Source organism: Gorilla gorilla, chromosome 19 (assembly GCF_029281585.2).
Source record: "Gorilla gorilla gorilla isolate KB3781 chromosome 19, NHGRI_mGorGor1-v2.1_pri, whole genome shotgun sequence".
Lineage (NCBI taxonomy): Eukaryota > Metazoa > Chordata > Mammalia > Primates > Hominidae > Gorilla > Gorilla gorilla.
This window is the reverse complement of record NC_073243.2, coordinates 71,085,846-71,230,024: the sequence shown is the minus strand read 5'-3', so window position 1 is coordinate 71,230,024 and position 144,179 is coordinate 71,085,846. Positions and strand designations below refer to the sequence as shown.

Genomic DNA, 144,179 nt, shown 5'->3' with positions numbered 1-144,179 from the left:
ATCCTGATAGAGCAATAGATGATAAAGCTCGTGTTCTTATGGAGCCTAAAAGAGTCTCATAGTATATATACTACTGCCTGTTAGTGCTGAAACCATGAATAAGCATGTGTGAGCTGTTTAGTGATAAAAAGAGAGCAGAGATTTGGGCTATTAGAGGTGATCCTGGCAGTGACATCTGTTGACAGAACTGGGAAGTTAGATTACACCAATAAAAACTGACAGCATAAGGAAAGGGGACCTTCAGGAAGTTACTTTGCCTGATCTTCCACTCATCACACTAGACCACCTCCCTGTAGCTGGGTAGTTAGGCAACCACTCTTTTGTCCTCCTTCCTTCTTTCAAAAGCCCAGTTCATTCCTCTGCAAAACGGAACAATCATGCGTGGAGGTTTACCATAGGCTTAACTAAGATAAATATTAAGGGCTTAGTACAATCCTTGGCAGATAGTTTGCACTTGTTCCGTGTTTTTTCATGATATTGACACAACTGTTCACTTCATCACTATGTACAGGCTCAACCTAAGCAGGAAAGTTGATTTCCACATGTGTTTGTGAACAGAATAAGCCAAGGCTTCACAAGGAAATATTTAAACATTTAAACGTCATAGAAATTATTACCAATCCCCTTGGCAGTAGCTGCAATGGTAAGTTAACCCCACATGAAATAGAAAATTAAAATAAGTAGCTATAAGATTAAATCAGAAATACTGTGAAACATTTTCTGCTTCCTGTTTCTGGTACCCGCTTCCTGAGGGCACGGGGATGGGCGGTAGGTGGCTAGACTGAATATACCATTATTATTCAGGGAAGTTTTACCTTTATTCCTTTATTGAAATGGGGTGGCTTTTGTTCTTTTGTGTTTTAAGGAATGGGGCGAGGAGTTTAGGAATGGGACAGTATAACTCAGTGGTCAGTAACATACACACTCTGCCATAGCACTTACGAGTTTGTGACCTTAGAAAAATTACTTAACTTCTCTCCATCTCAGTATCCTCATTTGTAAAACAGGCAGAGAAATTCACTAAAAGCCTTTTCACATTGCCTGGTACGTGGTGAGTGCTTAATCATGTTAGCTACTGAAGTTGGTAAACAGTGAGAAATGAAGGAAAGAATGGAAAGAGAGAAAAAAGAAATAGGAGAAGGGAAAGAAGGAGTAAAGCTCTGCTTGGCTTAGCTCTGCAAACCATTTTGGACAGGTGTCTAGAGTCCTGGTTGTCTACATTCCCGGGTTTGCTGATTCAGGGCTCAATACATGACTGCTATTCTAAGGCAGAGTGGTGGGGCCACCACTGTCATAGAGCACTTTCTTAAGGAAAGGGCTGTATGAAAAGGAAGTTCCCCATGTCAGGTGCAGTAGCTTATGCCTGTAGTCCCAACATTTTGGGAGGGCAAAGTGGGAAGATAGTTTGAGTCTACAAGTTTAAGATCAGCCTTGGCAACATAGTGAGACCTCGTCTCTACAAATAATAAAAAAAAAAATTTAATTAAAAAAAAGGAAGCTCCCAAGAGTGACCCTTGAAATGAATTCTAGGAAAGCTTTTATCATTATTATGGATGGAAAGGAAAATGAGATGTTAGCATCCGCCCCAAGCTTAAAATGTCACCACAATTAACACGGTAGCTCGTTGACACTGGCTCTGCAAAGGAAATTATTCCCCCAAGCCTCTAAAAGCAAACAAGCACCCCCTCACCCTGCAACCATTACACAGAAATCTAGGAATTACCTGGACAGAACTGAACACTTTCTGATAAATATGGTTTTCATAAAGCTACAGAAATCTCAGGTATTTCTCTCCAAAAGTGAATGTGCTTGTTCAAATTTGTAAAAGGTAGACTTGATCCTCTAACCCTTTTGTACAAATCTCATCTCATAAAAACAGGAAAAAAGTCAAATGCAAAAACATGTTTTGTCAAATTCCAAAGAGAGTAACCTCACCCTGAAAAAAATGCCAAGGGAAAATGTTTAAGATACATAAGTAAAATACTCATGGAAGAACTGACTGCTATCGAAATTTAAGTTGAACACAGTTCAATTCGTTTCAGAGTAAATCACATTTTAGGCAATGTACCGCCTTCGTATTTTTTCAAATCCCTGCAGCAGTGATGGGATATGATCAGAGACTAAGACATATCATTAAGATAGCAAGATAATTTTGAGAAGTGTATGCTGTTCTTTCAGCCACCAAAATTTCACAAATTTATGAGTTCTTAAAAACTGACACTTTTACATTAATTCAGGATTGAGAGAAAAAAGTCTACATTTGATTTCTCAGCCCTCAAATTAGACGTCTTCAATAGGCACTTCTCTTTGGTTAGATTAAACAAGTTAATCTTTCTACAGATCTGCTTTAGGCAAATTTTATGGCTCTTTTAACATACAATCAATAATTTTCTAGAAAAACATAGTCAAAATAATTTGGCATCAGAAAAACTTATAGTAACAAAAATGCTATTCATATGAAAAATCAAATCTCCTTTCTTGTTACATCACTGTAGCTTTTAAAAAGAAAAAAAAGCATAAGTTGGCTGGGCGGGGTGGCTTGTGCCTGTAATCCCAGCACTTTGGGGGGCTGAGGTGGGTGGATCACGAGGTCAGGAAATTGAGACTATCCCGGCCAACATGGTGAAACCTTGTCTCTACTAAAAACACAAAAATTAGCCGGGCATGGTGGTGTGCGCCTGTAATCCTAGCTACTTGGGAGCCTGAGGCAGGAGAATTGCTTGAACCCGGGAGATGAAGGTTGCAGTGAGCCAAGATTCCACCACTGCACTCCAGCCTGGGTGACAGAGTGAGATTCTGTCTCAAAAAACAAAACAACAACAACAACAACAACAAAAATAGCCCATCTAATTCATTTATTTTGAAGGAGCTGACTTTCCTCAGACTTTCATACCTTCAGATCTTCTTAAACTGCAGCAGAGTTTTAACTCTTGAGTTTCCTCTGTGATCCGAACCCTTAACCTGGAAGGCAAGGAGCACACCAGGCCTAAAACTAATTCTTGGCTTGAGTTTCAACAGATGTTGAAGTTAGTATTATCGTCAGAAAACAACCCTACTTTATCTCTCCTCCCCACCAGTTATGAGATTTGGACTTTTGTTGCAGGAGTTCACTGTGCAACATGGTTAAGTGACAGATTCTCTTGAGTCATAAGTTCCTCTTTTCAAACTTGAACAGTTTCCCATATTTCAAAGCTCCTCACTCAGACATATTCAGTTCCTAGTTTCCTCAGGATGCACTCTCTGAATTCCCAGAAACGTTCTGTGCTCCAGTTCTTGGCCTGAAGGATCTCAACCGTCTTCTCTGAGGCATCAGACAGAGTAGATATGAGGCCTGGAGCCAGAAAGTGCTTACTGCTTCCTGTTCTTGGGGTGGAAAAGAACCTGTTCTTGTTAACAAGAGAGGTATTTTGAAGAGAAACAAACAATACCCTTCTTCAGAATGTGCCACTTCCTCAGAATGTCCATTCCTAATCTCAAATCTAAAGGAAACCTGTCCTGTTCTTTTCTTTCATGGTATTGATCAGAGTGTTTAAATGTATATTTGTGTGTGTTTATTTGTACATTTGATGTCCGTTTCCCTTTCTGGACTGAAAGCTTTCCCCTATTGCACAGTAAGCTATATGAGGGCAGGGACTGTTTATTTTATTCAATGAGCAAACTCAGAGGCTAGCACAGAGTTATACGCAGTTGACTCTCCATAAACACTTGTTGAATGGATGAATGAATGGAAAGATGAAAGGCAGAAATTTCTGTGGTTGGCCAGTTCAAGCACAATGAGTATACCAGGCAAATGCCCCCTGCTCACTAGAGAATGAAAACATCATGCTTCTCTGTGTTCTAGGTCAACTGGAGAGAACTATGTCTGAAAATGCATGAGGAACATGTTTATTGGTGGGGTGAGGGCAGTGACATGTGCCCATGCCTCTTCAGGTTAGGTGTGTATCTACATGTATATAGGTATTATAAGCAAAGAGATTGTTGTGAGACTAGCTGCAAAATGGAACTTGTATGGAACACAAAGATCAAGGGGTTAATTTCTTGAATGCTCATGCCACTCTTGCTGTGCCAAGGACTGTGCTAGAGCACTAGCAGTCTTTTCAGGACAGGGTCCCAGATGTGCCCAAGATGAGCTGATGCCAGGGAAATGGACTCCATAGCTATAGTCTCTGACAGGGCAACCTGAGTCCTTTGTCAAAGAGCAGCTTCCTTCCTGAATACATCTTTGCTTACAAAGACACTTGTTCTTTTTCTTTCCACTTTAACTGAAAAAGTCCCCCTCTCAACTCTCCCTCCCACCCCACCCCCTTAATGCCACCATATTCATTCCTCGTTTCCAGGCAAATTCGCATTCATCTCTCCAAATAAATGTGCCTCTGTTTTTCTTACAGACATCTCAAAATAAAAAATTAGCAACATATTATAGGAGAAAACCAGATGAATTCTGTGTCTGGGGTAAAATTCACTAATTTTCCTCTGTAATAGCTACACTGTAATTACACAGTCAATACTAAATGTGCCCCTAAGCAATCATCTTACTGAATTTATGCAGTATAAGCAGGCAACAGAAATCATCTCACTGAAAGTAATTCTTTCCTTCTCATCAAAAGGAAGGGAGGGGTTGTCTAAGTTATCTAACTAATTATCTTAATTCCTTCTTTGTGGTTATGTACACAACCAGTCTTTGGATATCTGGGGTTAGTTAGGCCCAGGCAAAAATAAGTTCCATCAAAGTTATATATATTCAATTTATCACAATGCCCTCTAAACACGTTATGGCCAAAAACTAATTATACAATCATAAGAAGTGAATTTTGAAAACATAACCAATAATAGGCTAATATTTTTAATGTTTTAATACGTACTAGACATCTTATTTGTATTACGTTACTTAACCTTTAAAAGGACCCATTTAATGAAAACTCCCTTTTACTAAGCCTTAGGCAACCTACTTACTATGGCCTTGAACCCAGATTATCTTTGGCCCAAAGGCAATGATGTTGAGGGAGAAAAAAGAGGACTAAGAGTTATGTGGTTCAAGGTCTAGTTTGGGTTAAGATACATAGAAGTTAGGGGTACAGGTTTGGGGATCAAAGAGACCTAGATTAAAATCTTTGCTCTGCCATTTATCAGAACTGTGATCTTAGAGAGTTTACTCAATTTCTCTGTCCTAGGTAGGCTTATTATTTGCAAGCAACAGAAACTGAGCATGGTTAATATAAGCAGGAAAGTAATTTATTGGAAAGACAACCAATTACACAAAGAGTCAACAGGAAGGCTGCCAGCAGGAAATTCAGCCAAGGTCACACTATCCTAACCAAGTAGTAGTTAGCATGCCTCAACCAACAGCCATTATCACTGCAGGACCCTTGACACCACAAACCCCAGACATACTGCTGCTGTGAATGACTTCTGAAATTGCTCTTACGTCTTTGTGCCACTCCTTCAAGATTAAATTTCTAAACAGTGGTATCTGATAAGTCAAGCAAAGGTCATATGCTCAAGCCGTGGCAGAGGATGGAAGGAGAAAATCCAGCCCATTTAGTTTCTCTCATGGCAGGCTAGGTCTTGCCTCCAAATAATATTATGCAATGGAGGATTCTTACTAATAGAAAAGGAGTTCAGCTGCTGGGCAGCCTTTCAAAACTGACAACACCTGGGCTGGGTGTGGTGGCTAATGCCTGTAATCCCATCGCTTTGTGAGGTGGAGGCTTGTGGATCGCCTGAGCCCAGGAGTTCGAGACCAGCCTGAGCAACACGGGGTAACTCCATCTCCACAAAAAAATACAAAAATTAGCCAGGCATAGTGGCACCTGCCTGTAGTCCCGGCTTACTTGGGAGGCTGAGATTCACTGGAGCCCAGGAGGTGGAGGTTGCAGTGAGCCAAGATCGCCCCACCGCACTCCAGTCTGGGTGACAGATTGGGACCCCGCCACAAAAAAAAAAACAAAAAAAAACACTCCCAGCATTCATTAACCAAACTTTGATTTGCTCATCTGTGAAATGGGCATCTGACTGCCTAGTACCTTCCTCACAGGTTTGCTGTGAGAATTCGACAGCGTATGCATGTTGCAGTTAGCATGATGTCTCACATAGGCTGAGCATTGGATTGGATAAATTTCAGCTATTCTTACTAATTCTTGTGACTCTGAGCAAGCCATATAGAATCTCTGTGCCCACATTCTCACTCACTGAAGGAAGATTACATTAACCGTACTAAATTAGTCAGCATAGGCTAACTGCTGAAACAAGGGACCCCTCAAATCTCAGTGCATTATTTCTCATTCACTTCATTGTCCAGTGAGGGCTGCTGGGATTGGAATGAGGTCCATACAGGCACTCAGAGGCCAAGTCACCTTCTATCTAGTGGCTCTGCCATATACCCGGGGCCTGTATTATGTTGGCAGAGGACGAACAATAGCACAAAGGACTGGGTTTTATAGGGACCCAGCCTGGAAGTGGCATATATCAATTCTACCTCTATTCCATTGGCCAGAATTCAGTCACATGAGCTGCACCTAACCACAAGAAGTCAGTTTGGGAAATAATACGCAGCTATGTGTTCCAGAGGAAATGGAAACAAGATTTGGTGAAACACAGCAGACTCTGTCACACCTACCTAACCTCCTCAGAGGGTTGCTAATAAAAGCGCATGTGAACGCCAAGTGTGAAACTGCTATGGAAAGTGATAAACTAATATGAGCTACAGGTGATGCTGCTGCTATTGATTAAGCCAGGTAGTTTCTGTGCATCCTCCACATTGCTAAAACATACAGCAATTTGGGTATGAGAAGAAACCAAAATATAATCAGAAGGTCCTTCCTCCTGTAGGGGAGACTCCTTAACTAGTAAGGCTTTATTTCTCCACTTGTATCTTCAAAAATGGGCCACTCTGGGAGCGGTGACTCACGCCTGTAATCCCAGCACTTTGGGAAGCCGAAGGGGGTGGATCACAAGGTCAGGAGTTCGAGACCAGCCTGGCCAATATGGTGAAACCCCATCTCTACTAAAAATACAAAATTAGCCAGGCATGGTGGCACATGCCTGTAATCTCAGCTACTAGGGAGGCTGAGACAAGAGAATTGCTTGAATCCAGGAGGCGGAGGTTGCAGTGAGCCAAGTTGCACCACTGCACTCCAGCCTGGGCGACAGAGCGAGAATCTGTCTCAAAAAAAAAAAAAAAAAAAGGCCACTGCCCGTAAATAATCTCCTTTCTTTGCCCATTGGTCCAATCCACATGGGGGTGTGGTGAAACTGGAGGGAAGAAAAGGGAGCGAGCAGAATAAAAGAGCAGAAAGCTATTACTTTGAGGAGTGTAATTGTCAGAGCAGGCTGTCAGAGCAGCCTGAAGCAATCACTCAGTAGGGGCCAGCCTCCACAGCAGTAATTTATCGCCACATGAAGATGTTGGGGAGTTAATCACAGCACTGACATGTGTCAGCTCCAGGCATTGGGCTCAGCATAAACTTCATGCTTAGAAAATGAAAATAATTAAGAGGGCACACATTTGAAATGTACCACTAAAAAGGGAAGGCAGTCATCTTAGGGTCAGGTGAATGCCATGTTTGTAATCCACTGAACCAACTGGAAGAGCCTGTGGAGGGCAAATGTGTCCAAGGGTACTTTGTTATTTGTACCTGATAGATGCCTTTCACACTCTGTTTTGAGTCTCTGCATGGCCTGTCATGAAAGAGAAAAGCAAACACAATTTGCACAGGCTTTGCTACATGAATATTAGTGCTTCAGGAATGCTCTAAGATCCTGCCAGCTGCGGCTCAGGAAGGGGTCCAGGCCAGATCTGACTCATCCTGCTGCCTTCCTCCTGGAAATGATCCCCTTTCTCACCCTACTCCTGCTGGCTGAGCCCAGGTCCTGTCTGTCCCATATTTCCTTTGATCCAAGGAAAACTAAAAGTGGTTACTAGCTCCCAAGCGGCCTTTGTTTATAAAGGGGTTCCCACCTTAATATGTTTACTCAAAAAACTCGTCAAATAATTAGCTATAACAGAGCAATCAAACTGATCAAACAGTTCTTGGAGTAGTTCAAACCTTCAGAGAGTTATTTAATGACAGTTTTAAATAACTGAACTGGGGTCTTCCAGCATAGAGAAGTAGGGATTGTGGCAGAAACTGCGAGGGAGAATTTTAAAAGTGCTTAGAATAAAAATCTTTTCATTGAAAAAAAATGACAAGAATTGCCCACATAATTATGGCAATTTTTCCTTTCCTTTTGCAATGCAAATTCCTGGCAGAGTGTAAGAGAAACTGAACTCCACTGTCCCAGTTTTTCAAACTAAGAAAATAAAATAATTTGCTACCTAAACTTTCAACTTCTACTTTTGAAAGCTAAATTTAAGTTTTAAGAATCATACAACAAAAGAGACTACAGATAAACCTCATTACAATTTTTTAGTATTGAGCATTAGGTTATTTATTTTCCTTCTTCCTAAAGCTACTGTAGAAAGAAAATTCAAAGGACTAGTAAGAAAAATAGCTCAATTGATAAAAAGTCTGGTTTGTCAATGACATGCTAATACCTGTAACAGTTACTAATTATCTCAGCAGTGTGTCTCAGTTTTTATATTTAATATATTCTTCATCATTCTTAAATTAATAAATAGCAACCAATTGTTTTCTCTTTTACAAGCTTCATATGGAAAGAAAATTGAAAAAAAATATTTGTATTAGCAGAAAGTGAATATAAGGGACTTCCCAACCTCCCCTCCATATATTTACTGACAAGCAACTGACACGAGTGATAGCAAAGCAATGTGGTTAGTGAGGAATGGCGCAGAGTGTGCAGTTTCCTTTTTTCTAATGTTGATTTGTTTTCTGTGCTGACACAATCCTAGAGGTTACAGTTCAAAGGAAGCATCGACAACAGAAGTGGTTAGAGTACTGATTAAAAGAAGATTTTAAGAAAATGACCAATCACCATCAATCTTAATATTGGCTAATATGTATTTTTCTTTCTCATATTATTAAGTAAATAGTATAAACAGAATAATTCTATATTAGTATATCCATATAGTGCCTTTTGCAAGTAAATATGATTCTGGATATTTTATGACCTGTAATTACTTGAAATCGGAAAGCCCTTTTAGTTTCTCTTATTACCCATGTGTTGCTGAGACTAACTGAAGAACCAGTTAGGAGGTTTGTTCGTTCACGAAATAACATTTAAGAAATGGGTACCTGCTTATCACATAAAAGAATCCAGTTATTTACTTACCCTGTGAGGAGACATAATATGTTAGAATGCTTGTACACTGCAGATGGGAAGAGGTTTTTCCAGGAATTTAAATTGTGCAATAAGGCCACACAATCTTACTTTAAAAAAATGGTGAAGGGGTTTTAATTACACCATGAAGTTTTACAATTTTTTAGGTTTTTAGTTCTGGTTTTAGAAAACAGAGTAAAAGGATTACAGAGAAAAACTTCACCATTAGACAAGAAGTCAAAATGATTCTAAGGGCCGCGCAAACAGGCTTTTCCAAGAATTAATCATGAGGTGGTGCTTGGAGAATTCCTTTACTCCAGTGACTTTGAAACCCCCTTCTCACTCTCCACTAGTCTTTCAAAGGATTCATGGTGAATTGGGTCTAACGAGTATAACACGGCCGGCCGAAGGCATGAAGCTCACGCTACCCTTTCAGGGCGGAGAAGTTCCCAGGAGGAAGAATGGAGAAAAAGATCGCAGTTAGGCAGTCCTCCTAACCTCACCAAGGCTCCACCTCTCTCCAGAGCCGCAAGGCTCTGCCACCTGCGCCGGGAGAGGCTGCAATCACTGTCTCCTCCTCTTTCTTTCTTTCTTTTTTTTTTTTTTTCTTTTTTGCCTGGGGTGCCCGACAAAGCGCAGCCCGCAGTCTGGGCACTGCCAACTGACTCCAACTCCTTTTATGGTGAGAGGATGGATTCTTCGTTATTTCCCCGCCCAATCTGGTACCCACCCACCCACCCACCTACCACGTCCGCTGGGCGCACCCAAGTCTAACCCCGGGGCGCACGCGCTAGCGCAAACAGACACCGTATTTCTCCTCCTTTCTCGGCCAACCCTAGGTAGAATCCTAAAACAACTGCCCTCTCTTCCACGATCTAGATGTTGCGGCCCGCGGACAGGAGGTTCAAGAAATAGTACACTCCGAGCGGCAGGCAGCGAGGCGGAAACGGTCGCCGGTTTCAGTGGTGGCCCCACTGGAAGCCGAGTTCAGGAGCGGCTAAGCGGTCGCCGGGGAAAGCACCGAGGCTTCCCAAGGTCTCCTCCGAGCTCCCACTCCGCACCTCCGAGGGCGTGAAAACCACGGGAGCCGCCCCGCCCCACGCAGCCCAGCCCCGCCCCAGCCCAGACACCGCCCCCCGCCAGTCTTCCCAGCTGCGCCCAGGGAGGACGCGCTCCGCCCCCTTCCAATCCGGCCAATGGGCGCCCGGGCAGCGCGCGGTTTGCCTCCGCCTCCGCCAGGGAAACTTGGAGGAGGAGAAAAGTTTGTACAGAGGGTGGAAAAGCGAGAGCGGAGCTCCAAGCCCGGCAGCCCGAGAGGAAGATGAACAGCCCCAGGCCAGAGCCTCGGGCAGAGTGGACCCCGAGCCGCCCCCAGGTAGCCAGGAGCGGCCTCAGCGGCAGCCGCAAACTCCAGTAGCCGCCCGTGCTGCCCGTGGCTGGGGTGGAGGGCGGCCAGAGCTGGGGACCAAGGCTCCGCGCCACCTGCGCGCAAAGCCTCACACCTGAACGCTGTCCTCCCGCAGACGAGACCGGCGGGCACTGCAAAGCTGGGACTCGTCTTTGAAGGAAAAAAAATAGCGAGTAAGAAATCCAGCACCATTCTTCACTGACCCATCCCGCTGCCCGTCTTGTTTCCCAAGTTTTTGAAAGCTGGCAACTCTGACCTCAGTGTCCAAAAATCGACAGCCACTGAGACCGGCTTTGAGAAGCCGAAGATTTGGCAATTTCCAGACTGAGCAGGACAAGGTGAAAGCAGGTTGGAGGCGGGTCCAGGACATCTGAGGGCTGACCCTGGGGGCTCGTGAGGCTGCCACCGCTGCTGCCGCTACAGGTGAGATGGCGTTGGGCTGACGTTGGGGTCAACGGGTAGAGAACGCAGGGATGCGGCCCTCGCCGAAGAGAGCCAAGAAGGGAAGAGCGCGCTCTCCAAATTGCTTTTGTAACTTGTTTTCAGTGAGCATTTTATTGATTCAGAATCTATCAAGAATAGCACTAGCGAGCTCCTTTTCCCTTGAGATGGGTCTTATTCATCTTGGCAATGTAGTGAGTTGGATTGGGGGGAGGAAGAGGAATGGGAAAATCAGTTTATAAATATTAATGTCAGCAAGAGTGTGCTGTTGGCAGGACGTATCGCGAGCCTGGAGATTTTGGTGGCCGCAGTTGGTAAGTGGGTACAATCCAGAAAGTAGGATCGAGTTACTCCCCTTGTCTTATCAGTGTATCGTTTCTCGGGCGCGGGTCTAACACCTTACAAGTGGTAATTTCCGCTCACGGCAGCTTTGTCTCTCTTCTACCATCCCCAGACCCAGCCTTGCACTCCAAGGCTGCGCACCGCCAGCCACTATCATGTCCACTCCCGGGGTCAATGCGTCCGCCTCCTTGAGCCCCGACCGGCTGAACAGCCCAGTGACCATCCCGGCGGTGATGTTCATCTTCGGGGTGGTGGGCAACCTGGTGGCCATCGTGGTGCTGTGCAAGTCGCGCAAGGAACAGAAGGAGACGACCTTCTACACGCTGGTATGTGGGCTGGCTGTCACCGACCTGTTGGGCACTTTGTTGGTGAGCCCGGTGACCATCGCCACGTACATGAAGGGCCAGTGGCCCGGGGGCCAGCCGCTGTGCGAGTACAGCACCTTCATTCTGCTCTTCTTCAGCCTGTCCGGCCTCAGCATCATCTGCGCCATGAGTGTCGAGCGCTACCTGGCCATCAACCATGCCTATTTCTACAGCCACTACGTGGACAAGCGATTGGCGGGCCTCACGCTCTTTGCAGTCTATGCGTCCAACGTGCTTTTTTGCGCGCTGCCCAACATGGGTCTCGGTAGCTCGCGGCTGCAGTACCCAGACACCTGGTGCTTCATCGACTGGACCACCAACGTGACGGCGCACGCCGCCTACTCCTACATGTACGCGGGCTTCAGCTCCTTCCTCATTCTCGCCACCGTCCTCTGCAACGTGCTTGTGTGCGGCGCGCTGCTCCGCATGCACCGCCAGTTCATGCGCCGCACCTCGCTGGGCACCGAGCAGCACCACGCGGCCGCGGCCGCCGTGACCTCGGTTGCCTCCCGGGGCCACCCCGCTGCCTCCCCAGCCTTGCCGCGCCTCAGCGACTTTCGGCGCCGCCGGAGCTTCCGCCGCATCGCGGGCGCCGAGATCCAGATGGTCATCTTACTCATTGCCACCTCCCTGGTGGTGCTCATCTGCTCCATCCCGCTTGTGGTGAGTGACCGGGGCTGGGGCCCTACTCGGCCTTTTACTCGCATCCACCTCCCGCCTCCATTCCCCGCTCCCTGCTTTCCCTCTGAGTCCTTGGCAGTGAACGTGTCTCCTTTAGGTCGGGGCTGGGATTCCCACACTGTTTCTCAGAGCAGGCCCAACCCTCTTTGAAGTCCCAACCCTAACGAGATTTAGCAGGTGCTTTGCCCCTACATCCCCCAGTTTATGTTCCCGGAAGCCTGGGTTTCTTTCTCCACCGAGACAGCCCTTACCCCTTGCTGCCTGACACTGGCCGAGTCTTCCAAGAAAACCCCCCGCACCTCTGTTAGAGGTGGAGGGGAGCCTGCTGTAGTGTGACTTAGCCCACTCCTCCGTACTGTGAACTGCAAAACCTGAAACGTCAGGGATGGTGATCTGTTCGTTGTAAACCATTTTTAAGGAAAGTGGGGTTTTTGGTGTTTTGATGTATGCAAGGTTTCTTGAATTTCTTCCCCCGTGGATTGCGTAGAATTTTAAAGCTAGAAGAGATATCAAGAGGTGTTTTAGTCTAACTCCCTCACTTCACTGAGGGAGTGAATGATATGCTTAAAATAATCCAGCCGAACCTACACAGTCAAGCTAGGCTCCCTGCTCTTTACCATGGTGTGCCCTGGGAGGGCAGCTTAAAGCACACAAATTCTAATTCATATACAGGGCAGGGTCCAGACTCAGTTTCTTTCATTCTGTCTAGACCAGGAAAGCAAAGTTTCTCAGGGTGACTAATTATGGACAGGCTGATATACATAGGGTGTGAGATTTGAATTCTCGACAACTGTGCGAGGTACAGTACCATTTTAGAGAAACCGAGGTTTAGAGATGGCTGTCTTTGTTTCTTCAAGCCAAAGCTCTACAGCTTGTAATGGACCTTAGGCCGTCTGAGGCCAGACCCAGCTCATGTGTTATTACATCACGTCTCCCTCGTAGAACATTTCTCATTTTGGCGTTTGTAAAGCGTGGGTTGGAGTTTTGGTACACTTCATTTTTAGTTCATCTTTTAAGAATTGCCTTTGGATTAACTTTTAAAATATGATAAACAGAAAGGTTCAAACCCTACCTAGTTTTCTACTTTGCCTGTGGCTAAAATGGAATGCACCAGAAGCAGATGGGCAGAATAATGCAATACTTTATCTAGAGTTTCTCTTGAAAGCAACTAGTTATGAGTTCTTCCATCTTCCAAAACACTGCATTCCTGGAAATTCTAAACTACCAACTCAAAAAGAGATAACTGCTTTTTCTTATGCTTGTTGGGAACAAGAGAATATAAAAATGTAATGGGTTATTATTCTTTCCTTTTCCTTATTGATACTGTCCAGGGATCTTTGGTGTAAAAATATATCTTTGATAAAAGTGACTGTAAATGGAAGGAACTTAGAGGGGGCTCAGAGCCAGAATACAGTAGGTTCTTACCAATTTGTATAAACAGAAGTAAATATAATAGGCCATAAGAGCCTTTAAGCCATTCCAGGACCCAATATAATTTACAGAGTTAAGTCACACTTGAGCCACATAAATATATTTTACTGTCTGTAATGGCAACCTAGAATAAAGTGAGATTTTGGAAAAAACAACACTGCTCCTGATGGGGCCCCTGTTCCTGGGTCTCTGCCTTGTGTTTTACAGAACAGTAAATGACAAAGTGAATGGTTGTTATTTTCAGAACATCCACTTAAAGGGACAGAGGAATTAGAGCTAGAAGGTTAGCAACATGCACATACTTTATAAATGTGTTTTGGTTGGAAGTAAGCATGTAAAGCTATGGATTTCTGCACAGCCACGGATGAATTATTTTCTTCCAACATCTAGAGAGACATACAAGGCTTAATTCACCTCATAGGCTGAAGTGGTAGACCTGGACCTAAGATTCAGGGCCCTTACACAAAGCCTTGAAATTATTTGAGGACCTAGAGGCAAGAAATTATAGGAGCTGTATTTGTGGTTTGCAGATTAACCACATTTTAACTAACAAGAAATACTGTCCACCTGTATAATGTTAGTAACGTGTAGTAAATTTTAAGTAATCTTGACCTGAAAATTGAAACTAGCTCAATTAAGAAGTAATCCCATTAGTCAAGTATTTATATAGCTTTGTGAGAAATAAGGAATCCTAAAATAGCAGTGGCATCAGTTTGTTGCCTTTAGTTTTGGCTACTAAAGTCTAATTTCAGAATCAGTTTAATTATAAATTAGTGATAAATGATGGGTTCATTATGCTACCCACCCACCCCCCCACACAATTTAGCAATTACTGAAATAATCAAAAACCCTTCCGCAAATACAGTCTTCCTTGGCTTCCTTTTACAACTTTCTTTTTTCATGTTTTCATATTCATGTTGTAAATTAAGATTAAAGCTCAGAACTCTCTGACATTGAAAGCAGTTGAGCTTATCTTCAGTTCCAAAGAAACTAATGAAGCATCTAATTTTATCAAATCAAGTGGTTGCTAATCCCATTTAAGGAAAATCAAAGCGTTGGAATCATTTTAAATGCTTTGGAAAGGCTAACATGGCAAATATAGTTTACTTGGAATTTCAGAAAGCTTGATATAATACCTAAGGAAAACAAGCAGCCACTGAAAAGCAGCCAAGGTTTTGCCTCCTGGACACCAGGGAAGAAAGAGCTACAGCTCTTAGAGGGGGGTTGGTATTGAGTTTAGTATAAAAAATACATTTTAATTTGCTATCCAAAATATACATATTTCATAAATAGAGTTAAGATTGGAGTGGAAATTTGAGAAAGGTTGGGAAATTAGTTGTGGATGTAAGGAACTGTGCTGAACCTGCAGCATTCTTTGAACTGGCTCATAATTAATGATCAGAGAAGGTGTAAGTATGATCTACAAGGAACATCACATGACAAGATTTAGTGGGTAGGTGGTTCTTGTCATTTTGTCCATTCTTCTATTTATAACCAGTCTCATAGTTTTTTTAAATATAGGAGAATTTTGGAAGTGAGAACTTCTAAAATTTTGTGAGAACAAGAAGTGAGAGTCTACATTTAAGATAAACGAAAAGGATTGAATTCTTTAGAAATATGCAAGCAAGACAGCCTCCTAAGGTCCTGGTTTTAAATGCTGTAGCTTGGTGAATTACTAGTGCCTAATTTTGCAGTTACTAATGAATATTAAGATGATTATTATAATCAAATATTTTGCCTTAGGGCTAAACAGTTACTATAGGGTTTCGAAGGTCATTTTCCCCCATACACAAGCAACCCAAGACTGTATTTATTGCTTACTTGTTTCTTTTATTTTTTAACTCTGAAGTAACAAATACTCATCTCAGCTAGGGGCAGAACAGCTAATTTGATTAATCTTCTGCCTTGGTGAGGTAAAACTTAGGTCCTTAGGAAAATACTTCCTGTGACTGTTTATTTGGTTCCTTACTATAAACTAGTTGTCTCTATAAAGCTTTCACCAGCATTTGATCAGCAAAAGTTTATAAGGACACATAAAAACTTTGTAAATAGATATGCTTTTGTTTACTGTAGGCAAACTGGAAGTGGAGTCATAAAACAACTGATGGGATGTCAGATGAGTGTGAAGCACATCTATACATACAAGAGAAATGCCACAAATTTGGGTATGACTGTGACAGAATCTAAAAGACTGGATTTGTTCAAATAAGTTTGGCTAAGTTTAAAAAATTGCGATGCCTAGAAGGAAGTTTTAAGTCATAACATGCAATTGCAGACCCAGTAGTAGTAACCTGAAGACTATTGAGTAACATAAAAGTAAGTTATTTCCACATCTGGCATTTCATTCGAATCTTGAAAAGCTCTAAGGAGAAAGTAGGGCTGACCAGTATTTTCACTCTCTCTACACCTCAGTTTCCCAAGCTGCAAATGAAGAATTTATATCATTCTGCAACTTACAGGGTAGCTATAGGTGAGTCCTCGTCTAATGCTCATTTCACTATGCTTTCTTGACCTGTCAATTTGTTTGTATTGAATATCTCCTAACAAGATTTTTTTCTTAGCCCTGACGTGATTCTTGTAGTCTCCTATCAGAATATTCAATGTGAGAGCTTTAAAAACAAACAAATAAAAAAAAAAAACCAGAAACTTTCAGTGTAGAGGTTGACCTATAAAGCCTGTAGAGATTTAACTTGCCTTCTACAAATGGCCAGCTAGTGGCCTAGAAGGAACAAGAACCAAGCTCTCCTACACACCACCCAGTCAATAATTATTTCCACTATTCTTTACTTGAAAAAAAGAAAGTGATAAGAACTTCTAGTAACAGCTGTGTCAATTTTGGACTCTTAACAAGGCAGTGGGATAACTGAGCACATACAGAAAATTCCTTTTATGTGCTTGGAACAGAACAAGTAGCACACATTCAAATCCAGCTACAGATCTTGTCACTTATTGGAAAGCGTTACTGTTTTGACAGTCCATTACTAAATCTGTCTAATCAAGAGTTCAACATTCTTTCTTCAACATTCCCTGCAAACAAATTATTAAGTAGGAAGTACATGTTTTTGATACCATATTATTAACTATATCCCAAAGCTACCTCTAAGCTACAGTTTTCAAATTATTGATACCTTCCACACTGGGCAAGCTTCCACATATGGGTTAAAAAAAAAGTAATGAGAGCCAACATATCTGTTATACGATAGGTACTGTACTAAGCACTTTAATAATTTGTACATACGTTATAAGGAGCAGAGCCAGGATTTGAACAGAGGCTTGTTTGCTTCCAAAGCTTGGGCATTTATCTCTACAGCATATAGCCTCCTTACAGCTTTCTTGCCACCACATCTTCTTCTGAACTTATTGCATTTCCTCAAAGTTATGTTCCACTGCTCCTGAGCCCTAATCTCTAATCATCCTAAAAAAAAAAGTGTGAATAACATAATTTTAAAAAAATTAGGTGGGTGTGGTAACATGTGCCTGTGGTCCCAGCAACTTGGAAGGTTGAGGCTGGAGGATTGCTTGAGCCCAGGAGGTTGAGGCTGCAATGAGCCATGTTTGTATCACAGCACTCCAGCCTGGGTGACAGAGTGAGACCCTTTCTAAAAGAAAATAAAATAATTTAGAATACTGTAATATGCCAATATTAACAACAAACCACATGTACACAGCAGGAGCTACTAAGAAAAAGACTTAAAATTGGAAGAAAGGAGATACGTTGTTTGTATTCAGTGAGTTTTTTTGTTTTTGTTTGTGTTTTTGTTTTGAGACAGAGTTTCACTCTTGTCGCCCAGGCTGGAGTGCAATGGCGCAATCTCAGCTCACCGCAAACTCCGCCTCCCGGGTTCAAGTGATTCTCCTGCCTCAGCCTTCCAAGTAGCTGGGATTATAGGCATGCGCCACCACGCCCGGCTAATTTTGTATTTTTGGTAGAGACAGGGTTTCTCCATGTTAGTCAGGCTGGTCTCAAACTCCTGACCTCAGGTGATCCGCCTGCCTCAGCCTCCCAAAGTGCTGGGATTACAGGCATGAGCCACCGTGCCCGGCCGTATTCCCTCCTGACTCGGAGGTTCAGTTTTATCAGCAACACACTCTTCCAACACTGAAAACTGCCTGAACTTGTTTAATTATGTAAAATATAGGGCCTGTTGGACAAGAATTCCTAAAAGTGCTTTCACCCCCTCACGAGACATTGAAGCACTACTCCGGATGTCCCCATCTCAACTGGGGTTGTTGTCCCTGTCCTCTTGGAAACAGCAAATCAAGTAGCCTATTTAAAGTGAAGCAGAGGTTGCTATATGTTTTCAAACATTGCAAGATGCGTGGAGTTTTTGTTTGTTTTGTCTTTTTTCTTTCCCTACTTGAAGTAAGTCTCAATTGAGATACGCTGCAAAGTAAAACTCATATTGATTCTTTTCAATCTGACCAACTTTTGAGAATGTTTTTACCTGAATTTGGACTTTTGCTTTTTAAACTCATACTTTTACTACCCTGTGAACTCCCCTTTATTGAAAAGACATTGAATGACCAGGTTCAGTGGCTTGTACTAATTGTAAACTTTTCCTCCCCCATGGAAAACTTTAAAATAGAGCATACTTTTAATATAGCCTCCTTTCATTCCGTCCTATACTAGTCAAAATCCATTGCTGCTGTGGATGAGATGAGGCACAGAAATGATTCTTTACTTGCCTCTCATCACCTTTGATTATGAAAACCTATTATTAATTGTTTTACAACATTCCAACCTTTCTAAAAGGCCACAGAAATTTTAAAATGCTAACTCCTAATGTACTTCTTTGAATGGCTATAAATTCCATTTTAACTATTCAAAAATTTTCTTCCTTTCAGTAGTAGCCATGTTTCCTTTGAGGTTGTGGTAGGAGAAGCAACCAGCAATAAAACATTTTCAGTGTCAAAAATCTCAGAAACGTCAGGTTCAGACTTAACCAAAATTCTGTTCTGCGAGTCTCGGAGATGGCTTTACACAGGGCTTGTTAGGGAGGTATTGAGTATCAGAAACTCTCAAGTGGAGCAACACTGCCACCTGGAGGCTTGAAGGCTCAAGTTCGCATAAACCCGGCCGTAGGTCTTTTCCAGAAACCACACACAGGACTTGATACTAACAGATTTAACTCCATCATTTCTTCTACCCTTAGGAACATAGTATGTGATGTGAATAAAATATAGACCTCATGCTTTTTACCAACAATTCCATTGTCAGGAAATAATGATTAAACAGAAAGCCAGACTGGTAGAACAGAAAAGGCAACATGGAGGTCCAGACCAGACTCTGCCACCAACAGGACGGGGGACATCCTAAGTTCCTCAAAACCTCTGGGTCTCAGTAACAAATACCTCATCTGAGAAAAGGCCTGTAGAGTTGAGGGAACTGCTGAGTTTCCAGGCATAGCTGAAGACCTCAAAGCTTATGGAAGGAAGAAACCAAGATGCTTTATTTTACTTTCTGTAAAGATTTTTTTTTTAATCAAGTATGCTTTGCCTTGATACTATCATTTATCCCAGCGGAGTTTCTGAAAGTATTTCAAGAGGCGATATTACACACTGCTGTTCATTCTAGTTCATTCTTGATTTAGCTGTCTTCCATATATGAAGATATTAATTTCATCTTGGTTAGAGGCATTTCACTATTTTATTCTCTGAGATTTACAGGCCCATAATCCCATATCCAAAATATTTACGGGCAGATGAGTTTCAGAATTCACAATTTCTTGGCTTTTAGAAAAGTAATCAATAATATATTGCAAAATATGTAATATCCCCATCAGAACTGGAACAGTACTCCTGGACCAGAACATAGGAATATTCACTCTAAGTGGAATAAATTGAACTAAATGGCTTCACAGTCTGTTCAGTTCAGTTTTGCTGCCAAAATAAGTTTAGGTCAGATTTTGCAATGAGTGTAAGTTCTCAAAACAAAACAAGTGAATAACAACAAAACAATAACAAAGGAAATGAACAAAAATCTTTTGAGAGAGGATCAGAGACCTATAGCTAATTAAGATCTAAATTCCAGTTAAGGAAGAAAAAGAAATGCAGTTCTACCTTACTGATCCAGTATCATCCAGGAGTAAGTTTAATATAAGCTTAATTTTGCAGATTAATGAAATGTATTTCTTCGAATATTTTAAAGATTCAAAGAATCTTTAAAGGAAGAAAAAAATATTCTTCCTTCTTTTACCCAAATTGTTGAAAATCTTTCTATAATATCCTGACCCAAATATTGTTACATCTAGTAAGTGCCAAAGGAACACATGCAAATGGTCAATGAATCGCCTTTTCCGTTGTGAACTGACATCAGCCTCAACTAAACTGTCCCTGTTCCAGGTGATTCATACACCATGAGTCATTCATTGTTACGCTGTATATAGTAAGGCAGCAACGTCCTCAAGTCTTGTTAGAGATATTTGCCCCTAGTTAAATGGCTCCAGCTATGCTTTTGTTAGTTCTTTCTCCTTTTTGTGGTTTTTATGTATCTTCCTTGACTGTGAGACTCAACCTCTTCTCCCTAACCTAAAATAATTACTAAAGGCAAGAAATAATTACTAAATAATTACTAAAGATATATGGCAATTATTTTTATTTCTATACTACTGTTTCTATTTCTATTTCTATGTGAATTACCACTACTACTATTTCTATATTAATTACAGATGAGATTTTTATATAAATGTTCCCAGTGGAATTAGAAGTAATATCTAGGCAAAAAAAATCATAATACTTTAAGAGTAAATTTGAGGCTGAACATGGTGGCTCACTCCTGTAATTTTAGCACTTTGGGAGACTGCAGCGGGCAGATCACTTGAGCTCAAGAGTTAGAGACCAGCCTGGGCAACATAGAAAGACCTCATCTCTACAAAAATAATAACAGTTAGCCAGGCATGATGGCACACACCTGTAGTCCCAGCTACTCAGGAGGCTACAGCAGGAGGATTGCTGGAGCCTAGGAGGTCAAGGCTGCAGTGAGCAATGATTACACCACTGCACTCCAGCCTGGGCGACAGAGTGAGACCCTGTCTCAAAAATATATATACATGTACATTTAACAAATGCATTTTCCCCTAAGGATTAAAATGATCATGTAAGTTTACGCAAATTCATGCTCCATTCGCTGAATCATTTGAAGTTCCCAGATGTTGACATATCATTTCATTCTTCCATGACTTTGCACATGGAGCTACCTCTATTTGAAATGTGATGTCCTTCCTTCTAAATTTAGCAAATTCTCATTCATCCATTGTGATTACTATAACTGGGGAACAGAGTCATAGAGAAAATAAAAACTATTCTCTGGTCATTCTGGGTGACAGGAGATCCTGCTGTTGGTGTAAAACTTCTCAGCATATTCTTTCTAGACTAGAATAAAAGAATCTTGGCCTTGTTCTGGTGATTAGATGGTTAATTGACTTATAAAATGAGTTTCCTTTAAATTATGTAAAATGACAGCTGGAATAAGAGAAATCAGTAGCTTTTGGGGGGAAAAAGTTACTTCATTAGAATTACAAAAACTTAAAAGCACTCACAGAAATGAAGTTAATAAAGTGCTTCTCAAGAACACTTTATACATATGTGACCTGCACTCACATTGCATTTTTGTATACTGTCTTTGCTCTAGGGAAGATAATCATAAGATAGTTACAAAAATATTAAAGCTATACTAACTCAGAACATGTAATTGCATTTTTGCAGTGACTTGTTTTTATTTTTTTATTTTTTATTTTTAAACAGATTCTTGCTCTGTTGCCCTGGCTGGAGTGCAGTGGCATCATCTCAGCTCACTGCAACCTCCACCCGCCGCATTCAAGCCATTCTCCTGCCTCACCCTCCTGAGTAGCTGGGATTATAGGCGTGTGTCGCCACACCTGGCTAATTTTTGTTTTTTTGAGACAGTGTCTGGCTCTGTCACCAGGCTGGAGTGCAGTGGCGCGATCTCAGCTCACTGCAACCTCCGCCTGCCGGGTTCAAATGATTCTCCTGCCTCAGCCTCCCGAGTAGCTGGGACTACAGGCGCATGCCACCACACCCAGCTAATTTTTGTATTTTTAGTAGAGATGGGGTTTCACCATGTTGGCCAGGAGAGATGGGGTTTCGCCATGTTGGACAAGTTGGTCTCGGACTCCTGACCTCAAGTGATCCACCCACCTCGGCCTCCCAAAGTGCTGGAATTACAGGCGTGAGCCACCATGCCCAGCCCATGACTGGTTTTTCTGAGGCTTATTATGTAGCTTCCTCTTTTCCTGGAACTTACTACCAGAAATGAAGGCAGCTTCCTAATATTGATAAGGTAGACATAGCATTTATATGTTTTCCCAATTGATTAATGATGAAATCTAAATGTGCGATCTCACTTATGCAGGTGCGAGTATTCGTCAACCAGTTATATCAGCCAAGTTTGGAGCGAGAAGTCAGTAAAAATCCAGATTTGCAGGCCATCCGAATTGCTTCTGTGAACCCCATCCTAGACCCCTGGATATATATCCTCCTGAGAAAGACAGTGCTCAGTAAAGCAATAGAGAAGATCAAATGCCTCTTCTGCCGCATTGGCGGGTCCCGCAGGGAGCGCTCCGGACAGCACTGCTCAGACAGTCAAAGGACATCTTCTGCCATGTCAGGCCACTCTCGCTCCTTCATCTCCCGGGAGCTGAAGGAGATCAGCAGTACATCTCAGACCCTCCTGCCAGACCTCTCACTGCCAGACCTCAGTGAAAATGGCCTTGGAGGCAGGAATTTGCTTCCAGGTGTGCCTGGCATGGGCCTGGCCCAGGAAGACACCACCTCACTGAGGACTTTGCGAATATCAGAGACCTCAGACTCTTCACAGGGTCAGGACTCAGAGAGTGTCTTACTGGTGGATGAGGCTGGTGGGAGCGGCAGGGCTGGGCCTGCCCCTAAGGGGAGCTCCCTGCAAGTCACATTTCCCAGTGAAACACTGAACTTATCAGAAAAATGTATATAATAGGCAAGGAAAGAAATACAGTACTGTTTCTGGACCCTTATAAAATCCTGTGCAATAGACACATACATGTCACATTTAGCTGTGCTCAGAAGGGCTATCATCATCCTACAACTCACATTAGAGAACATCCTGGCTTTTGAGCACTTTTCAAACAATCAAGTTGACTCACGTGGGTCCTGAGGCCTGCAGCACGTCGGATGCTACCCCACTATGACAGAGGATTGTGGTCACAACTTGATGGCTGCGAAGACCTACCCTCCGTTTTTCTACTAGATAGGAGGATGGCAGAAGTTTGGCTGCTGTCATAACATCCAGAGCTTCGTCGTATTTGGCACACAGCAGAGGCCCAGATATTAGAAAGGCTCTATTCCAATAAACTATGAGGACTGCCTTATGGATGATTTAAGTGTCTCACTAAAGCATGAAATGTGAATTTTTATTGTTGTACATATGATTTAAGGTATTTAAAGTATTTTCTTCTCTGTGAGAAGGTTTATTGTTAATACAAGGTATAATAAAATTATCGCAACCCCTCTCCTTCCAGTATAACCAGCTGAAGTTGCAGATGTTAGATATTTTTCATAAACAAGTTCGAGTCAAAGTTGAAAATTCATAGTAAGATTGATATCTATAAAATAGATATAAATTTTTAAGAGAAAGAGTTTAGTATTATCAAAGGGATAAAGAAAAAAATACTATTTAAGATGTGCAAATTACAGTCCAAAATACTGTTCTTTCCAGGCTATGTATAAAATACATAGTGAAAATTGTTTAGTGATATTACATTTATTTATCCAGAAAACTGTGATTTCAGGAGAACCTAACATGCTGGTGAATATTTTCAACTTTTTCCCTCACTAATTGGTACTTTTAAAAACATAACAAATTTTTTGAAGTCTTTAATAAATAACCCATAATTGGAAGTGTATAATATAAAAAATTTTAAAAATCTAAGCAGCTTATTGTTTCTCTGAAAGTGTGTGTAGTTTTACTTTCCTAAGGAATTACCAAGAATATCCTTTAAAATTTAAAAGGATGGCAAGTTGCATCAGAAAGCTTTATTTTGAGATGTAAAAAGATTCCCAAACGTGGTTACATTAGCCATTCATGTATGTCAGAAGTGCAGAATTGGGGCACTTAATGGTCACCTTGTAACAGTTTTGTGTAACTCCCAGTGATGCTGTACACATATTTGAAGGGTCTTTCTCAAAGAAATATTAAGCATGTTTTGTTGCTCAGTGTTTTTGTGAATTGCTTGGTTGTAATTAAATTCTGAGCCTGATATTGATATGGTTTTAAGAAGCAGTTGTACCAAGTGAAATTATTTTGGAGATTATAATAAATATATACATTCAATCTGAGTTGCATATCCTCAGTTTGGGAAAACTTGTGGGGGCTTTTTTGTCGTTTCAGGTCATCATCTATATCCTTTTATATATTTTTTAAAAATTTATTGTGAAATAATTTTAAAGAAATATTGCAAGAAAAGTACAAAGTCTTGTATACACTTAGTAGAGAATGACACTTTACTCAAAGCCTCCAGTTTGTATGGGTGATGGAGGAGACAGTATTATGCTTAGCTTGTGACATATAAAGGACTCAAATAATTATTACTAAAATTAGCATATTTTAAATTTTGCAATTTTTTAACTGCCATTTTTATTTTTATTTATTTATTTTTTATTTTTTATTTTTGAGACAGAGTCTTGCTCTGTCACCCAGACTGGAGTGCATTGGCACAATCTCAGCTCACTGCAACCTCCACCTCCCAGGTTCAAGCAATTCTCATGCCTCAGCCTCTTGACTAGCTGAGATTACAGGCGTGTACCACCATGCCCAGCTAAATTTTGTATTTTTAGGAGAGACATGCCATGCCATGTTGGCCATGGTTGGTCTCAAACTCCTGGCTTCAAGCAGCCTGCCCACCTCAGGCTCCCAAAATGCTAGGATTGCAGGCATGAGCCACCATGCCTGGCCATTTTTACATTTTTAAATGCAAATTTTGTTCATTTTTTGAGTGAGTTATATATCTGCATTAGTCAGCTAAGGCTGCCATAAAATACCACAGATGGGTGGCTTAAACAACAGACATTTATTTTCTCACAGTTGTGGAGGCTGGAAGTCCAAGACCAAGGTGTCAGCAGGGTTGGTTTCTCTTGAGCCCCCTCTCCTTGACTTGCAGATGGCTCCCTTCTTTCTGTGTCCTCAGATAGCCTTTTCTCCAGGTGAGCACATCCCCGATGTCTCTCTCTCCTTATAAGGACACTAGTCATACTGGATTAGGGCCCCACCCTTATGACTTCATTTAACCTTAATTACTCCCTTAAAGGCCTATAGTCACAATGAGGGTTAGGGCTTCAACAAATGAATTTTGGGGGCAAGTGTCCTTTTCATTGTTGAGCCTGATTTACTCTTAAATTAGCAACCAAGAAAAATGAATTCCAGCATTGCTCAGTCATCTATTCCATATTTATTTGTAAAACTTAACAGCTATGCAATGCAAAGATTATTTTTTGTTTCTTGCTATAGGACACTTGTTCCAGACCATTTAGAGAACTTCAAATTTTCTACACAGGAAAGTTCTGATTGTCTAATTGGCTACTATTAAATCCTACCATCTCAAAAGGATATAACAGACAAGAAGGTAATTTTAACACCATATTGTAATCTTTGAGACAATCTAACCGATTAGATCAAGTGTGTTAGAAAAGATAGATTTGCAGGACTATTAAAATGGTACTTTAGGCCAGGTACAGTGGCTCACACCTGTAATCTCAACACTTTGGGAGGCCAAGGCAGTGGATCACTTGAGGTCAAGAGTTCGAGACCAGGATGGCCAACATGGTGAAACTCTGTCTCTATTAAAAATACAAAAATTGGCCAGGCACGGTGGCTTACGCCTGTAATCCCAGCACTTTGGGAGGCTGAGGAGGGCAGATCATGAGGTCAGGAGTTTAAGACCAGCCTGGCCAACATAATGAAACCTCATCTCCACTAAAAATATAAAAATTAGACAGGCATGGTGGCGGGCGCCTGTAGTCCAGCTACTTGGGAGGCTGAGGCAGAAGAATCATTTAAACCCGGGAGGCGGGGGTTGCAGTGAGCCGAGATCGTGCGACTGAACTCTAGCCTGGGCGACACAGCGAGACTGTCTCAAATAAAAACAAAAAATAAATACAAACATTAACCAGGCATGGTGCCGTGTGCCCAGCTACTCAGGAGGCTGAGGCAGGAGAATCACTTGAACCCAGGAGGCGGAGGTTGCAGTGAGCCAAGATCAGCCACTGAACTCCAGCCTGGGTGACAGAGGGAGACTCCGTCGGAAAAAAGAAAAAAATGGTACTTTGTGCGGTCATAAAAAAGAATGAATTCATGTCCATATCCTTTGAACCAATAGAATGAAGGTAAAGACCACTGTCCTAAGTGAACTAACTCAGAAACAGAAAACCAAATACTGCATGTTCTCACTTATAAATGAGAGCTATACAATGGGTACACATGGTCATAAAGATGGAACTAATTGATGCTGGGGACTCCAAAAGTGGGGAGGTGGGGGAGAGCAAGGGTTGAAAAATAACCTACTGCGTACTATGTTCACTATTTGGGTACTGGGTACACTAGAAACCCAATCCCCACCAGTATGCAATATACTCATATAACAAACACACGTACTCCCCGAATCTAAAATAAAATGATGAAATAAAAAATAAAATGGTACTTTGACCAAGGGACCACAGAATTCAAGAGTTCTTTCCCAAATCATAGCTAGTCCTCTCCACAAGTTTTCTCCTAGGGGCATGAATACAAAACGGACATGGAAAAATCAAGGCACAGTAATATTTACTGTTAGCTATCCATATGGCCTCAAATGTTAATGCAGAAAAATTTCCATTACACAAACATTCAGTTTTCCTAAACTACTTGTACTAGTCTCAGAACAAACCATGTTTGCTTTCTTCCAATACTGCCCCCCACCTCATGCCCTTCTCCCGTTACATCCAAGCCCGAATCTAAGATGCTGCAATTATGATCTCAAGATTGTCATCCAGACACATGAGAAATGGAACCCAAAAAAACAAGATGCTTACAACAAGAGAGAGCATTTGGTCCCATTGCTTACTGTGGGGTTTCTCTGGGCTACAGCTGGTGTTTTAGCCCCAAACTGGAAGTACCTTGGCAGAAAGGAAGAGAGAAAGATAGCTGGGTCTTTGGTCCTTCTATCAATATCTCTACCATTCAATCATTTATCCATTCCCTTTACCTTGCCAGGCCATCAACCCCATTTCCCACCATGGAAGAGAAGGACAGAAGAGAACACCAGTCACTTTTCCTAAGAACTGTTAACCACAGCAACTCTACACACTAAAATCTGAACAATTAGGTAAGTATTTCTCTTTCTTGAGAAGGGGTGAAACAGGATTTAATACAAAGGAGGAGCAAAAAGAATTCCAAGAACAATGAACAAGAACTCAAGGCAACAGCTCTGCAATAGGGCAAGAGCACAGTGAAACCATACTGAGGCAGGAGGGAAGTCTCTGTGATGTCCCCATGGTAAGAAGGAAGGAAAGAGAGAAAGAGAGAAAAAAAGAGAGAGAGAGAAAGAGAGAAAGAGAAAGGGAGAGAAAGAAAGAAAGAGAGAAAGAAAGAAAACAAAGAAGGAAAGAAAGGAAGGAAGGAAGGAAAGAAAGAAAGAAAAGGAAGGAAGGAAAGAAAGAAAGAGAAAGAAAGAAAGAAAGAAAGAAAGAAAGAAAGAAAGAAAGAAAGAAAGAAAGAAAGAAAGAAAGAAAGAAAAGAAAAGAAAGAAAGAAAGGCCAGGCACAGTGGCTCACGCCTGTAATCCCAGCACTTTGGAAGGCCGAGGCAGGCGGATCACCTGAGGTCAGGAGTTCAAAACCAGCCTAACCAACATGGAGAAACCCTGTCTCTACTAAAAATACAAAATTAGCCAGGCGTGGTGGCGCATGCCTGTAATCCCAGCTACTTGGGACGCTGAGGCAAGAGAATTGCTTGAACCCCGGAGGCGGAGGTTGCAGTGAGCCGAGATCATGCCATTGCACTCTCGTCTGGGCAACGAGCGAAATTCCATCTCAAAACAAAACAAAACAAAGAAAAAAGAAAAAGAAGGAAAAGTAATAGATTATTTGATGTTTGGCAAAATCAAAGGGAGTGTTATAGTTCTATTAGAAAAATTAGTAATATATATACATAGGAAACTAATGAATTAAAAAAAGGCAATTATTGACTCCATGAAAAACAAAGAGAGGTGGAAGAAAGGCAAAATAAACATAATATACAAGGTGAAATAAATTATGTGTAATAATTATACTCATATCAAATAATGAATATACAGTCAGGTACAGCGGCTCACACCTGTAATCCTAAAGCTTTGGGAGGCTGAGACAGGATTGCTTGCACAAACTCCTTTTGTGCAGCCATAAAAAAGAATGAAATCATGTCCTCTGCAGTAGCACAAATGGAACTAGAGACCATTGTCCTAAGGGAACTAACTCAGAAACAGAAAACCAAATACCACATGGTCTCACTTGCAGAGTTCAAGACCTGTCTGGGCAACACAGTGAGAAACCCTGTCTCTACAAAAAAAAAAAAAAAAAATGAAAAATTAGCCAGGCATGGTGGCACGTGCTTGTAGTCCTAGCTACTTGGGAGACTGAGGCAGGCAGATCTCCTGAGCCATGAATTTGAGGTTACAGTGAGCTAAGATGGTGCCACTGGACTCCAGCCTAGGCAACAAACCAAGACCCTGTCTCTAAAATTTAATCATCATCATCATCATCATCATCATAAACATAGATTGAAACCTAAATTATAATTATACTGAGAATGAAGAAAGAAGTAGTAAATATATTGGGGAAATACAAGAGACCTAAGTTATACTCATCAGTATACCAGTACTTAATGTCCTAAATTTTTAAAAATGAAGAAATAGCAGTGAAACCACAATAATATACCCTTATACTCCAAACATATTTGCAAAATATGTAAAGTATGAAAATACCAAGTATGCTTCAAAAAATATACTGTTCTTGGGAGTACAAAATTGATACAACCACTTTGAAAAGTGAACTAAAGTTCAGGATGTATATGCCATCAATGAAAACAGTAACTGCCAAGATTGTAACACATCAATTATATCTCAGTGCATTACTTTATGATACAACAAAACAAAACACCTCATTGGTCACCTTTGGAGGAGTCTAGGGAGCCAACTAATTATTTTGAAAAGTGCTAAGAAGACAAAGAACAAAGCCTTTATTATATAAACGGCCTTTACTCTGTAGTTTTTCCAGCATAAGAAAATAGTTGATGAGGGAAAGTTTTTCTTTAAAGTTTTCTCGTACCGAAAGAGTAACAGAATTATCACCAGTTTGTAGCCACTAATGAAATAATGGATCTAGACAATCATAGTCAATGGCTGCTGACATTACAAAGAGAAATAAATAGTAAGAAATATTTAACTTCTAGTAATGTACCCATGGCCACCCATGATGTATTCTTGCCGAAAAATTGAATGAATCTGATCAAGCCTCTAGATCTAAGTCCAATTAAGAGGAAATATAGGAACAGAAAAAACAGTAATGACATCAGGTACAATGCCATAGGCAAAATATAAAATGTGGAAAATTCTAAAGGACAAATGAGCCAGTTCCTTTAAAGATAAGTTGGAAAAAAAAAAGAGGAATGGGAAGTCACAGATTATAAAGGATGAAAAGACATAGCAATAGATTCAATGAATGGACTTTTTTGGATCCTGATTTAATCAAACCACACTATCAAATGTGATATAATTCATAATATTTACACAATAGCTGTTTTTAAAACTGAATTAGTAATTAAAAACTTTACCCCGCAAAAAAACTGTAGGCCTAAGTGATTTTATTTGTGAGTTCTTTTAAACATTATAGAAAGACATGACACCAAATCTATAGAAACTATATTGAAAAGAGTAAGTGAAAATACTTCTCAACATTTTTTATGAGGTCAACATATCATGACTTGAAAACCAGACAAAGATATTACAAGAAAAGGAAACTATAGGCCAATATCCCTCATGAACACAGACACAAAAATCCTTCATAAAATGTTAACAAATGGAATCAAGCAATATCTAAAATGGATAATCATCATGAGTAAGTAGGGTTTATCCCAGAAATGCAGTTGATTTAGTATCTGAAAAATAAATGTAACTTACCATACAAACAGAATAAAAGAGAAATATTATCTCATAGACGCAGGAACTACAATTAACAAAATTCAACACCCATTCATAATAAACAGGTGTTCAGACTAGTAAGGGAACTTTCTCAATTTAATAAAAAAAAAAGTATAAAAATCTACATCAATCTTCACACTTCATGGTGAAAGACTAAAAAGCTGTATATAAAGAATGTTTATTCTCACAGTTTGTGTGTACTGAAAGTTCTAGCAAGTGCAATAAGGCAAGAGAAAGATATAAAAGACATACAGTTTGGAAAGGAAGAAAGAAAACTCTCTTTATTCATAAAGACATGTTATGTATGTAGAACATTCCAAGGAATCTATAAAATAGCTAATGTAGCTAATAAATGAATTCATCAAGGCTACAAGGTCAATATATACAAATCAATTGTATTTCTATGTAATAGTTATCAAAATTGGAAGATGAAAATTTTAAAAGACTCCTTATAATTGCATCAAAAATGTGAAATATTTAGGGATAAACTTAAAACATGGGTAAGACTGAGTCATTGAAAACTAAAAAGCAGGTCCACAAAGCCTGGGCCTCCAGCCACCCCCAACCCAGAGCTATCAAGCCATTACTAACTCAGCAACTCCCTGGACAGAGCCTCCAGCGGCAGCTGAAAGCCTCTCTGCCACTGCCACTGCAGTGAAACTGCCCTTGCCACCCTTGGACTAACGAAGGAGCAAAGACCCTAAGTTCCTTATCCACAACTCCAACAAGGTGCAGTCGACCCAAGAAGAGGAGGCCAGTCCATCTCCCATGGGTTGCACACACTCCCCATGGCTCGTCACCAGACAGGGAATCCCTGGCTTGGGCTGACTGCACTGAGTGATTCCTGACCTGCATTTCTCTGGGGTGGAGCCCTCAGGAGTCAAGCAAATGACCCTTGGCCACAACCACTAATAAGATATCTTCCTCTGCTGACTCTATGATGGGGAAGGAACATAAACACTGAGATTGCCCCAGAGCTGCAGTAGGCAGCTCAGGAGTGCCAAGTTGTGAATTACAGCCAGCACTCAAGGGGTAGAGGAACCCACACCTTCAGAGCACTGAAAGGGAACATGGCTGCAACTATGAGGAACCATAGGGGAGCCACACAACTGAGCAAGAGTCTACCAACTGACCAATAAGCCTAAGTGTCACCTGCTGGATCACAACCCAAAACTTCAACACCAAAAATACCTCACTAACACACCCTGACTCTGAAACCAGAGACAAGAAGTCAATTTCAAATAAAGACCCTACATAAAGCCTCAGCCCAGCGAAAACATCCAGAAAAGAAGCTTATTGACTGTACTCAATCTACACTGCAGTTAAAGAAACATCCACATGCAGAGATGAGAAAGAACCAATGCAAGAACTCCAGTAACTCCAATGGTCAGGGTGTCCTCCAAATGACTGCACCAGTTCTCCAACAAGAGTTCTTAACCAGGCTGAACTGGCTGGAATGATAGAAATAGAATTCAGAATATGGATAGGAACAAAGATCATCAAGATTCAGTAAGATGGCAAAACCAAATCCAAGGAAAATAAGAATCACAATAAAGTGATACAGGAGCTGAAGGACAAAATAGCTGGTATCAAAAAGAACCTAACAGGTCTGACAGAGCTGAATAACACAATACAAGAATTTCACAATGTAATCACAAGTATTAACAGCAGAATAAACCAAACTGAGGAAAGAATCTCAGAACTTGAAGACTGGTTCTCTGAAATAAGACAATCAGACAAAAATAAAGAAAAAAGAATACAAAAGAATGAACAAAACCTCTGAGAAGTAGGGGATTATGCAAAGGGGCCAAATCTATGAATCACTGGCATTCCTGACAGAAAGGGGGAGAAAGCAAACAAATTAGAAAATATATTTCAGGATATCATCTACCAACTTTCTCAATCTTGCTAGGGAGGCCAACAGTCAAATTCAGGAAATACAGAGAATTCCTATAAAATTCTGCACAAGAAGATCATCCCCAAGACACATAATCATCAGATTTTCCAAGGTTGAAATGAAAGAAAGAATGTTAAAGGCAGACAGAGAGACAGTGCAGGTCACCTACAAAGGGATCCCCATCAGGCTAACAGCAGACCTGTCAACTGAAAGCCTACAAGTCAGAAGAGATTGGGGGCCTATGTTCAACATCTTAAAGAAAAAAATCTTCAACCAAGAATTTCATATTCAGCCAAACCAAGCTTCCCAAGTGAAGGAGAAATAAGATCCTTTTCAGATAAGCAAATGTTGAGGGACTTCATTTCCACCAGATCTGCCTACAAGAGATCTTGAAAAGGAACACTAAATATAGAAAGGAAAGACCGCTAGCAGCTGGTACAAAAACACAAACACAGAGACCAGTGTCACTATAAAGCAACCACACAAACAAGCCAATATAATAACCAGCTAACAGCACAATGACAGGATCAAATCCACACATGTCAATACTAACCTTGAATGTAAACGGGCCAAATGTCCAACTTAAAAGGCACAGTGGCAAGCTGGATAAAAAAGCAAGACCCAATGGTATGCTGTCTTCAAGAGACCCATCTCACACATAACGACACTCACAGGCTCAAAATAAGGGATGGAAGAAAAGCTACCAAGCAAATGGAAAACAGAAAAAAGCAAGGGTTGCAATCCTAATTTCAGACAAAACAGATTTCAAACCAAAAAAGACAAAGAAGAGCATTACCTTAATGGCAAAGGGTTCAATTCAACAAGAAGACCTAACTGTCCTAAATATATATGCACCCAAGACAGGGGCACCCAGATTCATAAAGCAAGTTCTTAGAGACCTACAAAGAGACATAGATTCCCAGACAATAATAGTGAGAGACTTCAACACACCACTGATAGTATTAGACAGATCATCAAGGCAGAAAATTAACAAAGATATTCCAGACCTAAATTCAGCACTGGACCAAATGGATCTGATAGACCTTTACAGAAGTCTCCACCCAAAAACAACAGAATATACATTCTTCTCATCGCCACATGGCACATACTCTAAAATCGACCACATAATTGGACATAAAAACAATCCTCAACATATCTAAAAGAACCAAAGTCATACCAAACACACTCTTGGAGTGCAGGGCAATAAAAATAGAAGTCAACACAATGAAAATCGCTCAAAACCATAAAATTACATGGAAATTAAACAACATGGTCCTGAATGACTTTTGAGTAAACAATAAAATTAAGGCAGAAATCAAGAAGCTCTTTGAAAATAATGAGAACAAAGATACAACATACCAGAATCTCTGGAACACAGCTAAGGCAGTGTTAAGGGAAATTCATAGCACTAAATGTCCAAATCAAAAAGTTACAAAGATCTCAAATTAACAACCTAACTTCACAACTGAAAGAAACAGAGAAGCAGAACAAATCAACTGCAAAGCTAGCAGAAGATAAGAAATAACAAAAATCAGAGCTGAAAATCAAGAATTCAAAAACATTCAAAAGATCAACAAATCCAGGGGTTGGTTTTTGCAAAAAAAAAATTAATAAAACAGGCCAATCTACACTAATTAAGAGAGAAGATCCAAATAAACACAATTAGAAACGATGAACAGAATGTTACTACTGAGCTGACAGAAATAAAAACAACCATCAGAAACTACTATGAACACCACTATGCACACAAACTAGAAAATTTGGAAGAGATGGATAAATTCCTGGACACATACACCTTCCCAAGACTGAGCCAAGAAGAAATCAATTCCCTGAACAGACCAATAACAAGCTCTGAAATTGAATCAGTAATAAATAGCCTGCCAATCAAAAAAAGCCCAGGACCTGATGGAGTCATAGCCGAATTCTACCAGATGTACAAAGAAGAGCTGGTACCATCCCTACAGGAACTATTCTAAAAAATTTAGGAGGAAGAGGCCAGGCGCGGTGGCTCACGCCTGTAATCCTAGCACTTTGGGAGGCCGAGGTGGGCAGATCACAAGGTCAAGAGATCAAGACCATCCTGGCCAACATGGTGAAACCCCATCTCTATTAAAAGTATAAAAATTAGCTGGGCATGGTGGCGGGTGCCTGTAGTCTCAGCTACTCAGGGGGCTGAGGCAGGAGAATTGCTTGAACCCGGGAGGCGGAGGTTGCAGTGAGCTGAGATCACACCTTTGCACTCCAGCCCGGGCAACAGAGCAAGACGCCGTCACAAAAAAAAAAAAAAAAAAAAAAAAAAAATTTAGGAGGAAGGACTTCTCCCCAACTCATTCTATGAGGCCATCATCAGCTTAATACTAAAACCTGGCAGAGACACTACAAAAAAAGAAAACTTCAGGCCAATCAATATCCTTGATGAACATTAATGCAAATATTCTCAACAAAATACCTGCAAACCAAATCCAGCAGCAAATCAAAAAGCTAATCCACTATGATCAAGTAGGCTTCACCCTCAGAATGCAAGGTTGGTTCAACATATGAAAATCAATAAACGTGATTCATCACATACAGAACTAAAGACAAAAACCACATGATTATCTCAATAAATGTAGAAAGACTTTTGATAAAATTCAACATCCCTTCATGTTAGAAACTCTCAATAAACTAGGTATTGAAGGAACAAAGCTCAAAATAGTAAGAGCCATCTATGACAAACCCACAGACAACATTAGACCGAATGGGCAAAAGCTGGAAGCATTCCCCTCGAAAACTGGCTCAAGACAAGGATGCCCTCTCTCACCACTTTTATTCAACATAGTATTGGAAGTCCAGGCCAGAGCAATCAGGCAATAAAAAGAAATAAAGGGCATCCAAATAGGAAGAGAGGAAATCAAACTATCTCTGTTTGCAGATTCTATACCTAGAAAACCCCATAGTCTCAGACCAAACACTCCTTCAACTGATAAACAACTTCAGCAAAGTTGCAGGATACAAAATCATTATACAAAAATCACTAGTATTCCTATACACCAACAACAGCCAAACTGAGAGCCAAATCAGAAAAGCAATCCCATTCACAATTGCTGCAAAAATAGAATATCCAGGAATACAGCTAACCAGGGATGTGAATGGTCTCTACAATGAGAATTACAAAACACTGCTCAAAGAAACCAGAGAAGGCACAAGCAAATAGAAAAACATCTCATGCTCATGGATAGGAAGAATCAATATCATTAAAATGGCTATACTACCCAAAGCAATTTACAGATTCAATGCTATTCCTATCAAACTACCAATGACATTCTTCACATAACTAGAAAAAAATTTTTTTTAATTTATATGGAACCAAAAAAGAGCTCAAATAGCCAAGGCAATCCTAAGCAAAAAGAACAAAGCTGGAGGAATCACATTACTCGACTTCAAACCATACTGTGAGGCTATGGTGACCAAAACAACATGGTGCTGGTACAAAAACAGGCACATAGAACAATGGAACAAAGTAGACAGCCCAGAAATAAGGCCACACATCTATGAGCACCTGATCTTTGACAAAGCTGATAAAAAGAAGCAATGGGGAAAAGACTTCATATTCTATAAATGGTACTGGGATAACCAGCTAGCCATATGCAGAAGATTGAAGTTGGACCCCGTCCTTACACCATATACAAAAATCAACTCAAGAAGTATTAAAGAGTTACATGTAAAACTCAAAACTATAAATACCCTGGAAGACAATCTAGGCAATACCGTCCTGGACCTAGGAATGGGCAAAGATATCATGACAAAGACACCAAAAGCAATTCCAACAAAAGCAAAAATTGACCAATGGGATCTAATTAAACTTAAGAGCTTCTGCACAGCAAAAGAAACTACCAACAGAGTAAATAGACAACCTAAAGAATGGGAGAAAACATTTGCAAACTATGCATCTGACGAAGGTCTAATATCCAGCATCTATAAGGAACTTAAACAAATTTACAAGAGAAAAACAAACAACCCCATTAAAACACGGGCAAAGGACATGAACAGACACTTTTCAAAAGAAGACATACATGCAACCAAAAAGCATATAAAAAAAGCTCAATATCACTGATCATTAGAGAAATGCAAATCAAAACCATGAGATACCATCTCACACTAGTCAGAATGGCTATTATAAGAAAGTCAAAAAATAACAGATGCTAGCTGGCAAGGTTGTGTAGAAAGGGGAACCCTATACACTGTTGGTGGGAGTGTAAATTAGTTCAACCATTGTGGAAAGCAGTATGGTGATTCCTCAAAGAACTAAAAGCAGAACTACCATCCAATCCAGCAATCCCTTTACTGGGTCCCTTTACCCAGAGGAATATAAAGCATTCTACCATAAAAACACATGCATGCAAACATTCATTGCACACTGTTTACAATAGCAAAGACTTGGAATCAACCTAAAGGCACATCAATGACAGACTGGCTAAAGAAAATATGGTACATATACATCATGGAGTATTAAGCATCCACGAAAGAGAATGAGATCATGTCTTTCATGGGAACATGGATGGAGCTGGAGGCTATCATCCATAGCAAACTAACACAGGAACAGAAAACCAAATACTACATGTTCTCACTTATAAATGGGAGCTAAATAATAAGAACTTATGAACACAATGAAGGAAACAGCAGACAATGGGGTCTACTTGAGTGGGGAGGGTGGCAGAGGGGAGAAGAGCACAAAAGATAACTATTGGGTACCAAGCTTAATACCTGAATGATATAATAATATATACAACAAACCCTCATGACACATGTTTATCTTTGTAACAAACCTTTACATGTACCCCAAACCTAAAATAAAAGTTAAAAAGTAAAATAACTTAAGCTTAAAACAAAAAGTTAGGGGACCAGGTGAAAATATGAATAACAACAACAAAATTAACATGAAATGGATCATAGGCCTAATCATAAAAGTTAAGCCTATAAAACTTCTAGCACAAAGCAGAAAATCTTTGTGATTTGGGAGTAAGGACAGGTTTCATAGCACACAAAAAGCACAACCAAAAAGGAAAAAAAAATTGTAAATTAGACATCATCAAAATTAAAAACTTCTGCTCTTTAAAAGGTATCATTATGAAAACAAACAAGCAGCCAGAGAGAAAGGTCAGGTTACCCACAAAGGAAAGCCCGTCAGACTAACAGCTGATTTCTCGGCAGAAACTCTACAAGCCAGAAGAGAGTGGGGGCCAATAGTCAACATTCTTAAAGAAAAGAATTTTCAACCCAGAATTTAATATCCAGCCAAACTAAGCTTCATAAGTGAAGGAGAAATAAAATCCTTTCCAGACAAACAAATGCTGAGAGGTTTTGTCACAACCAGGCCTGCCGTACAAGAGCTCCTGAAGGAAGCACTAAACACGGAAAGGAACAACCAGTACCAGCCACTGCAAAAACATGCCAAATTGTAAAGACCATCAAGGCTAGGAAGAAACAGCATCAACTAACGAGCAAAATAAACAGCTCACATCATAATGACAGGATCAAATTCACACATAACAATATTAACCTTAAATGTAAATGGGATAAATGCTCCAATTAAAAGACACCGGACTGGCAAATTGGATAAAGAGTCAAGATCCATCAGTGTGCTGTATTCAGGAAACCCATTTCACGTGCAGAGACACACACAGGCTCAAAATAAAGGGATGGAGGAAGATCTACCAAGCAAATGGAAAACAAAAAAAGGCAGGGGTTGCAATCCTAGTCTCTGATAAAGCAGACTTTAAATGAACAAAGATCAAAAGAGACAAAGAAGGCCATTACATAATGGTAAAGAGAGCAATTCAACAAAATGAGCTAACTATCCTAAATATATATGTACCCAATACAGGAGCACCCAGATTCATAAAGCAAGTCCTTACAGACCTACAAAGAGACTTAGACTCCCACACAATAATAATGGGAGACTTTAACACCCCACTGTCAACATTAGACAGATCCACAAGACAGAAAGTTAACAAGGATATCCAGGAATTGAACTCAGCTCTGCACCAAGTGGACCTAATAGACCTCTACAGAACTCTCCACCCCAAATCAACAGAATATACATTATTCTCAGCACCACACCACACCTATTCCAAAACTGACCACATAGTTGGAAGTAAAACACTCCTCAGCAAATGTAAAAGAACAGAAATTACAACAAACTGTCTCTCAGACCACAGTGCAATCAAACTAGAACTCAGGATTAAGAAACTCACTCAAAACCGCTCAACTACATGGAAACCAAACAACCTGCTCCTGAATGACTACTGAGTACATAACGAAATGAAGGCAGAAAAAAAGATGTTCTTTGAAACCAACAAAAACAAAGACACAACACACCAGAATCTCTGGGACACATTTAAAGCAGTGTGTAGAGGGAAATTTATAGCACTAAATGCCCAAAAGAGAAAGCAGGAAAGATCTAAAATTAACATCCTAACATCACGATTAAAAGAACTAGAGAATAAAGAGCAAACACATTCAAAAGCTACAGAAGGCAAGAAATAACCAAGATCAGAGCAGAACTAAAGGAGATAGAGACACAAAAAAAACCTTCAAAAAATCAATGAATCCAGGAGCTGGCTTTTTGAAAAGATCAACAAAATTGATAGACCGCTAGCAAGACTAATAAAGAAGAAAAGAGAGAAGAAACAAATAGACACAATAAAAAATGATAAAGGGGAGATCACCACTGATCCCACAGAAATACAAACTGCCATCAGAGAATACTATAAACACCTCTGTGCAAATAAACTAGAAAATCTAGAAGAAATGGATAAATTCCTCGACACATACACCCTCCCAAGACTAAACCAGGAAGAAGTTGAATCTCTGAATAGACCAATAACAGGCTCTGAAATTGAGGCAATAATTAATAGCTTACCAACCAAAAAAAGTCCAGGACCAGATGGATTCACAGCCGAATTCTACCAGAGGTACAAGGAGGAGCCGGTCCCATTACTTCTGAAACTATTCCAATCAATAGAAAAAGAGGGAATCCTCCCTAACTCATTTTATGAGGCCAGCATCATCCTGATACCAAAGCCTGGCAGAGACACAACCAAAAAAGAGAATTTTAGACCAATATCCCTGATGAACATCGATGCAAAAATCCTCAATAAAATATTGGCAAACTGAATCCAGCAGCACATCAAAAAGCTTATCCACCATGATCAAGTGGGCTTCATCCCTGGGATGCAAGGCTGGTTCAACATATGCAAATCAATAAATGTAATCCAGCATATAAACAGAACCAAAGACAAAAACCACATGATTATCTCAATAGATGCAGAAAAGGCCTTAGACAAAATTCAACAGCACTTCATGCTAAAAACTCTCAATAAATTAGGTATTGATGGGATGTATCTCAAAATAATAAGAGATATCTATGACAAACCCACAGCCAATATCATACTGAATGGGCAAAAACTGGAAGCATTCCCTTTGAAAACTGGCACAAGACAGGGATGCCCTCTCTCCCCACTCCTATTCAACATAGTGTTGGAAGTTCTGGCCAGGGCAATCAGGCAGGAGAAAGAAATAAAGGGTATTCAATTAGGAAAAGAGGAAGTCAAATTGTCCCTGTTTGCAGATGACATAATTGTATATCTAGAAAACCCCATCGTCTCAGACCAAAATCTCCTTTAGCTGATAAGCAACTTCAGCAAAGTCTCAGGATACAAAATCAATGTACAAAAATCACAAGCATTCTTATACACCAATAACAGACAAACACAGAGCCAAATCATGAGTGAACTCCCATTCACAACTGCTTCAAAGAGAATAAAATACTTAGGAATCTAACTTACAAGGGATGTGAAGGACCTCTTCAAGGAGAACTACAAACCACTGCTCAGCAAAATAAAAGAGGATACAAATAAATGGAAGAACATTCCATGCTCATGGATAGGAAGAATCAATATCGTGAAAATGGCCATACTGCCCAAGGTAATTTATAGATCCAATGCCATCCCCATCAAGCTACCAATGACTTTCTTCACAGAATTGGAAAAAACTACTTTAAAGTTCATATGGAACCAAAAAAGAGCCCACATTGCCAAGTCAATCCTAAGCCAAAAGAACAAAGCTGGAGGCATCACGCTACCTGACTTCAAACTATACTACAAGGCTACAGTAACCAAAACAGCATGGTACTGGTACCAAAACAGAGATACAGACCAATGGTGCTGGGAAAACTGGCTAGCCATATGTAGAAAGCTGAAACTGGATCCCTTCCTTACACCTTATACAAAAATTAATTCAAGATGGATTAAAGACTTAAATGTTAGACCTAAAACCATAAAAACCCTAGAAGAAAACCTAGGCACTACTGTTCAGGACATAGGCATGGGCAAGGACTTCATGTCTAAAAGTAATGGCGACAAAAGACAAAATTGACAAATGGGATCTAATTAAACTAAAGAGCTTCTGCACAGCAAAAGAAAACTACCATCAGAGTGAACAGGCAACCTACAGAATGGGAGAACATTTTTGCAATCTACTCATCTGACAAAGGGCCAACGTCTAGAATCTACAAAGAACTCAAACAAATTTACAAGAAAAAAACAAACAACCCCATCAACAAGTGGGCAAAGGATATGAACAGACACTTCTCAAAAGAAGACATTTATGCAGCCAACAGACACATGAAAAAATGCTCATCATCACTGGCCATCAGAGAAATGCAAATCAAAACCACAGTGAGATACCATCTAACATCAGTTAGAATGGCAATCATTAAAAAGTCAGGAGACAACAAGTGCTGGAGAGGATGTGGAGAAATAGGAACACTTTTACACTGTTGGTGGGACTGTAAACTAGTTCAACCATTGTGGAAGACAGTGTGGCAATTCCTCGGGGATCTAGAACTAGAAATACCATTTGACCCAGCCATCCCATTACTGGGTATACACCCAAAGGAATATAAATCATGCTGCTATAAAGACACATGCACATATATGTTTATTGTGGCACTATTCACAATAGCAAAGACTTGCAACCAACCCAAATATCCAACAATGATAGACTGGATTAAGAAAACGCGGCACATATACACCATGGAATACTATGCAGCCATAAAAAGGATGAGTTCGTGTCCTTTGTAGGGACATGGATGAAGCTGGAAACCATCATTCTCAGCAAACTATCGCAAGGACAGAAAACCAAACATCACATGTTCTCCCTCATAGGTGGGAATTGGGCAATGAGAACACTTGGACACAGGGCAGGGAACATCACACACTGGGGCCTGTTGTGTGGTGGGGGGAGAGGGGAGAGATAGCATTAGGAGATATACCTAATGTAAATGATGAGTTAATGGGTGCAGCACAGCAACATGGTACATGTATACATATGTAACAAACCTGCACATTGTGCACATGTACCCTAGAACTTAATGTATAATAAAAATATGTATATATATATATATAAAGAAAACAAGCAAGCTGCAGATGGGAAGATAATATACACAATACTTACAGCTCATGAAGGACTTCTATCCAGTAGAAAGGAAAACTCTTACAACTCAATAAGAAGACGACTTAAATCAAAAATGGGCAAAATATTTGAACAGTTACTTTCCAAAAAAGAGAAATGTCAGATAAGCCTATGAAAAGATGCTCAACATTATTAGAGAAATGCATATTAAAACCACAATGAAATACTACTACATATCCACTAAAGTGGCTAAAATTTAAAAGACTGACAATATCAATCATTGACAAGGATATGGAGAAACTGAAATTAATTTAATACATTGCTAGCAGAAATCCCAAATGGTACAGATAATTTGGAAAAGTTTGGCAGTTTCCTTTAAAGTTGTGCATAAACTGGTCATAAGACTCAGCAATTCCATCCCTAGGTATTTACATAAGAGAAATCAACACATATGTCCACACACAGAATTGTGATTTATATATATAGCAGCTTTATTCATAATAGATCAAAACTTGAAACAACCTAAATGTCCATCAATAGGTGAACAGCTAAACAAATTGTGGTATATCTATATACTAGAATACTATTCAGCAATAAAAAGGAACTTATTATTGATACACACGATAACATGGATGAATCTCAACATGGATGGGTTTCAAAAGCATTATGCTAGGCAAAAAAAAAAGTCAGACACAAAAAGAGTGCATATTATATGGCCTATTTATTTCAAACTCTAGAATTCTGAAGTCAAATCTAACGTATAGCCACAGAAAGCAGATAAGTAGTTGACTAGGGATGGCTGTTCGGGTGGAGGGGAACCAACTGCAAAAGGGCTTTAGAGAACTTTTTGGGTGATGGACACACACTATATCAGGATGGTAGTGGTGGTGAAGTGGGTGTTTACATTTGTCAAAACTCTCCCAACTATAACGTTAAAATACTTGCATTTTATTATTTCTAAGTTATACTCATTTAAGAAAGTTAATAGAGGTGAACAGAGGATATCCTAATTCATTTCACATTCTTCCCTTCCAATTCTATCTAGAGTCAGCAATGTGGTCTGTCACAATTCCAACTCAGCAGACCTTTTAAATATCCTGAACAAATGTTTACCTGTTGCCTTGTAATTAACACTACTCAATTTCAATAGAATTTCCATTATTTAAAAAAAACCTCTAAAATTAGGAAAGAATTCCCACATGTGGTTTTTAATATATCTCATGCTTACTTCGAAATATAATCTGCACTAGTCTTTGTTAAAGTTTGAGGGAGTCATAAAATAATGTCCCTCTCCTCTCCTGACCTCTGAACCACTTGAGACACAGACAGATGGAGATTCAACATTTTAAGTTTACTGCTGAAAAAGGCTAGGTTAGAGGATGTACTTTAAGTTTATGCCAACAATAGCCACCAGATATTGAACTCAGAATTAGACAGACCTGCTTACTAAGGCATGGGCAGTTCTGCACAAGCACAAATCTCCCTTTGCAGAGGCAAAGAACTTTCACTGCAAGGTTCACAATGTGGCTGGCAAGAGACCACAACATAGGCTCTCTGCAGTTATGACAAATCCACAAAAGGGAAAAAAGAGGCTAGCATGCCCAGTTCTATATCTTAAACTCCCTCCTTTCCTGGTGAAGTGAGAGAAAGAGATTAGAATTCCTTGGTAAATGGATAGCCTAAGAAGCACTGTGAGAGGAAGCCATCCTTACCCGCCGCTGCCTTCTGACCAAAGTAGTTCATATATAGTGCATATTAGGGCATGATTCATGTTACAGTAGCTTTAGGGCCACACTTCTTCTTCCAAAGTAACCATATTTAATTGCAAGTGACTAAGGTAAATGACTTTAGGGATAACCTCCTTTATTTCATTTTATTTCTGTTTTATAATTTATACATTTCAATATCTTATTATTGGTAAGAAAAACAACTTTCTCAGTCCTAAAATTCTTTATTATCAAATACATCAGTTTAATAATAATCTCTAAGGAAGAAAAAAACACATTTAAGATACCCATTGATTTGAAGATTATTATTATGGAACTATGGTTCTTATGTCAACTCACAACTCATTTAGATATTAATACATGTATCATGAAATCATAGCTCAGAATGGCTGGTCCAGAGTCACTTTAGAAGGGCTTCTGATTCAAGGAAATTAAAAGAAATGATTGTTAATTTTCTTAGTGCTGGGAAAGGCAGTGAAACAAGCTTTTGAATCATTATGTAATTTTCAAACAACTAAAAGGGCTATACTGTTCAGTTATAATCTTAAAAATTCTAGCTGAGACAGAGCTTTCAAAAAATCTTTATAGTTTTACCATACGGCATCAGTTCAAAAGATTGTCATATACTGAAACCACTGCCATAAACTTTTGTATGTAGGCCCCAGTTGCAGTAGATCTGGCTCCTGTGATCTATAACTTGCATGGCTTTTCAATGTTTATGTAGTGTCTGTTAATATATTTAAGATAAATACTCTATAACCAAACAGCCTGTTTTCTAGAGAATGATATATGATTCTTGTGTTATCAGGCATGGTCTGGATGTCTAGACACTCTGACTAATGAGTGTCTATGCCATACAATTCTCAAACAAGAATAATGTAAATTATAGTCAATATAACTTGAACAGTAAACAGTGTTATTTCAGAAAGTATATTAAACATCTATATCACTATCATGAACATCAATTCTCTTCAGATTCATAAAGATTTGTTATTAAAATTAACAAGCTTAGTCAATGTTTGTATATCAGTATTCACATCCTTGTAAAATAATGGGTGCATTTTTCTCTTCACGCATAGAAGAGTATGAGCTAAAATAAGCATTTTGAGGGGTCTGCAGAAATGAGCTGCCTTCCTTCTCCATAACTTACTGTTTCTTTTTCTCCTCTATCTTATGTCTAAACTATTTTATGTCTTATACCTGGGTAAGATAGAGACTAACTTGGCCTACCATGCCAGTACAGAGGAAACACTAGGTTCTTATAACAGGGCCTAGTGGCCATATGCATTCCATCCTGAGTCTTGCCTCTTTGGGACTTGAGCTATAGACCCTGTCAAGAAAAATCCCACTATCTCTCCTATAATACTGGAATCAGAGACTTCTTACTTTCAGATAAGGAAAGGATTACAAAAAAAGTTCTCCTTTTTTAAAATCAGAGGAAATTGAGGTTAAATATCTCCAAACTAACTCAAGTTCTTCATAGAAATAGCTAGCACTTACTGAAATAGCTGGCATTACTTCATGTGTGAGGCACCATGCAAGGTACTTTAAATATATTAAGTTCATATAAGAAAGACACTAAGTAGATCAATCTAATTTTTCAAAAGCTAACAATACAAAATAATAGGAAAATCTTCAAAATGCAGAAAAAAACTATTTATTCACAAATTACACAATAAACAAACATCCATTACTCAAAACAATATACCAAATGTTGAGTACTCACTTCTGTAGATACCTATTTACGTTTTGAGAATGTTCTTTATTAAACAAAATAAAATAATTAACATATTTTTGGAGCACTCTGAAACTAACCTCTCTAACCAGAGCTAATTTTCTGATGATATAACTTAAGGAAAGAATATTCTTTTCAAGGCAAGTGCTAATTTCTCCAACCCTGAAAAGAGATATGCATTCCAATAAAACGAAAGTTTTAAAAACCATCTTCATAAAAAATGTAGATCATTACTTATAAGCTCCAACAGTAGTAAGATCTTTAACATAAAGTGGGCTACTTTCATCTCTAACAAAGATAAAATTAATACACCAATAGTATCTTCCTGAGTGTCAGAAGTAACAGAACCCAACAGTTCTATATTATTATACTACAATATATAGTATAAAAATAATAGTTCAGATTAGCAATGACAGTATTGGTTTGTGAATATGACTGTGGACTTTCAATAAAATATTTTTTTAATATAGCCTTTTCATACTCATGAGATTGTACTATAAATCACATTCCAATTTCTATGTATTTTGTGCTTAAGTTATTTATTAATTGGCACTCTATTAACAGCCCTACTTTTTTATTTTTAGAAAGATATAATTAGCTATTTAAAATTGTAATTATTTTTCATTTCACTGAGTAGTTTCAAAAAAAGTTATCTAGAAAAGTAATTCCCAGTCATCAAGCAAGAAGTAAGTTGTTTCCAGGGTTTTTAAAGCTTTGTAAAATAAAGAAAAGAAAGTATTGGTTTTGACTGGGATAATATAGCAGTACAATTGTCATTAACCTATCTGTAAAAGCCATTCATTTAAAAATGCATATTTTAAAAATGACTCATTTGTGGTAAGGATTACTTACTGTAACAATTAAAAAATAAAACCATCATTCTCATATTTATCAATACTTTACACTTTTACCAAATACTGAAGGAGACAACTATAATTGTTACAACTTCAAAGTCAAAACAGAAACACAAATCAGAATTAAGAGAAACTTCAGAAAATGTTCAGAATGTACACATTTGCGAGCATTTTCAGCCAAACTTTCAAAGATTCCACATATAACCAAACGACAACTTTGAATCAAAATGAATGTCAAAAATATTCAAGCTTTCTGACAGACTAATGAAGCAAGAAAAAGACAGCAAAGATTAAGCGCAGTATATTTCTCAGAGGGAGGGAAATCACACACTTCCTTTATCATAAAACGAAAGTTGAGACAGCATTTCAGTAACATTGATCAAATTATTCACTATTCCACTATTCAAGAATACACTTTTCAAGTTTTGTCTTTAAAATGTATTCATTTACATATTCAGATTAAACTAAGTTTATTAATCAAAGACCATTTTACTCAGAATTTTAACCTTGAGAAATATAAATCATAACTTATCAAAGCATATTCCAAACACTATACAATAATCCTGCCATTTTAGTTTTTATATGCCTCATCTGAAAAACATATTTTACAACCAGGAGTTCTCCTATCTATCTCCAGAGTAAATGTCTCTAAGTCAAAACTTCAAGAGGCAATCAAAAAGACAGATTCAAATAATCCTATGCATACTGCTTCATCGGGCTTTGATAAAAACAGAGCCATCTGGTGGTGTAGCACCATCCTCCTTTTCAGTTACAGTCTCTACGGCCCCAGAAGCAGACACAATAACCATTGTTTTATTTGCTGAAACTGTCTTCTCTTTCTCAGCAATAGCTGCACAAACAGCAACAATCTCATCACTTTCAAAGTCATAGTCTGGAATTGACTTTGGTGAAAAGTGTGTTACTTCAGCTGGTGCTTCACTTTTTTTAATCCTCTGTGCTACCTTCTGCTGCTCCTGGAGCGTTCTTGCCCAAGAGAGGTCTTCTTTCCATATTTCAGGGTTCATTGGATAGATGTGAAGGGCTACTTGAAAACTTCGAATTGCCTAGAAAATAAGGTCAGAGTTTTTTGTTTTGTTTTTAAAAATTAGTATGTTTAATACAATCCTGTGTGTTTGTGTACATATATACTGTACACATACACATCCTAATGCATTATCTTAATGTACTAGAACACAAAAGATGGAAGCTACGGTGTTGCCCTAAACACTGGGGAAAAAAATTATAGAAGTGTGAAAGAAAGTGACTGACAATATGCTTATGGACTAAAAGCCATTAGAATGGGAGTACTCATAATAGGGCTAAAGATAAAGCAAATATATTCTCAGCTTCAGTAGACCAGTAAGTATGTACATTTGGGGATTTCCTGGGCTAACCCACAATCACAAAGGTACCAGGAGTGGATATCTTTGAAGTTAACAGTTTAGATCCTAACAATGTTAACATTTATTGACTGTTTATTACATTCTAGGCACTAAAGATTTACATGTATTGGGCCGGGCACGGTGGCTCATACCTGTAATCCCAGCACTTTGGGAGGCCAAGGTGGGCGGATCACCTGAGGTCAGGAGTTCAAGACCAGCCTGGCCAACACAGTGAAACCCTGTCTCTACTAAAAATACAAAAATTAGCCAGGCATGATGGCGGGTGCCTGTAATCCCAGCTACCCAGGAGGGTGAGGCAGGAGAATCGCTTGAACCCGGGAGACAGAGGTTGCAGTGAGTTGAGATCACGCCATTGCACTCCAGCCTGGGCAAAAAGAGCAAAACTCCATCTCAAAAAAAAAAAAAAAAAAAAGATTTACATGTATTAACTCATCTATCCTCACAATAATCATATGAAGTAGGTATGGTTATTGTTTTCAGTACTATTTTAGAGAAGCACAAAAAGAGTAGAAACCAAAGGTATCAGCTGGGAATTGGCAGAGCTGGGATGCAAATTCAGGCAGTCTGGCTTCAGAGTCCATTCTCTTATTCATTATATTATACTGCTTAGTCACAAGAACTCCACTACAGTCTGGATAAAGGTCAACCTCAGCACTACTGACATATTTGGCTGAGTAATTCTTTATTTTGGAAGGGCTGTCCTCTATAATGTAGAATATTCAGCAACATCCCTGACCTACACTCACTAAATCCAATACAGCTTCCTTTCCTAGTTGTGATAAACAAAAATGTCTCTAGACATGGCAAATGTTCTCTGGGGGTAAAACTGCCCTCCAGGTGAGAACCATTGGTCTAAATCTATTATATGTTGTTTTCTCTGAGTATACTTAGTCTCTGGATAGAAGATTCTCATGCAAACAGATTAGTTTTAAGATTGCACTTAATCGGCCAGGCACCATGGCTCACGCCTGTAATCCCAGCACTCTGGGAGGTCAAGGCAGGCGGATCACCTGAGGTCAGAAGTTCAAGACCAGCCTGGCCATGGTGAAAACCCGTCTCTACTAAAAATACAAAAAATTAGCCAGGTGTGGTGGTGCATGCCTGTAATCCCAGCTACTCGTGAGGCTGAGGCAGGAGAATCGCTTGAACTCGGAAGGCGGAGGTTGCAGTGAGCCAAGATCGCACAATTATGCTCCAGCCTGGGCAACAAGAGCGAAACTCCGTCTCAAAAAAAAAAAAAAAAAAAAAGATTGCACATAATCTACAGATTTACAGTCTAATAGGCCCTTTAGAGAAGTCATAAAGAAGACAGATACATCACGGCTCACGCCTGTAAATCCAACTCTTTGGGAGGCCAAGGCGAAAGCATGGATCACTCGAGACCAGGAGTTCAATGACAAAACCCCGTCTCTACTAAAGATACAAAAAAAATTAGTTGGACGTGGTGGTGGTGCCTGTAATCCCAGCTACTTAGGAGGCTGAGGAAGGAAAATTGCTTGAACCCCGGAGGCAGAGGTTACAGTGAGCCAAGATGGTGCCACTGCACTCCAGCCTGGATGAGAGAGCAAGACTCTGTCTCAAAAAAAAAAAAAAAAATACACAGAGATAGGTATATAAAGCCGTATTTGGCCAGGCGTGGTGGCTCATGCCTGTAATCCCAGCACTCTGGCAGGCGGAGGTGGGCAGATCACGAGGTCAGGAGTTCAAGACCAGCCTGGCCAAAATGGTGAAACCCTGTCTCTACTAAAAATACAAAAATTAGCTGGGCATGGTGGCACCCTCCACGTGGTGGCTACTCGGGGGGCTAAGGCAGGAGAATCGCTTGAACCCAGGAGGCAGAGGTTGCAGTGAGCCGAGATTGCGCTACCGCACTTCAGCCTGGGCAACAGAGCAAGATTCCGTCTCGAAAAAAAAAAAAAATTAGCTGGGTGTGGTGGTGTATGCCTGTAATCCCAGCTAATTTGGAGGCTGAGGCAGGAGACTCACTTGAACCCAGGAAGCAGAGGTTGCAGTGAGCCAAGATGGTACCACTGCACTCCAGCCTGAGCGACAGAGCGAGACTGTCTCAAAAAAAAATAAATAAATAAAAATTAAAAATTAAGGTACCATGGGAATTGTGCTTTATGTGTTCTTAATATTCTAATAAAAATCCACCTACATAGAAGTGTTAAAAAATAAATACCTCTTCATGGCATAAAGCTAATGCCTTAGGAAACATTAAAAGTTATTTTATTCATATTTACTAAAATTTTAAAACAGCAATAAAGCTCACCCATTTAAAACATGCAATTCAATATTCACAGTTACACAGCCGTTACCCATAATCAATTCTAGAACATTTTTATCACCCCCAAAGAAAATTCCATACCTACTGGCAGTTACTCCTCATTTCTCCCCAAAACCCCAGCTCTAGGCAAGCATTAATTTACTTGCTATTGCTATATATCTGTCTATTCTGTATATTTCATATAAATGAAATCATACAGCCTTTTATGTCTGGTTTCTTTCACTTAACATATTGTTTTTAAAGTTCATCCGTGTTGTAACAGGCATCATTTCTTTTTAATGCTGAATAATATTTCATTGTATGGATATACCACATTTTGTTTACCTATTTGTCAGTTGATGGCATTTGAGTTGTTTCCACTTCTTGGCCATTTTAAATGCTGCTGCTATGAACGTTTATGTAAATGTTTTTGTGTGGACATATGTCTTCATTTCTCTTGGGTATAAAGAGTGGAACTGTTCTGTCATATGGTAACTATATGTTTCATTTTTTTGAGGAGCTGCCAGACTGTTTTCCAAAATGGCTATAACATTTTACATTCCCACCAGCAATGGACGAGGACTCCAATTTCTCCACACCCTCACCAACACTTCATATTGTCCATCTTTTTTATGATAGTGAATGTGAAGTAGTACCTCAATGTGGTTTTGATTTTCATTTCCTTGACAAGTAACAATGTTGAGCATCTTTCATGTGCTCATTAGCTGTGTGTGTATCTTCTTTGGAAAAATATCTTTTCAAATCCTTTGCCTATTTTTAAATTACATTATTTGTCTTTTTGTTATTGAGTTGTAAGAGTTTTTTACAGAGTCTACATACTAGACCTTTATCAGATATATGATTTACAAATATTTTCTTCCATTCTGTGAATTGCCTTTTCACTTTCTTGACAGTAACTTTTGAAGCACAAAAGTGTTTAATCTGAAGTCCAATTTTTATCTACTTTTTTCTTTTGTTGTTTGTGCTTCCAATGTCATATCTAAAAAATATTAATATATTGCTGAGTCCAAGGTTACAAAGATTTACACCTATGTTCTCTCCTAAGAGTTTTATAATACTTTTAGTTCTTATGTTTAGGTCTTTGTTTGGTTTTGAGTTAATTTTTACATAAAATGTGAAGTAAGAGTCCAAAGTCATTCATTTGCATGTGGATATCCAACTGCCTCCGCACCATTTGCTGAAGACTATTCCTTCCCCCATTAAATTGTCTTGACACCCTTGTCCAATTAACTGTAAAAATGCAGGTTTATTTCTGTACTTTCAGTTCTGTCCCACTGATCTATATGTCTACATTATGCCTATCTAAGTACTAGACTGTCTTGATTACTAATGCTTTCATATTTACTAAACTTAAATATACATATGTATTTAAAGTAAATCCAAAGAGCTGCAATTACATTTTTAAATTTAAGATAGTTTAAAATCTCCCAAGGGCACTCCTCTTCAAAGAACTTCACAAAACAAAATGGCAGAGGAGTACCATCAGCAAGATGGCAGAGTGGGAAGCCATCATCCAACAAATACACCAATTCAGCAACAATTCAAACAAAATTCCTTTGTGAGAAATCCAGAAACTAACTGAAAGGCTCCTGCACCCTGGATGAATAAGAATCCACACTCATCAAAGCCAGAAGGGAGATTAAGAACACCCTCTCACCAGAATCCTACTCCCATCACAGCTCCATAGGATTGGGAAGAACCCTGCAGCTCCAAGCTACCCTCAAGGGAAAGAATGAGTTGGTCTGAGTGTCCAATGCCCCAACTTCTACGGTGGCTACAAAAAGTACTGGTTTCTGTCTTGCCTGTTTTTTGGACCACTGTTAAAACAAGTCCTACATAATCTAACCACCTACAGGAGACCAGAGATAATGGAGGTTTGGAAGAGTAGTCACCCTATCTGTTCCCCCAGCTTGGCATAGAGTGAGCGAAGAAAATTCCCAGCTCCCAGATTTTGCCTAGGGAGGAAAAGAATTGGTCCACACTGTGTCCAATGCCCCAGTTTTTATGGGGACTACCAAAAGGACTGGCTTCTGTCTTACCTGTAGTGGAGTACTGATGGAATTTGGCAAAATCCAGCTGCCTGGGGGCTAGGAAGAACAGAGAGGGATATTTGGGCTGGAAGTTGCTATCACCCCTTCCCTGAGCTGGGCACAAAGTAAATGGACAGAATCAATTTTAGAAGTAAGAATAAAACTAGGGGCATCACACTCATGAATTTCAAAATATATTACAAAGTGACAGCAAACAAAACAATACAATTCTGGCATAAAGTCAGATATATAGACCAATGGAACAGAATAGACAGCCTACAAATAAATCCACACCCAACATAGTCAGCTGATCTTCAACAAGGGCATCAAGTATACATAATGAGAAAAGTCTAGTTTCTTCAATAAATTATGCTGGGAAAACCGGATATCCACGTGCAAAAGAATGAAAATGGATCCTCATCTTACACCATAAACAAAAGTCAACTCCAAGTGCATTAAAGACTTAAATGTAAGACCTGAAGCTATAAGACTCCTACAAAAAAAACAAAACAAAACAAAACAAAAAAACAGGGAAAACCTTCATGACATTGGTCTTAAAAATGATTTCCTGAATATAACACCAAAAACATAGGCAACAAAATCAAAAATAGGCAAGTGAGATTACATCAAATTAAAAGGCTTCTGCACAACAAAGGAAACAACCACCAGAGTAAAAGGAAACCTATGGAATGGGAGAAAACATTCGCAAATCATATCTAAGGGTTTAACTTTCAAATATATAAGAAATAACTCAATAGCCAAAAAACCTAGTAACCTGATCTTAAAATGGGCTAAACACTTGAATAGACATTTCTCTAAATGGCTAACAGGTATATGAAAAGATGCTCAATATCACTAATCAGGGAAATGCAAATCAAAACCACCATGAAACATCACCTCACGAGTCCCAGCTACTCGGGAGGTGAGGCAGGAGAACTGCTTAAACCCGGGAGGGGGAGGTTGCAGTGAGCCGAGATTGCACCATATCACTCCAGCCTGGGTGACAGAGGGAGACTCTGTCTCACCTTGCTCACTCAGTGCTCAGTGTTGCCCAGGCTGGAGTGCAGTGGCGTGATCTCGGCTCGCTGCAACCTCCACCTCCCAGCCACCTGCCTTGGCCTCCCAAAGTGCCGAGATTGCAGCCTCTGCCTGGCCGCCACCCCGTCTAGGAAGTGAGGAGCATCTCTGCCTGGCTGCCCATCGTCTGGGATGTGAGGATACCCTCTGCCCGGCCGCCCAGTCTGGGAAGTGAGGAGCGCCTCTTCCCGGCCGTCATCCACTCTAGGAAGTGAGGAGCCTCTCTGCCCAGCCGCCCATCGTCTGGGATGTGGGGAGCGCCTCTGCCCCACCGCCCCGTCTGGGATGTGAGGAGCGCCTCTGCCCGGCCGCGACCCCGTCTGGGAACTGAGGAGCGCCTCTGCCCGGCCGCGACCCCGTCTGGGAACTGAGGAGCGTCTCTGACCGGCCACCCCGTCTGAGAAGTGAGGAGCCCCTCCGCCCGGCAGCTGCCCCGTCTGGGAAGTGAGGAGCATCTCCGCCAGGCCAGCACCCCGTCCGGGAGGTGGGGGGGCAGCCCCCGCCCGGCCAGCCTCCCCGTCCGGGAGGTGGGGGACGCCTCTGCCCAGCCGCCCCGTCTGGGAAGTGAGGAGCCCCTCTGCCCGGCCGCCACCCCGTCTGGGAGGTGTACCCAACAGCTCATTGAGAGCGGGCCATGATGATGATGACGGTTTTGTCGAATAGAAAAGAGGGAAATGTGGGGAAAAGGAGAGATCGGATTGTTAACTGTGTCTGGGTAGAAAGAAGTAGACATGGGAGACTCCATTTTGTTCTGTACTAAGAAAAATTCTTCTGCCTTGGGATGCTGTTAATCTATAACCTTACCCCCAACCCCGTGCTCTCTGAAACATGTGCTGTGTCCACTCAGGGTTAAATGGATTAAGGGCGGTGCAAGATGTGCTTTGTTAAACAGATGCTTGAAGGCAGCATGCTCGTTAAGAGTCATCACCACTCCCTAATCTCAAGTACCCAGGGACACAAACACTGCGGAAGGCCGCAGGGTCCTCTGCCTAGGAAAACCAGAGACCTTTGTTCACATGTTTATCTGCTGACCTTCCCTCCACTATTGTCCTATGACCCTGCCAAATCCCCCTCTCTGAGAAACACCCAAGAATGATCAATAAATACTAAAAAAATTTTTTTAAAAATTCAATTAAAAACCTCAAAGCATAGGTTTAACAATTAAATAAAAGCTAACTCAAATTAAAAAAAAAAAAGAAATATCACCTCACATCTGTTAAAATGGGTATTATCACACACACAAAAAAGGTGGCCAGGTGCGGTGACTCACACCTATAATCCCAGCACTGTGGGAGGCCATGGTGGGCGGATCACCTGAGACCAGGATTTCAAGAGCAGCCTGGCCAACATGGCAAAACCCTGTCTCTACTAAAAATACAAAAATTAGCCAGGCGTGGTGATGGGCACCTGTAATCCCAGCTACTCGGGAGGCTGAGGCAGGAGAATCACTTGAACCCGGGAGGCAGAGGTTACAGTGAGCCGAGATCACACCACTGCACTCCAGCCTGGGCAACAGAGCAAGATTCCCTCTCAAAAAAAACCAAACAAACAAAAAGGCAAGATGTGTCAGTGAGGTTATGGAGAAACTGGAACCCTTGTACATTGTTAGTAAAAACGCAAAATGGTGTAGCCATTATGGAGTTTCTTCAAAAAATTAAAATTAGAACTACCATGTAATAAAGCTATCTCATTTCTGGATATTTATCCAAAAGAATCAAGATCTCAAAGAGATATTAGCACTCCCAGGTTCATTGCAGCACTATTCACAATAGCCAATATGTAGAAACAACCTAAATGTCCATCAAAGGAAGAATGAATAAAGCAAATGGTATACACATAAAGTGAAATATTTTTCAGCTTCAGAAAAGAAGCAAATTCTACAATACACAACATGGATGGGACTTTGAGGACATTATGCTAAGTGAAAGAAGCCAGTCACAGAAAGCAAATTCTGCATAATTCCACTTATACGATATCTCTAAAACAGGCAAATTCATAGACTCAAAAAGTAAAATTGTGAGGCAAGGCGCAGTGGCTCACGCCTTTAATCCCGGAACATTGGGAGGCTGAGGCAGGTGGATCATGAGGTCAGGAGTTCAAGACCAGCCTGGCCAACATGGTGAAACCCTGTCTCTCTAAAATTACAAAAATTAGCCAGACACGGTGGTGCACGCCTATAGTCCCAGCTACTTGGGAGGCTGAGGAACGAGAATGGCTTGAACCCGGGAGGTGGAGGTTGAAGTGAGCCGAGATCACACCACTGCACTCCAGCCTGGGGAACAGAGCGAGACTCCATCTCAAAAAAACAAAAAACAAAAAGCAGAACAATAATAAAGCTCATAAACAAACTATTTTTCAAGAAAAAAACTCCTCAATTCTTAAGTGTCAACATACAACATTTATAAAGACTATAATTCAAGAATTTGTACTATTCAATTATAAAAAAGATAATGCAGCTTGACTCAAACAATGTCTACAGTAATTAACTAAACTAAAAATTTACAAGTGAATTTTTTTTTTTTTTTTGAGATGGAGTCTCACTCTGTCACTCATGCTGGAGTGCAGTGGTGCGATCTCAGCTCATGCAACCTCCACCTGCCAGGTTCAAGATATTCTCCTGCCTCCTGAGTAGCTGGAACTACAGGCACACACCACCATGCCTGGCTAATTTTTGTATTTTTAGTAGAGACGAGGTTTCACCATGTTGGCCAGGCTGGTCTCAAAACTCCTGACCTCAGGTGATCAACCCACCTCAGCCTCCCAACATGCTGGGATTACAGGCATGAGCCACCATGCCCAGACAAATTTTTTTTTTTTTTTTTTTGTAAATATAGGATCTTGCTATGCTACCCAGGTTGGTCCAAACTCCTGGCCTCAAGCAATCCTTCTGCCTCAGCCTCCCAAAGTGCTGAGATTATACTCGTAAGCCAGGATGCCCAGCCCCTCAAGTGAAATTTTAAAAACTCTCAATCATCTTCCTTTTGTCTGGAAATTATCACTTGTCCATCCCATTACTACCATTACAAAAGTGAAACAATAAAAAGAATCAAACGATGCAACTGAAATTTCTAATTAAAGATTTGCTCATGCAAAATATTAAAACCAATGGCTAAAATGAGACTTGGAAAACAGAGAAAACATTAGTAAACAAAATTAGTATTTATTACACATTGGCATGAAGAAAAGCAAAAGCTGGCAATGAATTACACAGAGCCCGAACAAGGGAAGCCACAAAGCTAGTTCCAGCACTAAAGGCTGAGAACTCTGGAAAGCCAACAGAAGAATCCTTCCTGATACTGTTACCTCCTGGTATTCATTACCTTTCCCAATCTCCTTCCCTCTCTCTACCTTCTTCTTCAGGATAAATCCCTTATGTATTCCTTTCTCACCATCCCCATTCCCTCATACAGAATTTTTAACTCCCAGAACCTTTCTCTTCAGCTTTTTTTTTTTTTTTTTTTGAGACAGGTCTGGCTCTGTCACCCAGGCTGGAGTGCAGTGGCGCGATCTCAGCTCACTGCAAGCTCCGCCTCCCAGGTTCACGCCATTCTCCTGCCTCAGCCTCCCGAGCAGCTGGGACTACAGGCGCCCGCCACCACGTCCAGCTAATTTTTTGTATTTTTAGTAGAGACGGGGTTTCACCGTGTTAGCCAGAATGGTCTCAATCTCCTGACCTTGTGATCCGCCCGCCTCGGCCTCCCAAAGTGCTGGGATTACAGACTTGAGCCACCGCGCCCGGCTTCAGCTTTCTTATTCTCTCATCCTTCCACTTCTTAAAATCTCATTCTCATAAAGTCTTTTATATATATATATATATACACACACTATATATATAAAATGTATACCATATACATACATATTTTTTATATATATATATATATGTATCTCCTATAAACATTTTCCAATGTTCACATCCAACTCTTACAAAGTTTAAATAATCATTCATGGAGATATACCCAACTACTGACTTTTAATTTACTGCCTGTGCTATTTACATACATAATTTCCTATGGTTTTAGTCCATATGTATATATAGTAAGAATTGTTAGATGTTAGAAATTCTAGCTTGCTTTCAATATATTTTACATAGTGTCCCTTCATTATGACATTTTGATTCATCTTTTTTTACCATTCTAGTCTTTTAAGAGAACAGCTTAAATCTACATAAAAACAGAGAAGATTCCTAAAAATTACATTTAAATGGCAAAAAAAAAAATACAATTCTTCTAAGAATTTCACAGTATTAATGAATAGAGCCATATCAACAGAAAAAAAAAAGTCGAACTGGTACTCTTAGTCAAAAAAATTTAAATATTAAATTATTTTTATTGGATGATTCAAAGTCTCTCCGTCTCACCTGCAGTGTATTTTCTTTCCTTATAAAGGACAATCTTTACTAAATATTATGTCCTAGAGATTTGTTCCATTACCATAGACACTATTAGCAAAAGAGATAGTGATGTATAAATTTTTAATAAGGGAGGCAAGGAAAAAGTATTATATGATAGGGTTTTCTTCCTCTGTTAATCTGTTAGAAAACTAAATTCTTTGAACTCTTTTTTCCAACTCTGGTATGATTTAAGTCTTCATGTAAAAAGAGAGAAGTTGACAATGCTAAATGGCAAGAAAAAAACAGTACTTGGTTAAAATGGTTTCTATCACTGTGAATCTCATTTAGATTACCATTAACTTACTTTAATCAAATCAATTATTTTCTCATAGAAATTCCTTACTATTTCTGAGAATTTGACAAACACCTTTTTTGGTAAGTAGAAATAATGATACATTTATAAGAATGCCAGAAAAAAATCTAAGTCATCCACAATTTACTAAAACCACTGTTAGTAAGTTTAAATTTTGAATTTATCAGTAATTTTAGTCTTGCAAGAAACTTTTAAAATTTGTTTTGTTTTGAACTGTAAAAAATAAAACCATTTTTAAAATCTTAATTTACTTAATAACAAGGAGGAAATTTGGCACTGTATATTAGATTTGCAAACACTTGTTAAGAAGTTAAATTTCGTTAGCTATCAGGTGTATATAGCCCTGCCAAAAGAAAAACAACAGGACAGCTGTCACAGCTAATTCTTACCTAGATAGCCTCTGCTACTAACAAGGTATAGTCCAGACAAATTGAGAGATGCATTAGGTACCAGTTTACGGTAAACATTACACAATGAGTATTTCATTTGCACACATTTCTACTCTTCCTCTTTATCCCCTCAATAAGCCTAACAACTTTTCAGTCTAAATGTTCATCACCATTACTCTCCCATATTCTATTGTCTTCCTTCCCCTATATAATCTATTAGCGGTTTTGTCTCCACAGTGATACTAATACCACTTTATAATGTGGTAAATGTAATGATCCAAAGAACTAAGCCAAAAAGTTGCCTATTGTCTATTTAAATAAGGTTTACCAAATGCCAATGTTTTATGTTAATTTTTTTTTAATATCCATGATGTCAAGTAACTGAAAAATATTCTGATCATGATATAATTAGTGTCTATAATAAAAAAGATGTTCAGTAATACCTCTGAACTGTTTATGGATTAATACCTTTAAGAAGTAATTTGCTAATTGTTTTTTGTATAGATTTGATAAACGGCTATTCACTTTTGGGTTCAGTTAATCAAAAATATGTCAAAATAGACTGGGCATGTTGGCTCACGCCTGTAATCCCAGCACTTTGGGAGGCCGAGGCTGGAGGATCATTTGAGGTCAAGAGTTCAAGACCAGCCTGACTAACATGGTGACACCCCGTCTCTACTAAAAATACAAAAACATTAGCCAGGCATGGTGGTGCATGCCTATAGTCCCAGCTACACAGGAGGCTGAGACAGGAGAATCGCTTGAACCCAGGAGGCGGAGGTTGCCGTGAGCTGAGATTGCACCACTGCACTGTACCCTGGGTGACATCAAGACTCCATCTCAAAAAAAAAAAAAAGTCAAAATATACTTAAAATTTCTGCATTATAATAATCTGACTTCCTCACCAGGATTATCTCTCCTAAACCAAGTTGAGCACGTCCCAAAGTCTGCCAAGACTCCCATGAATGTGGATTTCGCTGGACGGCCATTTCTGCTGCATGTACTGCTGGGAACATTTCATGAAGAGACATTAGCACCTATAGGCAAAAAAAGACCAAAAAATCTGTCAGTAATATTCATAAACTAGCAACTACATAAAAAACCCTTTTCATTTTTTAAGATATATTTTTAGTCCAGTAAAAATAGCATTTCAGTGATTTTTACCCCTTACTCTGCCATTCAGGGTAAGAAATTATAGTTCTCTTTTCACCCCTTATGTAACTATGAAAATGTAAACCATTCCCTTTCCAGTTATTGAATCTTATGTCCATCTGGTCAAAACCAAGTGGTCATATCCTAACTATGGTGGCTCAGAGGTATTTTGAACTCCCAATTCCACTTCCATTTATTCTATTTACAATGTGGTTTTCAGGGAACCCCAGGTATTGCCATTAAACTAGGTGAATTAATTTGTTCAACCAGCCATCCCATCCCTAATGAACATCTTTATGTTATAAAAAGTATTTAAAACATTCCCTAGGCCTTCTCACTACTGGGCATTTCAAACCATACATACTAGAAAGTTAGGGTTAGGGTTAGGGAGAGTTAGGGTTACCAGAGAGTTCTAGTACCCTCCACTGTGGTCTGTGGGAAGGGGCTGGATTTTATCTATAATCTTTAGGACCATTAACACTTTAAAAGATTTGTGATACAAACATTATTATCAGGTTCCAAATTAAACAAGTCTTCATAAAGCTTGCCACAAACCTGTCATTCATATATACATATTTAAGATTGAAAAAGGAATACAAATGAAGGTCCTCATATCACTTGATTCAGATGACATAATTTATTTGGGTTTTTCCTGGTTAAACTAAAGTCAAAGGTGACAAATGTGTGTCCTATATTTGAGATCATGATTTGAAAAATATTTGTTAGGTGTGCAGATTAAGGCTGAATTGCAACAATTCCCTGCCAAAAATATGTTTAATGCTCTGTGTGAGACTTTTAAAATCACTTGGATAACCTATTCAAGTGCTCAAAGGTTTTCTTTACAGACTTTCCTACAAAATATTAGAAACATGTTTTTAAAGTACAAATGTTATTTTTAAGCTATTAATAAAATTGCATCTATGCTGACCTTTTGCTAAGTACTAAGCCATTTTTAGAAATATCTCATCTAGAACCCAATCCATCCTCATTTTTAAGAAAACTGAACTATTTTGCTATGTCTACTATATTTAATCACAAGGAAAGCATATGTTTTTCATCTAAGAGCTCAACAGCGACTTTTTATTTATTTTTTATTTACTTATTTATTTTTTTGAGATGGAGTCTCGCTGTGTCACCCAGGCTGGAGTGCAGTGGCACTATCTCAGCTCACTGCAACCTCCGCCTTCCACGTTCAAGTGATCCTCCTGCCTCAGCCTCTCAAGTAGCTGGGACTACAGGCGTGTGCCACCACGCCCAGCTAATATTTGTATTTTTAGTAGAGGCAAGGTTTCACCATGTTGGCCAGGGTGGTCTCGAACTTCTGACCTCAAGTGATCCACCCACCTTGGCCTCCCAAATTGCTGGGATTACAGACATGAGCCATGGCACCTGCCCACCAGTGACTTTAAAAGATAGCCATCAATTCCTATCTTACAATAGTTAGGCTAAAATAACAGTTAACTTCATTGTGAAGGCAAATGAATTTCCAGTTTTATGCATAAGACAGAACCATAAATAATGGTGAAATATTTTTTCCCAAAGAAATTGTATTTGAAAAAGAAAATGGGAGAAAATGCTATTTTGCCTCATCATTGCTCACTCACCAAACAAACATAGCACAATTTCATAAGGAAAGTGAAATTCTTCATAATTATTACCTGTGATTTCATCTCGTATAGGGTAGCATCATTTGGAGTTAACTGTAGTGCTTCATCCCACTTCTGAATTGCCTCCCGATATCTGTGGTTGTTAAAGTTATATCAATGCCATATTTTCAATATGCCTTTTTTTAGACTTTCAAAAAAAATTTTTATTGTAGTAAAATATAAAATTTAACATCTTAACCATTTAAGTGTACAGTTCAGAGGCATTAAGTAGCATTAAGTACATATAGTTCATTCACCTTTGTTTGCAACCACCACCACCATTCATCTCCAGAACTTTTTCATCTTCCCAAACTGAAACTCCATACCCATTAAACAATAACTCCTCATTGCCCCCTCCTCCACCCCCGGGCAAACACCATTCTACTCTTAGACTACTTTCAGGAGGAGCAGTCATGTACTTTCAATTCAACAGTTTTTTGGACTACTTTCTAGTCCATGAAATATATGTAAAAATCCAAAATAAAGGATTAGCAAATTAAGTCCAGCAACTTATTAAAGTACAAAATCCACATGATCATGTAGTGTATCCTCAGAAAAACTTAGAAATGGGTTCATATGTAACAGATAAGGGAGAAAAAAGTACATGCCACTAAACAATACTTGGTATAATTTAACACCCATTTCTGATTATTTATAATAATAATAAAAGTATATACATTAAATAAATTTAGTACCGTGGTGCCATCATCTACTAAGCTTTAATGATATAACCTCTAAAAGCAGTAACTATATCACCTAAAAAGAAAGTGCTTGCACTTCTTTAGGCATATTGTGGGTGACTTCAAGCCTCTCTAAACAATATTTCCAAATGTTACTGTAGATGCGACAGGAAAAACTTTGGAAATTAATTTATTGATGTATTCCTTCATAACGATCCTTCCACTCACAATTTTCTAACAAAGGTAGCAGTAATAAATTCTGCAAGACTTAATAGTAGCAAATGTCTTTCCTCCAGCATTAGAAGGAAAAGGTTGGACTGTTTGTCCAATCTTTTTTCTACCACTCCCTACACATACCTGTGCTCCACCCAGCAGGGTTTTTATAGTCCCTACCCACATATCATGCCTTTGTTAGTATGGATCCCCTGCTACACATACACACACACATCTGTATTAGTTCATTCTCACGCTGCAATAAAGAACTGCCCAAGACTAGGAAATTTATAAAGGAAAGAGGTTTAATTGACTCAGTACCGCAGGGCTGGGGAGGCCTCAGGAAACTTACAAGGATGGCAGAAGGGGAAGCAAACACATCCTTCTTCACATGGAGGCAGGAGAGAGAAATGAGCACTGAGCAAACAGGGAAGCCCCTTATAAACCCATAAGATCTCGTGAGAACTCAGTGTCATGAGACCAGCATGGCAGAAACTGCCCCCATAATTCAATTATCTCCACCTGGTCCCATCCTTGACACGGGGATTATTACAATTCAAGGTGAGATTTGGGTGGGGACACAGAGCCAAACCATATCACATATCTAAGATTGCCTTCCTACTCCTCTTCATCTATTCAAAGGCTCCTCCTCTAAGACCAAGTTAAAATGCTCTGTTCTTCATGAAGACCTCCTCCAGTGGCTCTAGCCCACTATGAGTACCACTTCAGACCACATAGCAACACTTATATTTCCAAAGCATTTTATGTTTTACAAAGCACTTTCAATACAATTATTTAACATACAATTATTTTCCCAAAAAGTTAATTCACTTACTACTCAAAGTAAGTGAATATAAATTTGGTATTATTTGCTTTTTTAAAAATTATTTTGAGAGACATAGTCTTGCTCCGTTGCACTGGCATGATCACAGCTCATTGCAGCCTTGAACTCTTGGGCTCAAGGGCCTCCCACCTCAGCCTACTGAGTAGCTAGGACTACAGGCATATGCCACTATGGCCAGCTAATTTTTTTATTTTTGTATTTTTGTAGAGACAGGGTCTCACTATGTTGCCCAGGCTGGTCTCAAACTTCTGGCCTCAAGCAATCCTCCTGCCTTGGCCTCCACAAGTGCTGAGATTACAGGGGTGAGCCACCATGCCTAGCCTCAAGTTTGGCATTACTTGTTCTCACTTTATTGATGAGGAACCAATGGTTGAGAGCAGCTAAAGGACTGTCAAAGTCCTGCAAAAGACAGGATTTAAAGCTAGCTCTTAAAAATACAAGACCAATACTTTCTGTAACTATATCAAGTATGCCTCCCATTTAGTTCTGCTCTGATTCCTCCTTGTATTTTTGTCTTCTCTTCTCTAATGAGTTCAGTAACGAAAGGGTAGATTTGTTTATATGCTCTACAGTACCCAGAACATTTCTGGGAATGTAGAAGGTACTAATATAACAGATTTTTTTTTTAGACAGTCTTGCTCTGTCACCCAGGCTGGAGTACATGGAGTACAGTGGCATGATCTCAGCTCACTGCAACCTCCACCTCCCAGGTTCAAGCGATTCTCCTGCCTCAGCCCCCCGAGTGGCTGGGACTACAGGCACATGCCACCACACCTGGCTAATTTTTGTTTTTTCGTAGAGATGGGGTTTCACCATGTTGGCCAGGCTGGTCTTGAACTCTTGACCTCAACTGATCTGCCCGCCTCGGCCTCCCAAAGTGCTGGGATTACAGGCATGAGCCACCGTGCCCAGCCTAATATAACAGATTCTATCTACCTCATTTGTCCTACCTTCTCCAAGTCCTGAAGGCAGCAGAGAGCAGCATATAAAGCAAGAAAAGAGGGGACAGATGTAGCATGCTCTTAACACAACAGGAAAAAAAAAATGGTAATAAAAACAAATTCTATCCTAAGACAAAAGTGGTAAAAATGTAAATTCTTACTTTGTTCCGTTCATTATTTCATATATAGAAATTATAAGAAATCCCAAGACTAGGGGAATGTGAATATAGGTAGAAAAAACCAAAAATATGAGAATTCTAGGTTTATCAGAGGGACCATAAGAACTTGGATGTTTGAGGTTTCAGAAGTCTTTGACAGCTTTTGAGGAAGGGGCTGAAGGTCTTTTGTCTCTAGAGCAAGGGGTGACATAGTAAAGGTCCATATAGTAAACATTTTAGGTTTTGTGAACCATACAGTCTATCACAACTATTCAACTCTACTAATGTATCCCAAAATAAGCCATAAACAATGCATTCAAAAAATGGGCATTGCTGTGTCCCAGTAAAACTTTATTTATAAAAACAGGCTGTTTTTATAAATAAAGTTTGCCAACCCTAGATCTACTTGGCCCAACCACTGTTAAAAGCTTATCATATTTGTCAAATTTACTTTTTACTTCCAGTCCTATTTTCTGCCCAACTCAACCAGAGGAAGTTATCGCCCCATAGAAGGCATTTGTGGTCATCACTGTGACTTGGAGGCACTAGTGGCAGAGGGTCAGGGATGTTAACATTCTTCAAGGCAAAGAGCAAGCCTGCACAATAAAGAGCTGTCTTGCTGAAAATACCACTAGCACTACTGCTGAGAACAGGATGGCTTATCCCATACCCAACCCCACAAAACTGTTTATGTTCCTAAGCTTAAGTTGTCCCAAGTATGAAATAAACTAAGAGGTTCAAGGTGACAATGACCATCACTAGTTTTTTCTTTTTATTAGGCAGGTATGCATGTGTGCATATACATACAAACACACATACACACACACACGTGTAAACACAGGCTCACAGATTTGAGAAAAAAGAAAAATGTCCTCTCTTCTCAACTGCACTGTCTTTTATTTTGAAAGCATAACCATTGCTGCAAGCAGAGGCATCACTCAATGAAATGTGCTTTGTTGCCAACGAGGCCTATAAAGGTTTAAAGGAACAAGTGAGCTGTTTTCCATGCTAAACAAAGCAAGAAATGGTGGGTATTTACTTCACTATAATCAACTTATTCAATTCTTCCCCCTTCTCATTTCTCTTTGGTTTACTTCTGTTGGCCTGCAAACAAAGGGTGGCACCACTTAGTTCCTCCATTTTTAGATCACAGGAAACTTGGCACTGAACAAATCAATAGTCTCTCATAACTTCTGCAGCATATCTCTTAATTCAACTTCAGTTTGGAACAGACTGAACAGACACAGCCCTACTGCAGCTGTTGGATAGGAAGCATTAAAAGATAAAAACTTGGTTTAAAGTCACTGTGGTTAATAAATGACCAAAGTCTGATTCCGCCAGTTTAAGGACAATCTTAACAGTATGCAACTGAAGTAGCACAAGGAAGGAAGCAAAGGGAATAGTTCCATGGACTACAACAGGGCAGGATGAGATAATGCCCTACACTGAGGTAAAGAACAGCTGGCGATCAAGCTAAATAAGTTAGATAGCACACTCATTTACCAAATAGAAATGTCAACGTGTTTAGCTACTTTACTCCCAATTAGACTTCTAATTTACTGTGGCTTTAAATTTAATGAGCTATATAGTTAACAGCTTATTCACTTTATAAATATTTACTGGGCACCCACCCTGGGACAGGTAGAATTCTAGTAATAAGTACTAAGGATGCAGCACCCAACAAGATATAAAAGGTCCCTACTATTCTTCTAGATCTTACTTTCTAAAGTGTATGCATGTTAGAAGGGGACAGGGAAAGAAAGACAATAAACTAAGTTAAAATATAAGTGCCGTGATAAAAGACAAATGGAGGAATGTGATAGGGAGTGACCAAGTGGCTACTCGGAATGGGCGGTCAAGAAAGGTCTTCCTAGGAACACATTCAAGCAGAGACCTGAGTGACAAAACGTGGTCAGACAACTGAAAATCTGGAGAAGGTCCATTCCAGGCAAAGGGAAGAACCTGGGGCAGAACCAAACCATGTTTTGTGGAAAGGAAATAAAACCAGAGGAAAGGAAGTCAGAGGTCAGGGAGGTGGGCCGAAGCCAGGATCACAGAGAATACAATAAGCCATAGTTATGCATGTGGATTTAATTGTATGTGTGATGAAGAATCCACAGAGTTTTTATACAACAGTGAGACATGAATTACTGATTTACATTTTTAAAAGATCAATGAGACCCAGAAGAATAGACAGTAAGGGTACAAAAATGTACACAGGGAGGCTAGATATGAGATAACCAAAGTAATTTAGGTATGAGATAACCCTAGATAAGGATAGAAGTGAAAACAGAAAGAGGAAAAAAGATTTACAACACACTTAAAATGTACAGTTGGCTCAACTTGGACTTGGTATGAGTGAAAAAAAGAAAGAAATCCAGGATAATTTGGGTTACCTGGAAAACAGAGCCTGAGGCCAAAGCTTACTGGCTAAATCTTTATTGAGTGGATAGGATCCCACGCAATCAAGAGTGAGGGAAAAACAGAAGTAAGGCATGAAGAAAGAAGAATAAATACAAGGTCTATGTTAAGCTGGCAACAGCTCCACAAACACAGATGATTGTTGATCTGGAGAGCAAAAGGAAAGGAGCAAGCAAAGATTAAAAAGGAGAGGACATGGAGACAAGGACAAGCATGATAGCATGGTGGTGTGGAAGATGAGAGAGCAGTGTATTTAGGAAGAGCGTGGTCACCTGTGCTGAATGATGAGAAGCACAATAAATGAGAACAGAGAAGTGATGACTGGATTTGACAACATGGAGGTCACTGATAACCTTTACAAAAGCAGTTTCAGTGGATTCATGGGGACAGAAATATGACTGGATGGTTCATCAAGAAATGGAGTTTGTAGTGCAGCGGGAGCAGAGAAATGGCAGAGCATTTGGAGAGAAGCTTTTTAAATGGATGTTATCAGGGTATGTTTGCATGCCAGCAAGAAGGAGCCGAGAGAAAAGAAGAAACAGATTATATAAAAATGAGAGGACAATTTCAGAACAACGTTCCTGAGAAGGCACAAGGGGATGGGGTCTAGAGTACAAGTGGAGTGGTGGGCCTTTGATAAGAGCAGGGCACTTCATTACAATGGAATGATGACAGATCATATAGGCACAAATACAGTAAGGTTGGAAGATGTGCTGGTGAGAAAATAAAGTCATTCTACACTGACTGTATCTATGTTTTTCCACAGAGCATGAGGCAAAACCACTGTCATTAAATATACTGATGTGAGTAATCAGCAGAAAGTGGGTCGCACAGCAAGATCACCCTCAAATTTACATTAGTAGGTATACTTTTCTAGACAAGAACAAAATGCATGGTAAATTCTAATTTATATTCCTGCTTCATACACATACAACTGATTCTAACAGAAAAATCAGACCAGTTAGCTAGACAGTCAAATATCACCATCTAGTGGCTGAAACTTTAAAAGCCAACATGTCAAAGTTGGGACTAACACCGTGACTCTTGAGAAGGTATAACCTAGTTTGTAATAATTCTAGAAAAAGCCATTTGAACAAAATAATTTACAAAAATATATATTACTACTACAGGAAATATACCAAGAACATATAAAATCCTAAAATATTATATCTAAAGTACATTCACTTGGTGCTTATTAGGTGCTAGGTAGCATGCTTTTACATGGACTTTGCTCTTTAATCCTCCAAAATTCTATAAGATATGTATCACCATTTGACCTATGAGGTAGAAATTGACAAAAAATAACTACCCAAAGTTTATGCAGATAGAAATGATAAAGTTGGGATTTGAATGAAGGTAATCTGACTTCAAAATCTACACTCTTAACCACTATACTCACTATACCAACTCTATTAAGCACCAAAATTTCTTGGGGGTTGGGTAGAAGAGTAAACCAGATTTTTGTTAAAAAGAATCATGAATACTCTAAGGTAAGACTTCTGAATTTAAAAACCACTCAAGGTTGAGCATGGTGGCTCAGGCCTGTAATCCCAGCACTTTGGGAGGCCAAGGCAGGAAGATCACCTGAGCCCAGGAGTTCGAGGCCAGCCTGGGCAACATGGCAAAACCCCATCTCTACTAAAAATACAAAAAATCAGCCAGGCATGGTGGCGCACACCTGTAGTCCCAGCTCCTCAGGAGGCTGAGGGACAAGAATCACTTGAACCTGGAAGGTGGAGATTGCAATGAGACAAGATCGTGCTACTGCACTCCAGCCGCCTGGGCAACAGAGCGAGGCTCCACCTCAAAAAAAAAAAAAAGACTGGGAACTTCTGCTACTATCCTACAGGTGATGCACAAGAGTTACTAAAGAAGGCTGACAGAGTGATAAAATAACCAAGACCCGAAAATACATAATATCCAGATTCAAAACTTTACTGAAATCTAAATTATCTCTGTCAATTAACTTGCAATATAACAGCAAACTCAGAACACAAAGACATCATGAACACATATAAAGATATATGAAACAAATATAGAATTATTTTACATTTGACAAGCACTCAAAACTTTGTTTTTTTAATCAAATTTACTGGTGTGTAATTTATATATCAAAAAACGTACCCACTTGAAGCATACTTTTTGATGAGTTTTGAGAAATGTATACACTCATGTAAATACAACCACAACCATCACAATAAAGAACATTTTTGTCAATCCAAAAAGTTCTCTGTGCCCCTTTCTCGGGAAACCTACCCCAACTGCTGACCCCAGACAACTATTGATTTTTTCTGTCACTATGGATTAGTCTTTAGACAGATTTATAAAATTGGAATCAGACTGTGTGTACTCTTCCTGACTTCTTTCCCTTAGCATGTTTCTGAGATGTCAATCATTTCTTTTTACTGCTCAATAGAATACTATTGTATGGATATACCACAATTTATTCATTCATTCACCTGCTGACGAACATTTAGGTTGTCCCAGTTCATGGACACTATTAATAAAGCTGCTAGAGACATTGTTGGAACAGTCTTTGTGTGGATATAATGTTTTCATTTCTTCTGAGTTAGTATCTAGGAATAAAACTGTGAGATTGTACAATAAAGTATATATTTAACTTTATGTGAAACAGGCCGGGCACAGTGGCTCACGCCTGTAATCCCAGCACTTTAGGAGGCCAAGGCAGGCAGATAACCTGAGGTCAGGAGTTTGAGATCAGGCTGGCCAAGACGGTGAAACCCTGTCTCTACTAAAAATTCAAAAATTAGCCAGGCATAGAGTGGTGCGTGCCTGTAATCCCAGCTAGTCGGGAGTGCTGAGGCAGGAGAATTGCTTGAACCCGGGAGGTGGAGGTTGCAGTGAGCTGAGATCATGCCACTACAGTCCAGCCTGGGCAACAGAGCAAGACTCCATCTCAAAAATAAAATAAAATAAAATAAGTGAAACAACCAGACAGTTTGCCAAAGAGGTAAAGCTATTTTACATTTTCATGAGCAATGTATAAAAGTTTAACTTGCTCCATATCTTTGCCAACACTTGATAATGTCAATCTTTTCAATGTTAGCATTCTAGTAACTAGGTAATAGTATCTCATTGTGGTTTTAATTTGAAATTTCTTGATGACTAATAGTCTTGAGCAGCTTTTTGTATGCTTCTTGGCCATTCATATATTTTCTTTTGTGAAGCATCTGCTCCAACTTTTTACCCATTCTTTACATGAATAGCTTGTCTTCTTCCTTCTGAGTTGTAAGAGTTCTTCTATACTCTGGAAACAAGTCCTATGTCAGATATATGGACTGGAAATATTTTCTCCCAGCCTGTGGCCTGACTTTTCATGTTCTCAATAAAGCCTTTTAAAAACTAGAAGTTTTCATTTGTATCAACTGACCACATACATGTGAGTCATTTCTGTATCATATATTATTTTCATTGATCCATGTATGTCTATCTTTACACTAGTACTATGAAGGTATAACATTCAAAAACACAGTTAAGGACTTAAGTAATATAAGTTCCCTAAGTACATTTTATTTCATAAAATTCTTTTGGCTAGTCTAGATTCTTTGCATTTCCACATAAACTTTAGAATAAGCTTGTCAATTATCTCAAACGCAAGCTTGCTGGGATTTTGATTGGAATTGCACTGAGTTTACAGATCAATTTCTGGAGAACTGATGTATTAACAAAATACTACCTTCCAATCTATGAGCATTGATATGGTTTGGATCTGTATCCCCACCCAAATCTCATGTCAAATTGTAATCCCCAGTGTTAAAGGTGGGGTCTGGTGGGAGGTGATTGGATCATGGGGGCAGGTTTCCCTCTTGGTACTGTTCTCGTGATAGTGAGTTCTTGCAAGATCTGGTTGCATAAAAGTGTGTAGCACTCCCACTCCCCACACTCTCTCTTCCTCCTGCTCCAGCCATGTGAAGTGCTGGCTCCTACCTTTGCCTTCTGCTATGATTATAGCTTTCCTGAGGCCTCCCCAGAAGCTGAGCAGATGCCAACATTATGCTTCCTATGCAGCCCGCAGAACCGTGAGCCAATTAAACCTGTTTTTTTCATGAATTATCCAGTCTCAGGTAGTTGTTTATAGCAGTGTAAGGACAAACTAATACAAGTGTAGTGTATATTTATTGATTTATTTAGGTCTTTTAACATTTCAGCAACATTTTGTAGTTTTCATATAGTTTTTATACATGTTTTGCTGAATTTTTTTTCCTAACAATTTTAGATTTGGGAATAATACTACAAATGGTGCTTTTTAAAAAAAATAAAGTATTCAGCTTCTAATTGTTCTATTTTACATCCATTATTGGCTTATAAGCCTTTTATTATTTTTTAATGGTTTCTCTAGGGTCTAGGTTTGAATACAACATAACAGCCTAATAGCAATATAATTCCATTTATCCCTTCATGCTATCTATTACAATTGTTATATATTTACTTCTATATAACTTTGCAAAATGTTGCTGTTGTTATTTAATGTCAATTATCTTTTTAAAGAATTTAAATTTTTTGTTTAAATCAGTCTTCATACTTACCCATGTTTACCACTTCCAGAACCCTTTCATTCTTTACTTAGACACAAATTTCTATCTGGTATGATTTTCCTTCTATGTAAAGAATTTCTTTTAATATTTCTTGAAGTCCAGGCCTACTGGTAATGTGTTATCTCAGCTTTTGTTTGTCCAATAAAGTTATTTTGCCTTCATTTCTGAAAGATATTTTTGTAGTACAAAGAATTCTAAGTTGGCAGTCTTACTTTCCTTCAAAACTAAATGATGTCATTCCATTATCTTGCATAGACCTCCAGCTGACCTCAGCTGCTACACTCTGAAATCCATGGCCACATATGCAGCAAGGATAAATATCTCATGGCTTTTCTCCACATTAACTGGAAGTAGCAGAAATAAGAAGACCAGCTCATTCCTGAGGGGCATGGGACTCCAATGAGGGACAACTCTGACTTGACGACTATCCAAAGTATTGTCCAACTTTCTTTAGATAATATGACAGCCTAAGACATTTCCATCCAACCTTCCCTCCCTCTCCCCTTCACTGGGGGTTAGACAAGCATAGCTCTCCCAGATTTACTCAGTTCCCACCCCATGTCCTCTCATACAGTGATTCCCCTAATGAAATCTTTGCATGTTTAAGCCGGTCTTAGCATATGCTTCTAGAAGGACTCAGACTAGCATAACTGTTCAGTATATTTTTTATTTCAGATATCGTATTTTTCATTTCTAGATGTTCCTTTTTTTAATATATCTTCCATTTCACTCCTCATTATGTTTGTTTCCCTTTAATTATCTGAATATAGTTGTATTACCATTTTAACCTCTTTGTCCACTACTTCCATCATCTATGTTATTTCTGAATGTTTCTATTGACTGATTTGTCTCCTATTTATGGGTCACAGTTTCCAACTCTTTGGCATGTCCAGTAATTTTTGATTAGATGCTGAATATTTTAAATGTTACACTGTTGACTAAAAATGTTAGGCTCTATCCTGGCAGGCAGTAAAGTTTGAAAGTATCAGTTTGAACCCTTCAAAAACTATCTTTAAAGGTTTTCTAGGGAAGGTCTGGAGTAGCCTTCCCTCTAGGGATAGTGTAGTCATTCTACTAAGAAATAACCCCCTGTGACTCCAGTAAATATTTCTGGTGACCATCAAAGACACTCCATTCTGAATGGCTGAAGCTTGAATAGCTCTCTGCTCTGTATGAATGCTACGAATGGTTCAGCTTACAACTTCTCAGTCATTTTCCCTGGATTTACAGAAATTCCCCGATAGTTGCATGGCCTAATGTTCAACAAAGACTCAAAGGGACCTCATAGACTTCTGGAGCTTTTTCTCTGAGTAGCTTCCTCTTCTCTGGTACTCTACTCTGCAACTTCTAGCTGTGTCAGCCTCTCCAAAGTCCAATCTCCATCTCCTCACACAGCAAGACCACTGTGGTCTATCTGGTTTCCTCTTCCATGTGCCCATTCCCTGGAGACTACCTTCAGGTAGAAATTAAGGGAGCTCGGCCATGCACAGTGGCTCACACCTGTAATTCCAGCACGCTGGGTGGCCAAGAATGACAGATTACCTGAGGTCAGGAGTTCAAGACCAGCCTGGCCAATATGGTAAAACCCCATCTCTACTAAAATTACAAAAATTAGCCAGGCGTGGTGGCACACACCTGTAATCCCAGCTACTCAGGAGGCTGAGGCAGGAGAACCGCTTGAGCCTGGGAGACAGAGGTTACAGTGAGCCGAGATCGTGCCAATGCACTCCAGCCTGGGCCAACAGAGCGAGACTCTGTCTCAAAAAAAAGAAAAAAAAGAAATTAAGGAAGCTTATAGGGATCATCTTGTTTTTGCCCCTTCTCTCAAAGATAAGAGTCCTATGCTGACTACTGTCCAATGGTTGAAAACAGTTTTTTTTTTTATATCTTTTGTCCAATTTTCTGGTTGTTTGGGGCCATCCAGGTCTAGTTCTAGAAACTCTCTCATGGCTGTCAGTAGAAATCCCTGCCTACTTTTTAAAGTATTTTTGTATCCGTTATTGGATTTCAGCCTTATAAGAACCCCATGAGGCAACTGCAAGTGAAGAAATATACAGCCAATCAAGGACACAGAATAATTAGGACTACTATAATAGTAATAATAATAATAACTAATATTTATTGAGTATTTACTACATGACAGGCAATATATTAAGTACATTACATATGTAAATTCATGTCATCATCACAACAGCATTATGAGGTAGATATTTTTTGCAGAAAAGGAAACTTAAACACAGAGAAGCTGAATAACTTGCCTAATATTGCAAAGCTGGTCAACAGCAGAACTAGGATAAGAAACAAGGCCATCTGGCACTAATGCCCAGACCATAATCACTGTATTGTAAAATCTGTTGTTATTTTCCTGTTGTATAAACAAAGCCTTCTGTACACAAAACAACAGGGGAATGGGAAGAGTAAGGGTTATGAGAAAAAGAATCCTGCCATCCTTGTGAGATTAAAAAAAGAGAGAAAAAGAATAAGACCCAGAATAGAGCAATTATTATCAAGTGCCATATTTTCATTCGGGAGGAGGGTGAGAAAATTTTATTCCCAAAGGTCCTTTGTGGTTTGGGTATGAAATAAAATATATTCTCAGAATACTATATTCTAATTTGGAGTTTTTAAACGTATATTCTATAGATATCATGCAGTAAATGGTAGCTAGCTTATAAAAACCTTTTTAGCCATAATACAGCCAAAAACATCACAGCTTTATAAATATTTACCAAGGGCCTAGTAAGTGCCACAAATTATTCTAAGAGCTGAAGACACTATACAAGTTAGATAAATTCCTTACTGTCCTGGAGCTTACATTCTTACAAAAGAAAAACAACATATAAACAAAATACTCTAAACACACTAAATAAGTGTATACAGTAACTTCAAAAAGGGAGAAATGCTAAAAAACAAAATGCACTGATGTGATAGAAAAAGGGTGAGTACAGGGATGTTACTTCAGACTGGGTAATCAGAGAGCAGAGTGCTGAGAAAATGACAAATGAGCAGAAATCCAAAGGACAGGAAGACAGGCATCAGAAAACCAGAGAAAAAAGGTTTTCATACAGAGTCATAACACAAAGTTGTATAATAACTATGTTCAAAAAAATGAAGAAGGCCCATCTGGCTAAAATGTAGTGAAAATAAGCACAGTTTAAGATGAAGTTGATTTGGTAGGCAGGGACTCAGTATTTTTTTAATCTAATTTAATTATTCTTCCTTATATTACTTTCAATCAAGTTTAGTAGCCTCTTAAATATTTTTTTGCTGGGCATGGTGGCTCACACCTGTAATCTCAGCACTTTGGGAGGCCAAGGCAGGCAGATCACTTGAGGTCAGGGGTTCAAGACCAGCCTGGCCAACATGGCAAAATCCCATCTCTACTAAGAATACAAAAATTAGCTGGGCGTGGTGGCACATACTTGTAATCCCAGCTACCCGGGAGGCTGAGGCAGGGAGGATTGCTTAAACCTAGGAGAAGGAGGTTGCAGCGAGCCAAGATCGTGCCACTGCACTCCAGTCTGGGCAACAGAGCAAGACTCCACCTCAAAAAAATATATATCTTTTTAGTTATTTTCTAAAGCAGTATATACATTACTCAAAAATAAATGCTAAAGAGCAAAAAACGTAATCATGTTATAGTATTCTCCATCCAAAATAAAGCATCCAATCCCACTGGTTTTAGTGAAATGACTCAATGTTTTGACATACAGGCAGAAAACAAGAGTTATTGTGTTTGTCTACAATGCTGATATCTCTTCTCTGTCACAGGAAATTCAGAGGGAATCCGATGGCAATAACAGAACAGCTTTTCCTTCCACACATTAGTGTGGTTAAAAGTTAATGAACTTTTAACAGGCATTTACAGGAGTTCTTAAAGATTTTTTATGGATGTACTCAAAGTATTCATAAATGAGAATTTACATTTTGTTTTCTTCTAAGACAGACTAGTCAATCTTACAGAGTTCTGTAAGATAAAAATCTTTATGCCTAAAATACCACAAATGAGAATTCACAACCTAACATTAGCTACTTAAGATAAGTTAATTGATCTTGATTGCTATTTATTTTCCACCCTTTATTTTCAATTTGAGATGCTAGTATTTCATAGCTTAAGTACCATTTTATGTTTTATATTAAGTTATAATAAAAGATTACACCAGAATCAAAACTAAAAACAGACCTAAAAGCTAATATATTGGTTCCTCAACTTTGATTCATGTTTACAAAAATTATTAACAAGAAATCTTATCACCACTCTTACCAGTTTTTTTTGTTTTTTTTTTTTTAAGGAACAAAGAAAAAAGTGCTTCTTGCTTAGTATTACTTCATTTTCTTTTAAATTCTCAAACTCTTCAACATCACATGGAAGATACCAGTCAAAGGCACACAGGCCTGATTTTAGATTTCTGGATGATCTGAAGTGTATTCTGTCCCAAACAAAGGCCTATTAGGCTACTATTCCTGCTGGTCATACATATGTCTTCTAAAAATCATGTATTTATTCAAATCAACAATTCTTATACTGTCAAGTGTAATTTCTCTAATATATTTTCTTCACAGAGGACAATGCTTTAAGATTTTTATAAAAATATGGCTCTCAACAGATACCAAACACAGCAAAGAGACAGACATAGGCACAATGTCTTTCTAATGGCTGCACTAACAGAGAGGGCAATATAATATTATTTATCTCCCAATATGATGCAGTATAAAGCACAAATGTTACCTATGACATATACTTGCCAAAAATATTTAGACTCTAAATCTAATCTCTACACCTAACTTTCAGTTTACAAGAAACACATGAGAGAGAGGAATAAATTAAATGATACACACAAGGAAGCAATCAAATAGAAAATTGGTCTGGACTCTTCCAATAGTCAATGTCATGGGGGATAAAAGTAGAAAACCCAAGGATGCCAAAAGACACTAAAGAGACATAATAACCAAATATAATCTGTGAACTCCTTAGATCCTGGTTTTAAAAACATGTACTGTAAAAGACATTTGGGGGAAAACAGGAAAAACCTAAACATGAACTAATATTAGATATAAAATTGTTAATTTTTGTAGGTTTGATAAAAGATATGTTAGGTAAGATAATATCCTTATTCTTAGAAAAAACATGAGGAATTAGGAGTAGGTGTCATAATGTCTGAAACTTACTTTCAAATAGATCAGCAAAAACACCCTGTAAATATGCAATTATGTATGCCTGTGTGTGTGTGTGTGTGTGTGTGTGTGTGTATGCATGTGTAGAAAGACAGGGATAAAGCAAATATTAAGAATTGTTGAGCCTAGATAGAGGAAATACGAGATTGTCCTATTCTTTTGTTTTGTTTTGGAGACAGCGTCTCACTCTGTCACCCAAGCTGGAGCCCAACAGCAGAGTCACACCTCACCGTAGCCTCAACCACTGGGCTCAGGCAATCTTCCTTCCTCGGCCTCTCAAAGCACAGAAATTACAGACATAAGCCACCACACACAGCCAGAATTTTTTAAAACTGGAACTGGAATCATACTAGATATACGATTTATTTATTTGTTTGTTTATTTGACAGGGTCTCGCTCTGTTGCCCAGGGTGGAGGGCAGTGGCAAGATCATAGCTCACCGCATCCTCGAACTCCTGGGCTCAAGCAATCCTCCCACCTTGGCCTCCCAAAGTGCTGGGATTACTAGTATAAGCCACTGCACCCAGCCAGTTGTACTATTCTTTAATACAGATTTGAAATTTTTTCAAAATAAAAAAGGCCTTTTCCACCATAGATTATAGAGATACCATTCTATATTTTCTTCTATTAATTACATAGTTTTACCTTTCACAAATTTTTAATCCCTCCAGGGTCCATCTTTGTGCATGGTATTAGATACAGACACAGTTTTATTTTCCTCTATGTAGTAATCCAGTTTTCTCAACAGAATCTACTAAAAAATTTGTCTTTTCCCCACTGACTAATGAAAAATGATTTTTGGTCCTTCTTAAAAAGCAGAAAAAGGAGAAAAGGAATAAAAAAGTAAGAAAAAGAGGAAAGGAAAAAAGAAAAAAGAAATGGGTGCATATAGGAACAACTTAGCTAAGGAAGGGCTAAAAATAAATGAAGCTATTATCAAATTCCTGTACAGCAAGTCATATTTACTTAAGTATATAAGAAGTAAATGGCAAAGAATAACTAAATACCTATTTTTTTTATGTATGTGCCCTCAAAGCTATTCAGGAAATGCCTAATTTACCTGATACATAATGTTATAAGCAGAAAGTTTCCAGTGATAAGACCACCTTTTACTGACCAATCACTTGAATTACATTTTACTTAGCATTTACTCTTCTTTAGGCACAACAAAAATGATGGCAAAGCAGGGACATAATTAGCATCCTGAAAACTATTTTACAAACTTTCATTGCATCCTGAAAACTATTTTACAAACTTTCATTTTTCAGGTGACTTTGAAACACCTTATTTCTTTGATTAATTTAGCACCTAGAATAGATTTTTAAACATGAATTTATCAAATTCATAACTCTTCATCCCATTACTGACAGTGAGCTAGAAAATGTAAGCTGTTCTCCATAAAAAAAAAACTTTAAATACATACCTTTTATTTTCAGCCAGACTGGCTCCTTCATCCTTCAGCTGTTTACTTTTCTCAGCACAGCCTTCAAGAAGAATTTCTTTCCTACGTTTAATGGCATGAAGCCAGTTCCCTTCATCGTTGTCAACTACATCCTTCTCATCAGCAGCTTCAGCTTCAAACTGCTGGGAAGTGACCTTTGAGACCTTCTCACCAATTTTCCTCTTCCACCCAAAGGAAGCCATTCTGGAAAATTACAAAGAAACAGCTTTAAAATTCTAACTTGGTCTTTTTTTTTTTTTTTTTTTTGAGATGGAGTCTCACTCTCGTTGCCTAGGCTGGAGTACGATGGCACGACCTCGGCTCACCGTAACCTCCGCCTCCCGGGTTTAAGTGATTCTCCTGCCTCAGCCTCCCGAATAGCTGGGATTACACTCATGCACCACCCACGCCTGCTAATTTTTGTATTTTTACTAGAGATGGAGTTTCTCCATGTTGGTCAGGCTGGTCTCAAACTCCCGACCTCAGGTGATCTGCCCATCTCGGTCTCCCAAAGTGCTGGGATTACAAGCATGAGCCACCACGCCCGGCCCAAAACTTGGTCTTTTATGGAAGTATTCCAACCCATAGGTAAAGAGGAAATAACAGGATTAGACTATCACCATTTTTCAACCCTAATTAGTGGCTGTAGGCAATAATCATCAATGGCCGCTAACATCACTAAGAAAGACAACTGGACATCACACACCTCCTGATGGAAGTAGCATGTCACTCATGAAGTAAGTACTCCTACAAAAATTAACCCTGAGTCAGATCAGGCCTCTACCTATAAGAAATACAGGATAAAGTGAAGCATGCTCAATAACACATCAGAGATGCAGATAGCAAAAAACAGAAACTAAAGGAAAATAAAGCTGGTTTCTTCAAGAAATAAACTGCCAGGAAAGAAAGAAGAGAAAGAACAGAGGTAACCCCTAAATTAAGAGAGACTTAAGAGACATACTAACCAACATAACATGTGGATCTTGTTTCACTCCTGATTCAAAGAAGCCAATGAGAAGAAAACTTTTTTTTTTTTGAGACAAAGTTTCGCTCCTGTTGCCCAAGCTGTAGTGCAATGGCCCGATCTCGGCTCACTGCAACCTCCGCCTCCCAGGTTCAAGCAATTCTCCTGCCTCAGCCTCCCGAGTAGCTGGGATTATAGGCAGGCGCCACCACGCCCGGGTAATTTTTTGTATTTTTAGTAGAAACGGGATTTCATCATGTTAGCCAGGCTGGTCTCAAACTCCTGACCTTAGGAGATCCGCCCACCTCGGCCTCCCAAAGTTCTGAGATTACAGGCGTGAGCCACCGCACCCAGCCAGAAGGAAACATTTATGAAATAGGAGGAATGGGAACACCGATATGATATTTGATGATATTAAGAAATCACTGTTTTGTTTTGTTTTTTTGAGATGGAGTTTTGCTCGTTTCCCCAGCTGGAGTGCAATGGCACAACCTCGGCTCATTGCAACCTCTGCCTCCCAGGTTCAAGCAATTCTCCTGCCTCAGCCTCCCGAGCAGCTGGGATTACAGGCATGCGTCACCATGCCCTTCTAATTTTGTATTTTTAGTAGAGACGGAGTTTCACTATGTTGGTGAGGCTGGTCTTGAACTCCTGACCTCAGGTGATCCACCCACCTCAGCCTCCCAAATTGCTGGGATTACAGGCGTGAGCCACCGCACCTGGCAAATTATGGCTATTTTTTCTTTGGTGTGATAATGGTATTGTAATTATGCTTACAAAAGGAACCCCTAGCTTTTAGAAATATAAACTGAAATATTTCATATAAAATTATAAGACATCTAGGAATTGTTTTAAAGTAATCAGTGGAGGTTGGGAGTGCAATGCAAGAGAAAATATACATGAAATTAGATTGCTTTTAATTGATAACTAATGAAGTTGAATGATGAGTACACAGTGTTCATTGTACTTTTTCCTTTCATATGTGTTAAAATTTTCCATAATAAAAAGGTTTTAAAAGATTCAAACTTGGTAAATGACTTAACTCACAAAATTATTGGGTAAATTTTAAAATAACAGATGCTGGCCGGGCACGGTGGCTCACGTCTGTAATCCCAGCACTTTGGGAGGCAAAGGCCAGTGGATCATTTGAGGTCAGGAGTTTAAGACCAGCCTGGCCAAACCCCGTCTCTACTAAAAATACAAAAATTAGCCAGGCGTGGTGGTACATGCCTGTAATCCCAGCTACTCAGGAGGCTGAGGCAGGAGAATTGCTTGAACCCGGGAGGCGGAGGTTGCAGTGAGCCTGGGCAACAGAGCAAAACTCCATCTCAAAAAATAAATAAATAACAAATGCTGAACTTTTCAGTAAATCTGCAATGATATACAAATGTAAGAAATAAAGAGAGGATAAATGATAAAACAAAGTTAACAGAAATCCTGAAATAATTCAACAAATATTTATTTAGAGAAGAGATTAACTGAGGGATCCAAAAATTTACTAGTTGTATAGATGGTCTTCAAGACACTGAGAAACACTGGGAACTGTACATAAATTGTACAAAATTCTTTATATCTGTGTACATTTTGGAGAATAGTGTTTAAGCTTTCATTCCATTCTTAAAGGAGTCTATAACCACAAGGAGATTTTGATCAAATGATCAACTAGAGAAACAGAGAAAAAAAGCGATGAACCAAAAAACATAAAGAAAAGAAAAGCAACGAATCAGAGGGCTTTATGAAACTACCAAAGAATGGGCATTGTGGGAGTATGGAAGGGAGAGAAATGAAATACTGCATAAGTTCGAGCAGGTTTCAAGGTCTTCATTACTGATGCACATGGCTGAAGTGATGTATAAGTACAGGCCTATCTCAGAGTTGTTGCACGGTCAGTTCCAGACCACTGCAATAAAGTGAATAATACTAAAAAGTGGGTCACATAAATGCTTTGGTCTCCCTATGCATATAAAAGTTACGTTTACACTATACTATAGTCTATTAAGTGTTATAGCATCATATCTTTAAAAATGTACATGCCTTGCTAGGTGCAGTGGCTCACGCCTGTAATCCCAGCACTCTGGGAGGCTGAGGTGGGCAGATCACGAGGTCAGGAGTTTGAGACCAGCCTGACCAACATGGTGAAACCCCGTCTCTACTAAAAATACAAAAATTATCTGGGCATGGTGGCATGTGCCTGTAATCCCAGCTACTCAGGAGGCTGAGGCAGGAGAATCGCTTGAACTCGGGAGGCGGAGGTTGCAGTGAGCCGAGATTGCACCACTGCATTCCAGCCTGAGCAACAGAGCGAAACTCCATCTCAAAAAAAAAAAAAAAAAAAAGGTACATGCCTTAATTTAAAAATATTTTATTGCTAAGAAATGCCAATGATCATCTGAACCTTCAGCAAGTCCTAATCTTTTTACTGATTGAGAGTTTTTCCTCAATGTTGATGGCTGTTGACTGATCAGGGTGGTGGTTACTGAAGGCTGGTGGCTGTGACAATTTTTTAAAATAAGACAACAGCGGTCAGGCATGTTGGCTCACGCCTGTAATCCTAGTGCTTTGTGAGGCTAAGGCAGGTAGAGGGCTTGAGCCCAGGAGTTTGAAACCAGCAAAATCTCATCTCTACAAAAAATTTTTAAAAACTATCCAGGCGTGGTGGTACACATCTGTAGTCCCACCTACTCAGGAGACTGAGGCAGGAGGATCACCTGAGTCCAGGAGGTTAAGGCTGCAGTGAGCCATGACCATGCCACTGAACTCCACCCTGGCACCCTGGGTGACAGGATAAGACTTTGTCTCCAAAAAAAAGACGACAACAATGAAGTTTGCTGCATCGACTGATTCTCCCTTTCACAAAAAATTTTTCTGTAGCATGCAGTCCTATTTGGTAGCATTTTACCCACAGCAGAACTTCTTTCAAAATTAGAGTCGATACTGTCAAACTCTGCCACTGCTTTATCAACTAAGTTTATATAATGTACTCTAAATCCTTTGTTGTCATTTCAACCATGTTAACAGCATCTTCACCAGGAGTAGATTCCATCTCAAGAAACCACTTTCTTTCTTCATCCCTAAGAAGCAACTCCTCATCCTTTCAAATTTTATCATGAGATTGCAGGAATTCAGTCACATCTTCAGGCTCCACTTCTAATTTGAGTTATCTTACTATTTCCACCACATCTGCAGTTATTTCCTCCACTGAAGTCTTGAACCCCTCAAAGTTATCCATGAAGGTTGTAATCAACTTCTTCCAAATTCCTGTTAATGTTGATATTTTGACCACCTCCCATGAATCACAAATATTCTTAATGGTTATCTAGAATTAGAATCCTTTCCAGAAAGTTTTCAATTGACTTTGTCCAAATGAATCAGAAGAATCACTATCTATGGCAGCTACAGCCTTACAAAATGTATTTCTTCAATAGTAAGACTTGAAAGTGAAAATTGCTCCTTGATCCATGGGCTGAGGAAAAGATGCTGTGTTAACAGGCATGAAAACAACATTAATCTTGTACATCTCCATCAGAACTCTTGGATGACAGGGTGCACTGTCAATGAGCAGTAATATTTTGAAAGGAATCTTTTCTTCATGAGCAGGTCTCAATAGTGGGCTTAAAATATTCAGTAAACCATGCTGTAAACAGATGTGCCATCATCCAGGCTTTGTTGTTCCATTTATAGAACACAGGCAAAGTACATTTAGCATAATTCTCAAAGGCAATAGGATTTTGAGAACGGTAAATAGACATTGACTTCAATTTAAAGTTCCCAGCTACACTAGCCCTCACAAAGGAGTGAGCCTGTCTTCTGATGCTTTAAAGCCAAGCATTGACTTCTCTGCAGCTATGAAAGTCCTGGAGAGTATCTTCTTCCAATAGAAACCTGTATCATCCACATTGAAAATCTTATGGCCACGCACAGTGGCTCACACCTGTAATCTCAGCACTTTGGGGGGCCAAGGCGGAAGGATCACAAGGTCAAGAGATAGAGACCATCCTGGCCAACATGGTGAAGCCCTGTCTCTACTAAAAATACAAAAATTAGCTGGACGTGGTGGCGCACGCCTGTAGTCCCAGCTGCTCGGGAGGCTGAGGCAGGAGAATCGCTTGAACCCAGGAGGCAGAGGTTGCAGTGAGCCAAGATCATGCCATTGCACTCCAGCCTGGGCAACAGAGTGAAACTCCGTCTCAAAAGAAAAAAAAAAAAAAAAAGAAAATCTCATTTAGTGTAGCCAACTTCATCAATTATCTTAGCTAGATCTTTTCTGGATAACATCAGCATTTGCTGCTTTACTTTGCACTTTCATGTTATGAAAATGGCTTCTTAAACCTCACAAACGAACCTCTAGTAGTTTCAAACTTTACTTTGGCAGCTTCTTCACCTCTCTCAGCATTCACAGAATTGAAGAGAGTTAGAAACTTGCTCTAAATTAGGCCCCTGCTTAAGGGAATATTGTGGCTGGTTTGATCTATCTAGACCATTCAAAGCTTCTCCATATTAGCAATAAAGCTGTTTTTGCTTTCTTATCATTTGTGTGTTTACTGAAGTAGCACTTTCAATTTCATTGAAGAACTTTTCCTTTGCATTCACCACTTGGCTGTTTGGTGCAAGAGGCCTAGCTTTCAGCCTGTATTGGCTTTCGACAGGTCTTCCTAAAATCATTTCTAGCTTTTGATTTAAAATGAGAGATGTGTAACTCTCCCTTTCACTTGGACACTTAGAGGGCATTGTAGGATTAACTGGCCTAATTTCAATATTGCTGTGTCTCAAGAAATAGGGAGTCCCAAGGAGAAGAGAGATGGGAATAGCCAGTTGGTGGTACAGCATTCAAAACACACATTTATTGATTAAGTTCACCATCTCATATGGGCATGGTTCATGGCACCCCAAAACGATTACAATTGTTAACACCAAAGATCATCGATTACAGATCACCATAACAGATATAGTAATAATTAAAAAGTCTGAAATATTTCAAGAATTACCAAAATGTAGCACAGAGACACTAAGTGCACACATGCTATTGGACAAATAGCACGAAAAGACTTGCTGGACACAGAGTTACTGTGCACTTGCAATGTGCAAAAACACAGTATCTATGAAGTGTGATAAAGTGAAGCACAATAAAATGATCCCTGTAATCACTAGAAGGAAGGTGAGAAAAAAAGTGAGGGTGGCTATGAGGTCATTCACATGGAAAGACCTACGGTAATGGCAGAATTTGGAGGGGTAAGAAAATTGTGAGTCGTATGTCTGAGTTCTTAATGAATATGAGAGAGTGCCAATAAATCACAGCAATCAAGAAATATACAAGCTGGGCGCGGTGGCTCACACCTGTAATCCCAGCACTTTGGGAGGCAGAGGCAGGCGGATCACCTGAGGTCAGGAGTTCAAGACAAGCCTGGCCAACATGGTGAAACCCTGTCTCTACAAAAACACAAAAAGTACCTGGGCATGGTGGCACATGCCTGTAATCCCAGCTACTTGGGAGGCTAAGGCAGGAGAATCGCTTGAACTTAGTAGGTAGAAGTTGCAGTGAGCCGAGATTGCACCATTGCACTCCAGCCTGAGCGACACGAGCAAAACTCCATCTCAAAAAAAAAAAAAAAAGAAAGAAAGAAAGAAAGAAATATACAGGCTGATAATATAGGTGAACCACAAACTTTCCACAGGAACTGAGATTTTTTTTAAAACCTGGAGGACTAATGGATTATAAACTGTGCTGGGGAATAACGACAATGCAAACTCTCTCCCCAGGCCGATCATAATATAGAAGAATGAGTTTCCCATGTTTGAAGATAACTATAAGTATTGTAGGGGAAGATGGCTGAAAACAGAAGTGTGGATACTATGGAACAGAAGTTAAAAGGCACACAGTGAGGACAACCTGAGAAAATACAGATCATTAGGAAAGACTCACAAGATATCAGTGTAAGACAAGATAAAAAGAAGTCTTGTATTTATGATTATCCCTAATGGTAACAAGAATGATGACCACGTTTTCCAGTTTCAAGATTCCAAATGAAACTTTCTTTATTCATAAGGTGAGGCACCAGGCACTGTGGGAACCCTATTCATACTAAAGGACACCTCGTGTGTTTACTGGAGGGAAATTACAATAAAAATCATTGATCAAAAGAAAAGTTAAAAAAACCATTGCTCAGATCTGTAGATTACATGAGGGGCTGTGATAGGGTGGGAAGGAAAGGAAAAAGTGAGAAACAGACCCACACATCTTTTAAAATTAATAAGTCATTCAGATTCCGATTACCCTCCCCATCTTCCAACCCAAACCACTGTTATAAATGCTGGGGACAAGTATAAGTTATGGCCCAAGGTGGTGGTTCTCAACCATATGAGAAAAAACCACGCCACTATTGCCTCAGGTGTCTGAGCCATTCTCCTCCACAGATCCCTTGAGACCTTCTAGAGATCAGGGGCTGCAGAGGTCAGGACAGACTGAGGTTATGAGGGTGTGGGAGGCCTGATGCCACTAGCAATCGACAAGTTTAACCTGAAAGAGGGAGACAAAAATACAGTCCTCTCAGACAAAAAAAGGAGTTAATATTGAGTGAAACATACAGGCAAGTTCAGGGATGGAGGGAAAGGAAAATGAGGAATTTCATGCCCCAAGCTTCCCATTTCTCCAGCAAACAGCAGCTAGTCATCTGCTCAAAGTAAAAGGAAAATAACAGATCTGAGTTCTTGAGAAAAAGGGAAAAGACTAAAATAGTCACTGTAGAGATAAGGAAAAGCAACAAAGGAAAAATAGAGATACCAAACAGTAGTATCGAGGGCCCACTACGGTGTAAAAGCATGAATCTGTTATCAAGGCCATTAGCAAAGTTTTATATTTTCTTCAAAAGTGTCTGGAAACCACAGAGTACAGTCAATTTCATACAAGATATGTGCTACAAGAGAGTAAACAAAGGATGCCATGACATCAGAGAAGAGACACTTGAGGCTTTCTGGAGGACTTAAGCTTTGAAGAAAACTTAGCCAGGCTTAAAAAGGTATGTGAATCCTAGAGCATGCAAAGCACTTTCTGCATTAGAAAATTTAACATTCCCAGTTGTTTCAGATATCTTAAGCCGTACGAGTTTATTGTTCCTCTATGACTATCTGAACATGAAATTAAAACTTCTTACGAAGGAGGCTTTCCTGAGTCTAGTTAGAAGCACGAGGCGCCAACATCCTAGACTTAACATTTTTTTACCAGAGTAAGAAACCATGAGAGTAAACCACAATCCACACCGGTTTCATGTTAAACTCATGAAACCAGACAAATTCAACCTTTTATACAGGATTATATTTCAGGAATGGCATAACGATTCTAAACAACGACGCTGTATTCTAAATTCCTGTACTGTTACAAAGATCCCTATAGTAGGCGCTCAACAACTGTCGACGGCTTGACATTTACCCAGCCGCCAGAGAGGGCTTGTCTTGAGTGTGTCTGAGGATGCAGCACCCAAAGGGAAAAACCACTACATGAACAAGATCAGGAAATCACAACAGCATCCTTCTGGGTAAAAGGAGGTATTCAGAGGTGAGGAATCCAAGAGAAGATTTACCCAAAAACGCCACCGCAAGAGAAAAACCAGTATTAGTGACTTTCCCTTCATCGGTCAACAATAATAAAAACACTCAGAAAGGCTGCCCCGGACGTCACCTGCGCGTTCACGGACCGCCCCGGGCCGCAGACACCTCTCCAGCGGGGGGCGACCGGCTCGTCCCGCCCGTCCCACCGCTCAGGGAAGGTTGCGGCCGCGCAGCTCCGCGAAGGTGCCACGGCGGGCCCGACCCTCAGATTCGCTTGTCCCTGGAGACCAACCCTAGCGACCAGGCTCTGCCGGATCCCGTCGGGTTTCAACTCCTATTCCTATTCTCCCCTAATCACAACACCCACTCGCCTCTTTTTCCTCCTCTTCCTCAGCTTCCACCGCCGACCGGGCAGCCCCAGTTACCCGATAACGGCTCCCAAGGCCCCGTGTTTACATTCTTTCCCACTGGAAGCAGAAATTATCACGCCCAAATTCCTACCTGCCTTCCCTGGATTCCTGGTTTCCTAAGAAACGGGTCTGGCCCACCCCTGGGCGTTCGAACAGTCCACAGAAGCGGGCAAAGGAAAGACGACTCAGTCTTTCCCCTCCGCCAATCTCTTCTCCGGGACCACAAATCCCAGAAGTCACCGCGGCCGCCCCCACTGCATGACCTTCTGGGATTTGTAGTAGTCAGGGCCACGCGGCTGGGCGCGCCCTCTAGCAGCAGCCCTGAGTGACCGCAGCGCACGAGCGCGGGAAAATGAGGCTGCGCGGGCTGAAGAGCGCACCGAGAGGAGCCGCCCCCGCGGTACCGCGCAGCCTCGCGTCCCGTCAGTGGGGAACAAGGTGAGGGGAAAACTATTTTACGGGATTCAAAGGATTAGGATATGCTCCTTCCCCGAAGGGGTTTATAGCCTAGCTGATGAGGTCGGCCAGACGCAGAGAACAGAGAGGCAAAATTCCCTTAGAAAGGGCTCGAGGCGGCCAGGCGGGGAGGCTAGTCAGGGAGGCTCGAGGCTGAACTGCAGGCTTCACGTGAAAGTTACAAGTGAGTTGGACCCAGAAGGCAGAATTACGGCCTGAACGTAGCTGTGCATCATGTCTTGAAAATAAACGAGCACATGTAATAAAGGTAATCAAGATTGTTAATTTATCCAACTCTCCTGCCCAAGACTCATTTTTGGAAGTCATACTTTCTCAGCCTCAGCACCATTAACATTTCAAACTGGATAATGCTTTGTTGGGGGACGGGGTGTTCTGTGCATTGTAGGGTGCTTAGCAGCATCTCTGGTCTCTGTCCACGGGATGTCACCACCAGTCAATTGTGACAGCCAATGGTTTCCCCAGTGAAATTTCCCCTGGAAGAAAAACCATCCCTCCCACCCTGCCCCGTTGAGAACCACTGATGTCGACCAACGACTGTCCTGAGGGTCACTGACACCCTTTCAAAGCCAAAATTATTTTCATACTAATATGAAGACGTGATTTGCCCTTTGCACAATGCTGACGTTTGCACTGATGGTGGAAAAGCAATGGTAGGTCAAGGTGCTGGCCCCTCCACAGGAATTACAGTAATGACACCAAACCGTACTGGAGCTCTTCACCACCACACGCTCACAGTAAGAAAAATGGGCCGGGTGCGGTGGTTCACGCCTGTAATCTTAGCACTTTGGGAGGTCAGGAGTTCGAGACCAGCCTGGCCAACACGGCGAAACCCCATCTCTACCAAAAATACAAAAATTAGCCAGGCCTGGCGGCGCGCACCTGAATCCCAACTACTTGGGAGGCTGGGTTGGGAGGATCCCTTGACCTGGGAGGTCGAGGCTGCAGTGAGCCGAGGTCATGCCACTGCATTCCAGCCTGGATGACAGAGCAAGGCACGGTCTCAAAAAAAAAAAAAAAAAAAGGAAAAATGAACGCTGTCACCAGCGAATATCCCTGATGAAGTTGTAAAAGTTACTTTATTATAACCACTCCAACACTTAATATTCTTTGTAAAAAACTTGGAAGTCCTCACAAAGTACTTCTGCTGCATATTGAAGTATGATGTATCAAAGAAGAGCTATTGTGAGATGGCATTATAAACTGAAGTAAATACTTTTTTTTCCTGGAACACAAATTTTACTAAGATGAGTGACAAACTGGTTATTCGGACTTGGGTATTTGACAAACCTTTCTTGAAAATGAACAAAGGGAATCTGTAACTTCAAGAAAAACAAGGAAAGGGAAAGGGGAAGGGGAAAGGAAAGGAAAAAAGAGAGAGAAATAGGGAGCGAGGGAGGAAAGAAAAAAAATGGAGTTTGTTGCCAATGATAAAATTCAAGATTTTAGGCAAAAAAAATATGATTTTGGAAAAATGGTATTCACCATAATGATCTTGGCAGCTTCCCAGTATCTCCAGAATTTTCTGATATAAGTGATTATCAGTTGTGACTTTTATTTACATTGTTTGCTTAAATACATCAATATTTGTGCAGGCTGCATAAATGAACCAGTAGTATTTGAAAACGATCAATGCATGACTGCGGTAGCCAACCTCCAAGATGGCATTCACTCCTGGCATTCACATCCTTAGGCACTGCCTTCCTACACTGTACCAGGGTTGGTCTGTGTTACCTACAGAAGAGGGCAGAAGTGACCGTTTATCACTTCCGATATTAATTATGAAAGACACTAAGGTGGTGGCAATGTTTCTTCATCTGCCTAGAGGTTTACATGGTCATGTTTCCTGTGTACCTGAAACACTGAAAATTCATTAAGCCAAATACTTATTTGTGCACTTTTCTGTATATATGTCTATGAAAGTCTTAAATAAGAAAACATGTACCTCCCTAACAAGACATGCAGAGGAAGATTTATCTTATGGTCACATTCATAGTGTCATTAGTTCATAGTAGCCAATAAGAAGGAATAGAGTTTGCCGAGTGAGTAAATGGTACTTGAAGCTGTGCCCCCTACCTAGGGGTCTTTGCTAAATCTCTCAAGTAACCTAACCCTGATCTCCTCTACTGTGTTTAAGGGTAGCTCCCACTAAGTTTTTATACTTCACCCACCACTTCTCTACTAACTCTGACTGGTCTATGATCTTGATTCACCTAATATATTTAATATATGTCTTATGCTGTCTTTTTAAGACAACATGATCATTTTCCAAAATCCTTTAAATTTATCATAATTTATTGGCATTTACAGTAAACAAAAGTTTATTTACAATAAATAAGAGTTCAAAAATTCTGATTTTTCAAACAAGAATTTCTTGGACAATTCTTGTACAGCCAAGGTAAATACCTACAGCAATTTATACATTCCCTAAAAAAACCTTATATACTATTCATAACACTCTTTAGCAGTTTTTTGTTGTTTTAAAGATAACAGAGTGTCAACAATCTAGCACAAGCCCCTGCCTAATCATGTCATATGGATACAATATTTAATATTAATTGAATTCTAACAGTAGTAGGATTCTAACCAAATCAAGTGTTAGCAACTGATAAATGGTAGTTGCTTTGGCTTTTATTGTATCTATCATGTTTTATTCAAGTGGTTGGTTTTTAGATGAAATCAAGACTCATGTAGTCGAGATAAAAATCACAATGTTTGACAATTTAAATGTGGTCAGGCACTATATTTTATATTTCTAGGTACTTTTTTTGTTGTTGTTTTGGTGGGGTTTTTTTTGAGACAGAGTCTCGCTCTGTCGCCCAGACTGGTAGTTCAGTGGCATGTTCTCAGCTCATTGCAACCTCCACCTCCCAGGCTCAAGCGATTCTCGTGCCTCAGCATCCCAAGTAGGTGGGACTACAGGTGCCTGCCACCACGCCTGGCTAATTTTTGTGTTTTTAGTAGAGACGGGGTTTCACCATGTTGGCAGGCTGGTCTTGAACTCCTGACCTCAGGTGATCCACCCACCTCAGCCTCCCAGAGGGCTAGGATTACAGGTGTGAGCCACCGCACCTGGCCGGTACATTGTTAGAAAGAAAGGTGCACAGATACTTAGCTTTTTTTTTTTCCACTGAGTTTTCCCAGAGGTTAAAAAACATAAGTACATCGTAACAGATGATAAATGGAGTTTTTCTTTATTATATCATATTTCTAAATCAAGGAAGTTGAAATTATATACTTAAATATACTCTGGTCAAAATACACATGAACCACAAATATTAACTTCTACCTACCAACAATTTACAGTTATGTTCTATGTGGAATTTCATTCTTGTCAGAACTCACAATGGAAATAAAATTTCTACTATGGGTGAGAAGATGAGGGAAAGAATTAAGGGGAAAAAATTTGGACAGCACACACTTTTCTTTCATTCCAAAGGTGCCAGTCAGAACACAGATGCATGGAGTTCCACATCTAGCCCCAGGCTACCAAGCATTAATTCAATGTGAATGGTGTCACTACAACATCAAAAAGAGCAGTGCTAGGCAGAGGATTTTGTATAAAATCATCTAAAACTCTGAAAAACTACAAAAGCATCTCAAGAAAAAAATTAGGTAAAAGCAATGGAGTTTATTTCAGTGAAATTATTTTAAATTAGATATGATATATTAAGCTCCCATATGCCCCAACCTGGTAGAAAAGTTCCTCTCAGTGAGAAATCATTTATTTTAATGGAAAAATTTTTACATATCAGTAAAATCTGTTATATTTAAAACTATGTATACAGTACATTTCTGGCAAAAAACCTTATACATCTTTCAGTTGTCAAGACAAAGTAAAAATATGGTTGCATAAAGTCACAAAAAATATAAACTGCTGAAAAGATAATAAAAAAAGATTAAAAATCATTTGCATTGCCTCCCTTACCTCTTCAATATTAGTAACAATTTGCAAACAACAAAAAAATTGTGAAAATTCTGTTGCAACCTTGACACACTTAACCAAAGGTTGTCATTTCAAATATCCTAGCTTAAAAAAGAATTTACTGCAATTGTCTGTGCATTTATCATTCTATTTATAGAAGTGCAATATTTAAATATTTTCAAAATAAAACACAGTAACTAAAATGAATCACAATAACTTATAAGAGAAGCAGTTTACAAAATTAACAATTTTTAGAAGGTCCTATTTAATTGGTTCCTCCTTTTCTTCCCCGCTCCCCACAACAGCTTATGTAGCGCCATTACTTAATTCTATATACAAATGTGTAACTTTAAAAATACAGTCTTCTGTTAACATCAGGAACATTACGCTGCATTTAGAGACCCTAAGTAAAATTAGAATCCCCTAAAGAGAGGGCCACATAAAAAGTAAATACAGTTTTGAACTCATATTTAAATGGAACTTCGATTACTTTGTACAGCTTTCAAATTAGAAGTTGAATAGAACAAGCCCTGGACAAAAAGCAGCAAGATTTTTCTTTTGAATTCAGTGCATGATTCTAGAAGTGCTTGAGTCAAATCTACTAGAGTCACCATTTATGCAAGCTATCATGACATTTGAGTTCATTATCATCTGGTTACATAAGTGCTCACTGTATTTGCCAAAAATAATCCTAAAATATGATTCTTAAAATAGAAAAAATATAGCTCTGTTGCAATGGGAAAATGATTAATACAAAAAAACAATTTCTTAAAGTTAACATAAGGCAAATATAAATGATACAATATTATCATACACAATACCAATTTTATCTGAGGTGACTAAATCTTCATTTACATCTATTGTGTGATTCAATTAAGAATGACAAAAAGAAAATATCAATGTAAATCAGAAATCTTAGGAAAATCCAGTATCTTTAAAAAGTAATTTAAGCCCAAAACAAATGTGACCACTTATTAATAGAATTGATTTGTTCCATATTTTATCAAAATAATAATAATGTTATATCCAACTAAAGAGTTATAACCAAGTGTCATATGTAAACTTTAATTGGATCCTAGTTTGAAATAATCAGCTATAAAGAAATTTGGAGTTAACTTCAGAAATTTAAATATGGCTTGATTAGATGATATTGGGGAATTATTACTTTTACAATGGTATTACGGATTTTTAGGAGAATGTCATTATCTGTAGGAGATACTTGAAGTATTTTCACGGTGATAAGTATGTCTGTAACATCCAAATGGTTCAGGGGGAAAAAAGCATATATACATACACACACAAACACATATATGCATATATATGCATAACTAGCTGTATCTATACATATATAGGTATAGAGAAAACAAATGACAAAACATTAACAACTGCTGAATCTAAATGGTAGATATACATGTGCTTACCAAACAGTTTTTCAATTTTTCTGTTTTTAAAAATGTTCATAATAAAATTTGGGGGGGAAGTCATATCAGAGCACTTAAAGTTGGTAAGAGATAGTTTTCTATGCACTGAATCAATTTAAAAGATACATAATCAAATAAGTAGCAATGTTTGCATATACTCAATAATGACTGACATGATGGGCCAGAGGAATTTGTGAAATTGGCAAAAATAACATAATTTATCTACAGTATATGCAACTCAGCTCTTGTAACAAAAAGAACATTTTGTGTACAGAATATCGTGGGAATATTTTAAGATTAAAATTAGTGCTAGAGTATCTGAATATATAAATTCTGTGTTTTTTGGACTTGTAAAGCTAAAATGAAATTTAAATTAGGTCTGATATCTGATATGACTTACCATACACTACAGAATTTTAAAAGGGGGATATGGAGGCCGGGTGCGGTGGCTCACGCCTGTAATCCCACCACTTTGGGAAGCTGAGGTGGTGGATCACGCGGTCAGGAGTTCGAGACCAGCCTGGGCAACATAGTGAAACCCTGTCTATACTAAAAATACGAAAAATTAGCCGGGTGTGGTGGCACGCGCCTGTAGTTCCAGCTACTCAGGAAGCTGAGGCGGGAGAATCACTTGAACCCGGGAGGCGGAGGTTGCAGTGAGCCGAGACCACACCATTGCACTCCAGCCTGGGTGACAAAGTGACACTGTCTCAAAAAAACAAAGAGGGAGGGATATGGAAGAAGTTATCCAGACTGTTACTACTGCTGGAAGATACTAGCTATTTAAGAAGTTAAGGAGCCCAGAAAACAAAATCACCTATAAAGGTCTTGGGAATTCTAGGCAAATATTTATTGAATAAATTTATGAAGCAAATATATAACACATAATAATGTATGAAGGCCTTTATGTAAATTAATATTTCAAAGCCCTGTGTACACTAAATATAAAATAGCCAAAAATCAAGTAAGCCTGAGAGACCTATAATTCACTGTGTATATTATGCTATATACATACTGCACAATGAACAACAAAATGATCTTAATTCATTTCTGCATATTAGGCTTTTAACTATAAATCATGTTCCAATCCCTGTGCAAATTGCATTCCAAAACGCCAGCCCTCGGTTATAATTATGTATAACTTGATTACAAATGGAAGCATTTGGCTGTGACTTATTATGCATGCTTATTGCTGCAAAAGAAATAAGCAAAGTTTCCTGTTTATTGTGCAAGAATTTTAATTAGATTTGCACACATCTCAAAAAATTCTATTGTGTGACTTCCAGGTCTTGGAGTTAGGTCAACAGGAGAAGAGTCAAGTGAGGTCACAGATGAGGTAAGAGAAACTTCTGAGGATTTTCCTTGAGCCTCAGCATCTGAATCACTCCTTTGGCAAGATCGATAGTTGCTAACTGATCCCGATCTCTGTGGAGTAGCAGTCCCTGATTTGGCTTCTGTAATTTCATCTGGGTAAAAAGAATTTCAATTTATTATAGTCTATGACCTTCTCCCAAAAATTTTTGTAACAGTATTGAATTTGCTTCTTTAAGTGGGGCTGCTGGCCAGCTATCAAGAGCACGCTTATTCTAAATACCTTCTAAAACAGTCAATGAGCCTGTATTAAACTATTCACCTTTTTTACATACAGTATGTATTCTCAAGATAGCTAATCAAAGTTGGGTACAGTATAGCTACTCATCAGTTGCAATTCAAGGTTAAGAGCCCAGTAAACCAACAATCTAGGGATTAATAAATATTATTCTATAGCAATAAAAAGTAATCCCTCTATATTAAAATCATAGAATCGATGCACTTAAAATTTGCAAGGTATACTGGAAACCATCTCATCCAGCCCCTCACTTTATTGATAAGAAAACAAACCCAGAGAAGTGACTTGCCCAAGGTAACAAATGAATAAAAAGGTAAGTCTAGAACCCAACTCTCCTAAGTCTCAGCTCAGTGCTTTTTACTTTCCACTTTCCCTTCATATTTCATTTAGTATTTCATAAAAGAGCAACAATTCCAATGAATAAAAATCGAAGAAAAACTAAGGTTGGGAACACAATACAAAAACAAAATGGGCATTCAATTGGTATACCCCAGTACTAGTAAATCTAAGGTTGCAAATTTGATCCAAATACAAGAAAAATAAAACTCATTCCGTATTTCAGACTGCATTAGTATATGTTAGCAGATACATACTATATGGACCTAAAGATAACCAGACAAACTGGTTTGGCCAACATATCATGGCTCAAACCTGTGTCTTTCTGCTACTATGTGTGTACTATCTTTGAGTTTATAAAGAAGAAAAAATTCAAAGGTGAACCTCATCTAATAATTCTATGCAACCTTCCATAAGCAAAGGTGATACTATATATATATTTTTTAATATTTTGTAAAGACAGAGTCTCAGTATGTTGCTAAGGCTGGTCTCAAATTCCTGGGCTCAAGCGATCCTCCCACCTCAGCCTCCCAAAGTGCTGGGCTGTTTACAGGCATAAGCCACCACACCTACACTCAACAGCGTAGCTTAATGCAATTGAATTGGCCAATGAAGAATTGCCATAACTTCATTCTTCACTGAAAACTTATTTAATAATAAATAAAAGCTTACAGAAGAGTCAATATTTATTTCTAAATAAAACACTGTCTCTTATCAAAATGAACTACACCAAAAAAACAAATGCAGCAGAAAACTATCACCTTAGGATCAGACTACACCTGGCTTTAAGGATTTTGCAAGATGATAATCTTAAAAGGACAATATGCTATAAGATTACAAGAATAATAAGATTCATAAATGTTAATATTGCAAAGGCACAAGAAATCACATTTTTTATTCCTTTGCAGTTGAATTACTAGGAACAAGTCAAGAAGCCTCAAAAGAATCAAGGCGTAAAATACCAAGTTAGTAACAAGGTCTAATCTATGTTGTTTTGTGTGATGTACATACCATCAATACTACGGAAATCCAGTAGATAAGTTCTACTATCCACTTGGTATAACTGTAGACTCATTTTGGAGTAAGTGCTTGTCACAGGATTCTTCCTTCGTACACGCAAATAATATGGGTTTACAACCTAGCACATGGTATAACAAAAACCAAGTCAAAAGTAATTCTTCTATAAAACATTTTATAGACTATGGGTTTGCCAAATATGCTAATAATCAAAATGTTATTTCTTTCTTACCTTCCATTCATAATCCAATTGTTTGATTGCTCTACATACTTCTGCCATAATATCATTTGGTCGACTTTGACTTCTAATTCCTAAATGCCATTTTGCTCTCCTTACACCTTGGTGTTTGGATTTCTGTGGATTTAATTCATCAAGGGTATGGCGTGCCCTTGGTGTTTCAGCAACCAAGAATGGTACTCTTTCAGGATGGGGCCGAGTCAGGTGATGATCATCAAGAAAAGAATCAGGTGGGCTTGTCGCCAAATAGAAATCTTTGGCTTCATTCATTATTCTCCTGTTATCTATTATGAGATGGTAGGCAACTGCCAAAGGATCCTGGTGATTTCTGTTATAAAGACAGCTGAGAACTTCCTCTTCTGAGCACTCAAACTTTTCACATACTTCTTTTAAGGCTTCATCATCAATCATGGTTGAACTATATGATGGATCCTCAGGAAAGAGATATTTTGGAAGGTCCTGTTTAAACCATTCATGTTCCCTGAGAGAAAAATGGCAGGATCAGGAGGACTTTGAATAGAGCTGAGACTGAAAGTAACCGTTTAGGGAATTTAGAATATGACTTAATTTATATTTATATTCATACTGTATTATTGTCACTTTCTGCACTGAAATTTTCCTCTTCTAGCTCGCACTTCGTTGTGTATGTTGAGGGAAATGCTCCAATTTCCCTCCAGTTTTAAGAGGGAGAATGTATTGATACAGCAATGGGGGGAAAAAAGTTATGGGACAAATGACAGCGACAAACAATGAAAAGAACAGCTTATTTCCCGCTTAGAGAATATATTAGGTAGCTTCATTATAATACTCTTTTGATATAATGTTAAGTCAAAATAATATAACAACAAGAAAAACAGTAGACAACTATTGAGTACTTACTATGTGCTAAGTTTTATGCTAAACACTTCATATACACTATCTCCCCTCATCATCGAAACAATTATATGAAGATAATATCTCTTTGTTTTAAATGAAGGAATTGAGGTTAAAAAAAAACATCAAGGAACATGCTCAAGGTCACAAAGACAGTAAGTGACAGAACCAGGATTATGACCCAGTTCTGTGTGACTGGAAAGGCCATGCCCTGAATGATTTCCTATTCTAATTCCCTAACTTCGTATATTTAAGAATATGTTTGACCTGAACTATGTCACTTTGCTAAAACTAAATAAAATCCAGAGAGGAAAAAAAAAACAAGAAAAGAACAATGGTTATCTTCTGGGTCATGGGATTAAAGATAACTTTTTATTCTCTTCTCTATTGTTGGTGTTTTTCTAAGTTTTTTCAATTGTCATGTATTATATTTTAATTGGAAGAAAATAGGTAAAATACAAGCAAAAACATTTCTTACCTAGATATCTTAAAATATAAATTTTAGAGAATGATTTGTCCTTTCCCATTGGTGATAAAATCATGCCGTGCCATTCATGGTCTCTTTTTTAGCTAGTCTAAAACATGTGTAGTAAGTGGAAAGTAATCAAGCTTCAAGTTCCACATATAATCTTTCCTTCTTCTTCATTATACTAATGCTTTCGTATTTACTATTCATAGATCCATATCTGATTTCTTTCTTCCTTCTCAGATAAATGTGCAGTCTAGCCATTAGAAGACCAAAAGAGACCAAAATTTCCACAGGGGGAGAAAAAAAAGAAACAAGGCTTGCAATAAAATTGTTTAAGTCTTCATCAGAAATGGCTCACTCAAATTTGAGAAGAAAATTTGTCATCATCATTTTTGTCTAATTTAAACTATTAGGTTGAACCAGATGAAACTGGTTATACTGACTTTTACCTACAAAACAGGAATTTTGCATGTAATTCAATGTATACTACCAGGAAAAACATGTCAATTAAATCTCATTCCTTGGGATTAAAAAAAGAAAAAAAATACAATAATTCATGAGATAAGAAATAAAATAGCCACCCACAAATTTACTACTGAAAAGTATTAATCCTAACACCAGGTATACTGGCTCACACCTGTAATCCCAACACTGGGAGGGAAAGGCACAAGGATCACTTGAGGCCAGGAGTTCAAGACCAGCCTGGGCAAAAATAGCAAGACCCTGTCACTACAAACAAAAACAAAAAGCAAAACAATAATAACAAAAAACAGCCAGGTATGATGGTGGATGCCTGTAGTCTCAACTACTAGGGAGGCTAAAGTGGGAGGATCACTTGACCCATGAGTTACTGGCTACAGTGAGCTATGATCACACCACTGCACTCCAGGCTGGGTGACAGAGCAAAACCTTGTCTCAAAAAAAATAAATAAAAATAAAAGATATACATATATATGGGGCCTCGCTATGTTACCCAGGCTGGTCTCAAACTCCTGAGCTCACATGATCCTCTTTCCTTAGCCTCCCAAAGTGCTGGAATTACAGGTGTGAGCCACAGCACCAGTCTTTCATTAGCTTTTTTGTTAATTTAAAAGGTAATATGATGTTCACTGTAAAAATTTCAAAACAAAGATGTGTAAGTAAAAAGTGAAAGCCCTCCCTCTTACTAATCTTACTTCCCTAAGGTAACCAGTTTACTATGTATTTCTAATAACAAAATAAAATAAATGTGTCCATACACTCTATTTTTTTCACATAAAAACAGGATTACACTGTATATTCTGTTCTGCAACTTTTTTTTTTCACATAACTTTTATCATGGATACTATCAGATCTGATAACTTCCAAACTGCTTTATTACCTGATATCTTTGATTGTGGCCCTCTTCATGGGATCCACCTGCAGCATATGTTTCAAAAGGCTAATCACAGAAGGATTTAAATATTGAGGGGTATAGAAGATCCCATCACATATCTTCTTAAAAAGAGTTGGCACATGGTCATCATCAAATGGAAGGGTTCCACATAATAAAGCATAGAGAATAACCCCACTGCTCCATATATCTACCTCTGGGCCTGCATACAATCTGTAACAGGAAATAACAATTGGATTAAAGAATCATTTTAACCTAAGATTCGGTTCATCAAAAACTTCAAATATGGATATTTCATAAAGAATTATTAAGCAGAATATGGTTTTTGTAGCCACTACTACATGTTACACATAAAGTTAATTCCATCAGTATTATCTTTGAAAACAAAAGTCAAGAAGTTTTGTAAGTTACACACCATGGCTAAAATTCTGTTCTACTATTTACTATGGCCCTGATGGGATCTGACAATAGGGCCAAATCTTGAACAAACATATCACTATTCAATTTAAAACCATTGGTTTTTGTTACAGAGGAGAGATTAAGTGATATTTCATCAACTGAGAATGTTCTTTAGTAATGGACTCTGAGCCCACAATCCCAATAACACAAGACCCCTTACACCAAGGTGAAAGGATCCTGAGGCTGTGAAAGAAAGCCAGGCAAATTGGTTCACAGAGTTTTTAAATCCCGTTTGCAGTGCATTGTAGTCAAGTGCCTTAACTAGCTGCAGACTAGTTAGATCACCCATTCAAAGCCTAGATTCAGGAAAAGGATTTCTTTAAATTTATGTACTGCTGAACTGATTAATAAATATTATTTTGAAAGTAAAAGTTCTCATACACCAAGAGCTTGAAGAAAGACTTTATCCAAACTAGAAAAATTAAATTTCAGTAATAGCCCATTGCATATATGCAGTTACAACATTTCTTTTTATTTATTTAAATAACAACTTTCCACAGTCTCCATGTCCTGAATTGTTTTATTCCTAAAAGAATTAAGATAGACAACACAATTTTTTAAAAAAATTTTTTAATAATTTTTGACATTAATATTTAAAAAAAGATGAAACTTGACAAATCTAAAATTAGGTACTCCTGCCTTACTCACAGCCATATTTTTACACAAATCTCATTTCTTTGAGCAGTCTAGGCCAACAAGCTTATAAAAATAGAAAATACTACAGTATTTCTGCATTGAGTTAATCAAGATGCAAAACATTCACACAAATAAGCATGGTTTGGGTGAAAAGTTATTAAAAGTTCATTATAAAAACTAGCAAACTTCAGCTTCTGTTTTCAATTTCAGTAGTATAGTGAAGCAAAGAGTTATTCTTAAAAATATTAAATTCTCCTGTTTTCCAAACTATTCAAAAAGCGACACTGTACAAATATCTTCATGTTCTCAATGCTGGTAGTTAGTAAATTGAGAGGTTAAAATTCTTATAATATTGCAGTCTCTAAAAGGTTTAAAGAACAAAGATTCAACATAAATGAAGTCTAAAGATTACTTCAGCCCAGTTCCCCAAGACATTTTATCATGAAACATAAAGGTACTACAAAATGCCATCTATGTAAAAAATTAAAGCTACACATTACATGTTTAATTTTTCCTCTAAGTAAATAGTAATCCTTTTCTAACTACTAGATATTTCTGTATTATTCAAGTTTCCAGTGTCTTACCTACTTTTTAAACACCCTAGTTTTAAACTTTCCATTTCTTCCACCTGGGAAAAAAATTAATGTACTCTCTTCTAACAACTTTAATATAATGTTGACTTGTAGTCCTTAACCCTCATTCACGTATAAATGTGGTTAAGAATAAGCCTTATCTTTCTTTCCTTTCATTAGAATTAAATATGACACTATAGACTAACAAAATCTAGGAGAAAAAGACAATTTCAAATGTATTGAGGGAGGCAGGGTATCAAATACTACCTTCCTGAAATTACTTCTGGTGCAGCATAGTTGGGTGAGCCACAACTTGTTCTTAAAAATTCACCATCTGACATCATGTTTGAAAGACCTGAAAGTGCACAAAATCAGCTACTCAAAAGATTTCCCAAAGACAAAAATTAAAATCCCATTAAACAATAAAATTGAGTTTGCATTAAAATGATAAATCATCATTTTGTCATTTGCTTCAACAAAATCCTATCGTCTATTGTAGCCAAATATTCTGCCATTATGCCCTAAAATGTGTAATCTATTTCAACATTTAAAGTTAGTGCACTGTTAGAGTTTAATACAAATATATTAAGCTGTTGGTTATTTTGCTTATTAGAAAAAACTTGCCATGTTTAAGTTTTATTAATACAGAAATCACTAGGGAAAATAATCTATAACAGATGAATAGAAGGATTAAAATTCAAAGTTCCTATTAAGCCTGTTCTGATTCTTTAAAAAAAAAAAAAAAAAAAAACAGTAATTTTGAATTTCAAAGTTCCCTCACAGTTTTACTCCAAAAAGAAACTGTTGCTCCCTCAAAAATGCACCCTATAAAAATAATCAACTGAGGAATAAGAAATTCAAATAATTTAGCCAATTACTATTTAAAAAAAAAAAAAAACCCCAAAACAACCAGCTCAGGTTTGGTTGGCATTTTCCAGTTAATCTCTGAACATTTAAATAGATATAGTTATAGATATAGATACATAGATGTAGTCAAAACTGAGGAAAATTTTTATAAGAATGTTCTCTGGGCCAGACATGGTGGCTCACGCCTGTAATCCCAACACTTTGCGAGGCCAAGACAGGCGGATCACTTCAGCTCAGGAGTTCGAGTCCGGCCTGGCCAACATAGTGATTCCCCATCTCTACCAAAAATTAAAAAAAACATAGCTGCGCGTGGTGGCCCGCATCTGTGGTCCCAGCTACTTGGGAGGCCAAGGTGGGAGAATTACTTGAGCCTGGAAGGCAGAGGTTGCAGTGAGCCGAGATCGTACCACTGCACTCCAGCCTAGGTGACAGAGTGAAACTCTGTCTCAAAACAAAAAACAAACAAAAAAAAAGTTATCTGATTTGAACTAAAACCAACCTAAAGAAAAGAATTGAAGAGATTCCTTTTTCTCTTAGGTTTAGTAAGGTCAATGGCAATTTATATAGGAAATACAGAAAAAATAAATTCTTTTTTTTTTTTTTTTTTTTGAGACCGTGTCTCACTCTGTCGCCCAGGCCGGACAGGCGATGTCAACTCACTACAACCTCCACCTCCTGGGTTCCAGCAATTCTCCTGCCTCAGCCTCCAGGGTAGTGGGGACTATAGGCATGCACCACCGTGCCCGGCTAATTTTGTATTTTTAGTAGAGATGGGTTTTCACCATGTTGGCCAGGCTGGTCTCGAACTCCTGACCTCAGGTGATCCGCCCGCCTCGGCCTCCCAAAATGCTGGGATTACAGGCATAAGCCACCACGCCCAGCCAAAATAAATTCATTTTTAACAATCAAAATGTTCTTTAAACAAATTATAATTTACTATCATTTAAAACATTTTTAAATTTTTAAATAAATTTTTTTAATTAAAAAATTGTTTTAAATAATTTTAAATAATTAAATTCACATAGTTCACTTCTGGTTTTTAAGGTTTTAAATAATTCCATCCCACTCACTTTCCTTCTTCTCCATACTTGATTCTTTTGAACATATTGGAAATAAAGCTGCTACCTTCTCTTTCACAAATAATACTCTTTTCAAATAGTCTCTCTAATACTACCAACTTAAGTTGTTTAAAATTTAATTTTAAAGATATTTAAAGAGCCAGATGCAGTGGTGCACACCTGTAATCCCAATACTTTGGGAAGCTGTGGTAGGAAGATCACTTGAGGCCAGGAGTTCAAGAGCAGCCTAGACAACATAGTGAGAACTCGTCTCTACAAAAAGACAAAACTTAGCCTGGCATGGTAGTGCACGCCTGCAGTCCCAGCTACTCAGGAGGCTGAGGCAGGAGGGTCACCTGGGCCAGTAGTTTGGGAATGCAGTGAGCTATGATCACGTCGCTGCCCTCCAGCCTGGGCGACAAAGCGAAACCCTGCCTCTATAAAATAATAGTAATAAAGACATTTAAAGCTAAGAAAAGATGATTTCTTAGCTTTTCTTCTTTTTGTATGTTCATAGACAAAACAGAATACTTTGATATACTCAGTCTATTACTTTATGTAATCTTTTACAGTTATCTGAAGAATTCTAGGTAGGTTCATTGAAACTATAAGAACATTGGAAATGAACGTTAAGAAACTATAAAATTATCCTTACCAAAATCAGCTATCTTTGCATTCATGTGTGCATCAAGCAGGACATTTTCAGGTTTCAAATCTCTATGGACCACCATATGCCTGTGACAATAATCCACACCAGAAAGGATCTGTTGGAACAGACGCCGACTTTCTTTTTCATCCAGCTAAGAAAAGTAGAGAGGCTTTTTAAAGGTGTGTCTTTCAAAGTATTTTAAATTGTCAAAATACATGAAAATCTTCCAAATGAACTTCACTTATGAGATACTTTTGACATGAGGAGGAGATACCTGCAGCACAAAACAGAAATGCTAAGATGGTCTTGGAACCCAAATCAGTAACTCAAGTTTCTAATATTATCATTTGCATATGACTACATTGTAACAGCTTGCCTTCTTCTATATCTCATGAGTTATTTCAAATAATTTCAATATCTACTTGAAATGTGGCATATCTCCTTTTATAAGTGGCAAATGTTTAATCTTTCATTCTTTTAACAAATATTTACTGAATACCTTCAACGTGCTATACATTGCTTTAGACACTCATTACACAGCAATGAATAAAACAAAGGCTAATCTAGTTGATGAAAATAGACTAATAAATATAGTCTGAAGGAGTGATACTGTTTTGAAGAAAAATAAAGCAAAATATAGGTGCAGTGAGTGATAGTGGGGTGAGGGATACTATTTTAGACCATGAGGAAGTAATAGTAAAGCACTATTCATAAACCAGCAAGCAACTATGTTGCTATATGTCCTAAAATAGAAGACATTTTAACAAGAAACACCTTAATTCATTTAATAAAATATCATAGCATTTTATCTTTAATATGCTTGCTAAAAAAAAATCTTACATAGCAACTACCTTTTCATTTTTGTTTTTTTTGGGGAGCGGGGTTTTAAATTTATCTATATTTTGAGACCCAGTCTCGTTCTGTCATCCAGGCTGGAGTGCAGTGGTGCCATCATGGCTCACTGCAGCCTCGGCTTCCCTGGGCTCCCGCAATCCTCCCACCCCAGCCTCCTAAGTAGTTGGGACCACAGGCACATGCCACCACGCCCACTAATTTTTGTATTTCTGATAGAGACAGGACTTTGCCATGTTGCCCAGGCTGGTCTCGAACTCCTGAGCTCAGGCAATCTACCGCTTCAGCATCCCAAAGTGCTGAGATTACAGACATGTGCCACTGCATGCGGCCCGAAGTATTTTTTTTAAACTTCTCTATGTATCCATATATTCTTACCACTTTTTTCAACATAAGTGACAGCCATTACTTGGACATGCCTGCTCCCAAGAAGTCATATTTAATAAATAAGCTATTAATCCTCTAGGCGAAGGACTCCAATATGCAATTCTCTAACACAGGTCACAAATTAGCATTCTAAAACCAGACTTACACCTTAAAGGGCATGGATAATATGGGAGAAAATACAAATCAGTAATTTATTTTGAAAGAAGAAACTATTATAAGATACCGTTCCTCTAGAAAAATACTAATCCTTTAGCATTCTAATACTTTTATTTCTAGATTTGTAGGTTCATGGGGAAAAAAAGAGTATCTGTTCAAATATGAAAAAATAGGAAAAAACTTGATTAAACAAAATATAAAAAGTAAAATAACTAGACAGGCTACAAAAATGAAAATTATACTGTATTAGTAACAAGTACAATTACAAAGGATGGAGAAAGGGGTGTCTATAAAGGAAGGTTAGAAAAGTCAAAATACATTTCCAATTAAACATAACAGATTAAATCTTTTGTCTCCAACTCTTGAAACATCACTAAAATGACATCAGCAATAAAACAGGCATATAAAGACAAAAAGAACAAAAGAGACAGCAGTAATCAAGAGGAGTCACCAAGGACGACAACAGATAAACAGTAATAAAGACTAAGCCTACAAGAGAAAGCTGAAACCTAAGCCTATAGGGGTAGAAACCAGTAAAAAATAAACATCTGCACGCAAAGTCTGGGAAGCCTTAGAAATTGGAAACACAGGGAACTGCTCAAGGTAGAAGTGAGAGATGAGCTGAAAACAGGACAAGTGCTTGAAGTAAGAAGCTTTTAAACTCACCCATATTGGGGAATAAGACCTATAATTTACTCTAGTAAGGCTGAACCAGCTCTGCTCTCAAGGACACCAAGGCAGGGATAAGGCATCCTAAGGAAAACATGGGGGCTAAGACAAAGTCAACATACTAACTAGTGAGACTTGCATCTCTTTTCCCCACTCAGTTCCTGGAGCACTGGCAGCTAAGCTAAGGCCTTTAAGGAAATGGGAAGGTTTCTTCTGGAGCAAATATCTGATCTAAGAAAACATATTTGTTATTATTAGCATTTGGTATACAGTAATAAAATAGACAAGTCCCTACCTATTCAAGCTATGAGAAAACCCAGCAATCAGTAAGTCCTACCCACATGAGCCTGGCATTTAATACCCTATTCTTAAATATTTAGTGGACAGCCAAGAATCACCAAATATCTGAAGAAGGGCCATGCATCAAAGACAAAAATTAATAAAATGAATAAAATGAATGCAGAGAGCACAGAAGGTACAGAACAAGACGGAACAGAGGAAAACTTTTTTTTAAATGCCATCCTCAGACTGGGTTATTATATCTGTGAGGCAAATAACAGCAGACTAAAGAAATGAAAATTTCAGAAAATAAGAAACTTTTGAAATAGAAAATACAGGTGCTGAAATTTTAATATTCAACTGGTAAAACTGAAGAAATACCCGCAAGGTAAAACCAAGAAATAAACAACAACAGAAAAGATAAGAAAAATATATATCAATTGTGCCTGTTTCCCATTTCTCCAGGCAGAACTTTTTTTTTTTTTTGGTAAGGAGAAGCAGGAGTAAAGGGGAGTACCTGAAATGGAAATGAATCATGTTAAGAAATAGTAAAATCAAAATTAACTTGGTTAATAAGTTTGATTTTGATAAAAGTAAATAGACGTGCCATATAGAACAAATGAATGAGTAATGTAAATAACTTAAGATTGAGAGAAAAGCTTTCTCTTCAGGGCTAGCTACAGCTCTCCCACAAAGGGGCTTTTGCATACCACATAACCTGGGTATGAGAAAAAGTATGGGCAGAGGGCAGTGTTGAGTTTTTGTATCTGTAACTTAAGGTAGTGTTCAAAATGTCCTACAAAGTTCCTTCTAGCTCTAAATTCTTTATATCTAATTCCTACCTCCTTCGTGGAGCCTGTTTTTACTACTCCAGGTACATCAGATTTCTGAAACCAAAAAATGAATGCAATTTAAATGTGGCTAGAATTGACTAGCAAGGCCTAGATCTTTAAGTAATAATATATTTTGTAACGATTAATTACATTAAGATACATATTCAAAGTATCTGTATACCCTGGAAGCATAAGTCTGAGGATTATGAGTTCTGGGGGCTCAAGCCAATTCCGTCATTAACAAATCACGTTACTGTGAGCAATCATATAAACCATGAGGCTCAGTATCCACATCTGTATAAACAGGCTAAGGAGATAATCTTTAAGATCCTTTCTAGTTCTACATAGTTTGATTCTAAACAAATATATGACTAAGGGAACTGGTTATTAAATAGACCTCTTAAAATTGGTTGCTGACATTTTGATGCTAGTAAAGGATAAAGGGGAGTTACAAAATACATACAGAATTAAAGCAGAACAGCTTACCCTTCCATTCTTACAGATATAATCAAATAGCTCTCCTCCTGAGACATATTCCATCACCATGAAAATATCAGATGGTGTACTGATGACCTGGTACCTGGTGAGAGAAAACATTGTCTACAAATATTAAAACACGTATATTCATTCATTCAATAAATATTTACTAAGCACCTATAGTATACCAGGTACTAGGCTAGGAGCTAGGAAAACTGCAGGAAACAAAAATTCTCTGCTCTCATGGAGTTCATGTTCCAGGAACCAGGAAACAGACACTAAATAAATAAGCAATATCTCAGGTGGTGGAACATGCTATGAAGAAAAATAAAGCAAATGAAGGGGAATCTTTGTATACAGAGTGCTAAAGGAAAGCCTCTAATAAAGTAACATTTGAGCTGAGCCTAAAAGAAGAATGGGAACAAATTATGTAATTATCTAGGAGGAAAGTGAAACTGGGAGAGGGAATAGCAACTGCAAAGGTCCCCAAGTAGAAGCCTGCTTGGCATGTTCGAGGAATATTAAGAGAGAAATAGGATGTAGAGTCAAAGGTGTTAACTGCAGGCCAGAAGACACAGAATTTTACAAGCCATGATAAGGCTTTGGCTTTTACTCCGAGGAAGATGAAAAGCTATCATACGTTTTAAGCAGTCATGTGATCTGGCCTATTAAAAGTAAAACTATGGCAGCAATGTGAAGAATTAACTGTCAACAGTAAAGGCAGCCACAGGACGTTACTTCAGGATTTCACGAGACAGATGGTGGCTGAGACCAGGTTGACAGCAATAAAGGAACTGAGAAGCAATCAAATCCTAGCTTGATTGTGAAGGAAGAAATGAAATGCATGGTAGAAAGTGAAAGAAACAGGGAAGTTAAAAATGGTTCCTAAGTTTTAGCCCTGGGTCATTGGCTGTTAGCCAAGATGGTGAAAACTGTGGGAAGAGCAGGTTTGGGAGAGTAATAAAGAGTTCATTTTGGGCCGGGTTGAGTTTTAAATGTCTTGCGAACATCCAAATGGAAATGTAAAGTCAGCAGTGAGCAAATAAGTCTGGTGTAAGAAGAGATCTTAAAGCAAGAGATGTACATTTAGGGGTGGTCAGCGTATGGATGGTATTTAAAACCTAGCACTCAACAAATGAGAAGAGGTAAGAGTGAAACAAGTTTGAGTCAGCCAGTTCAGGAGAAAAACCTAAGCATCTTTAAGTTATTGCCTGTATAACAAAGCAGAAGCTGAGCAGGAAATAGTTATTTGTAGACTCTGTAACTGGCAACTGTAAAACAACAGTAAGATTACTGCCCTTTTGAAATATTGGATTCCTGAAATGTTGTTATCTATATGTTCAGGTATAAGCAGGATGGGGAAAAACCCTTTCTACTACCGCATTCTCATTAGTGAGGCTAACTGACATCATGCGGGCATTTGGAGGTCAAGAGTTTTTACTAGCAGATCACTGTTGGTTTTACAGCAATGGGGCACCAAACATTACCAGAAGGGCATCTTTCCAGGAGACAGGAAAGAATGAGAAGATAACAGCTGATAAGCACAAGGGCAAAACATGAACACAGGCTTAAATGACCATCAATGGGGTTAGAAAAATACATGAATGGGAAGAAACTTTTATTTTTTTGGGGGACAGAATTTCGCTTTTGTTGCCGAAGCTGGAGTGCAATGGCATGATCTCAGCTCACTGCAACCTCCGCCTCCCAGGTTCAAGCCATTCTCCTGCCTTAGCCTCCCGAGTAGCTGGTATTACAGGCGCCCACCACCATGCCCAGCTAATTTTTGTATTTTTACTGGAGACAGGGTTTCACCATGTTGGCCAGGCTGGTCTCGAACTCCTGACCTCAGGTGATCCGCCTGCCTCAGCCTCCCAAAGTGCTGGAATTACGGGTGTGAGCCACCACACACAGCCTAGGAAGAAACTTTTCAAAACCCTTAGGAAACAAAAAGAAGTGTCAGTCATTTTTCTCACTTGTCACATTAAGTAGGTTAACAAAAAAGATGAAAAGATGACTGGACTATATTTAATATAAACAGAGCTTACAGTTTAATTATATGAGGATGCCTGAAAAGCTTGAGGTTCTGAATTTCTCTGCGGATTTTTCCTACCACATCAAGGCTCCGAATCTTCTGTCGATTGAGTATCTTCACAGCTACTTTATGCCCAGTCAATTCATGTTTGCCAACTGTAAAAGAAGTAATTTAATAAATTAGTACTAAGTATGATTAATAATATATTTACACATATTCTGGCCCGGTGCAGTGGCTTATGCCTGTAATCCCAGCACTTTGGGAGGCCGAGGCGACTAGATCACTTGAGGTCAGGAGTTCGAAACCAGTCTGGCCAACATGGCAAAACCCCATCTCTACTAAAAAATACAAAAATTAATGGCCGGGAGCGGTGGCTCATGCCTGTAATCCCAGCACTTTGGTAGGCCGAGGCGGGCAGATCACCTGAGATCAGGAGTTCGAGACCACCCCGGCTAACATGGTGAAACCCCGTTTCTACTAAAAATACAAAAAATTGGCGAGGCATGCTGGTACACAGCTGTAATCCCAGCTACTCGGGAGGCTGAGGCAGGAGAATCGCTTGAACCCAGGAGGCGGAGGTTGCAGTGAGCCGAGATCACACCACTGCACTCCAGCTTGGGCAACAAGAGCAAAACTCTGTCTCAAACAAACAAACAAAAAAATACAAAAATTAGCTGGGTGCAGTGGTGGCACATGCCTGTAATCCCAGCTACTTGGGAGGTGAAGCAGGAGAATCACTTGAACCTGGGAGGCAGAGGTTGCAGTGAGCCCAGATTGCACCACTGCACTCCAGTCTGGGGTGATGATTGAGACTCTGTCTCAACAAAATAAAAATAATAATATATTTAGACATATTATAAGAGTAGTCATCTAGCATCCTCAGAAAATAGCTAAGCAAATTATAAGTTCTTTTCTCTTTTGCCAGATTCATCCCAAATGTTCAGATGTTTAAGAGTGATGACATAGGAGAATACATAAGAAATTGGTAACAGTGGTTTCTTCCAGAAAAGAAAGCTAGAAGACTAAAGGAAGAGGGGAAGGAGACTTTTTTGCTGTATACCTTTTCGTATTTTTAAATTCTTTTAATTTTTCACCTTTTAACCTATCATACATACAGACTGAAATTTTTCTTTTAGTATCATTTATATGGATATTAAAACATATAGAAATTGGTGTAACCAGCATTATATAGTCAGATACAGAACAGTTCCATCATCCCAAAAGACTCTCTCATGTCACAGATACATTTCCCCATCCATAACCTCTTATACTTTGAAATTCTGGTTCATGTGCATGTGGTTTCTAGTTTTTTTGGTTTCTCTGTGTTTTAAATTTTTTTTCCTGTTTTTTAATTTTTTTTTTTTGAGACAGGGTGTCACTCTATCACCCAGGATGGAGTGCCGTGTCACAATCAGAGCTCACTGCAGCCTTAACCTCCCCAGGCTCAGGTGGATCAGGTGATCCTCCCATCTCAGCCTCCCAAGTAGCTGGGACTACAGGCAGGCCCCACCACACCCAGATAATTTTTTTGTATTTTTCTGTAGAAATGATGTTTTACCATATTGACCAGGATGGTCTCAAACTCCTCAGTTCAAGCAATCCACCAGCCTCAACTTCCCAAAGTGCTAGGATTATAGGTGTTGAGCCACCATGCCCAGCCTCTACTTTTTTAAATGCAGTTAAAAATAAAGGGAAAAAAAAATCAAGTCATTTTATCTTTCCATTTTAAATGCTATCACTAGACAGTCAGTGGTGAGAGAATTTGGGTTTAGGACATAATCCCAAAAGACACAATCCCAAATGCCATAATCCCAAATGTTGAAATCCCAAAAGATCAAAATCCCTAAAATCTAAAATTCCAAAAATCACAATCCCAAAAGAACAAAATCCTAAAAACAGAATTCTGGAAAAATAATTTGTAAAAAGTTCTCTAAAAGACACTTATTTCCATTTTTAAAAGATTTATTTGAGAAACATAAAAACACAACGGAACAGTTCATAGGCCCCTTTACACAATAAAATAGGCACTAATAACATATTTTTGCAAGCATAAATACTCAGGTATACTAACAACCATTGCATGGGTATAATAGGAACAGAGAAAATGTATTCATGAAGAAATAGATTAAAAAGCAAAATGGATAAACACATATCACTATGGTTGGTAATCAGGTGCACCCAGATTCATAACTGCGGTCATCTGAAATACCAGACAACCTGAATCTTCTGACAAGATCCTTAAAAAACTGCAATGGGTCACTACCGTTTGCACAAAAACTGCAATAGAGTCACCCAAAGAGCCAAGATATTGAGAAATTTTATCTTTCACAAATACAGATGAACAAAACGGACATCTCTTCATTTACTGAGCAAGTTTCAACATTTTTATGTACGTGCACAATGCTTACACATTACGTCACGTGATAATGCACTTTCATGGAGTCAAATATGCAAAAAAAAAAAGTGCATAAAATGAGTTAGAATTCTCTAAAAGCCTTTACAGAATTTATACCTGCAGTATTGGAAATGATGCAAAGATAAAATACATAGCATAGCAAATTGGCACTATATGTGAAAGCGCAGAAGTCATACCTGATTGAATAATTTGGCAGGGGAGCTTTCTTATATTTTTCACCTGCATATTCACTTCTATGATCTTCAAAACATTCACTTGTGTTTAGACTAGAGCGGTTGTGGTCTAAATATTTTGCAAGTATATGCTGACCATTTAGAAATCTGGTTATTGCTTGGCCATTGCAATTAAGTGATTTTCTGTCTTCACAACACCAATAATAATTAGCTTTTAAACTTTTCTCTTTCACCATTAAGTAGCCTGGTATACTTAATTTATCACAGCCTTTTTGCAAGGGAACAATTTCACAGGTCTCTTCCACTGTGCTGTAAGGAATACAGTAAGAAGGAATGATATTTGGCTTTCTCAATACCAAATCCGTATTAGTCAGCATTCTCGACAGACATAATTCTCGACAGACAGCATTCTTGAGAGACATAACCAATAAGATATATATATACATAGATATATGAGAGATGATTTATTAGGGGAATTGGCTCATGCGATTATAGTGGCTGATAAGTTCCAGGACAGGTCATTTTCAAGCTGGAGACCCTGGCATGCTGGTAGCTTGGCTCAGTCCAAAGACCTCAGAACCAAGCCAAACCAGGTCTCAGTCTGAGGCTGAAAGCCCAGGACCCAGGGGGCTGCTGGTGTATGTCCTAGAGTCCAAATGCCAACAAGCCTGGAGTTCTGATGTTCAATTCAGCAGAAGAAAAGTCTGTTCCAGCTCTCAGAAAGGCAACAATTTGTTCTCTCTGGGCCCCCAGCAGATTTAATGGTGGCCACCGCCATTGAGGGCAGATCTTCCCCACCTAGTCCACTCAGACTCACATACTAATCTCCTCACAGACAAACCCAAAATAATGCTTTAACAAGTTTCTAGGTATTCCTTAATCCAGTCAAGTTGACACCTAAAATTAAATCCATGAATCCACCCCTCATCAATTTGGCACCCATAAACCATCTCCTTAAACCATACTTAATTTCCAAATAAATACAATAAAAAGGCAATCGGTTCCACCTAATATGATGCAAGTAAAATGATGCAACTATCTTTCATACAACCGAATATGCACTAATTTCTACCCCAGGTGTTGGCTTTCAGCATTTCAACATTTGGGATTTTAATCTTTCATGATTCTGATTTTCAGGATTTCAGATGTGTGAGATTTTTAGAATTTAGGGATTCTGATTTTTAGAGATTTTGATCTTTCAGTATTTCAACATTTGGGATTATGGCATTAGGGATTTGGTCTTTTGGGGATACGATCAGCACCAGTAGAATTTAGACAGTCATGAGGCTAAGTCTCCAAAAATTTAACCTTTGTGCACCCTTTCTCAGGAACCTACTGGAGAATATATATTCCATCAAAATCAGGAAGAAACCCAAGAAAGATGGCATGGAATCCAGCAAAGAAGGGATCCAATATAGGAGAAAAACTAAGAGAATCTCAAAATGGTGAAGCAAAGTCACAGTAACAGATATGGAGAAGGCCTAGAAGGCAACAAATCCAGACAGGAATGTGACAGAGAATCCAAGATAGTTATTTCTGAGGGATTTTACAAAGGCACTGGAAGATGTGAGAAATTAAGCTTTAGGTAAAAAAATTAAACAAATAAAAAAATGAGATAATTCATGAATGCCAGTAAAATTAAAGTTCTGTAAGAAATAAAACACAGTCATAGATACTGACTTAGCAAATAGTATTTACACAGCCACAATTATGAAAAAAAATATATAGGCTTTTTTAAAAGTATGATATAACTATATTAGGAGGATGGGGGTGTAGTATGAAATGTATAAGAGAAAGAAGGAAGGCAACCCTATAATCACAGCTGAAATCAACTGTGGAAATGAAGCACATTCTAATTTCTAATAAGGCCTTCTCCAATCTCCAGTACTAATTAGATGTGATTAAGAGCAGCCAACTTGACTGTTAAAGCTTGCTTCAGGAAGTATCTTTTTTCTTAGAACAAGTATGTTGAAACCTAAGCATGGTACTAAACACATCCTCCAAGAATCTCCAAGCTCTGGCTTGGCACAGACTTTCTCTTGACAGCTGCTCAGCTGAAACAGGACTGGGAAATAGCCACAATACTGGATAATACTGGTGGACTCAGACTTGGAAAGAATACTAAGACAGAATCCAATTTGGGCCTGAACTCCCAAACTATCACAAACCAACCAAACTCCTATGATACCCTGCTCAACTGAACTTCAACCCCAATTAACTTTAAGAAATGACTGGAGCTTATCCAAAACTCTGGACATATATCCTGTCATTTAATAAGGAACTGGAATAGGAATTCAAAGCATTCTCTCAAATTCATTATTTTGGCATTATGTACTGAGCATCTCCTACATGCCAGTTAATGCTGCTGGGGAAAACAGTATTGACCAAAACCAACCTGGGCTATGGGACCTTCCCAGCCTGTAATGATGACAAAAATAACAGTAAAGTGAGAAAAAGCAAAAAGTCTTATAATACAAAAGAATAAAACAAAAAAATGAATAGACATTAAACTCATCCATGAAATGCATGATTGTATTAGCAAAATTTATTAACTATTTTCAGAGTGATAAGAAAATATAGGAGGTATGAAATTAGAGCAGAGCAAGAAGAATTTTACAATACAATTAAAATCATTTAGAAAACAGTAGGTAGTAGCAATAATAATGTGATGGGAAATTTTATAGAACACATAACAAAAAATGAGGAGGAAATTAGCAAAAATAGGAGGGAAGGTGGTAACTATGGAATAGGGAATTGAGTATAATTTAACTCACGAGTAATACGGAGCAGAATATTAATCCACCTGTAAATAACAGAAGCCCCCCAACCACCCAAAAGAAGGCATAATAAGCAGAACAAAATCCATAACCAATCAAGATATACCATAAAACTTTTTTCTAATACTTGAGCATTTCATCAAATTATAAATTAATTGTTTTAAAGTATGGTGGTATAACTTCTTCCCTTTTGAAGTAATAGAAGAAATCACAAAAGTATGATCGTATCACAGTGGCAGGAATAGAGGCGGTGCCCTGACAGCCATGCCAAGAGATCATTCAAATTCATAAACACACACACAAATTACATGATCAGGATCTTTTTTTTTTAAATCTGTAGTTTTCCTTCTAAGAATGTGATTTAAAAGTTGATGAAAGAAATGTGCATAAATATGTTCATTACAGTGTATTATGTAAGAACAAAAGGCTGACCAATTTCAGAGAACAGTTTAGTACATTGTTATTCCAACCTAACAGACTCTCATAGGAAAACTATAGAAAATTTTCTTATAAACATGAAAAACAAATTATATATGCATTTTACATTTTTTAGCTACACAAAAAAATTCATATAAAAATGTTAATATGCTAAAATGAAAATAGTTATTCCACTGTGATCCTTTTTGAATTTTACTTGCTGCTTTGTATTCTTATCAGTTAGAAAAAAAATTTCCAAGGCCGAGTGCGGTGGCTCAAGCCTGTAATCCCAGCACTCTGGAGGACGAGGTGGGTGGATCACAAGGTCAGGAGTTCGAGACCAGTTTGGCCAACATGGCGAAACCCCATCTCTACTAAAAATACAAAAAAAATTAGCCAGGCGAGTTGGCACGCACCTGTAATCCCAGCTACTTAGGAGGCTGAAGCAGGAGAATCGCTTGAACCCGAGAGGCGGAGGTTACAGTGAGCGGAGATCATGCCACTGCACTCCAGCCTGGGTGACAGAGCGAGACTCCATCTCAAAAAAAAAAAATTTCCAAAGGGGAAAAAAACAATTGGAAGTAGTATTAGCAGATTCACCTTTTTTGGAAGTAGAGTTGAATAGGGTTGAACCCCTAATTCCAGTTGCACATGTGAAAGCAGTATGTATACAAAGCATAGACTTTATAGTCGCACAGACCTCGGTTTTATTCCTGTTTGAAGGTACTTACTAGATGTTTGACTTGGGCAAGTTAAAGAAACTACAACCTTCTATTTACTCATCTGTAAAATAAGAATACCACATACTCCATAAGGGTGACTATAACAGATACATGAAATAGTGTTTGTAAAGCACTTTCCACAATGCCTGGCACATAGGAAGTGATTGATAAATAAATGGTAGCCTTTATTATTTAGGGTTATTTATTTTCCACTGCTCCCAGACCTGTTCCCCCATCTGTATCTAATCAGCCCTGAATTATTTGTTTTAATCTCTGAATAGCCAGTTTTATCTCAGCTCTGATTGGTGATACCTATCCATGTAGATGCAATAGCATTCCTTTATCCAGGTACATAAGTGCTAAATAAATAATAGCTGTCATTTTAATGTATCTAGCTCCCATTCCCATATACTTCAATCCCTCCAACCAGCTCCACCACTCCTACCCCACCACCACTACCACCAATCCTCAGATTTCTACCTTCCAAAGTTCAACTCATTTCCTGACTTTGGTTAATGTTCAACAGATTACTATCAGACATATATACACATAACACCAACCCTTGACAGTGATTTCACCTACTACAGGAACACTTGTTTGGTCACAGAAGAACACAGAGGAAAAAAGCAGCTTAATTTGATGTGAGTTTTAATAAACAAGGGCTCTTTTTTTAACAAAAACAATTTTTTACAACATAAATCTAGTTCCTTTACAATACATAATTAAAGTATACAACTTACTAGTTAATATTTGCAGCATACTCACTTTGTACCCAAACATACTGACACACTCTCACCAACCTGGAAGATCTGGCATTATTAGCAACATTTTACAGGAAATTGAGGCACAGAAAGATGAAATAACTTGCCCAAAGTTACACAGCTAATGAGTGGAAAAGCCAAAACTTCAACCCAGGTCAGACTCTTAAAGTTATGCTTTTTCCGAACATGGTAAGTGAAATTTGATTTTTTTAAAAAGATAATCCTCAGAAGACATGTAAAAATACACATCCTTTTAATAAAACATAAATGGAAGTTAAACATATCAGAGAAATTCTTAATGTATATAGTTTTGAAAAGAATAGACTGAATTCCTTGTAGTAATAAGAATTATCCAGAAATGCATTCAATCATACAAATTCATTCATTCAAGAAATATTTGAGTACCAGCACCTACTATGTGCCAGGCACTGCTACTATGACCTCCTTCCTGTATCAGAACATGAATCCAGTGTACTGAAAACCTGCCTCATATCAATTTCAATGTCTTAGGATTCCACAGACATTTTATTTTATTTTATTTATTTTTTATTTTTGAGACGGAGTTTCGCTCTTGTTGCCCAGGCTGGAGTGCAATGGCATGATCTCAGCTCACTGCAACCTCCGCCTCCTGGGTTCAAGCGATTCTCCTACCTCAGCCTCCCAAGTAGCTGGGATTACAGGCACCTACCACCTCGCCCGGCTAATTTTTGTATGTTTAGTAGAGACGGGGTTTCACCATGTTGGTCAGGCTGGTCTTGAACTCCTGACCTCAGGTGATCCGCCCCCCCCTCCGCCTCCCAAAGTGCTGGGATTACAGGCATTAACCAACCACGCCCAGCCCACAGACATTTTACTAACACATTCTATCAAACCAATTTAAAAGTTACTCAAAAACTAAGAAAGAAAGCATAAAACTAAAAGTATACAAAATATAAAAACAAGTGTAGTGAAGTGAATAACGTCCCCACAAAATCTACGTCAACCCAGAATCTCTGATTGTTATCTTATTTGGAAATAGGATCTTTTCAGACGTGACTAGTGAAGGATTTGAAGATGAAATCTTACTGGATTTAGGGTGAGCCCTATTATCTAATGCCTGGTATCCTTACAAGAAGAGGAGAGCGCACGCGCGCACACACACACACACACACACACACACACACACACACACAGAGAGAGAGAGAGAGAGAGAGAGCGCAGCCATTTGAAGACAGAGGCAGAGACTGGAGTTATGCTATCACAAACCAAGGAACACCAGGAGCCACAAGAAGGTGGAAGAGGGCTGGGCACGGTGGCTCAGGCCTGTAATCCCAGCACTTTGGGAGGCCGAGGCGGGGAGATCACCTGAGGTCAGGAGTTTGAGACCAGCCTGGCCAACATGGCGAAACCCCATCTCCACTAAAAATAGAAAAATTAGCCAGGCGTGGTGGAACACGCCTATAGTCCCAGCTACTTGAGAGACTGAAGCAGGAGAATCACTTGAACCCAGGAGGCGGAGGTTGCAGTGAGCTGAGATCACGCCACTGCACTCTATTCTGGGTGACAGAGTGAGACTCCATCTCAAAAAAAAAAAAAAAAAAAAAAAAAGCAGCAGCAGCTGGAAGAGGCAAGGAACAGATTCTCCACTAGAGCCTTCAGAAGAAACATGGCCCTGATGGCCCTTTGATTTCAAATTTCTCACCTCCAGTACTGGCAAAGAATAATTTTCTGTTGCTGTAAGTCATTGAGTCTGTGGCATTGTTACGGCAAACCTAGAAATGGATATAGTTAGTTTATCAGTTGAAAAGTGGATTTTCTAAAGAAGTACCAAACAGTAATCATAGAGCTGAGGAATAGTATAACTGAACTGAAAAATTCAATAAAGGGGTTCAACCACAGGCTACATCAAGCAGAAGAAAAGATTAGTAATTAGAAGACAGGCCACTGGAAATCATACAATCTGAGGAAGAAAAAAGGATAAAGAATGAAAAACAGTGGTCAGGCATGGTGGCTCACGCCTGTAATCCCAGCACCTTGGGAGGCCGAGGCAGGCAGAGCACTTGAGGTTAGGAGTTCAAAACTGGCCTGGCCAACATGGTGAAACCCTGCCTCTACTAAAAATACAAAAAAAAAAAAAAAAAAATAGCTGCGAGTGGTGGTGCACGCCTGTAATCCTAGCTACTTGGGAGGCTGAGTGGGAGGATCACTTGAACAGAGCAGGCAGAGGTTGCAGTGAGCCAAGATCTCACCACTGCACTCTGGCCTAGGCAACAAAGTGAGACTTTGTCTCAAACAAACAAAAAGAAACAGAAAAAGAAATGGTAAAGAAACTTTTTCAAGCTGAAGAAAGAAGACACTAATGAGTGACAGGAAAACATGAAAAGTATAAAACTCACTGGAAAAAGTAAGTATACTGTCAACCCCAAAACACACTAATACTGTAATGGTGGTAAGTGAATCAATTATATATCTAGTATAAAGGTTAAAACTATTAAAAATAGTTAAAGCTAGCCAGGCATGGTGGCTCACACCTGTAATCCTAGCACTTTGGGAGGCCGAAGCAGGCGTATCACCTGAGGTTGGGAGTTTGAGACCAGCCTGACCAACATGGAGAAACCCCGTCTCTACTAAAAATACAAAATTAGCCGGGCGTGGTGGCGCATGCCTGTAATCCCAGCTACTTGGGGGGCTGAGGCAGGAGAATAGCTTGAACCCGGGAGGTGGAGGTTGGGGTGAGCCAAGATCATGCCACTGCACTCCAGTCCTGGCAACAAGAGTGAAACTCCATCTCAAAATAATAATAATAATAATAATAAAGCTACAATAATTTGTTAAAGATACAAATTATTTTTTAAATGTATATCGTGACATGAACATAAAACATGGAAGAGGGGGAGTAAAAATGTAGAATGTGTGTATGTGATCAAAGTTAACTTGTTATCAGCTTATATACCAGTTATAAGATGTTTTGTGTAAGCCACAGGGTAACTACAAAGCAAAAAAGCCTTTGCTTTTGCAAAAGATAAAAAGAAAAAATCCAAAGTGGACCACTACAGAAAGCAATCGAGCCACAAAAGGGGAAAGTAATAGAGAAAGGGACAAAGGTTCTACAGAAACACTAGAAAACAATTAACAAAATGGCACTACTAAGTCCTTACCTATCAATAATTACTTCGAATGTTAACAGATTAAATTCTCCAAACAACAGGCATAGAGTGGCTAAATGGATAAAAAACAAGACCCAACTCTACGCTGCCTATAAAGAGACTCACTTCACCATAAAAGACACTCATAGACTGAAAATGAAGGGACTGAAAAAGATATTCCATACAAATGCAAACAAAAAGAGAACAGAGATAGCTATATTTATTTCAGACAAAATAGACTTTAGGCCCAAAGAGAACAAAGCTGGAGGCATCACACTACCATGTTTGAAAATATATTACAAACCTATAGTAATTAAAACAGCACGGCACTGACATAAAAACAGACATGTCCACCAATGGAATAGGATGGATAGCCCAGAATAAATGCATATATCTATAATCAATGGATTTTTGACAAAGGTGCCAAGACTACACAATGTGGAAAGGACAGTCTCTTCAATAATGTCATTTGGAAAACTGGATAGCCACATACAGAAGAATGGAAACGGACCCTTAACTCACCCCTTAACAAGTATCAACTTAAAATGGATTAAATTTAGGATCTGAAATTACAAATCTACTAAAAGAAAACTTAGGCAAGAAGCTCCATGACACAGGTTTGGGCAATCATTTCTTGTATATGACCCCCTAATGCACAGGCAACAAAAGCAATAATAACAAATGGGATGACATCAAACTAAAAAGCTTCTGTACAGCAAAAAACAAACAAACAGGCCAGACGCGTAATCCCAACACTTTGGCAGGCCGAGGCAGGCGGATCACAAGGTCAGGAGTTCGAGACCAGCCTGACCAACATGGTGAAGCCCCATCTCTACTAAAAATACAAAATTAGCTGAGCCTAGTGGTGCACACCTGTAGTCCCAGCTACTCATGAGGCTGAGGCAGGAGAATCGCTTGAACCCGGGAGGCGGACGCTGCAGCGAGCCAAGATCACGCCATTGCACTCCAGCCTGGGTGACAGAGGGAGACTGCATCTCAAAAAAACAAACAAACAAGCAAAAACAAATAGAGTGAAGAGACAACCCAAAGACTGAGAAAACGTATTTACAAATCATGCATCAGATATATAGCTAATATCCGGCCAGGCATGGTGGCTCATGCCTGTAATCTCAGCACTTTGGGAGGCCGACGCAGATGGATCACTTGAGCCCAGGAGTACAGGACCAGTCTAAGCAACACAGTGAGACCTTGTCTCTATAAAACATACATAAATTAGCCAGGCGTGGTGGTGTATGCCTGTAGTCCCAGCTACTTGGGAGGCAGAGGTGGGAGGATCGCTTGAGCCCAGGAGGTCAAGGCTGCAGTGAGCCATGATCATGCCACTGCACTCCGGCCTGGGCAACAGAGTGAGACACTGTCTCAAAAATAAAAATAAAAAAAAAGACAAACAAATGGCCAACAGATAGATGAAAGAATGCTGAACATCTCTAATCATAAGAGAAATGCAAATTAAAGCCACAATAAGGTATCACCTCACACCTGTTAGACTGGCTATTATCAAAAAGGTGAAAGATAAGTGTTAGCAAGGACACAGAGAAATGGAACACTTATACACTGTTGGTTAAACTATAAATACAGCCATTTTGTAAAACAGTGTAGAGGTTCCTCACAAAACTAAAAATAGAATTACTATATGATCCAGCAATCCCATTACTGACTATATATCCAAAGGAATTGAAATCAGTATGTCAGAGGTGTCTGAGACTCACTTATATTTGGAATCTAAAAAAGTCAAACTCACAGAAGTAGAGAGTAGAAGGGTGATTACCAGTAGCTGGGGTAAGTGGGGCTGGAGGGGAAAAGGAAGATATTGGTCAATGGCTACATAAAATTACAGTCAAGAGGAACAGGATCCTGGTGTTGTATTGCATAGCATCATGATTACAGTAAATATATTAATTTTTCAAAAGAGTTAAAAAAGGGAACTTTAAATGTTCTCACCACAAAGATATGATAAATATTTGACGAGATGGATATACTACTTGGCCTGATTTGATCAGTGCAGAATGTATACATGTATCAAAACATCACATTGTGCCCCATAAATATATACAATTGTTATTTATTAAAGACAGATTTTCTTTTTTATTTACTTATGGTAGGAATGGCCTTCATTGGTTGCAATAGGAAGCGAAAGAGGAGACCTGAAATCAAATGAAAACGCGTAAGCATCCTGGGGAGAAGCCCACTGGATCTCAGTTCTGCCCTGCTCAGGGAAGTTCAGTATCCAGGTGACTGAGAACAGAACCGGCTGGTACCAAAGACATGATTCTGAGGAGGCCGAAGCCCTTTCCCTCTGCCTCCATACATAACAGGAGCAGGACCACACACTCAGTCCCTGACAAGAAAAGGAGGGTGGATTTTCTAAACTATGATATTCAGCATTAAAATTAACAAGTTAACAAAAGTAATATTTTTTGAAAACAGGTTTTCTAATTGTACTACACATGATCATGACTTCTTAAATGGAACACACTGTACATGAAGACTGGGAACCAAACAAATGTTAACTTATGAGTATCAACTGCTCCTTATACCCTCACACAGTGACAGCAGTGGGGAGTTATTTAGCAGGATAGGGCTTTTTGCTCCCAGCCTATAATGTTCCAGCTCGTGTGGTTTTCCACTTTTTGAATTTGTATCCCAGCCTTCATAGTCTATCAGGAGTCAACTCTTTCTCTTTTTTTTTTTTTTCTTTTTTTTTGTTGTTGTTGTTGTTGAGATGGAGCCTCGCTCTGTCGCCAGGCTGGAGTGCAGTGCCACAATCTCGGCTCACTGCAACCTCTGCCTCCGGGGTTCAAGCAATTCTCCTGCCTCAGCCTCCCGAGTAGCTGGGACAACAGGCGCATGCCACCACACCCAGCTAATTTTTGTATTTTTAGTAGAGATGGGGTTTCACCATGTTGGCCAGGATGGTCTCAATATCTTGAGCTCGTGATCTGCCCGCCTTAGCCTCCCAAAAGTGCTGGGATTACAGGCGTGAGCCACCACACCCGGCCTTCAGTACCATAATACTTTTTAAAACATGGCATCTAATAGCTTAGGAGACACTCACATTATCACATTTGAGCATAAACCTATGATGGAGGTATTGTCTTTTACAGATAAAGAAACTGAGGCTCTAAGAGATTCTGTAAGTTGTGGAAGTAAAGCTATTGTGATCAAGTTGGGACAGGTCTTCTGACTCCCAAGTCTTTTGACCTATCCACTCTCCCCACCATCACTGTGCAGTGAGAGAGACAAAGGGCTTGGCATGGTATCAGAAACTAAACTGTTTTCTCAAAACCAGGCTAAATATTCTCCCCAGTGAGTAAACTCAGTTGTAGCCAAACTAAATGCTGTTCCATAGTCAATCAATGAATGTAGTAAATGGACTTTGTCAGGCATATGTACTACTAAGGGATTCCCCCCTTTTTCAAAATTCAAACTTTATTCTTCAGACTGTCAGTTTTTAGAATAGTGCTAAGGTTTTGCTTTTAAATGAAATGGAAGACAGATATTTTGGCCACGGAAGACTTGCACATTACTCAGAGCAAATGTTACCAGCATTCACAATGTCCCCCTCACAAGAATAGCAGATTAGTCAACTAAATATTAGCTAACAACCATGCTATTGCTATCTAAAGGGAACTTTGTCTAACTGCATAACATTGTAACAAATGCTCTTCTAATTAGATATATAATCCTGAAGGCAAAAAAGATCATACTTTGAAACAGAGGATTTTAATAGGACAGAGAAGCAGCAAAGTTAGAAATATCTACTAAAAATATTCTAGACACCTAACCATTTCATTCCCACTTTAAAATTGAACGAATAAAAACGTGTTAAGGAAACAGCTTAATCCTGGGGAAGGGTGGGCTTTAAAAGCTATAGATGGTAATTTAAGAAAGCAAACAAACATTTCAAGCACACCAAGGGCATTCCAAATATTCACGAGCCACCATCAGCTTAAGCAATAAAACATTACAAATACAACTCAAGCCCTGCATGACTCCTCCCAGATTCCCTTATCCTTCATCTGTCCTCAGAAGTAACCACTATCCTGAATTTGGTGTTTGTGTTTCCCACGTTTAAATATTTTTACATGGGTATGAATCCATAAAAAATATAGTAACATTATTTTTTATGTTTATTTTTACAAATGTCATTGCATATATTTTGATAACACAATACCTGCACTATACACACAATTCAAAAGTACAAAAGCGTCTATGGTGCAACACAATGTCCTCCTGTACCTAGTCCCCTATACTGAGCAACTAACGTAACCAGTCTTGTGTGTATCTTTAAAGAGACATACTCTACATATAAAAGCAGTCACACTTAAGATACAGATTTGCCCCTGCCTTTTATACATAAGTGGTAGGCATATTGAACCCACTGTTCTACTTTTTCCTCTTAAAAATACACCTTGGAAATTGTTCTCTAAAATATACAAAGTTCCTCCCTTTTTCTTCCTTAATGTTTGCAAGGTATTTCACTATATGGATAAACCATAACTATTACTATTAGAAAGGTTACTTCGAAAGTTTTGTATTAATATTTACAACAATATGGCAGCAAATAACCCATTATTTCATACACGAGTACATCTATAAAATAATTCCTAGAAGTTGAATTGTTAGGTTAATTTTAATAAATGCTGTCACTCTCTCATGTAGAGGTAGGATACCAATTTATACTCTACCAGCATTGTATGAGTGGTTCTGTAGGTTTCTAAAATTTATATAAATAACAGCAGACTATACATATTCTTATACAACTTGCTTTCGAGATCTAACCTTATATTTTTAAGATTCATTCACACTGATATATATAGCTCTAGTTCATGTTTATATTTTTTACTTAAAGGAATTTTTAAATAACTTCTACTATGATTCATTCACAAAGAGTACAGTTACCTATGTAGCTGAAATTGCAGTTTTACACAGAAATACTTACGAACTTAGGCCAAGCATGGTGGCTCACGCCTGTAATCCCAGCACTTTGGGAGGCTGAGGTGGGTGGATCACCTGAGGTCAGGAGTTCGAGACCAGCCCGACCAACATGGAGAAACCCCATCTCTACTAAAAATACAAAAAAAAAAAAATAGCTGGGCATAGTGGTGGGCGCCTATAATCCCAGCCACTTGGGAGGCTGAGGCTGGAGAATCGCTTGAACCCAGGAGGTGGAAGTTGCAGTGAGCTGAGATCACACCATTGCACTCCAGCCTGGGCGACAAGAGTGAAACTCCATCTCAAAAAAAAAAAAAAAAAGAAAGAAAGAAAAAAAAGAAATACTTGCCAACTTAATAGTTTATATGTATAAATAACTCATTTGCCAAAGATACACCCAGCCTACCAAAGAGACCACCTTCTCTAGAAAAACTAACAAAGACTGCCATTTTAATGATATGACTCTTTGCTCATCCATGCTTTTTTTGGGCAGAGGGAAGGCCCACAAGGGCACGGAAACTAACATCTTGATAACTAGAAGGAAAAAAAAAAAGATGCCTTGGAAACAATAAAGACAATTCAAGCATAATCACAAGATAACCCTAGTTTTCTGTAAACTTTCCTCTCAAAATGCTACCACTAAGTAACCAAACAAATTTTTTGGCCTGTAACAGGAAACAATCACTCCGAACTTCCAGCCTACTCTCCCCGCAAAATTAAATTTCCTATAAGCATGGAATATCATACTTACACTTTTTCTGCATATCAATATCATATATTTTATTAGATCCCTCTTCATGTTAAATTTACCAATATGTATAATTAATTTTTAAAGCTTTCTTTACTCCAAATTGTCTAAATATATGGCTAACCCTATTATTTGCAAGAATTCTTGCATAATTAAGGCTGTTGGTGTTAATTACCAACATCACCACAATAGTGGCCATTTCTGCCTGTTCACTGAGTATCCATGTCCCCCTTTCTCTCTCCTAACAACATCCATTTATGTGTAGGTGTCTACCCTGTCCCCCCACACTATCCAAGTACTTAGAAGATGTCTCCCGGCCCAGCACGGTGGTTCAGGCCTGTAATCCCAGCACTTTGGGAGGCCGAGGCAGGTGGGATCACCTGAGGTCAGGAGTTCAAAACCAGCCTGGCCAACATGATGAAACCCCATCTCTACTAAAAATACAAAAATTAGCAGGATGTGGTGGCACACGTCTGTAATCCCAGCTACTAGGGAAGCTGAGGCAGAAGAATCACTTGAACCTGGGAGGCAGAGGTTGCAATGAGCTGAGATTGCGCCAATGCACTCCAGCCTGGGTGACAAGAGTGAAACTGTCTCCAAAAAAAAAAAAAAAAAAAAGTGTTCCCTGTTCACCACATGCACACTAAAATCTATCTACTGCTTTTTGATTTTTTGATGATGGCCATTCTTGCAGGAGTGAGGTGGTATCACATTGTGGTTCTGATTTGCATTTCCCTGATCATTAGTGATGCTGAGCATTTTTTCATGTTTGCTGGCCATTTGTATATCTTCTTTTGAGAACTGTCTATTCATATCCTTAGCCCACTTTTTGATGGGACTATTTGTTTTTTCTTACTTACGTGTTTGAGTTCATTGTGGATTCTGGATATTAGTCCTTTTTCAGATGTATTGATTAGGAAGATTTTCTCCCACTGTGTGGGTTGTCTGTTTACTCTGCTGACTGTTCCTTTTCCTGTGCAAAAGCTCTTCAATTTAATTAGGTCCCATCTATTTATCTTTGTTTTTATTGCATTTGCTTTTGGGTTCTTAGTCATTAAATCCTTGCCTAAGCCAATGTCTAGAAGGGTTTTTCCAATGTTATCTTCTAGAATTTTTATAGTTTCGGGTCTTAGGTTTAAGTCCTTAATCCATCTTGAGTTGATTTTTGTATAAGGTTGAGAGATGAGAATCCAGTTTCATTCTCCTACATGTGGCTGGCCAATTATCCCAGCACAATTTGTTGAAAAGGGTGAACAGGGAACACTTCTACACTGCTGGTGGGAATGTAAACTAGCACAGCTGCTATGGAAAACAGTGTAGATATTCCTTAAAGAACTAAAAGTAGAACTACCATTTGATCCAGCAATCTCTTCTGAAAAGAAGTCATTATTCAAAAAAGATACTTGCACATGCATGTTTATAGCAGCACAATTCACAATTGCAAAATCGTGGAACCAATCCAAATGCCCATCACTCAATGTATGGATAAAGAAACTGTGGTGTATACATATATATATATATATATACACACACACACACACACACACACACACACACACACATATACACAATGGAATACTATGCAGCCATAAAAAAGGAATGAATTAACAGCATTTGCAGTGACTTGGATGAGAGTGGAGACTATTATTCTAAGTGAAGTAACTCAGGAATGGAAAACCAACATAGTATGTTCTAATCACTGATATGTGGGAGCTAAGCTATGAGGACGCAAAGGCATAAGAATGATACAGTGGACTCTGGGGACTTGAGGGGGAAGAGTGGGAGAGGGGCGAGGGATAAAAGACTACAAATATGATGCAATGTATACTGCTCAGGTGATGGGTGCACCAAAATCTCACAAATCACCACTAAAGAATTTACTCATGCAACCAAATACCATCTGTACCCCAATAACTTAAAGAAAAATTTAAAAAATAAAACAAATTTTTAAAAAAAGATGTCTCCCACCCACCCACCTCTGCTGCACACACACATCAAAGGGTGGGTCATATTCCTCCAAGGGCAATGCCATCCCCCTTGCTAATGCCTGCTTAGGAATACAAGCATAAACCAACTGGCACATGGCATTCCTAGCCAGAGGGACTGGATGAGCCAATGAGACTCATAAGAGGTATGCTGGCCTTCCCTGCTGGAAGGACTTATCTGTGGAAAGAGAACCACAGATAAGTTCTTTACTAGGCGAAGCTAGATTTTCTATTACTTGTGGCAAAAAGCATCCCAACTGTTAACTTAAAAAATGAACAGGTTAAAGATTCTGATCAACATCAACAAATGTGATTATGAACAAATTTAACCATATCTATGAAACCTATGATCCTTGGAGTAATATTGGCCTTTGTACATTTGGAGAGTTTGCTGACTTTAACAGAATATGGTACTCTAAGAGAAGTTCGTGTGGGTGGGGAAGTGAAGGTTAAGAAACAGCAAAGTCACTGGAGACATTCGTGTCACAGCCATATCACAGATCAAATCCAGAAGATGAAAAATCTCTTCTTGCTTTACTACCTGCCATGCCAAAAACCACTTAGCAAATACGAAAACAGACCTGGCCGGGCACAGTGGCTCACGCCTGTAATCCCAGCACTTTGGGAGGCTGTGGTGGGTAGATCACCTGAGGTCAGGAGTTCGAGACCAGCCGGGCCAACATGGTGAAACCCCATCTCTACTAAAAATATGAAATTAGCCGGGTGTGGTGGTGGGCGCCTGTAATTCCAGCTACTCAGGAGGCTGAGGCAGGAGAACTGCTTGAACCCGGGAAGTGGAGGTTGCAATGAGCCAAGATCACACCACACGGCACTCCAGCCTGGGCAACAGAGCAAGACTCCATCTCGGGAAAGAAAAAACGAAAAAAGAAAAAAAAAATAGACCTGACTTTATTCAAGCATTCAAGTCTATATTAGGGGAATGATGAACACCCTAATCCAGGCAGAACTCTGGGAAGGGATGGGGGCAAAAATGAACATTTTTTTTTTTTTTTTACAAACACTTGTAAACTAAAAAGCAGTTTGTAATTGCTAACAAGAAATATCATAGCCAAAGATAAAGTTAAAACTTCCAGGGCACAGAAACATCTTACTGGCCTTATATGGACCTGTCCTAATAGCTGTTATTACCCAATTCTGGCATTTGCTTCTTACTTCCTCCTGACATTGTCCGCCTTGCCGATTTTCATAAGAAGGTTCAGGCAGTTGCTTCCCTGTGGGATATACAACAATTTTCCAATTCTATGACTCAGAAAATGGCAAGAGAAGGAAGCGTTCTTCTCTTCTAACCCTAAATAAAATCAGAAACTGTTTATTTAGCTCTGGAAGAGTAAGGCTCAGCTGAGTTACCGTACAGACTTTGGCAAACTTTTTTTCTTTCAAGTCAAATATTTACCAAGAACTTAGTATATGCAAGTCAGCCTATTATTTATCCAAAGCCAACGCATGAATTATTTTTATCAGTTCCAAACTTCCTTTCTCTGAATCCCTTATAGCAAAGTCAAATATGTTAAAGAAAAAAAAATCATGCCTTACAAAACTTGCAATTAAACGTTTTTTTGCCAGAATTGGTGGACTGTAGAGCAAGTTTATTTCCAGAATATTGTTTTGAAAGAGTCCACACTTTTCTTTTAATTTCAATAGCTTTAGGGGTACAAGTGGCTTTTGGTTACATAGATGAACTGCACAGTGGTGAAGTCTGGGCTTTTAGTGTACCCGTCACCCGAATGCTGTACAATGCACCCAATACACCTTTCTTAAAACAAAAGTTCGAATGATGTGCACTTAAAGAGTTTATTAGAATACAAATAACCTTTGAAAATAAGTGGAAACGAACCGTACTAATAAAGTAATAAATACTATCTGGAGAAACATCTGAACTAACAACCAAGTTTCGCACGGAGAAACTCCTGTTAATTCGGAAACACTAAAGGCACAGTCTCATTCAGAACGTAAACCATGCATCGCAAATACTGAACCAGTTTATACTCATTAACTGCTCCGAAGGAAACCAGTGATCCTTTCCGACGACATGGTCTTTAAAAAAAATGATGTCGGCTACCCACAAAGAAACCTTACTTCTGCGGAAACACATTTCGCACTCGGGAAACAGCAGGGGCCGGTAAATCGACAGCCTCCTACAGAGGACGGAAATACCGACAACGCCGAGGACCGCCAAGGAAGCGATGGGCTGGCCCTGAGCCAAGGGAGCACAACCCGGGCGTACAAGATGCCGCCTCCCCGGGGATCGCGCCCGGCGCCCCCTCCCAGCACCCAGAGCGCGCCGCGCCGCCCGCCTGCCCCACCTGGGAAAGTTTGCACCTTCGCATCCCAGCCCCTCGCACCTACCAGCCCCTCAGGCCGCGGCGCCGTCGCCATGGCGACTGGCCCCCACCCCACCCCCACCCCCACCCGGCCTGTGCTGGCCGCGCCGCAGCCCCGGGGCGGCTGGGGAGAGCTCCCGCAGGATCCGGGACAGGGGCTGCCCAGCCCTGGAAAGAAGGGACGCAGCGGGCGGGGGAGGATGAAGAGGTGCGGAAAGCGGAAGTCGTGCGGCTCCCCAGCTGGGGCCGAGCCTAGTCCCGCGGGGTTCTCACCCTTCACTTTGCCGAAGGTGCCGACCCCCAGCGTGTCACCCAGAATGTAGTGGCCGATCTTCACCCGCCCGTCGTGTTTCTGCTTCTCGGCTGTCGCCATCTTTCTCCAGGAACTGAGTCTGCGCATGGCGTTGCGGGAGGAGGCGGAGGGGGCGGGCAGGGCCGCGCCGGGGGCGGGCGGGGAGGGGGTGGGGACGCGGGAGGGCAGCCGCCGAGCCGAGTCACCGCCCTGCGCCGCCAGCCCAGGCCCCGCAGCCTACGTCGGGCGCAGACGCTCCCCCTGGCGGGGCGGGCGGGGGCTGCCAGGAGAATCACCAGTACCCGCCTCCTCGCCCCGCATCCTCCGGCCTGGGGGCCCGCCCACCGGCACGCGGAGGGGCTTCCTGGAACGATTAGGCGGACCGTCACCCCCAGGCTCCTTTCTCCTCTGGCGGAGTTTCTGCCCGCTGCGATCTTCCCTAACTACCACTCTGCGGTCGGAGAAGACCCTTCTCCGGGTGACTCCAGAGGGGAGATGAGGACTGGGAAGCCCGCTTGAGTGATGCACATCTGTGGCTTGTTATGAGAGCCGCGTGAATTAAAGCAAGGCAGGGGACACCGCCCTGCCACTGCTTTCTAACCTTGATTTTCATCTTTCCTTCTCGGATGGAATCTGGAAGCCGCAGGAGTTTTCACTTGCGTCTGTGGTGGAGTTTCCCGCTCCCCGCCCCCCCCGCCCCCGCCAAACCAACCCGAGCTCTTTTTTCGCTTGGAGCCCGTAAGTTGCTAGAGGGCACCACGATGGCTCTAGGAGCGCTGTCGGTGTTTTCTTCTGGAGGTGATCCTGAAATTTCCTCCCCAAAGCAAGCTCTGTTGCGAGGAGCAGGCCGGGGATATGTGCAAGTGAATGTGTATTCCAAGAGGGGGATGATACGCAGATCTTTTGGTGTATAGGAATTAATACTTTTAGATTATCAGTAAAATGTATACGTTCACTGGACTGAGAACAAGGCTTACGGTTACATCAACCGGATCAACAAATATTCATTGTACTTGTAATGAGTAATACTTAGTCTATTATATAAACATAAATGGAACCATACCATAGCATAAAGTCTGCTTATTTTTCATAAAATGTTTGAGTTTGTTACTCAATTCCACTCCTCTGATTAGTAGTCAAAATCAAGTGTTCTGTTTTAAAAAGTTTATATTCTCTCAATTTTGGAATGTCATAGCATTGGGCCAGTGTCAATGGCTCAAAAAAAAATTGTACCTTCATGAAAAGAGTATAAAAAAAGAAAAAAACTAAAAATGTCATTTTTAATCCCACAAAAATCAATTACCCAACTCTCCTGATTTTCTCCTCTCTGTTTCTGAAATCGAAGTAACATGCATTAGGCACTGTTTTGTTCCAAGGAAGATATTGCAGGGGAAGCAAAAGTTTCTGCCTTTGAGCTTAGAATTACACCAGATAAGCAGGGAACAGTTCCAGCTAGCCTTAATCAAGTTCCTACTGTATTGAGGACTGCACATTGTTTGAAGGGCAAAAAGTTAAGAAATCTTTGATTACTGATGTATTTGGGGAGCAGGTGGTGTAGTGGTTACTGTTTTAACTTTTGGTGTCTGGCTTTTTCACTTTTATCTGTTTGCCTTTTGAGTTTCTACACAAGGCATCTCTGTAAAGCAGAATTTTTGGATTTTGGATCTCTGTAAAACAGAAATAGCTCTCTGGATTCCCGTGTGGGGCAGGGAACCTTAAACTCCCTCCCCTCCCCAAATAGCACCTTAAGTTACTTTAAGTTTTTATTATATCTAGAATTTAACCCAGGAAAGTTCTGCCATTTCTTCTAACCTGAAAGAAAAAGATCTGACAACATCTCTTCCCATGCCCAAGGGTGGGAGAGTGCCCATAGGGGGAAAAAAAAGGAAAAGATAGCAAAGCACCTCAGCTGTGTACCACTCACTGAGCATGTTGCAAGGGAACAAACTGAAGCTGAGTTTTGCAAATCCATTTGCCAGTCTCTTCATGAAACTATGAAAACTCAAGAAAGTAACATAACCTTTTTTTTTTAGTAGAAACATCAGTTTGTTTCTGCTTTGTGCTGTTGTAGATTATAATTCTATTTAATAAATAGTTATTAAATGGCATTTACACTTAAAAGCATTGTTGGGGAGATAAAACCTAGAATTATAGATCAAAAAATTGGATAGAAACTTAGATGTCATCTTATCCAGTTTCCCATAGTCTCTGTTTAAAGCAGCTTTAATTGCTCAGTGTTTTAATTTTGGTTTTGTTTCTTTTCCATTCATGTTGAGTTAAAAACTGAATCCAATTCACTGTTTGTAAGACTACTGTCTTAAGAAGCCTCCTGTATTCCTTTGCTTTTTCTCTTAATTACCTTTTTAAATTTTTTGTCACATTTTCTTCCACCCTGTCTTCCTTTCATTCTCCTATTGATCTATCCCCAAATGTTCACTTCCTTCATTCTTCAAGCTTTTGTTAACTGCCAGACGCTATAGAAAATTACATTTTTCTAAAAAATGAAAAGTCATAGTCCCTACCTTGAAAGAGCTCATGGTCTACAGTAGCAGTCCTCTATATTCCACCATCCCCCTCCCATCCAGGAGAGATAATATTTACATACTCACCATTCTACCAGGGGGAAGCAAAGATAAGGTAGACCCTGGCTTACTCCCAGTTTCCTGACCTATCTGTTGTAACTCTACCCCATCTCAGTAAAATGTATTGGAATGTAAGTGGGCAGGAGTTACATTAGAGAAGTAACTTTTTTTTTTTAAACAGGCATTTATTCTGTTGCCCAGGCTAGAGTGCAGTGGTTAGATCACAGCTCACTGTAACCTCAAACTCTTGGACTCAAGCATTCCTCCTACTTCAGCCTCGAGAGAGTAGCTAGGACTAACGGTGCGCACCACCACGCCCGACTATTTTTATTTCATTTGTTGTAGAGATGGGGATCTCCCTATATTAAAGAGGCCAGTCTAGAACCCCTGGCCTCAAGTGATCGTCCCACCACAGACTCCCAAAGTGCTAGGACTGCAGGCATGAGCCACCAAGCCTGGCCTATAGAAGTAAATTGACTCCTTTCTAGTTTAAGTGGGGGAAAAGCAGACCAGGCACAGTGGCTCACATTTGTAATCCCAGCACTTTGGGAGGCCAAGGCGGGCAGATCGCCTGAGATCAAGAGTTCGAGACCAGCCTGACCAACAAGGAGAATCCCCACCTCTACTAAAAATACAAAATTAGCTGGGCGTCGTGGCATGTGCCTGTAACCCCAGCTTTTCAGGAGGCTGAGGCAGGAGAATCATTTGAACCCGGGAGGGAGAGGTTGCAGTGAGCTGAGATCGTGCCATTGCACTCCAGCCTGGGCAACAAGATTGAAACTCCATCTCAAAAAAAAAAAGTAGGGAAAAAGTAAATTGTTTGCAAACTTAAGCACTGTAGCTTTTATCAGTACAAATAAATTACAGTACATCTCAGCACTGATGAAGACATACCAACATTGTGGTGGAGAATGTCCAGCCTCATGGAGGAGCTGTGTGGTTAGCAGTTAGCGGCTTCCTCTCTAGCCCTTTAGACATTGTAAGGGAGCAGGTGCCTCCTCGGAGGTCATTACAGCATTACAGCATTACTAGACTCTACACTGCCAGGTGGATATTAAACTTCTCCAATGACTATCTCTAAATATGGTGGCTGGAACTAAAACTTCTGAGTACTACACCGCTATTAATGCAGCCTAATATTTCCTTAGCTTACTTGTAGCTACATTGTAACTAATATTTTAGTTTTGTTAAACAAACACTATGTACTGGGCAGTTTGCTAGATCCTAGGGACTTAAAAAACAAAGGAACATGGTTCTGCCTTCTAATAGGAGACAAAGCAATGTTATGGGTGCTATAATAAAAACACAAGTCTAGGCAATGTAGTGAGATTCTGTCTTTACAAAAAAAAAGATTCAAAATTAGCTGAGTCTGGTGGTGCACACCTACAGTCATAGATACTTTGGAGGCTGAGGTGTGAGGATCAGTTGAGCTCAGGAGGTAGAGGCTGCAGTGAGCTATGATTATGCCACTGTACTCCAGCCTGGGTGACAGAGCAAGACCCTATCTCTTAAAAAATGAATAAAAATAAAAACATATATGGTGCTAAAGTCCGTTACGAGAGGTCAGGATAACCTTTACCTGTGGAGGTCTGCCAAAGCTTTAACTTTAATCTGTTTATGGAGAAGTATTAAGAGATGATGTTTTCTACACACAAAAAAAGGGAGGCCACCCAGGCACAGTGGCTCACGCCTGTAATCCCAGCACTTTGGGAGGCTGAGGCAGGAGGATCACTTGAGCTCAGGAGTTTGAGACCAGCCTGGGCAACATTGTGAGACCTCATCTCTACAAAAAATACAAAAAATCAGCCAGGCGTGGTGGTGCTTGCCTGAAGTCCCAGCTACTCAGGAGAATCATCTGAGCCTAGGAGGTCAAGGCTGCGTGTGTCATGTTCATGCCACTGCACTCCAGGCTGAGTGACAAAGTGAGACCCTGCCTCAAAAATATAAAAATAAAAAAGTAAAGAAGGCCGGGTGCAGTGGCTCACGCCTGTAATCCTAACACTTTGGGAGGCCGAGGTGGGCGGATTGCCTGAGTTCAGGAGTTCGAGACCAGCCTGGGCAACATGGTAAAACCCTGTCTTTACTAAAATACAAAAAATTAGCCAGGCATGGCGGTGTGTACCTGTAATCCCACTACTCGGGAGGCTGAGACAAGAGAATCGCTTGCACCTCGAAGGCAAATGTTGCAGTGAGCCGAGATTGCACCACCGCACTCCAGCCTGGGTGAGAGAGCGAGACTCCATCTCAAAAAAAAAAAAAAAAGTAAAGAAAAGAGAGAAACGGGTGGCATGGGGGATGGAGGGAACTTGGGGAAGGCATTCCAGGTAGGAAAAAGAGCAGATATAAAATCACAGAGGGGGCCGGGCACGGCAGCTCATGCCTGTAATCCCAGCACTTTGGGAGGCGAGGTGGGCGGATCACCAAATGTCAGGAGTTCGAGACCAGCCTAGCCAACATGGTGAAACCTCGTCTCTACTAAAAATACAAAAATTAGCTGGGCATGGTGTTGGGCGCCTGTAATACCAGCTACTAGGGGGGCTGAGGCAGGAGAATCACTTGAACCCGGGAGGCGGAGGTTGCAGTGGGCCGAGATCGCGCCACTGCACTTCAGCCTGGATGGCAGAGCGAGACTCCATCTCAAAAAAAAAAAAAAAGAAAATCAGAGGGAAGTAGGCTGTTTAGGGAAAAGCTAATTGTTACAGGGGCTGGAATCTGATGTACAGAGGGACTTGTTAGAAGAAATGAGAGGTAAACCCACTAAAGTTAAACAGACGAAATCCTGAAATGCCTCATGTGCTTCTCAGTTTGGACATTATCTTGTAGAGTGATAAGCCATGGAAAGATGTGAAGTAGATGTAATTTAGAAATAAATTATTTTCTCCAAAATTGGTAGCTGTGGGTATATTTGGGAAGAGAAATTAGGTGACTAAGAGTCAGGGGCAAGGGGCAGACTTTTCTCTGTTTACCCTTTGTAAATTTCAATTTAGAGCCTTATGCATATGTTACAGAATCAAAAAAGTTAACTTTTAGAAAAATTTCTAAAAACTCTGACTTTATTTTGGAGGATATAGATTAGAGAAGAGCAAGACCAAAGTGGTAAATTAGGAAACTTGCAATCACCTAATGAAGAAATGAGGCAGCCACCACATACGTAAAGGAAAAACTCAAGATCTATTCATAAAGTGGAATTAGAAAGGAAGGAATGGAGTGATGTGCATAGAGAGGGAAAGGAAGGAATCTTTTTTTTTTTTTTGAGACGAAGTCTCACTCTGTTGCCCAGGATGGAGTCCAGTGACACAATCTCTGCTCACTGCAATCTCCACCTCCCAGGTACACGAGATTCTCCTGCCTCAGCCTCCCAAGTACCTGGGATTACAAGCGCCTGCCACCACACCCAGCTAATTTTTTGTATTTTTAGTAGAGACGGGGTTTCACTGTGTTAGCCAGGATGGTCTCGAACTCCTGACCTTGTGATCCGCCTGCCACGGCCTCCCAAAGTGCTAGGATTACAGGCGTGAGCCACCGTGCCCGTCCAGGAAGGAATCTTAATTACCTCCCAGGATTCTGGTAGGATTTTAGAGGAATGGATGTTCAACTGAAATTATGATATTTGTAACATTAAGACATCAAAGAGGCCAGGTTTGGTGGCTCACGCCTGTAATCCCAGCACTTTGGGAGGGCAAGGCGGGCGGATCACAAGGTCAGGAGATCAAGACCATCCTGGCTAACACGGTGAAACCCCATCTCTACAAAAAATACAAAAAATTAGCCAGGCGTGGTGGCACGCACCTGTAGTCCCAGCTGCTCGGGAAGCTGAGGTAGGAGAATCGCTTGAACCCGGGAGGTGGAGGTTGCAGTGAGCCAAGATTGTGCCACTGCACTCCAGCCTGGGTGACAGAGTGAGACTCCATCTCAAAAAAAAAAAAAACAAAAAAACATCAAAGAGACTTTCAGGTAAAGAGGTAAAGATATCCATGATGATACTGGTCATGCAGGTCTATAACTCCAAAGATAAGTCAGTCTAATGGTTAACAATGTATTGTATATTTCAAAATAGCTTAAAGAGATCATCTGAAATGTTTACAATACATAGAAATAATAAATACTCAAAATGCTAGATATCCTAAATACCCTGAGTTGATCGTTACATATTCTATGCATGCAACAAAACATCACATGTATCCCATAAATATGTGGAAATATTATATATCAATAAAATACTTATTAATTTATTTTAAAAGTCAGCCCAGTGTTATAGATTGTTTGTCATCACCGAACAAATGGCAGGTGAAGTAGAGCAATGAATATGGATGTGGTCTCTCCACTTTATAAAGGGATCCAAGGACAAAGCACTTACTTAGAAAACATGGATAATTAAAGGATCCTGAAGCAATACAAACCTGTGGAAGAGACAGAACAGCAGTCCATTTATACTAGAAGCTCCCCAATAAGTTACAGTGATTAAAATTAGCTTGTAGAAAATTGTCTCCCCTTACCTATGATAGATGATTTCTAGCTCCTGGTTTAGAAAGAGACAAGCTTTTTCTTTGTCGCCCAGGCTGCAGTGCAGTGGGTGTGATCATGGCTCACTGCAGCCTCAGCCTCGGGACTCAAGAGATCCTCTCATATCAGCCTCCTGAGTAGCTGGGACCACAGGCATGTGCCACCATGCCCAGCTCATTTCTTAAATTTTTTGTAGAGAGGGGGTCTCACTATGTTCCCCAGGCTGGTCTTCAACTCCTGGGCTAAAGGAATTCTGCCTCAGCTTCTTAAAGTGCTGGGATACAGGTGTGAGCCACCGCACTGGGCCTTGAGATTATTTTAGGCTAAGATATTTGCAACCCCTTCATAGTGATGAATTTTAAGCTCAGTTGCCCTTGTAGAGCAGGCCCAGACCTATTTTTTGTTTTTGGTTTTTTGTTTGAGACGGAGTCTTGCTCTGTCGCCCAGGCTGGAGTGCAGTGACATGATCTTGGCTCACTGCAACCTCCGTCTCCCGGTTTCAAGTGATTCTCCTGCCTCAGCCTCCCGAGTAGCTGGGACTACAGGTGCGCATCACCATGCCTGGCTAATTTTTGTATTTTTCGTACATACGGGGTTTCACTTATGTTGGTCAGGCTGGTCTCGAACTCCTGACCTCGTGATGCACCCGCCTTGGCCTCCCAAAGTGCTGGGATTACAGGCGTGAGCCACACAGTTTTCCCATAACTGTCTTCTAGGGAAAATCTTGGCACCGTTCACAAGGACTCTGTCGGCCCATCTCCATGTGGATGTGGTTGGTTAGTCCTGGTTGGATTCCTTAGTGTTAATAAGAAGATATCAACCCTGTCCACCCCTCAGTTGACTTGCTGATTATCAGACGTATGGATCTATACATAATCAGCAGTACAAAGTATATTCATTTGCCAGAAGACGTAACTAAATTCTTTGGTGCCCTATTCTTATCAGCTAAGAGAAAGTATATCCTTGGATGGGCACCTGAAGAATATGCTGATAGCCTAAACTGTACCCTTGGATCATTTGAGACCAATAGCAAGGGAGAGTAATTTGTCCTGTTTTTTGGTCACTGTTAGAATTGCTTTTACTGAATTATACTTTGGTAGTACAAAGAGCTGATAAACATGTAGATGCCTTTAGTAAGCTAATTATTTGACTCTCCATTCAAACCAGGAATTTAGTCTCCTTCAAAACAAATTATTTAAAAATCTATCCAACATTAGCTGGGCGCGGTGGCTCACCCCTGTAATCCCAGCACTTTGGGATCCATCCACCGAGGCGGGCGGATCACAAGGTCAGGGATCGAGACCATCCTGGCTAACACGGTGAAACTCCATCTCTACTAAAAATACAAAAAATTAGGCAGGCATGGTGGCAGGCGCCTGTAGTCCCAGCTACTCCGGAGGCTGAGGCAGGAGAATCGCTTGAAGCAGAGGTTGCAGTGAGCCAAGATTGTGCCATTGCACTCCAGCCTGGGCTACACAGCGAGACTCTGTCTCAAAAGAAAAAAAAAAAAATCTGTCCAACATTTATTTGAGTGGAAAGGCAGAGAAAGAGGACGGCTGGATCAGTGCCCCAGCAAACAATGACCTTGTGGTAACCAGACTCTGACTTCTTAGACGTGTGTTTGTGGGTCGGGGAGTTTTATCCGCCCCTGACCAAGTGGTTTGTCAAAGTAGTTCTGTTTAACCACATCCCTCTGAGAAGAGCTCAGGTAAGAAGCTCAGGTAAATAGAAATTCTAGTGATGTTTTCAGGCCTCGGGGGGGCGGGTTGGGGGGGGTGGTGGTGGTGTGTATAATATCACTTATAGATTACCTCCTGTGCAGCTGGCCCAGCTCAGCTCCCTCCAACCTTGTGCTGCTGCCCTCTAGCCTCAGGCCCTGGGGGATGTTCTAAGAAACAAATCTGCAAAGCTTTTTCAATTCAGCTGACTCACACTGACAGCTAACTCTAACAAAGATGTAGTCACTTAAAGGCATGCATTTTAGTATTCTAACCTCATCCCTTGATTTATCTTACTTTCCTTCCTCTAAGATCCTTATTTTCTTGTTTATTTATTACTTACTTTGCTGGATATTATTCTCTAAGCTTCCCAAATACTTTTTGGTTTGTTTGTTTTGTTTTGTTTTTGGGGGATGGAGTCTCACTCTGTCACCCAGGCTGGAATGCAGTGGCACGATTCCAGCTCACTCCAACCTCTGCCTCCCAGGCTCGAGTGATTCTTCCACCTCAGCCTCCCAAGTAGCTGGGACCACAGATGTGTGCCACCATGACTGGCTAAGTTTTGTATATTTGGTAGAGATGGGGCTTCACCCTGTTGGCCAGGCTGGTCTCGAACTCCTGACCTCAGGGGATCTGCCCACCTCGGCTACCCAAAGTACTGGGATTACAGGCATGAGCCACAGTGCCCGGCCTTCCCAAATGCTTTTTGAAAATAGACTTTATTTTTCAGGACAGCTTTAGATTTACAGAAAAATTGTGAAACTAATATAGAGTTATCATATACCCTACACGCGGTTTTCCCGATTATCAACACCTTACATTCTGTAGTACATTTGTTATGATTTATGAACCAATCAATATTGATATATTATGAGTAACTAAAGTCTTCACTTTATTCCAACTTCCTTAGTTTTTACCTAAGTTCCTTTTTTTGTTCTGGGATTCCATCTAGGATACTTTATTTATGTATTTATGTATGTATTTATTTATTTATTTTTTAGATTGGAGTCTCGCTCTGTCGCCCAGGTTGGAGTGCAGTGGCGGGATCTCGGGTCACTGCCACTTCCGCCTCCTGGGTTCAAGTGATTCTTGTGCCTCAGCCTCCCGAGTAGCTGGGACTACAGGTGTGTGCCACCTATAGCAGTGCTAATTTTTGTATTTTTAGTAGAGACGGAGTTTCACCATGTTGGCCAGGCTAGTCTGGAACTCCTGACCTTGTGATCCACCTGCATTGGCCTCCCAAAGTGCTGGGATTACAGGCATGAGCCACTGCTCCGAGCCTTGTCTTATACTTAGATGTTATGGATTGAATGTTTGTGTCCCTCCCAAAATTCATGTATTGAAATTCTAATTCTCCGTGTGATTATATTAGGAGGTGGGTCTTTGGGGGGTAATTAGGTCATGAAGGTAGAGCCCTCATAAATGAAAGCGACTCCAGAGAAGTGTCTGGCTCTTTCCTTTCACCACATGAGGCTACAACAAAAAGTCAGCAGTCTGCAAACCCAAAGGAGGCCCGCATCAGAACCCAACCATACTGGCACCCTGATCTCAAGCTTGCAGCTTCCATTACTGTGAGAAATTTCTGTTGTTTATAAAGCCACCCAGTCTATGGTATTCTGTTACAGCAACTGAATGAGATAGGGGAAAAAAAAAACACTTTTTTATAGTTTCAAACACCACTCAATACAACACTTTTGACACCAGATTCTCCAGCAGACACCAACTGCATGTCCTATAATTCCGTTCTGACTTATTTCTATCTCTGTCTACTTAGAGGTAATGCCAGATCCCATAGGTTAAGGGTTCAGTCTCGTAAGACTCTACACCCCCACAACTCCAGGTTGTGACTTGTATATGTTTCTGTCCAACTGGGTATAAATCAGAGGTTCCCACAACCCCCTCCTCAGGTTCTTTTAATTTGTAAAGCACTCACAGAACCCAGAGAAACAGTTTACTTATGTTTACTGGTTTATTATAAAGGATATTATTACAAAGGATACAGATGAATAGCTGGATGGAAGAGATTCATAGGGCAAAGCATCTGGGAAGGGGCATGGAGCTTCCATGCCCTCTCAAGGCACACCACCCCCCAGGAACCTCCACATATCCAGCAGTCCAGAAGCTCTCCAAACACTGTCCTTCTGGATTTTTATGGAGGATCCATTAAATAGGCATGAGTGATTACATCATTGGCCATTGGTAATAAACTCAACCTTCAGCCCCTCTCCCCTCTCCAGAGGTTGGGAGGTAGGACAGAAAAGTTTCAATCCTCTAATTACATAGTTGGCTCCCTTGGTACCCAGCCTCCATCATGAAGGCTGTCCATGAGCCCATCAAAAGTTGCCTTATTAGAACAAAAAATGTTCCTATCACCCAGGAAATTCCAAGAGATTTAGGAGCTCTGTGTCAGGAAATGAAGACAAAGACCAAATATTAGAAGAAAAGATTTTCCTGGTGCCCCTGTTTATGAGTGCTTTAGGAACCAGCAGCAGAGACCAAATTTATATATACACATACATATATATACACACACATACATACATACACTTACATATATATACACATACATATATATGTGTATATATATATATATTTTTTTTTTGAGACAGAGTTTCGCTCTTGTCGCCCAGGCTGCAGTGCAATGGTGCAATCTCAGCTCACCGCAACCTCTGCCTCCCGGGTTCAAGCAATTCTCCTGCCTCAGCCTCCTGAGTAGCTGGGATTACAGGCATGTACCACCACGCGTGGCTAATTTTGTATTTTTAGTAGAGACGGGGTTTCTCCATGTTGGTCGGGCTGGTCTCGAACTCCTGACCTCAGGTGATCCGCCCTCCTCAGCCTCCCAAAGTGCTGGGATTACAGGCGTGAGCCACCACGCTCTGCCCCCCAAATATGTATTTATTTTATCACAATATTACAGCATCCCAAGCTAAGAGAGTTGCCATATCTCCTTAGGAGCTTCTGACAATATCTCAGACATTCTTTGTTTTTGATGACCTTTACAGTTCTGTGGTGCATTGGTCCATTGTTTTGTAGAGCATCCCTCTGTTGGAATTCCTCCGGTGTTTTTCTCATGACTAGACTAGTATTATGGGTTTGGGGGAGGAAGAACACAGAGATAATGGTCCATATCATATCAAGGGTACATACTGTCAACATGAGTTATCACTGTAGACGTTTACCTTGGTTGCCTAGCTAAGGTTTATTTGTCAGGTTTTTCTATGTAAAGTTACTGTTTTTCCCCCCTTTCAATTATGTAATATTTGGAAGGAAGTCAGTGAGCACAGCCCACACTTAAGAAATGGTGGTTTATGCTCCCTGTTTTCTAGAGTGGGATGTCTACCAAAATTATTTGGAATTCTTCGTGGAAGATTTGTCTCTTCTTCTCAATTTATTTATGTATTCAATCAATCATTTATTTATAGCAGTGTGGACTCATGGGCTTATTTTATGCACTGGATTATAAACTAATGTCAATTTATCTTATTGCTCAAGTTATTCCAGCTTTAGTCCTTGGGTGCTCTTTCAGTTGGCTCCTGTATCCCTTTGATATACCTCCATCAACATAGTTTGTATTGTTTCTTTGTTTAGCACTTTCTTACTTTCTGCCACTTCAAGATGCTCCAGACCCATTTTGTATATCCCCTGCCCTAGTTTTAGAATCAGCCATTTCTCCAAGGAGTCCCGATTACTTTTATTGGAGAATGGTAATAGAAACCAAGATTCAGTGCTAGGTTTGCTCATTGTTTCTGGAGTGCTGTTGCATCTAGATCCTATCTGCTGACAGAGCAAAGAAATAGATGTGTGTGTATTAACCAATAAAAATATACATATTTCTAAATATTTCCACATGTGGAACCATCCTGTCTTAATATGATTGAGCTGCTATAACTCAATCATAACCATATAAACTGGGTAGCTTAGAAACAACAGAAATTTATTTCTCACAGTTCCAAAGGCTGGAAGTCCAAGATAAAGGTGCTGGCAGATTTGGTGTCTAGTGAGGGCCTGTTTCCTGGTTCACAGATTGTGCTTTCTTGCTTTGTCCTCACATGGTAGAAGAGGTAAGGCAGCTCTCTGGCTATAAGGGCACTGATCCCACTCATGAAGGCTTTAACCTTATAACCTAATCACCTCTCAGGGCCCCACCTCCTAATACTATCACATTGGTGATTAGGTTTCAACATATAAGGTTTGGGGGGACACGAACATTCAGACCATAGCACATCCTTATCTATGTTAAGCTAAACATGACTTCATACTGATCCATACAATCAATTCTAATCCACTACCCCATGGATTGTTCTAGCCTCCTACCTTTGCTTATCTATAAACTCCCACTCCAACAGTAAGAAAGCTAGCTTCCATAATCTACTATCCATTTACTTAATTGTTCAAGCGTACATTTATAGAAATATGCAAATTGTTAACCCTTATCCTTGTCAATATCAATTTTTTTTTTTACCATCTTCTTAAGTCCAGTGCTTTTGTGCAATTCCTTTTGCCTTTTGCCTTTAGTCTTCAGACTCCACTCATTTCCAAGGGTAATCTTAGACTCTACCATTTCCCTAGATAAGCACATTATTTCCTCCACTCTTTTCTTTTTCTTTCTTTCTTTCTTTTTTTTTTTTTTTTTTTTTTGGAAAGACAGGGTCTCACCATGTCCCTCCAGCTGGAGTGCAGTGGCACAGTGTTGGCTCACTGCAACCTCCACCTCCTGGGTTCAAGCCACCCTCCCATCTCAGCCTCCAGAGTAGCTGGGGCTGCAGGCACACACAACCACACCCGGCTATTTTTTTGTATTTTTTGGTGAGATGAGGTTTTGCTGTGTTGCCAAGGCTGGTCTCGAACTCCTAGGCTCAAGTGATCCACCCACGTCAGCATCCCAAAGTGCTGGGATTTCAGGCGTGAGCCAGCATGCCTGGCCATCCTCCACTTTTATTTATTTATTTATTTTTGAGACAGAGTTTTGCTCTTGTTGCCCAGGCTGGAGTGCAATGGCGCGATCTCCACTCACCCTGCAACCTCCACCTCCCGGGTTCAAGCTATTCTCCTGCCTCAGCCTCCCGAGTAGCTGGGATTATAGGCATGCACCACCACATCCAGCTAATTTTGTATTTTTAGTAGAGACGGGGTTTCTCCATGTTGGTCAGGCTGGTCTTGAACTCCTGACCTCAGGTGATCCACCCACCTCAACCTCCCAAAGTGCTGGGATTACAGGTGTGAGCCACCGTGCCTGGCCCATCCTCCACTCTTTTCAGTGAGGTTGTTTCATACATGTATCATACCAGATAGGTTATGTTGTCACAATCTGCATTCCATCTGGGATTTCCCCGTCTCTGTTTTAATCACTTGCTGTTCTCCCTGTTGGTGAGGGAGGGATTCCTGCCCTAGGGTAATGGGGATGACCAAACACATAACACCCAACACAACAGATGATGTGAACAGCAGTCTATTAGTTACATATACTCTCAGCCTGGAAAAGAACACCGCTTACCACTCAGGGCCACACTCTGCATTCAGGAGCAGAATGAACAATCAAGCTGTGGGAGGCAGGCTTTGTGGTATCAAGAGGATGGGGTGCCCCTGGTTCCTGTGGAGGATGTAATTGGTTGTTTGAGTAATTCCAAGAGCTAGCAGGAAACTGAAACCCACTACTCAGGGATTAGCAAAACTTTGCCCGTCCATTTGACAAAGAGCTGGGGGAGCTGACACATGGGGGCAGAGTGGGAAGGAGAACTTACCACTAGGCAATTCAAGGCCCTCCCAGTTTTACCAGATGTCAAGACAACACATAATATTGAGCCTTAATTTTAGGCCTTACACCACAACCACAACCTCCAAAATGTTTTATGGGGTGTTTTGTTTTGTTTTTTGAGACAGGGTCTCACTCTGTAGCCCTGACTAGAGTGCAGTGACATGATCATGGCTCACTACAGTCTCAATCTCTCGGGCTCATCTGATCCTCCCAGCTCAGCCTCCTAAGTAGCTGGGACTACAGATGCATACCACCATGCCTGGCTCATTTTTTGTATGTTTTGTAGAGACAGGGTTTTGCCATTTTGCCCAGGCTGGTCTTGAACTCCTGGGCTCAAGCAATTTGCCCACTTCAGTCACCCAAAGTGCTGAGATTACAGGCATGAGCCACCACGCCCAGCCCAAAATGATTTTTTTTAAGGATTTGCATACTTTAAGGTTCACTTTGTGCTATAAAGTTCTGTAGGTTTTGACAACTGTATAATGTCATATATCCACTATTACAGTATCATACAGAATAGTTTCATCACCCTAAAATAATAATTCCCTGTGCTTCACCTATTTAACCCTTCACCTCTTTTTACTGTCTCTATAGTTTGCCTTTTTCAGAATGTCATATAATTGGACTCATACAGTATATAGTCTTTCCAGACTAGCTTATTTCCCTTAGCAATGTGCATTTAAGGATCATCCATATCTTTTCTGACAGCCTCAAATGCTTTTGCAAGAAGCAAAATATAAACATGAAAACATTTAAGCAAGATTGGTCTCCACTTGAATATATTTTTTCAAACATTTGAAAATAGTTTATACTTTTTAAAGGAATCTTACAATGGTATAGTTTTGTCAAATATTACATTAAATGTATATTTCTTTTTTTTGAGACAGAGTCTCATTCTGTCGCCAGGCTGGAGTGCAGTGGCACGATCTTGGCTCACTGCAACTTCTGCCTTCCAGGTTCAAGTGATTCTCATACCTCAGCCTCCCGAGTAGCTGAGACTACAGGTGAGAGCCACCACACCCAGCTAATTTTTTTGTATTTTTAGCAGAGACAGAGTTTCACCATCTTGGCCAGGATGGTCTTGATCTCTTGACCTCGTGATCTGCCCGCCTCAGCCTCCCAAAGTGCTGGGATTATAGGCATTAGCCACAGCACCCGGCCCATTAACTGTATGTTTCAAGAGAAAATACTCCAAAGAACTAAGCAATTGTATAGCTTTGGTGGTTTCAGTAATTAATAATGTAAGAAAGAAAAGATAAAGACCTAATTATTTTTCTTTTTCTGTAAAGAACGTTATTCCTTATGTAATGCTATGGTGTGAATGTTTGTGTCCTGCCAAAATTCAGATGTTGAAAACTAACCCTCAATGACATTAAGAGGTGGGGCCTTTGGGAGGTGATTAGATCATGAGAACTTTGCTCTTGTGAATGAGATTTAATGGCCTTATTAAAATGGCCCCA

The 144,179-nt window shown here is 39.6% G+C and overlaps 3 protein-coding genes, 1 long non-coding RNA gene and 1 other non-coding gene across 13 annotated transcripts; 2 read left to right on the top strand and 3 right to left on the bottom strand.

The window, feature by feature from the left end:
- The first annotated feature begins 9,989 nt into the window (after positions 1–9,989).
- PTGER4 (prostaglandin E receptor 4) lies at positions 9,990–24,211 on the top strand. Of its 2 annotated transcripts, XM_055367496.2 has the most exons (4): positions 10,469–11,047; positions 11,520–12,435; positions 15,958–16,049; positions 22,256–24,211. In XM_055367496.2, exons 2-4 carry the CDS (start codon positions 11,563–11,565, stop codon positions 22,347–22,349), a joined length of 1,059 nt encoding a protein of 352 aa, XP_055223471.1. In that variant the 5' UTR covers positions 10,469–11,047; positions 11,520–11,562; the 3' UTR covers positions 22,350–24,211. The 2 variants fall into 2 exon arrangements, with proteins under 2 accessions (XP_004058958.1, XP_055223471.1); XM_004058910.5 differs by lacking the exon at positions 15,958–16,049 and having other exon boundaries at positions 9,990–11,047.
- Positions 24,212–44,804: 20,593 nt separating this feature from the next.
- Positions 44,805–86,204, bottom strand: TTC33 (tetratricopeptide repeat domain 33). Of its 3 annotated transcripts, none has more exons than XM_019013526.4 (5): positions 85,876–86,204; positions 76,851–77,072; positions 60,452–60,533; positions 58,547–58,678; positions 44,805–46,816 (listed from the first exon to the last, which is right to left on the bottom strand). In XM_019013526.4, the coding sequence occupies exons 2-5, from the start codon at positions 77,069–77,071 to the stop codon at positions 46,463–46,465; spliced, it is 789 nt and encodes a 262-aa protein (XP_018869071.1). In that variant the 5' UTR covers position 77,072; positions 85,876–86,204; the 3' UTR covers positions 44,805–46,462. The 3 variants fall into 3 exon arrangements, with proteins under 3 accessions (XP_018869071.1, XP_018869072.1, XP_063556849.1); XM_019013527.3 differs by having other exon boundaries at positions 85,746–85,884; XM_063700779.1 differs by lacking the exon at positions 85,876–86,204 and adding an exon at positions 85,505–85,711.
- On the top strand, positions 86,034–120,267 carry LOC109023897 (uncharacterized). 2 transcript variants are annotated; one of them, XR_008673185.2, is made up of 5 exons: positions 86,034–86,222; positions 92,891–92,940; positions 94,458–94,514; positions 111,362–111,618; positions 119,959–120,267. It is a non-coding gene; the product is annotated as an uncharacterized lncRNA (long non-coding RNA). The 2 variants fall into 2 exon arrangements; XR_008673186.2 differs by lacking the exon at positions 86,034–86,222 and adding an exon at positions 86,711–86,911.
- On the bottom strand, positions 89,870–129,211 carry PRKAA1 (protein kinase AMP-activated catalytic subunit alpha 1). Of its 5 annotated transcripts, none has more exons than XM_004058912.5 (10): positions 128,140–129,211; positions 107,458–107,599; positions 105,422–105,515; positions 104,945–104,989; positions 101,766–101,910; positions 99,453–99,540; positions 97,507–97,731; positions 94,799–95,285; positions 94,561–94,687; positions 89,870–93,070 (listed from the first exon to the last, which is right to left on the bottom strand). In XM_004058912.5, the coding sequence occupies exons 1-10, from the start codon at positions 128,264–128,266 to the stop codon at positions 92,826–92,828; spliced, it is 1,725 nt and encodes a 574-aa protein (XP_004058960.1). In that variant the 5' UTR covers positions 128,267–129,211; the 3' UTR covers positions 89,870–92,825. The 5 variants fall into 5 exon arrangements, with proteins under 5 accessions (XP_004058960.1, XP_055223467.1, XP_004058959.1 ...); XM_055367492.2 differs by lacking the exon at positions 128,140–129,211 and adding an exon at positions 110,037–110,337; XM_004058911.5 differs by lacking the exon at positions 104,945–104,989.
- Positions 120,078–120,211, bottom strand: LOC115931331 (small nucleolar RNA SNORA57). The gene has a single exon (XR_004067838.1). It is a non-coding gene; the product is annotated as a small nucleolar RNA SNORA57 (small nucleolar RNA).
- Positions 129,212–144,179: the final 14,968 nt, after the last annotated feature.

Bases quoted from the DNA above. Each gene is read 5' to 3' on its own strand.
- TTC33 (XM_019013526.4), bottom strand. From the start codon at position 77,071: ATGGCTTCCTTTGGGTGGAAGAGGAAAATTGGTGAGAAGGTCTCAAAG. The intron at 60,534-76,850 runs GTATGTATTTAA...TAACAACCACAG, and splicing joins AGTCTGGCTGAAAATAAAAG to ATATCGGGAGGCAATTCAGA. The intron at 46,817-58,546 runs GTGAGGAAGTCA...CTTATTTTCTAG, and splicing joins GTTTAGGAGAGATAATCCTG to GCAATTCGAAGTTTTCAAGT.
- PTGER4 (XM_004058910.5), top strand. From the start codon at position 11,563: ATGTCCACTCCCGGGGTCAATGCGTCCGCCTCCTTGAGCCCCGACCGG. The intron at 12,436-22,255 runs GTGAGTGACCGG...TCACTTATGCAG, and splicing joins TCTGCTCCATCCCGCTTGTG to GTGCGAGTATTCGTCAACCA.
- PRKAA1 (XM_004058912.5), bottom strand. From the start codon at position 128,266: ATGCGCAGACTCAGTTCCTGGAGAAAGATGGCGACAGCCGAGAAGCAG. The intron at 99,541-101,765 runs GTAAGGATAATT...GTGCACTTTCAG, and splicing joins TGCAAAGATAGCTGATTTTG to GTCTTTCAAACATGATGTCA. The intron at 93,071-94,560 runs GTATGTACATCA...CTTTTTACCCAG, and splicing joins GGATTTCCGTAGTATTGATG to ATGAAATTACAGAAGCCAAA.